The following is a 144179-nucleotide window of genomic DNA, read 5'->3' as shown; positions in this document are numbered from 1 at the left end:
ACAGAACAAACGGCGGAAACTTGATCCGGCTTCTCCTAACTACGGAGAAGAAACTGAAAAAGTGACACCACCTCCAAAAACCTGGAAATTAAGATGCACCATTCTTTAAGCACATAACAAATGGTGGTTACTTGATCTAGCAGTTACTTAGATGCAGCTCCACATCAAATCCCACATGGCATCATATTATATAACTGAGCAGAAACAAAAGCTGGGGATTAGGGCTATTGGCGACACCCCAAAAACAAAAACGACACAAGGCAGTCACCTCATGGGTGTGTTGGAAGAGCTGCTTATCATTTTCAAATTGTTGACAATTGCATCCAAATCATTGATTACTTAATAACTTTAAACTCAGGCAAATCCAGGTATTTAAGTGTGTGTGTGTGTGTGTGTTTGTTTATGGGTATGTGTGTATATATATATATATATATATATATATATCAGTGTCGTGCGGTGGGGTGAGGCAAGTGAGGCACAGCCTTTCCTGTCATACTAGCGTATATGGCGGCGTTTTACATTTATAAAATATGTCAAAAATACAAAGAATATATTAAACAAATAATTATCTTTATTTTGCTAACCATTTTTATAGTCAAAACTCTGGAGTAAAAAGTCTATTCTAGATTCTAGAGGATAGACCAAAAATTATATATAAAAGATCAAATACGATTAAATCAATGGTGGCAAAGAGCCAATTGGAAAATCCTAGAACTGGTTTAGCATCCAGGAATATGTTAGGTGTGAAGGGCTGTTTCCCCTGTGGACGGTGTAAAATCTGTTCACATGTGGAAAAAGGGACTCAGATTAAAGATAATGGGGGAAATTTACTAAAGGAAATTTGAAAAAGAAAATAGGTGTATTTCTGGATACAAATACACCTATTTTTTTACAAATTTCCTTTAGTAAATTTCCCGCAATATGTGTATCAAACATTTTATCAATTGCAATTCGATGTTTGTTGTATATATGCTCACTTGTGGCTGCGGACAAATATACATCGGTAAAACAAAACGGATGTTAAAAATTCGGGTGTTAGAACATATAAGAAACATTAGAAATAATGTTCTAAATCATAGCGTCCCGCGCCACTTTAAACATTTTCATAACAGTGACCCTGCCAGTCTTAGAGTAAAGGGCATTGCATTGGTGTCCCCAAATAGAAGGGGCGGTGATACGGACCAAAAATTAATTAAGATAGAGACTTTCTGGATTTTGAGTCTGAATACATTGGTCCCTATGGGGCTGAATGACGGATATGAAATTTCTCCTTTTTTAAGATCCTAATTAGTGGTATTTTTATTGATATTAGATATAATTGTATGTAGTGTGATTGATAAGATATTTAAAATGTCACATAATTTGCACAAGATGGACATATATTGGATTGATAATTGTGCCAATGTTTAAGAATAATATATGTGTCTTGAGGCCAGGTGGGAGGACTCTCTCTGGAAAATAAGACGGGTGTAGTATTATGATAAGAATCATGTTTTATTAATGGAATGAAGGTCCTGATATGGGAGGAGGAAAATAGTCCCTTCATAGTGATTGAAAGATATAAGGTTCAATGGGAGAATATGGATTTTATGTGTTTAAACTAATTTTTATTGATATTTTTATATTGCATGTATAGGCAAGTATGTTGTAATTATGTATATCTGTTGATTAAGAGTAAAATCAGAGGCCTGTCTCACACATAGGGCTGGAAATGAAGCATTTAATGTGCTGAGTTTTCATAAAATCCTCTGCCTGTCAGTCTAAAGCAGGAGGCTGATGATGTCACAGACAGCCTTTGTGATGTCACTCAACTGTGAAAGAAAAGGTTCTTCCTTTGGACAGGACAATCACTCATTGAATTAGAGTGAGCGGTGTTGTAGCTTTACACCTGTTTAGCTGTATACACAAACTTTCTCATTACTTTAAATTCAAATTGATTCTTGAACATTTACAGAAAATGTGGCTAGCTAATTTGGGGCCGACACAAAGCAATAAAAGCATACTAGAGGGATCTGGTCTGCTATACAGCACTACCGAAGCTGCTCAGAAAATACTGCGAAAGCAATTTCATGTACAAGGATTGCAATGCTATTTTAAATGTGCGTATGGCTCCTTTGATGCCGTCTCTGGGTTTGCAGTACAATTGCACTCAAATACAGATCGCCACCACTGCTTTATGTCTTGTTTTCGGAATGGACAGATAGAAGTTGCAGACAGTTGTGAATGGAAGCTTACCCCCTCTGCTAGCAAACAGCTTGAAGACCTCTATGGGGCTGTCATTCCAAAGGACACCCTGAAGAACATTAAAGTTCTGGATGTGGATAAACAGGATCCATACACAGCAGACTGTGCAGTATTTGCTATAGCGAATGCCGTGGAGCTCCTCTTCACCGGCGATGTGCCCATCTGCAGATACAACTATCCATTAATGAGGCCACATCTCATAAAGTGCCTAGAGGATGAGGAGTTCACACCTTTTCCAAAAACTAGGAAAAGAAGACGGCGAGAAGTGTATGGAAGTAATAAGCGGAGGAGACTCGACCAGGCTGAAGAAACTAACTGCATTGAAGAAACTGAAAAAGTGACACCACCTCCAGAAACCCGGAAAAGAAAACGCTGTGAAGAGTATGGACAGAACAAACGGCGGAAACTTGATCCGGCTTCTCCTAACTACGGAGAAGAAACTGAAAAAGTGACACCACCTCCAAAAACCTGGAAATTAAGATGCACCATTCTTTAAGCACATAACAAATGGTAGTTACTTGATCTAGCAGTTACTTAGATGCAGCTCCACATCAAATCCCACATGGCATCATATTATATAACTGAGCAGAAAGAAAAGCTGGGGATTAGGGCTATTGGCGACACCCCAAAAACAAAAACGACACAAGGCAGTCACCTCATGGGTGTGTTGGAAGAGCTGCTTATCATTTTCAAATTGTTGACAATTGCATCCAAATCATTGATTACTTAATAACTTTAAACTCAGGCAAATCCAGGTATTTAAGTGTGTGTGTGTGTGTGTGTTTGTTTATGGGTATGTGTGTATATATATATATATATATATATATCAGTGTCGTGCGTTGGGGTGAGGCAAGTGAGGCACAGCCTTTCCTGTCATACTAGCGTATATGGCGGCGTTTTACATTTATAAAATATGTCAAAAATACAAAGAATATATTAAACAAATAATTATCTTTATTATGCTAACCATTTTTATAGTCAAAACTCTGGAGTAAAAAGTCTATTCTAGATTCTAGAGGATAGACCAAAAATTATATATAAAAGATCAAATATGATTAAATCAATGGTGGCAAAGAGCCAATTGGAAAATCCTAGAACTGGATTAGCATCCATAGCATAGCATATGTTAGGTGTGAAGGGCTGTTTCCCCTGTGGACGGTGTAAAATCTGTTCACATGTGGAAAAAGGGACTCAGATTAAAGATAATGGGGGAAATTTACTAAAGGAAATTTGAAAAAGAAAATAGGTGTATTTCTGGATACAAATACACCTATTTTTTTACAAATTTCCTTTAGTAAATTTCCCGCAATATGTGTATCAAACATTTTATCAATTGCAATTCGATGTTTGTTGTATATATGCTCACTTGTGGCTGCGGACAAATATACATCGGTAAAACAAAACGGATGTTAAAAATTCGGGTGTTAGAACATATAAGAAACATTAGAAATAATGTTCTAAATCATAGCGTCCCGCGGCACTTTAAACAATTTCATAACAGTGACCCTGCCAGTCTTAGAGTAAAGGGCATTGCATTGGTGTCCCCAAATAGAAGGGGCGGTGATACGGACCAAAAATTAATTAAGATAGAGACTTTCTGGATTTTGAGTCTGAATACATTGGTCCCTATGGGGCTGAATGACGGATATGAAATTACTCCTTTTTTAAGATCCTAATTAGTGGTATTTTTATTGATATTAGATATAATTGTATGTAGTGTGATTGATAAGATATTTAAAATATCACATAATTTGCACAAGATGGACATATATTGGATTGATAATTATGCCAATGTTTAAGAATAATATATGTGTCTTGAGGCCAGGTGGGAGGACTCTCTCTGGAAAATAAGACGGGTGTAGTATTATGATAAGAATCATGTTTTATTAATGGAATGAAGGTCCTGATATGGGAGGAGGAAAATAGTCCCTTCATAGTGATTGAAAGATATAAGGTTCAATGGGAGAATATGGATTTTATGTGTTTAAACTAATTTTTATTGATATTTTTATATTGCATGTATAGGCAAGTATGTTGTAATTATGTATATCTGTTGATTAAGAGTAAAATCAGAGGCCTGTCTCACACATAGGGCTGGAAATGAAGCATTTAATGTGCTGAGTTTTCATAAAATCCTCTGCCTGTCAGTCTAAAGCAGGAGGCTGATGATGTCACAGACAGCCTTTGTGATGTCACTCAACTGTGAAAGAAAAGGTTCTTCCTTTGGACAGGACAATCACTCATTGAATGAGAGTGAGCGGTGTTGTAGCTTTACACCTGTTTAGCTGTATACACAAACTTTCTCATTACTTTAAATTCAAATTGATTCTTGAACATTTACAGAAAATGTGGCTAGCTAATTTGGGGCCGACACAAAGCAATAAAAGCATACTAGAGGGATCTGGTCTGCTATACAGCACTACCGAAGCTGCTCAGAAAATACTGCGAAAGCAATTTCATGTACAAGGATTGCAATGCTATTTTAAATGTGCGTATGGCTCCTTTGATGCCGTCTCTGGGTTTGCAGTACAATTGCACTCAAATACAGATCGCCACCACTGCTTTATGTCTTGTTTTCGGAATGGACAGATAGAAGTTGCAGACAGTTGTGAATGGAAGCTTACCCCCTCTGCTAGCAAACAGCTTGAAGACCTCTATGGGGCTGTCATTCCAAAGGACACCCTGAAGAACATTAAAGTTCTGGATGTGGATAAACAGGATCCATACTCAGCAGACTGTGCAGTATTTGCTATAGCGAATGCCGTGGAGCTCCTCTTCACCGGCGATGTGCCCATCTGCAGATACAACTATCCATTAATGAGGCCACATCTCATAAAGTGCCTAGAGGATGAGGAGTTCACACCTTTTCCAAAAACTAGGAAAAGAAGACGGCGAGAAGTGTATGGAAGTAATAAGCGGAGGAGACTCGACCAGGCTGAAGAAACTAACTGCATTGAAGAAACTGAAAAAGTGTCACCACCTCCGGAAACCCGGAAAAGAAAACGCTGTGAAGAGTATGGACAGAACAAACGGCGGAAACTTGATCCGGCTTCTCCTAACTACGGAGAAGAAACTGAAAAAGTGACACCACCTCCAAAAACCTGGAAATTAAGATGCACCATTCTTTAAGCACATAACAAATGGTGGTTACTTGATCTAGCAGTTACTTAGATGCAGCTCCACATCAAATCCCACATGGCATCATATTATATAACTGAGCAGAAACAAAAGCTGGGGATTAGGGCTATTGGCGACACCCCAAAAACAAAAACGACACAAGGCAGTCACCTCATGGGTGTGTTGGAAGAGCTGCTTATCATTTTCAAATTGTTGACAATTGCATCCAAATCATTGATTACTTAATAACTTTAAACTCAGGCAAATCCAGGTATTTAAGTGTGTGTGTGTACGTGTGTGTGTGTTTGTTTATGGGTATGTGTGTATATATATATATATATATATATATATATATATATATATATATATCAGTGTCGTGCGGTGGGGTGAGGCAAGTGAGGCACAGCCTTTCCTGTCATACTAGCGTATATGGCGGCGTTTTACATTTATAAAATATGTCAAAAATACAAAGAATATATTAAACAAATAATTATCTTTATTATGCTAACCATTTTTATAGTCAAAACTCTGGAGTAAAAAGTCTATTCTAGATTCTAGAGGATAGACCAAAAATTATATATAAAAGATCAAATACGATTAAATCAATGGTGGCAAAGAGCCAATTGGAAAATCCTAGAACTGGTTTAGCATCCAGGAATATGTTAGGTGTGAAGGGCTGTTTCCCCTGTGGACGGTGTAAAATCTGTTCACATGTGGAAAAAGGGACTCAGATTAAAGATAATGGGGGAAATTTACTAAAGGAAATTTGAAAAAGAAAATAGGTGTATTTCTGGATACAAATACACCTATTTTTTTACAAATTTCCTTTAGTAAATTTCCCCCAATATGTGTATCAAACATTTTATCAATTGCAATTCGATGTTTGTTTTACATATGCTCACTTGTGGCTGCGGACAAATATACATTGGTAAAACAAAACGGATGTTAAAAATTCGGGTGTTAGAACATATAAGAAACATTAGAAATAATGTTCTAAATCATAGCGTCCCGCGCCACTTTAAACAATTTCATAACAGTGACCCTGCCAGTCTTAGAGTAAAGGGCATTGCATTGGTGTCCCCAAATAGAAGGGGCGGTGATACGGACCAAAAATTAATTAAGATAGAGACTTTCTGGATTTTGAGTCTGAATACATTGGTCCCTATGGGGCTGAATGACGGATATGAAATTTCTCCTTTTTTAAGATCCTAATTAGTGGTATTTTTATTGATATTAGATATAATTGTATGTAGTGTGATTGATAAGATATTTAAAATGTCACATAATTTGCACAAGATGGACATATATTGGATTGATAATTGTGCCAATGTTTAAGAATAATATATGTGTCTTGAGGCCAGGTGGGAGGACTCTCTCTGGAAAATAAGACGGGTGTAGTATTATGATAAGAATCATGTTTTATTAATGGAATGAAGGTCCTGATATGGGAGGAGGAAAATAGTCCCTTCATAGTGATTGAAAGATATAAGGTTCAATGGGAGAATATGGATTTTATGTGTTTAAACTAATTTTTATTGATATTTTTATATTGCATGTATAGGCAAGTATGTTGTAATTATGTATATCTGTTGATTAAGAGTAAAATCAGAGGCCTGTCTCACACATAGGGCTGGAAATGAAGCATTTAATGTGCTGAGTTTTCATAAAATCCTCTGCCTGTCAGTCTAAAGCAGGAGGCTGATGATGTCACAGACAGCCTTTGTGATGTCACTCAACTGTGAAAGAAAAGGTTCTTCCTTTGGACAGGACAATCACTCATTGAATGAGAGTGAGCGGTGTTGTAGCTTTACACCTGTTTAGCTGTATACACAAACTTTCTCATTACTTTAAATTCAAATTGATTCTTGAACATTTACAGAAAATGTGGCTAGCTAATTTGGGGCCGACACAAAGCAATAAAAGCATACTAGATGGATCTGGTCTGCTATACAGCACTACCGAAGCTGCTCAGAAAATACTGCGAAAGCAATTTCATGTACAAGGATTGCAATGCTATTTTAAATGTGCGTATGGCTCCTTTGATGCCGTCTCTGGGTTTGCAGTACAATTGCACTCAAATACAGATCGCCACCACTGCTTTATGTCTTGTTTTCGGAATGGACAGATAGAAGTTGCAGACAGTTGTGAATGGAAGCTTACCCCCTCTGCTAGCAAACAGCTTGAAGACCTCTATGGGGCTGTCATTCCAAAGGACACCCTGAAGAACATTAAAGTTCTGGATGTGGATAAACAGGATCCATACACAGCAGACTGTGCAGTATTTGCTATAGCGAATGCCGTGGAGCTCCTCTTCACCGGCGATGTGCCCATCTGCAGATACAACTATCCATTAATGAGGCCACATCTCATAAAGTGCCTAGAGGATGAGGAGTTCACACCTTTTCCAAAAACTAGGAAAAGAAGACGGCGAGAAGTGTATGGAAGTAATAAGCGGAGGAGACTCGACCAGGCTGAAGAAACTAACTGCATTGAAGAAACTGAAAAAGTGACACCACCTCCGGAAACCCGGAAAAGAAAACGCTGTGAAGAGTATGGACAGAACAAACGGCGGAAACTTGATCCGGCTTCTCCTAACTACGGAGAAGAAACTGAAAAAGTGACACCACCTCCAAAAACCTGGAAATTAAGATGCACCATTCTTTAAGCACATAACAAATGGTGGTTACTTGATCTAGCAGTTACTTAGATGCAGCTCCACATCAAATCCCACATGGCATCATATTATATAACTGAGCAGAAAGAAAAGCTGGGGATTAGGGCTATTGGCGACACCCCAAAAACAAAAACGACACAAGGCAGTCACCTCATGGGTGTGTTGGAAGAGCTGCTTATCATTTTCAAATTGTTGACAATTGCATCCAAATCATTGATTACTTAATAACTTTAAACTCAGGCAAATCCAGGTATTTAAGTGTGTGTGTGTGTGTGTGTGTTTGTTTATGGGTATGTGTGTATATATATATATATATATATATATATAACAGTGTCGTGCGGTGGGGTGAGGCAAGTGAGGCACAGCCTTTCCTGTCATAGTAGCGTATATGGCGGCGTTTTACATTTATAAAATATGTCAAAAATACAAAGAATATATTAAACAAATAATTATCTTTATTATGCTAACCATTTTTATAGTCAAAACTCTGGAGTAAAAAGTCTATTCTAGATTCTAGAGGATAGACCAAAAATTATATATAAAAGATCAAATACGATTAAATCAATGGTGGCAAAGAGCCAATTGGAAAATCCTAGAACTGGTTTAGCATCCAGGAATATGTTAGGTGTGAAGGGCTGTTTCCCCTGTGGACGGTGTAAAATCTGTTCACATGTGGAAAAAGGGACTCAGATTAAAGATAATGGGGGAAATTTACTAAAGGAAATTTGAAAAAGAAAATAGGTGTATTTCTGGATACAAACACACCTATTTTTTTACAAATTTCCTTTAGTAAATTTCCCGCAATATGTGTATCAAACATTTTATCAATTGCAATTCGATGTTTGTTGTATATATGCTCACTTGTGGCTGCGGACAAATATACATCGGTAAAACAAAACGGATGTTAAAAATTCGGGTGTTAGAACATATAAGAAACATTAGAAATAATGTTCTAAATCATAGCGTCCCGCGCCACTTTAAACAATTTCATAACAGTGACCCTGCCAGTCTTAGAGTAAAGGGCATTGCATTGGTGTCCCCAAATAGAAGGGGCGGTGATACGGACCAAAAATTAATTAAGATAGAGACTTTCTGGATTTTGAGTCTGAATACATTGGTCCCTATGGGGCTGAATGACGGATATGAAATTACTCCTTTTTTAAGATCCTAATTAGTGGTATTTTTATTGATATTAGATATAATTGTATGTAGTGTGATTGATAAGATATTTAAAATGTCACATAATTTGCACAAGATGGACATATATTGGATTGATAATTGTGCCAATGTTTAAGAATAATATATGTGTCTTGAGGCCAGGTGGGAGGACTCCCTCTGGAAAATAAGACGGGTGTAGTATTATGATAAGAATCATGTTTTATTAATGGAATGAAGGTCCTGATATGGGAGGAGGAAAATAGTCCCTTCATAGGGATTGAAAGATATAAGGTTCAATGGGAGAATATGGATTTTATGTGTTTAAACTAATTTTTATTGATATTTTTATATTGCATGTATAGGCAAGTATGTTGTAATTATGTATATCTGTTGATTAAGAGTAAAATCAGAGGCCTGTCTCACACATAGGGCTGGAAATAAAGCATTTAATGTGCTGAGTTTTCATAAAATCCTCTGCCTGTCAGTCTAAAGCAGGAGGGGCATAATTAATGATATGCTAGTACATCTGCCTGTCTGATAGATAGACCTCATTGGAGGAATATGGTAATGAGAGATGAATCTTAAGGTGCCCATACACTAGTAAGATTTATCTTCAGATCTGGCTGGTTGGAACAAAAACATGGTTATGGATGAGTGACAGTTTGTCAGTTTTTCAGCATTTCCAAGCAAATGGTCAACAGTCATTTGCTCTCATCCATAACCATGTTTTTGTTCCAACCAGCCAGATCGGAAGATAAATCTGCGTGTGTGTGGCCACCAAAACCCACATTGAGTGGTGAATTAATTGTCCATCAAGAGGTTTTACCCAACTATTGGTCAGTTCCCCTATATACCAGTACAAACTGTGACATAGATCGTGGTTGGATGGAGTATGTGTCCATCCATAAAGGAAGATAGCTCATTGGTTGATTCCGGCTTCTTCTATGTGTGGACGGGCGCACCTAGACCGCGCCCTCTGACGAAGTGTCTTCACCAAACGCGTAGGGGCGTGGCTAAGGTGACGCCCGCCATTGACTGTCCAGGCTGTCTCTCTCCCATCTGTCCCCGGAAGGACCCGGGCCGGCACGCTGTATACCACTTGTGGAAAGCAGCGGGGGCCGCGTGACTCCTGATGGTGCTCCGGATTGGCGTGTAGCAGTAACAGCTCTGGTAACATATATACAAAATCTTGTGGTATCCAGCCCACTGCTGTTGAAAAACTTGGTACGGGCAGATACATGGCTTGTATTTTAAACTGTGTGTTTTTTTATTAAAACTGTATTTTTATGCACTATGGAGCGCCCCTCTGTCTTTCCATTTGTTACAGAAATCCACTACTCCTGAGGATCCAGCAGTCCGAATTATTGGGACTTAAGGCCCATACACACTTGATGATTTTCACCTGAAAATTGCTCAGTGTGTATGCCCAAGAGATTGCCGACTAGCGATGATGCGCGCTCCCGCATCATCGCTAGCAAAGTCTCTTGTCTGCTGGTTTTACCAGCATGTCTAGCGAAGATGGATGGGTTTTTATCCATCATTGCTAGGTGTGTACTTTCAGCCCGGCGGACCGCCTGCTGCCTCCCCTTCTCCCTCCCTCTGCTCTGTCCCCCAGCTGTATATTTACCCTGGCTCTTCCATTTATCAGCCTGTCCAGCTCCCCCGCCCGTGGCAGCACCAGCTCCCCCGCACGCCGCAGCACCCAAATATATAACACTGCCACCAATGTCTATATTAGCCAGTAATATATACATTGCTGTATATATTACTGGTACCCCTGCCCACCAATGTTTATTTATATTAGCCAGTAATATATACATTGCTGGCCCATGCCAGCAATGTATATATTACTGGTACAACTGCCCACCAATGTTTATTTATATTAGCCAGTAATATATATATTGCTGGCCCATGCCAGCAATTTATATATTACTGGTACAACTGCCCACCAATGATTATTTATATTACTGGTACCCCCAGGGCGGGTGCAAGGGGGTGTGATGCTCCACAGGGGGTGGTGGTGATGCTGCTGCTGCATCGCTCCATGGGGGATGGCGGGTGCTGCGGCGAGGGCCGCTGTGTCGGTTTATGGAGGTGGCGGGTGATGCAGGGAGGGTCGCCGAGTCACTCCAAGGGGAGGGGGGTTGTGGCGGCAACCGCGGAGTCGCTCCACGGGGGTGGGGGAAGCGTTGCGGCTGGCGCCACTCACCTCAATTGAGGGGGGGGCCTGCTCCCAAGTGCCGCCCTCCAGTGGCTGGTGCCCCAGGCAAAAGCCTAATGCTGCCCTGGGTACCCCTGCCCACCCATGGTTTTTTTTAAGCCAGTAAAAATTGGCTACTGCCGAACGTCTGATTGACAGTCGGCGTCCATTTTGGGGCAGGTTACCGCCATTTTCTGGGGGTTCGCCAGAAAGTGCAGGTGTTCCTCAGCCATTAGGGAGTCATCAGCGCCCTTCTTCCACCCCACGGCCATCGCAGTGCTAAGCAGTCCTGGCTTTCTCTGCGCTGCGAACAGGGATGGTGAATGGTTTCTACCTACATGCATGGCTGCAAATGCAATTGCAGCTGTGCACATGGGTGGTATTTTGACCCAGGTGGGGCGGTGTTTATCTGATCGCTGGGCTCCAAATATATGCAGCTCAGCAATCAATTCTGAATCAGGCCCCAAGAACAGGAATGCACTGAATAAAATGGGCCCTGCTTCCACCCTTGGAATTCAAACCCCGCCCATTATGTAAATTGCCATAATGGAAGATTTTTAGCAAAGTCTTTCGCCTACTGAAAATCTCTTGCTCTTAGGGGAAAATAGCTCAGTGTGTACGCACTACTTTGGTGACAGATATATCTTTTACAGATTTTGGCAAAGTCTTTTGAAATGAAAATCTTCTAGTGTGTATGGGCCTTTAATGAACTGTTGTGACCCTACCCTGTGTGGGAACTAAATTCATGCTGGACTGAGTATATATATCCTTGAAGTGTTTGTGTGTGTGTGTGTATATATATATATATATGTATGTATGTATATATATGTATGTATATATATATATATATATATATATACACATATATATATATATATATATATATATATATATATATATATATATATATATATACTACCACAATAGTGTCAGGCGCCCTATGTTACAATGATAATTTCTGTCTTTCCTTATTTATAGATTTTATAGATTTTTTCCTCTAAAAAAAACCATACATATGTTAACATATAAAACACTGTTTATTAAAACATAACTGTCTTAAAATTAGATTCTTCTTGACATAGAAGTATACTTTGTTTTTACAGGTGAAACCCAACGCGTTTCGTCTTTTAGCAAGACTTCATCAGGGGTAAAGATATTTATACAGTAGTCTAAAAAACAGAATACAATATTCACTACTTTACATAGGAAAGACATTCAACAAGTTATTCATATATGAACAGTTTTTCTAATTCTAAACCCAACCTAGGGCATGACCGGTGGTATAGTTCTTTTGGTAATTATTAACCCTTTTGTGTGGCCAAGAAAAAGAAAAGGAATAGAAAAAATGAGGAACAATGGGAGGAAAAATGAATAAAGATGTGGAGGAGAGAATAGAATTGTGCAATAAAAGCGACCAATTCAACATTAAGCACCTTATTGGTTTCTTTCTTTGTGTGGAAATGTGGAAATAATTACCTCTGTTTGGACAGGGATGGTGGTTATTGTATAAGTGTCTCCTTTTAACTTTTTTGATATTTCAGGGCTTATAAATGGGCTTTATAACGGTGTATTCCATTCCTTTAAGGTAAGATAAATTCATTAGTGTGTCACATAGTGATACGTTATAACTGACCGACTTAACTTTTAGGTTTTTAGATTATTTATTAATTTCTCTTTACCTGTAGAAAAGTATTAACAAATCCACTAGACTGATGTTGTCCTTCTTTTCGTCCGATCGGACCGAATGATGGTATACGTAACCTACCAAAGATGTATAGGATATTTTTTCACACATTTTTTATGGGTTAATAGGTTGTCAATTTAAAGGGGCGTTATAGAATACATACCCTGCTTAATTGTCACTCTCTTATAAACCTCTCATATAGACTGTTTGTAGGGTATTTTTTCTGCAGTCCAGTTTTTTTTTAAAAATCACATACATCACATGTGACCCCGGGGAGCTGCAGGCGGGGTGGAGGCGGAAGAATTGAAAAATCCTATTCCAAAGATTGGGTGGTCTCTGATTGGCTGAGAGAGCTATCTTAGACAATCAGCAGACACCCAGTTTTTTTAATTAGATTTTCAATTCTTCCCTCCGCACACCGGACCCCACTCTCCGCACCCTGTTCCCTGTCCTGTGTATCAGATGCAATACTGGTGCACAACGATGTGTCGCTGATGGCTGCACATATGATTTATCATATGTGCAGTCCATCCAACCTCTGACTCCGATGAACACTTGACGCGCATCAGATCCAATTAGATATCATACAGTTGCAATTTGGGACAATTTCCCATGATTTCTCAGAATCGCATAGTGTATGGGAGTCTTCAGCATAATGCAGAAGTGGTGCTCCTCCCTGGACCCTTCCCCGGCTGCTGCTGCTTGGCCAGGGCTCCAATTCATCCTTCCTTAACCCTGAAGAGGTCCAGGGAGGAGGAGGTCACTGGTCCAGGCAGCACAGCAGGAGGCTGCCCGGACAGAGATGAGGGGGGGAGCGGGGCGCGGATCAGCTGAGGTCGCACGGGGTGGCGTGGGAAGCAAAGGGAAGCCAATAGGCTGCATCTCACCCTTTATGTGCTGTGCGATGGGATGTGCACGGAAACGTGCATCTCCTCGCACTGCCCTGACGCACCGTGTATGGGCACCTTTACTTCTGCTCTTGACTCAACATCTCAAATCTGGCAGATCAAATGTACCAGATATCTACAAAAATGCTCATGTATTGCCAAGCAACAGTGAAGAAATTACACTCTAAAACAGTCTCCATTTTTATTCTCATCCTACAGTGCTGCCTTTCTGTATTTATACAGTCTTACTTCAATAAGTTTGTTTAATCTCGATCTTTGAACACCGGCATCTCATTGCCACCGTCAACTCCGTCCTCTCACCACCCCCACTTGACTTCCATCATCACTCCCTGCCCTTGACTTTGTCACCAACTTCACATCTGAAATGCAGGATTGCCTATCATCCCAGAATGACCGGGAGCCTCCCGAAAATCGGGTCCTTCTCCCGCCCCCCGGGAAGGTAGGCAAGTCTCCCGCTTTCTAGTGATAGCCCCCGCTTCCCTTTTGCCCGCTGTTTTAATTACCATAAATTGTGGGTCCGCGGTGAGGGGGCGGGGCTTAAATGATGCAATTGTGGCATTTTGCATCATTTAAGAGGGCGGGGCCAAGTGATATCAGCCTTGTCCCCGCCCTCTGACGCGTTGCCTCTCCGGGATTCTCCCAGAGAGGTGAAATCAAAAGTAGGCAATTATGCTGAAATGGACTCCATACAACCGGACTTCACATCCCAAACAGACCCCCAATAACCTCCCCACTACTTTCCCTAACCACCCCTCTCCTGTCAACTGGTTACTTCCTCACACTACATTCTGGCCAATGTGATTCCTATCTTGGAATTCTCTACCTCTCCCTATCAGTCTCTCCACATCTCTACAAAATGTTAAACAGGATCTCAAGACTTTTTCATTAAACCAAGCCATCTCTCATCGTACCGTTCTGTTTATACTCACTTCTACATACCTCCCAACATTCTCAGCTGCCCATTAGGGACTCCATTAGAGATGAGCGGGTTCGGATCCTAGAGATCCGAACCCGCACGGACTTACCTGATCCGAGGCCAGATCCAGGGAGTTCGGTGGTCGCCGCCATCTTCCCGGGTCCAAAACGAGGGTGAAACGTCATCACCCTGCGCCGGATTCGGATCTCTATATAAGATCCGGCTCCGGCGCCATCTTCATTCGGCATGTAGAAGTCAGACAGCACGGATGTGTCCGTGCTGTCTGTGCGCACAGGGTAAAAAAGCTATGGGGGACAATAATAACATAATATCACTGTGGAGGACATTCTAAGGGGGGAACTAATAGAAGCTATACATTTATGGGGGCTGCTTAAGGGGGACAAATATATATCGGGAAGCAACAAAAGATACATTTACTAAGGGGGAACTACATGTGCAGGAACTGTTGTACATCTACTAAGGGGGAACTACTGAGGGGGAACTACTGATGGGGAAACATATTCAGGTAACAGCTACTAAGGGGGCATTACTAAGGCTACTACTAAAGGGGGCTGTGTTATATGGGACCACTGTGGGGGACATCTAAAGGAATCTGAATTTTTTTTTTTTTTACTACAGGGCTGCCCCGAATTGGTCCAGCTGTGCTGCCCAGTGTCCCGTATCAGTCCAGGGGAGCTGCCCCCATTTTTTTATTGAAATAAAAAAAGTTTTTTTGGTACTTATGTACTAACTGGGCTGCCGATTTTGAAATCGGGTCCATCGCATAGCATCCGACCATATTGCATGCGATGCGATGCGATGCGATGGACCCGATTTTTCCATAGGATTCAATGTTACTGAGTCCATTTTAACATGGAATTCAATGGGAAAAGGGGTCCTTTTCATACCCCTACTATCCAAGTGGGCATGGAGTTGGATATAAACCTGTGACGAGCGTAGCGAGCCACCGAGTCCGAAGCGTGGCGAGCGTAGCGAGCCCCGCGAGGGGACACAGAATACCGTCCCCTCGCGGGGCTCGCTTCGCTTGCCACGCTTCAGGCTCGGTGGCTCGCTACGCTCGCCACAGGTTTATATCCAACTCCATGCCCACTTGGATAGTAGGGGTATGAAAAGGACCCCTTTTTCCCATTGAATTCCATGTTAAAATGGACTCAGTCCATTTTAACATTGAATCCTATGGAAAAATCGGGTCATCGCATCGCATGCGATATGGTCGTATGCGATGCGATGCGATGCGATATCGCATCGCATCTGATTGTATGCCTTAAGTTAAGGCATACAATCAAAAAATCGGCTATACGTAACCTACCAAAGAGGTATAGGATATTTTTTCACACATTTTTAATGGGTTAATAGGTTGTCAATTTAAAGGGGCGTAATAGAATAATACCCTGCTTAATTGTCACTCTCTTATAAACCTCTCATATAGACCGTTTGTAGGGTATTTTTTCTGCAGTCCAGTTTTTTTTTTTTTTTTTTAAAGTTTTTTTTTTAACATTGAATCCTATGGAAAAATCGGGTCATCGCATCGCATGCGATATGGTCGTATGCGATGCGATATCGCATCGCATCTGATTGTATGCCTTAAGTTAAGGCATACAATCAAAAAATCGGCAGCCCAGATAATACATAAGTACCGTTTTTTTGTTTTGTTTTTTAATCTGCAAGGGGTGTTAAGTGTGCCATATCAGTCCAGCTGCTCTGCCCAGTGTCCCGTATCAGTCCAGGGGTGCCCGCAGGTGTGCTGTATCCATCCAGGGGTGCCCACATGTGTGCTGTATCAGTCCAGGGGTGCCCGCATGTGTGCCATATAATTCCATGGGTGCCCCCATGTGTCCTGTATCAGTCCTGGGGTGCCCGCATGTGTGCCGTGTAATTCCAGGGGTGCCCCATGTGTCCCATATCAGACCAGGGGAGCTGCCCTTTTTTTTAATGAAAATAAAATTAAGGTTTTTTTTTTTTTTTTTTACTGCAAGGGCTGTTAAATGCGCTGTAGTCCAGGGGTGAGCCAAGAGTGCTGTATAATTCATGGGGTGTTGCGAAGTAAGGTGTGCTGCTCTTTTTTATAATTAAAAGAATACACATTTTTATTTTTACTGCAGGAATTTGTCTGCCATATAATTCCATGCCTGCCGCCATGTGTGCTGTAACAGTCCAGGGGTGCCGCCATCTGTGCCGTATAATTCCATGTGTGCTGTATCAGGTCAGGGGTGCCACCATCTGTGCCGTATAATTCGTGGGGTAAGCCAAGTCTGCTGTATAATTCATGGGGTGCTGCCAAGTGTGCTTTATTAGTCCAGGGGTGATGCTAAGCGTGCCATATCAGTCCAGGGGTGATGCTAGGTGTGCCGTATCAGACTAGGGGGGATGCTAAGTGTGCCATATCAGTCCAGGGGTGATGCTAAATGTGCTGTATCAGTCCAGGGGTGATGCTACCTGTGCCATATCAGTCCAGGGGTAATTCTAGGTATGCAATATCAGCCTAGAGGGTATGCTAAGTGTGCCATATCAGTCTAGTGTTTGTGCCGCATACTTGTGTGGCTTATCATAGTTATCCAGCTACCTCGGTGCAACCTTTTGCCCTAAAAACAATATTGTAAGGTGTGAGCTGTTTAGAATAGACTGGAAATGAATGTTATTGAGGTTAATATAGCGTAGGAGCAAAAAAAAAAAAATATTCTGCGATTTTAGCAGTTTTTAAGCTTTTTTAACAAAAAAATCAGAACCCAAAACCCAAAAAATCCAAACACAAAACACTTAGGAGGTGTTTTGGCAAAACCCATTAGAACCCAAAACCTCAAGGTAATCAGAACCCAAAACCCGAAAAGTGGCCGGTGCACATCCCTAGACTCCATGCGGCAGGAGGGTGGGTCTGAAAAGGGATCTTGACTTTGAATAACAGGGTGTGGCTTCATGTGATCATGAAGCCATGCCCCAAGCATGTGGCAGGGGGAACCCCCAATGACCCTCACCACCACCACCATTACATGACACTGCCGGCTGCAGGTGGAATGCAGACCCAGGGCCGGCGGAACCCGCTCAGCAAGGGATGCAAAGCAGGGAGGCGCCAGCCAGCAGAGGCGCTCTCCCTGCTCTGCACCCTGCTTCTGTCGGCTGCAGCTGCCTGTGACACTGCCTGACAGACAGCGGCATCGGCAACATGAAGTACCGCCCTGCACGCGGGGAATGGTGAGCGTCGGAGGAGGCAGATTAAAGCTCCGGGGTTACTGCTAACTGCAGTACTGGCAGGAGCCACTAGATGCCCCCATCTCAGTGTGGAGCTGTGCATGAGAGAGATGGCCCGGGAGCCTACAGAGGAGCTGGCTGAGTGAGTTTGTTTTCATTTGTGTCTGTCTATATCTATCTATCTATCTATCTATCTATCTATCTATCTATCTATCTATCTATGTCAGTGTCTGTGTGTGTCTCTCTCTCTCCCCATATATATTTATCTCTGTCTATCTATCTATCTATCTATCTATCTATCTATCTATCTATCTATCTCAGTGTCTGTGTGTGTGTGTGTGTGTGTGTGTGTCTCTCTCTCTCTCTCCCCATATATCTCTATCTATCTATCTATCTATCTATCTATCTATCTATCTATCTATCTATCTATCTATCATCTCACTCTCTCTGTCTATATCTATCTTTGTCTGTCTGTCTGTGTTTTCTCTCTCTCCATATATCTATCTATCTATCTATCTATCTATCTATCTATCTATCTATCTATCTATCATCTCACTCTCTCTCTCTCTCTGTCTATATCTATCTTTGTCTGTCTGTCTGTGTTTTCTCTCTCTCCATATATCTATCTATCTATCTATCTATCTATCTATCTATCTATCTATCTATCTATCATCTCACTCTCTCTCTCTCTGTCTATATCTATCTTTGTCTGTCTGTCTGTGTTTTCTCTCTCTCCATATATCTATCTATCTATCTATCTATCTATCTATCTATCTATCTATCTATCTATCTATCTATCTATCTATCTATCTCATATCTATCTCTCTATCATCTCTCTCTCTCTGCCTAATATCTATCTATGTATGTCTATCTGTCAGTCTGTTTATTTATTTAACTTTCTGATGAACCCCCCTCATATGCCGCCCATACACGGTGCGATGTGCACCATGCATTTTAAACTATATTACTTTGCATCTATTTCAAAACGCATACAATGTGCTGCACGTTTTGAACTAGATGCAATGGTCCAAAAAGTACCTGCAGCACATACTTGTGCCATGTGATGTGCGGGGGAGCACAAATCTTGCCGCACCGTGTATGGGTGGCAATAGTGCCCAGTTATTTAAAAAAAAGGGGAGAACAGGAAGGTTATGTAAACAATTAAACAAATATTGGTGGTGATAAGACCTGTGCTGCCCGGATGCTAAAAATATACTCACATATATCTTAAGTAACTGAAATAAAATAGAAATATACTGTATAGTGCAATACAGCAAAGTAAAAAAAATGGACTGGTGAACACTATTGCAATCACCCTTATCTAGGTGAAAATAGACCTTAAAGGTGTATCTTTTAGGAGATCCCTCTGGCAGTGTCTCCTATCATGTGGTTCCAATTCAAGCCGTACATCAGATTGGGAAGATACTTTAAGGCCTAATTTCAACCAGCTAAGGGTGACAGGGCAATAGTATTCACCAGTCCACCTTTTTTTTACTTTACTGTATTGCACTATGTATTTCTGTTTTATTTCAGTTACTTAAGATATAGGAGTATATTGTTCCCATCCGGGCACCACAAGTCTTATGTATACGATACACTGTGACACCTGGCAATGCATGTGGAATTGTCACCACCAATATTTAAGGTTCATTGTTTTAAGTAACTTTCCTGTTTTCCCATTTTTGATAAATAAGTGAGCACTGGGAGGGAGTTCATGAGATTTTTGTATTTAGGATATATGTGTTAGGTGAAACGGTACTCTTTACCTAGAAGGGCGCCCGTCGCGGGCATCGCGGGTACATTTATGTATGGCCGCGACGCGACCGACGCGATGCCCGCGATTTCCCATTGAAACCAATGTTAAACATGAAAATCGTGTCGGTCGCGTCGCGGCCGGCCATAAATGTACCCGCGATGCCCGCGACGCGATGCTCACGATTTCCCATAGGAATCAATGTTAAAAGGCGCGATGGACCCGATTTTACTGTTAAATGGCTCAATCCACCCGATTTGGCCATAGGAATCAATGCTAAATGGGCCACAGAGCCCATTAACCCTTAAATGTGCACCCAAATTTTTAACGCCACCCCACGATCCACGCCAACCCGAAGCGTGGCGAGCGCAGCGAGCCCGCGAGGGGCGGCGGTACGCGTCCTCCGACCTTTTCATGCCCTACTATCCACTAGGGCGTGGTGTGAGAATATAATAGTGTGGCGAGCGCAGCGAGCCACCGAGCCCGAAGCGTGGCGAGCGCAGCGAGCCCTGCGAGGGGACGCGGATACCTTCACAGTTATGCGCGTCCCCTCGCGGGCTTCACAGGTGTCCGTGGCGACGCGGACACCTGTGAAGCCCGCGAGGGGACGCGTCTACCTGTGAAGGTATCCGGCGCCCGTCGCGGGCATCGCGGGTACATTTATGTATGGCCGCGACGCGACCGACGCGATGCCCGCGATTTTTCATTGAAACCAATGTTAAACATGAAAATCGTGTCGGTCGCGTGGCGGCCGGCCATAAATGTACCCGCGATGCCCGCGACGCGATGCTCACGATTTCCCATAGGAATCAATGTTAAAAGGCGCGATGGACCCGATTTTACTGTTAAATGGCTCAATCCACCCGATTTGGCCATAGGAATCAATGTTAAATGGGCCACAGAGCCCATTAACCCTTAAATGTGCCCCCAAATTTTTAACGCCACCCCACGATCCACGCCAACCCGAAGCGTGGCGAGCGCAGCGAGCCCGCGAGGGGCGGCGGTACGCGTCCTCCGACCTTTTCATGCCCTACTATCCACTAGGGCGTGGTGTGAGAATATAATAGCGTGGCGAGCGCAGCGAGCCACCGAGCCCGAAGCGTGGCGAGCGCAGCGAGCCCCGCGAGGGGACGCGGATACCTTCACAGTTATGCGCGTCCCCTCGCGGGCTTCACAGGTGTCCGTGGCGACGCGGACACCTGTGAAGCCCGCGAGGGGACGCGTCTACCTGTGAAGGTATCCGCTGCCCCTCGCGGGCTCGCTGTGCTCGCCACGCTTCGGGTTGGCGTGGATCGTGGGGTGGCGTTAAAAATGTGGGGGGACATTTAAGGGTTAATTTGGCCTATTTGGCCCCAAATCGGGTCCATTGAGGCATTTAACAGTAAAATCGCGGTCAATCTGCCGTTTTAACATTGTTCCCTATGGGAAAATCGCGGTGATCGCGGTCATCGCGGGCATCGCAGCCATCCCGATTTACCCGCGATGCCCGCGATGACCGCGATCACCGCGATTTTTACCCCCGATCACCGCGATTTCAATCGCTGGCGCCCTTCTAGGTAAAGAGTACCGGTGAAACATACTCGATTTAGTGTATTGTAGCTGCTCCTGTGAGCGCACCTAGGTTTATCAACTTGTGATTTTTATTATTTATATATCTGCCTGTCTATATTAATCTATTTAATATGGGAGTGGATTTACACACACACACACTACAGTTTTTGTTCCAAATACTTACACACAAACATTTTGTCATCCATTGCAATCCTGGGGAAGGGTACTCTAACAAAAAAAAAATCAAACGGGAAGAGGTACTCTAACAAAACCTTGTTTTGTAGCACAAATTAAGGGAGGGCTCAAACTTTTAGTTTGCGGGAGGGCGCAAAATTCTAGTTTGCAGTAGGGCGCCAGACACCCTAGCACCGGCCCTGTGCAGACCTGTCCCCAAAAATGGTACAGTCCTGCAAAAATCAGGTCAGTTGGGAGGTATGCTTCTTCCCTTTCTGTGTCACTCCTATATGTATGCTCCTCCCCTTTAGAATGCAAGCTCTCTCGAGCAGCGCTCTCTCCCCTCAAGTGCCGTTTCCTCTCTTAGGGCAAGCTTCAAAAGTGCTAAAATGGAGAGTGATTAACAACCAGCCAATCAGCTCTTACCTGTCATGTTACAGGATGGGTTTGAAAAATGATAGGTAGGAGCTGATTGGTTAGATGTTTATCACTCTCCACTTTATCACTTTTTGAAGCTTGATACATCTGGCCCTCAGACTATTTTTACTATATATTCCTTTCAACAGCACCAATAACTAATAATTACTTCAATGTCCTGTCCCCTGATGCAACAATCTTTATTTACCAAGTACTTGTCCTAAATTGCCTTGGACTATAATTCATTGTTTTCGTGGCTCAATATAAATAAACATTATTATTATTATTATGATTATGATTATTAATATAATCATAATAATAATATTAATAATTAGAAATACAAGCATATTCAATGCTTTGTTGTGTGCCACTCTCACTTTTGTAGAATCTCCTTAAGCCTGCAGGTGTCGCTCTTGCCCACACATACACTGCAACATACTGTATGCCAAAGAATGACCAGTAAAATCACATCTTTGTATTTTTTAAGAAATGCTACAAATCTACATTGTTATTTTCAAATGAGCAAGACAATAAACGATTGGTCTAGTCCAGGCATGTCCAAACTGTGGCCCTCCAGCCGTTGTGAAACCACACATCCCAGCATGCCTTGCCATAGTTTTATTATTCCCTAATAGCAAAACTGTGGCAAGGCATGATGGGACTTGTAGTTTCATAACAGCTGGAGGGCCATGGTGCGGACATGCCTGTTCTAGCCTTATTCATCACTGAACATATTGCAAATACAAACATTTTTATGAAAATAAATGGGGCCAGCATTCTTTTTTTTATTGACATGTTATTTTATATAAAATAGTAAATTTCTCTCACAAATTCGTAGCACGAGAAATTATCAAATGACACATGCGTGAACAGTCTGTGCAAAAGCAGCCAGCGAGGGCTGGGTAGGGGTCATTAGGTCGGCCCAATTAAGGTCGACATGCATTGTGTCAACCACTGAAGGTCAACAGGGCTAAAGGTGCCCACACACTAGAACGATTTTTGGGCCGATTGGCCGATTTTCGATAAATCGGCCGATATTTACCGATAATCGGTCAAAAATCGGTCGAAAATCGGCCGATGCGCGCTCCCGTAGATCTTTTGCTAAATCTTCTGATCTTACGTGCTGCACAAAAGATCAGAAGATTTAACAAAAGATCCATAGGAACGCACATAGGATCTTAAGAAACATCTTTGGTAAAGATGTGCGCTTGCCTGAAATCTTTTGTCCAGGATGGAAAAAAGATTTCAAGGCTAATTTATGCGCACATCTTACGATCGCAGATCTTTCTAGTGTGTGGGCACCTTAAGGTAGTCGGGGTCAAAAGGTCGACACAAACATTAGGTCAACAATTAGAAGGTTGCAGCCTTTTGCTGGTGATGTGATGTCATTCGGGCTTCTCTCACAGGGGCATTGCCAGGCGGAGAACACATCCATCGATCCGGGAGGTGTGTGGTGAGTATAATAATTACCCCAACAGGTACTCTTTTGGATTCTACATGGAAAAGAGGACAGGCCTTCGTGGGAATCCATAGGTAATGTAGGTGTGATTGAATGGAGTATGTGATAAAGTTATACTGTACGTGTGTGTGTTTTCCTTCACTTTTTGTCATGTTGCGGAACTACGAGATCCAGTGGGCCCTTTAATGCCCTGCATGCTGGGACTTGTGGTTCTCCAAGTCCCTGCATGCGGTGCAGGCTTGCTGGGACTTGTAGTTCCACAACATTACACAAATCTTATTGACTTTTTTGACTCTGTGACCAAAATAATAGATGAAGGGCGGGAAGGGGGGGGGGGGCTGTAGATGTGGCATATCTAGACTTTAGTAAGGCATTTGACACTGTCCCACATCACAGACTGCTAAATAAACTTGAAAGTGTGGGATTGGATTATAAAATAATTAAATGGATAAGCACCTGGTTGCAGACAGTTGAAAATATCCGGGCATACCACTAAAATGAAGGTGTGTGCCAGTGGTGTCCAGGTGTGCACCACTGGCGCATCACCTTTCCGGGCACCCCCCCCGGTGGCTACTCTGATTGTCCCCTCGACCCCTCTCACCTCTCAGCTCCGGCGATTGTACGCCGGAGCTCCGGATCTCCCCTGCCCGCCCGCCGCCATTAGTTGTAGTGATGGACAGGTGGCAGGCTCGGGGATGTTCGGGTGCGGCTCGGGGGGACTCGGGAGAGTTCAGGCACCCAAGTCCTCCCGAGCAGCCGCGAAGAGGGGAGGTGGAGCGGCCTCTGACGACCTGTGGTGGGTTTTGCTGGGGCAGGACAAACCTGCCCTGGTAGGTTTATCCTGCCCCAGCAAAACCCACCACTCAAGGGGTTAATATCTGTGTTAGTGACATTGCAAATGATATTTATGGGAAAGTATGCCTTTTTGCAGATGACACAAAGATATCCAACAGAGTAGACACTGCAGGAGGGGTAAATCAAATGACTGATGATCTAGGTAAACTTGAGAATTGGTCAAGAGCATGGCAACTACAGTTTAATGCTAAAAAATGCAAAATTATGCACTTGGGACTCAAAAACCCAAAAGCTCAATATAGTATCAAGGTTACTATAATGGAAACTACTGAGGAGGAAAGAGATTTAGGAGTCACTATTTCAAGTGACTTAAAGGCAGGAAAGCAATGTAGCAAAGCAATGAGGAAGGCGAGTCAGATGCTTGGTTGCATAGGGAGAGGAATCAGTAGCAGAAAAAAAGACGTAATAATGCCACTTTATAGGTCATTGGTACGACCTCATCTGGAATACTGTGTCCAGTTCTGGAGGTCATATCTTCAGAAGGATATAAATACATTGGAGAGTGTACAAAGAAGGGCAACTAAAATGGTGCATGGCCTACATCACAAAACTTACCTGGAAAGACTTAAAGATCTTAACATGTATAGTTTGGAGCAGAGAAGGGAAAGGGGGGACATGATAGAAATCTTCAAATATATGAAAGGTTTTAACATAGTACAGGAGGGTAATTTTCTTCAAAGGAAAAGAAGTAATAGAACACGAGGACATGCACTGAAACTGGAGGGAGGTAGGTTCAGGGGAAATGTTAGAAAAAATTACTTCACAGAAAGGGTAGTGGATAAGTGGAATAGCCTCCCATCAAAGGTGGTAGAGGCTAAGACAGTAGAACAATTAAAACATGCTTGGGATAGGCATATGAATATCCTTACAAAGAAATAAGGATCAAAAAGGGTTGAGATTACCTGAAGGATAAAAAAGGGGCAGACTAGATGGGCCAAATGGTTCTTATCTGCCGTCAAATTCTATGTTTATAATAGATTTATCTTTTATTAACCATTTATCAGCCTTGTGCCCACCACCCCAGGGGCACCAGGGACAGCCCCGGGCTTCAGCCTGGGCCAGGGTAACTCTGGAGGGGGGTGACCCCTTTATTGGGTCCCTGCCCGGGCTTACCAGCCATGGGGATGAATGCTTTGGCATTACCCTGTTGGCTGTTTGGGCCTGGTGATTGGTTGAAAAAATACGGATGACCCCCACTCATTTTGTCCACCATATTTTGGGAACCAGGTCCGGCCCTTGAGGTTTCCAGGGGATCCCCTATGATTTTTGACCCCTTAATTTCTAAAACCAGGACCGGTTCTTTGAACCCGTGGCTGGTTATGCTTTACTTTAACACTTTTTTTGGACAGGACCAGGCACAGATCGCACTGGTCTGTGCATGGTTCCGTCAAACTCGACATGTTGAACTTGGTCTATTTATTGTGCAATTTTTGGTAAGGTTTTCCAAAAATCGCATCCTATTAAATTTGCGAGTTGTATACTTTTTAATGGGAAAACATCTGAATGTGAATTGAAGCATAATACAAAATCGACAGGTCAGAATGTGCAATTTTCCCGAATTCGGCTATTTTTTTACTAAGAATCATAAAGGTCAAAATATATCAATCATCCTATTAAATGTCACCCGTAGTCTCTACTGCCAAATGTCCTACAAGGTTTTGCTGAGAGTCAGACATCAGAGGCTGATAAGCCTGGACACAAGAAGTCTATTGACTGCAGCAAAACACTGTCTTTGACCATAAATCCCTATTGGACCGGTGGCTGCAGAAAAGAGTCCAAAGAATCAGGAGATTTGATTTATAATGCAGGGCAGCAGGAGGTAAGAGCTTGAAATAGGACTCTCCGGCAGAATCTGTGAGGGTAGGCAACCATGCGAAATACCTCTAAAGGCCCCCATACATTTCGGACAAGTCGGACCTAATGATACTGACAACTCCCCGGGGGTCACACACGATTTGGCACTTGATGTGCCAAGCTTTGCATGTGATAAATCGCATGCGATTTATCACATGCAGTCCCCGGGGAGCTGCAGGCGGAGGGAGCCGAGCGGGGCTGCAAGCAGAGAGCCGGGCAGGGGAAGCAGTGAGCGCCGCGAGGGGACCAGAGACCGGGCAGCAGCGGGCGCACATAGAAATGAATGGACAGCTCTCAGCCAATCACTGACTGTCCATTCATTTCTATGTGCGCCCCCTGCTTCCACTACACTACCTGGTCTCTGGTCCCCTCACGGTGTTCACCACCTGGACCAGTGCTCTCACTGCTTCCCCTGCCTGGCTCTCTGCTTGCGACACCTAGAACACCTAGAAATTGTGTCTCATTTGATAGGCATTGGTTTGTACACAAATACCTGTTCAATAAAATTATTCAAATGATTTCCCCTGAAATATTTTATTTGAAACCAACAGGTTATGGGCACAGGCCCCTAAAGGGGGAAATTAATTCACAATCACCCACCATCTAATAACCCCCCCCCCCTCCCCATTGTGCAGCCACATGCAAAGGCCTTGGGGGGATCGGGACTGTTGTTGATGCCAGGGTCACTCCCTCCCAATGGCCAGGAGCCGCATGCATTTTCCTTGGCACTCCCAGAAAATGAAGTCATGCCGCCCACAAATATGGCCGGCTGTCAATCATGTTACGAATGTCAACGATAACAATACATCCCTAACTTTGTTCGCACAGACATTTTATTAGGGGTTGCACCATTGGAGGGGCGTGTCTATCATCATCTACTGGGCATGTCTATTACTGTCTACTGGGCATCAATGCAAACTAAATAGAAGGTGAATTATTTATGTATCTGGGCCCCCACCACACACACACCTCTATTCAGGCCCCCTCCTCTCTGCCGGCCACAGCATTTTTCCTTCTTACAGTGATGCTTCTAACACACTATGTCACACAAACTGTAATGCCCATTTCACATTATGACACACATGTAATGCCCGTTACACATTGTGCCACACACCAGAATGCCTATTACACATTGTGCCACACAATGTAATGCCCATTGCACATGCCACACACTATAATGCCCATTGCACATGCCCACACTAAATGCTATTGTGCCACACACAATAATGCCTATTACACATTGTGCCTCACAATGTAATGCCCATTGCACATGCCACACACTATAATGCTTAATTCACTTTATGCCACACTGTAATGCCCCCACCAGTGCTGTTTTCACACATAATGCCCCCTGTAGTGCCATTTACATACATAATGCCCCCGCTTATGCCACTTACACATAAAATGCCCCCCCCCCGTAGTGTTGCTTACACATATAAATCCGCCTGTAGTGAATCTTGCACACATACCGCTTACCGCTTTTAGCAACCAATCAGATTCTATCTATTATCTTCTAGAAGGTGCAACATCGCATCTTTAATAGAAATACCACCTTAGTAAATTTCCCCCACAGACAGCACAGTGGTGTTTTACCCTACAGACAGCACAGAGTGTTTCCAGTACAGTGTATCATCACAGAAGCTGCATAAAGCACAGGGCAAACTTACTTAAGCAGCCCATACACGGTCCGTTTAACGGATCCGTTTGGGACTTAAACAGCACACATCGTGTCGGATCGCATCCCTAGTGCATGCAGTGGGCATGCACTGCGATCCGAAACGATGTATACCTAGTACAAAAAGTATGTGATGCACATACTTTTTGTACCATACTGTGGGGGTTATTCTAGTCCATTCTTTCTGACAAAATCCTTCTTAGATGGACAAAACCATGTGCACTGCGGGTGGGGCAGATGTAACTTGTGCAGAGAGAATTAGATTTGGGTGGGGTTTTTCTTCAAAGTGAGATCTATATTGAAGTGTAAAATCATGCAGTCAGTATTTTCCCTGCACAGAAACAAAATAACTCACCCAAATCTAATTTTCTCTGCACATGTTACATCTGCCCCCCTGCAGTGTACATGGTTTTGTCCATCTAAGAAGGATTTTGTCAGAAAGAATGAACTAGAATAAACCCCTATGTGATGCGCGGGAGCGCGCATCGCATTGTACAGAACGGAGCCGTACACAACAGTGTATTGGCTCCTTTACTTTTCTTTTTTCCTCCCCAGGAAAAGACTGAAGATACTCACATGCTCTTCGGGGGCAGAGCCTGATGCCATCAAGCCCCACCCCCATTACAGCAAATGCTGGGATTGGTGGGTCTACGGGAAGGGTGGAGACAGCACAGAACACTGTATGTTGTGGAGGCTTATTTTATTATTTTTTGCTAATTTATAAATAACCTTTTCTGGAGCTCTTAAATATTTCTTTGGGCTGAATTAGGGAAGAAAAGTATACTACCGGTACTTACAATGTTAATTTCTGTTAAGGAATTAAATTTTACATTAATGTATGAAGTACCAATGTAGATATACTACTGTATAGCTTGAATATTGTATAAAGCTATACAAATTAGTTCCTAGGAACATTCGACTGAGTTAAAAGGAATACAATACTGTCATTCCGTGACTCATACAAATGGATAAACAGAAAGGTATCTCATAGTTTCCAAGCCATTGGCACAGAACACTTTCTCCTGCTATTACAATAATATACTAATATGCCAATTCCAAGGGAACACCGAACATAGGGCAACTTCCAGCATGGATCACTAATAATTAGCAAATCTAGTAATTGACGCATGCGCATGTCTGGGCAACTTTTTGGGTGATTAGAGAAAGATTATTACCACCCACAATGTATCCCCCTCACACACACACACACACACACAATATAATACAGGTTGAGTCTCCCTTATCCGTATTCCAAAACCTGAAATATTCTGAAAACCGTGGTTTTTCATAATATTTTTTTTTCCGCATCCTTTTTACATACTTACCTCATCCTCCAGTGTCCGCAACGGCCATCAGAACCCTCTTCAGCGGCATTACCGGTCCCAAGGATGCATTACGCAGGCATGCCTGTGAAGTCACCGGCACACTCACACAATGCCTTCTTGGGACCAGAGATACCTCTGAAGAGCATTCCGTTTGCTGCCGTGGACCCCAGGGGACATCATGGACGTCGAAGGACCATCGGGGCACCGCCAGAGCACCAAGTAAGTATGAAAAAAATCCCTTATCCAAAATGCTCATCCTTATCTGAGCAACTCAGATAAGGGATACTCAACCTGTAGCTACATTACCAGTCACTTTCCACTTGGCCTATTGCAGTAGTTGCTGTAAGATCTTAAATTGTATGTAGTAAAGCTGGGAAACTGTCGACATTGACAACCCAAAAATTGATAAAAATTCACGTTGACATTTTGACCCTGTCAACCTTTCCCATGTCGGCCATTTGACCCTGTCTCGAACTTATGACCCTGTCTACCTATTGCATGTCAATCTTTTGGGGTAAACCTATTGACTGTCTATCTAGACACTAAGCAATAATCCCCATCCGTCCAAATATGTGAAATCATGTAAACCAAGGAAGTACAGTACGGTAGTTCACAAAAAAAAACTAGGGCACAACTATGCGGCATAATATTAGCTAGGGCACAACTATGGGGCATAATATTAATAAGGTGTCTCTCAAGAATCATTGGGACAGGTACCCCCTTCTATATATTGCTATGGGGCCCACAATGCTCTGGTTATTCCCTTGAGTACCACCGATGACTGAGGTATAGTGGAGCATCCTCTGGTAACTTTGTCTGTACCAGCCTGGACACCAGCATGCAATCGCACATGACCTATTTTGTACAATCTGCTGCTGTTTTTCTACCACCGATTTCCAGTTACATTCACCTTGGCTGGAGTAAATATTTCATGTTAAAACACCTTTAGCATCAAATATTTATTTCAGTCCGGCTCACAGCAGTAGGAAAATAATTGGAAAATATGAAGCGCACTCTACCATTGTATTCTGGGAAGGCAGGTGGTGTAAATGGAATACACCTGTATCTTTTGATACCCTCTGCAGAGGATAACACTCACGCAGCAGGAGAGCTCTTTGCAGGGTACAATGGTGAGGCTGTTATATACCTAGAAATAAGAACTGGAGCGTGCACCTAGAGTGATTCCGGAAGGATCAGAAAGCCATCATTTATTGATTGCACCCAGGGCCGCTGTGCTTTTGCCTTTGATGATCATTCCTTTTCTTCATTACTGGGCATCTGTCTTCCTGCTACTGTGAGACCTGCACCCACTAACTCTACTGGTTAAACCATATGCTCACCTTTGTCACCGTGTGCGGAACTCCACATTACAATGCTAGACAAAAAACATGCTGTATAGAAAGGAGACAACAATTTAAAAAAATGCATTGTTATGGAATCACATTATTGATCAAATTACGGTATGGTTGTAACAGCGCCCATCTGCAATAAGTACAAATTGTCAATATTTTGTGTGGGACCCATTCTGCTTATATGCGCAAATGGTCCTCTGGCATAGGACATGGGGGTAGATGAAGGGCCGGTGCCACCACTAGGCCGCCTTAGGCATTTGCCTAGGGCGCCGGCCACTGGAGGGTGGTAGTGAGCAGCGGCAAAGCTCCGGCTGAGAAGAGCAGCAGGAAGGAGCTGGGAGCAGATAAGTGATCTGACAATCGATCTGTAGATGTATGGCCACCTTTACAGTCACTGGGCCATTCGCAGCGGGGAGAGAGGGACGGGGGGCCGCAGAGGCGCTGGACCAAGGAAAGGCCCAGCATCTTATGGACAACCCCATAAAAAGGTACGCAGTTGGGACTATGCCTGCTGACATGACGCCAGCTGCCCGCCCTGTCTTCATCCCGGCGCCTGCAAATTCAGTGGTTGACCCATTGTCTTTTGACCTTAATTGAGTCAACCTAGTAACCATATACCTCTCAAGCTGCATCATAAGACATAGCCGGATCACTACTACAACAGGAGGGGTATGGGTCGACCAAATTAAAATCTACATACTTTGAGTCGACCACTGAAGGTCGACAGACCATAGCTCGACACATGATAAGGCCGTCATGCCTAAGGTCGACCGGGTCAAAAGGTCGACAAAAACATTAGGTCGAGATTGGGAAGGTCGACAGTCAAAATATCGACATGTGGTTTTCAAGGGGGTTTTTTGTCCCAAATGTCGACACAATCGACATGGGCACCAAAAAAGTGCACCGCGCATGAATCGGGCTCAGCGACTCGCTATGCTCGGCACACTATTCTGTTCTACATCCATGCTCCATGGGTCTTCAACCTGTGGCCCTCCAGATGTTGTGAAACTACATGTTCCATCATGCATTGCCACATTTTTTCCTATAAGAGCATGCCAAAACTGTCAGGGCATGCTGGGAAATGTAGTTCCACAACATTTGGAGGGCCACAGGTTGAAGACCTGTGCTCTAGCGGATCATAGAGAAAGAAATACTGCCTGTTGGCACATGTCGGCTAAAAACAAACATAAAAAAAAAAAGTTGACCTTTTGACTGTAGACCTTCCCAATGTCGACTTTAATGCTTGTGACCCTGTCGACCTTATGTATGTCAGCCATTGCCGCATCCCAACACCCCCCTCCCCTGAAGCGAGACGTTGCTCCCCCTCTCACCAGCCGCCCCCCCTGTGCAGCGACGCTGCGGCCATCTCCCCCCCCCCCCGCCTGGGGCGCTCCGATGCCTTGCACCGGCTCTGGGTGGCAGAGATATATAAGGGGTCACTGGAAGAGATTTGAGGGGACAATGAGAAAGATGAGAGCGCAAAGATAAATGTGTGGACAGTGGGAGAGATTAGGTTGGCAAAGAGAGATATGAGTGGGACATGAGACAGAGAGGAGTAAAGCCCCACAAACACTAGATGATATAGTAAAAGATCTCACTCAGAGAGGGATTTCTAAGCAATATATTTTACTACATCGACTCAATATCGGTGGCCTGGTGGGGAGGGAGGGACAGCTGGGGGGGTCGCATGTGTGTACACAACATAACCTGTCCACGAATCGGGATCCCGGCTTACGATATTCCGAGGTAGCCATTGTGATCCTTTCAAAGTTCCATCTTGAAGGTCTTCTGAAGGCAGTCCTTATGCCGACATTAGTATTGTGAACACCGGCATGCTGACCTCCGGCATGTAGACTGCTTCCCATGTTGGATGGATATTTCATACACTAGTGAGGGTTCTGTAGAGTTATTTATTCAATTAAAGTCCAATTGATGCTGCAAAATATAAAACACTCTATAACACAGGGGCATTGTGAGTATATAATCTGAGGGTCACTATGGAGGCTGCATCTTATGTGGCTCATTCTGCGCGGTATAATACATTACCAATGATACACGAGTTATGTCAGTGTGGAAAACACTGTCATTAGTTATTCTTTATAAAGCACCAAAATTCTATGCAGCGCTTTACAGATAATGTTTAATCAATAATATCAGCCCCTGCCGCATCCATCAAACATGAAATTATTCAGTCTAAATGGAGCTCAAAGTCCTTCTCACTGACAGGTTTACTAACAGCGACGAACTGGGCCGCCGAATTGGCCCTGGCATTTGTGCACATGTGCGATCTTTGTCACACCAGGCACGCACATGCGTGTGCACACATGCACCACACATGCGCACGCTGCCTCTCCCTGCTTGCAGGAGTGAGGGGAATAGCGGTGTGTGATGCCCCCCTCTCTCCTGGACCTCATTGGCGAACAGAGATAGCCACCAGACCTACCGCAAGTCCAGCGGCTCTCTCCGATCGGGAGGCGGGGCCTCCACCTAACAAGAAGAAATCAGCCCACCTGGCCATCGGCCCCTCTGGCATTTGCCAGATGGCCAGTCCGGCCCTGCTTACTAACATTAAGGGCCTGATTCTGAAGATCACAGCTTACCGAGTGCAAGAGAGCCCGCCCCGCCAACATTACCCATCGTAACCATGTAACGAAGACACATCCCCTCGCATGCCGCCGCCGCTGCCTGGGAGAAAACATTCGTTGGTCGCCGACCATCAAATGAGTTCTCCTGGTTTCGCAAATAAAAGTCAGTCTGAACTGACTTTTATTCCCAGGCGCCAGGATGAAGACAGGGCGGGCAGCTGGCGTCATGTCAGCAGGCATAGTCCCATCTGCGTACCCATGGTGCCCTTGGTCCCATCTGCGTGCCCTTTTATGGGGTTGTCCATAAGATGCTGGGCCTTTCCTTGGTCCAGCGCCTCCGTGGCCCGCCATTCCTCCCTCCTTGCTGCGAACAGCCCAGCAACTGTGTAAAGGTGGCCATACATCTACAGATCGATTGTCAGATTGGACTGGATGGAAAAAAAAAACTGGTAATATCTGAATGACAGTTTTTGGCAGTTTTTCAGAATTTCAAAGCAAAAAGGTCAACGGTCATCTGTGCTCATCCATTACCAGGATTTTGTTCCAACCAGATCTGACAATCGATCTGCAGATGTATGGCCAGCTTAACTCGCAGTGCCCATTTGCAATCGGGTTTGCACATGCACAGAAGTGTGCATGTGCAAACCCCGACCATCAGGGCAAGGACTGAATTCAGATCACTACGTGTGATCAAGAATCGGAACCTGAGTACCAGTAAATGAGAGCACCTAGAGGAAATGCCTGCACACACCCTAGCCAACTGCTCTGTTTATTATCATAAGAGTCCTGAAATTGTGAAACAGAACAGTTCTTAGGAATATCCGCACCTGGCATTCAACTGACCTAAACAAGAATACAGAAATTCCCAGCAAATATCTTTCGCAGGAAAATGCATTAAAATTGAAAAATCGCTGAAAATTCCATTTTTGGATGTGCCAACTCCTAGGGAACGTTTTCAGTAAATGGTAGATAATCGCTTCTGCTGTAGTAGTAAAATCTTTTGAAGTTACGGTCGAAACGGCAGGAATGCCCTGCTGCAGGCTTACAGCTGATACCACATTCCACGTAGGCTGGGACCTGAACGAGAAGACACTTTGATTTCAGTCCATAATAATATTTATTTTTTCGCGTGACAACATAATTAAGCAAGAGCTGAGTGGTAAAGAGGAAGCCTTTGCAACTGCCCACGCAATAAAAATATTCAAATACAAGTACCGACAATTTGCCCCACTATCATATTTAATATAAAACATAAATATAGCATCACATCATTTGGATTTACACATAAAAAATACATGACCTCTTAGCATGGCGGTGTGGCCATTGGTCGTCCCTCTGCCCATTTGAGGCACTGCTGGGGGCATGCCCAATGCCTCAACTGTAAAAGACTCCCATGCCATAACGACATGCTCGATGGATTAAAAAAAAATATATTTTTAAATATATTTGTAGCAGCACAGTTGGCACAGTGGCTGAATTGTTGTCTCACAGCACTGAGGACTTGGGTTAAGTTCTCGCTTAGGCACTATTTGTGTGGAGTGTGTATGTTCCCCAAGTGATTGTGTGGGTTTCCTCTCACAATCTAAAGACATACTGGATTAAGTGGATTCTAAGAAAAATTATTAACCTCTCGCCACTATGTAGATGTGGTAAGGACTAAAGATTGTAATTAAGCTCCACTGGTGCGGAGACTGGTATAAACTACCAAAATATTCTCTGTAAAGTGGTGGGTTATATAAAATATCTTAATATCAATAAATGATATGTTCCAACCAAAGACTGATTTTCCACAAGGCAACCTAGGCACCTGCCTAGGGCCCAGCAGGTCCGAGGGGCACCCATTATGATACTCAGCAGCACTGTACACAAACTTCTCACAACTTGGTACAGCATTCCAATGGCCCCTACCATAGCCCACACCCTCAGCCTATTGCCTGGGCAGCTAGACCACCATCGGGAGCCCTGGATTGGTTTACAGAACCCATTTGTAAAGGCATCTCACAGGTGCAACTCCACACAGTTAGGGTTATGCCCATGCTCAGACGGAAGCCAAGCATGTGCACTGTGGGCAGAGCCGGATTAACAATGGGCCTGATGGAGCTATAGCTCCAGGCCCACTCTCCAAATAGGCCCATTTTGTAGCTGAGGGTCAGGGCATTCTAATGAAACCAGCCCCGCGTCACTAACCCCACGGGAACCGGAGATACCGCCAGGCAAACCTGGAACGTTTTCCCCATAGGATAACATGGGACCCGCTAATTCCAACCTCCACCCGGTTCCATCGGCTGCCAGTTCCCCCTACAGCATCACAGAAACTCGAGGTTGATCTCATTCGAACCCAAATCGCTGGGCCTTCAATCTAATACCTGGTCCATATGGGTTCATTGGTTCTAGAGATATTGCAGGTAAAACTATTTTTTTTTTTTTAATGGCTGTTCATTTTGTTTGAGAACATATTTCTCTGGAACCAAACAGCCCAGTTTCACAGGACCAAAATCATTCGAAGGCTACATGTAAATGGGTCAGTTGGTTCCGAAGATATAGCTGGTTGTTTAAAGGGGGGCGGGGTTGGTTTTCTCTCTCCCTCACACCAGAAAATGCAATCCTGGGACCATATTCCCTGCATTTTCTGGTATGAAAGGGGTATTATTTCAAATAGCCGAGACATGCAGTGCTCTGAATACAGCCGGGCAGCCCCCTGCTCTCTGCCAGGCTGTTAATGGCTGTCATTTCTGCCCGGCGGCGACTGTCCCCCAGTTACCGCGAGCATGTATTCCCCCTTGGCAATGAGCATGTAATCCCACATGGCAACGAGCATGGAACCCCTGGCAATGAGCATGGAACCCCTGGCAATAAACATGGAACCCCTGGCAATGAACATGTAGGTAAGCAACACTTAAGTACTATAATTTTTAATAGGCATTATGGTGTTTGGCATAATACGTAATGGAGATTATGGTGTGAGGGTTAACATGTAATGGGCATTATGGTGTAAATTTTTAATGTGCGCCTTTGGCGCGCAATGCCCCTATTTATGAAGCATATTGTGCATTATTGCTCAATCTGTTTGCTACAGTGCAGGCATGTCCAAACTATGGCCCTCCAGCTGTGAAACTACAAGTCCCATCATGCATTGCCACAGCTTTGCAATTAGGGAATGCTAAAACTATGTCAAGGCATGCTGGGACGTGTAGTTTCACAAAAGCTGGAGGGAAACTGTTTGGACATGCAAATGTGTGTGTGTGTGTGTGTGTGTATTTTGGCTCAATCCATGTGGCAAAATGTAAATTTTGCCTTAATCTGTGTGGCATAACGTGAATTTTGACTCAATCTGTGTGCCATAGTGTGAATTTTTGCTCAATCGGTGTGAATTTTGTCTCATTCCATGTGGTATAATGTGTTGCATGATTTGTATAAGGGGTATATGGTGTGGAAAACTTAGGTTACCACATAAAAGGTGCTGAAATATTGTCTACCAAGTTTCAGTTTTCAGTATTTTTTTATGACTGGAATGCCGCCTCACCCTGCAAGTATTTTAGGACATCGGCGTCCTGCGGGTTCACCTTTGGAGTGCACCCGCCAATATATCTCCCTGCATTTTTCTTATGCCAGCCCCCTGCCTTTTCCAGGCATATATAATTTGTTGAAAGTATTTACACAAATAGAGACACACCTATGAGCAGACCACCCAAACAGAACACTGGTCACGCCCCCCCCCCCCCCCCGCCCCCACATTATTAGGTGCTGGCCGCAACCCCTATTATTGCGCATAATAGGCCCTTGATCATTTTCAGCTCCAGGCCCATTTAGACCTTAATCTGGCTCTGACGCTGGGGCCAGGGCTCACCGTCGGGAATCAGGAAACAATATTTTACCACTGGTTGGATGCTTTCACCATCATTATCATTGATGGTCTCTTACCACTCCTAGTCGCTGTCCCAGTAGAGTTTACAGAATAAATTCTCTACCATGTAGGTACACATACTCACAGGAAGCTACCAGCATGTATTGGAATCATGGAAGTACCAAGGAAAGCGCATACAGCGCTGTTTGTTATTATAGGAATTGTGAAATAGTTCGTAGGAACATCAACACCTGGTGTTCATTTGACTTGAATACAGTAATTCTCGTGACATGACTTTTCCAGGGACAATGCATTCTAAAGGAAATATGTAATAATATTCCATTTATTTTGTGTGTGTGTGAATCATTGTCAGTGAGCAATGAATAATCTTAGCTATCAGTCTGGGACGGTACAAAAAGACCAAGTAAATCTTGTTTATCATAGTATGCATGGCATATATTCGCACGGATGTAACAATAATGACATCATTTTCCATCATATCGTGCATTCTGTATAATGTGAATATTATGTTCTAGCCAATTGGCCCCCAACTGCCACTTGCTTGAAAATGACAGTTTGGGGCTGCTTGTCTGCAGCCCATTTATGATATTTAAGGAGTTTTAAAACTCCTTGCATATGATATAAACTGTTGATACATCAGCCTCTAAATACTTGATTTAAAGCACAGCCTCCAATAAATTTGAACCTTATGATGCATATCATAATTCAGCTTGGATCGCAAATTCGTAAATCGAGCCAATATCAAATGACTGTGCATACATTCTGTATGCATTGGGGGTAAATAGCAAATGCGTGGGATTCGTAAACGCAATCCCCTTGCAATTTGACTGACAGGAAGACGCCGTTTGTGGGTGGAAACCTGATGTTTTCTGGGAGAGTCCCAGGCAGTGTCAGTATTTGCCTATGGGCTGCAGCCCCCCAGGTAAAATCCACCACTGTTCTCTACCTAAGTAAAGCCAGATGCAGTCTGTGAGACTGCTCTGGCTTCACTGTGACTGACAGTCCGACCTGCCAGTCACTCAAGGCAGTCCCATTGGGAGGTGTTCCTTCCCTCCAGGATGCCTCTCTATGTGCAGCTGCGGTGCAGCCCCCAAAGACGGGTTCTGCGCATGCACAGTATCGTGGACGATACTGTGCATGCGCCGGATCTGGGACCCTGAATATGCCTTCGGGGGCTGCAAAAGCAGCCCAGAGAGGCTGGGGCCAGCGCATGTGCAATATGTAAGAAGCTACTGCACATGCACTGGCCCCGTGCAGGGGACCAGTGGCTGGGACCGGAATTGAGTTGCGGCAGTGGCAGCAGCAGGGAGTACAGCAGCGGCGGCAGCGGAGGGAGGGCCGCATCGTGGCAGCTCCCCTTCTCCGCAGAGGTAATAGCCGGCGCTGGTCCAAGGTGTTTTAAGGGAGGGTCTGTGACATCAGCTCCAGCCTCAATCAGCCTGTGTCTGTCGCAGAGTTGTGGAAGGGTCAGAACTACTCACATTGGTTCGGGAATTGCTGATTAGCGATCCGAGCTAAATTAGGCCCTGTATTGATAACGATGGTTGCTTCCGTGGGTTGTTAGGGATGTCCTCTGTTATCTGTCCATGCACACGATGGAGGATATTGCTAGCACGAGCTATGCTGCGGAATGAAGCATGGCCCCCTCTCCCCCATCACCACCAGCGTTGATTTCCCCGCCTGGCATCAGCAAGTATGTTTCCATTTGCTGATGGCGGCTACCATGCCAGGTCTTGTCACTACAGATATTGCGCTAGGGGCACATCGTGTAATATGTACCCAGCAAAACTGCCATTATCTAACTGTTATAAAATTTGGAAAGTAAAAAAGATCGAATCATAGCTCTCGATACATATTCTATACAGTATATGCACCAATATATGTAACTGATCTGGGGTTCATCTGCATTTCAATGGAAGTCAGTTTTATTACATGCCTCTTATGGGACCTACACATTGGGCGATCCCTGGACATTTTCTAAGCGATCTCAATAGATCGCCTAGAAAATGCCCCTACATCGCTCCGTGTGTAGGGGTGATAGCAATAATGATACGCAGCCCCATGCGTCGCTATCACACCGATGATTAATATCCAGCATGCTGGATATATCTACTTAATCACCGGGGTCACCAAGGTCAAAGGAAGTGTTCTCGTAGAGAACACTGGCACTGACAGATCGCTCAGTGGCACATTGCTGTGCACTGAGCCGTCTAGCATCGCTCAGAATACCCATCACCCCTGTCACTAGTTCTGACACGCCTCATAAGCTAGGTACATTTATTTATTTTTATTTATTAACAGTTTCTTATATAGCGCACACATATTACGCAGCGCTTTACAGAGTATAGTTGAACATTCACATCAGCCCAGTGGAGCTCACAATCTATATTCCCTACCACATGTACACGCGCACACAGACATTCTAGGGTTCATTTTTGTTGGAAGCCAATTGACCAGTACCAGTATAGTTTTGGATTGTGGGATGAAACCGGAGTACCCGGAGTAAACCCACGCAAACACGGGGAGAATATACAAACTCCGCACAGTTAGTAGTAGTAGTAGTAGTACGTTTATTTATAAGGCGCCGCAAAGTGTCCGCAGCGCCGTACATAGCAAACAAAAAAAACAAATGACAAGGTAACGTACAGGGTGTGTTGAAAGATACAGTATAAATAGGGGTATAACTGGTAGAACTAAAATCAGCATCGGTTCAGAAGTAGGTGTCAAAATTGTCAAGGAGACTGAAGATGAAGTAGAGGAAGGGAAGAACAGGACAGGAGCACAGGTGAGGTAATGAGGTAGGGTGAGTACGTGAGGAAGGAGGGCCCTGCTCATAAGAGTTAACATACTAAAAATAGGTGGGTGGACGAACGAAATACAATAGGATAAGTAGGGGGGGGGGAACGGAGGCAGGATAGGAGGATCAAAAGAGGTTAGGAGGAGGGATAGGCTAGTCGAAAAAAGTGGGTTTTGAGGGAGCGCTTGAAGGAGGTAAGGGAATCAGATAGCCTGATGGGTGGCGGGAGGTTGTTCCAGTGCAGGGGGGCAGCGCGAGAGAAATCTTGGACACGGGAGTGGGAGGAGGTGATTAGGTGAGAGGTCAGTCGGCGGTCAGCGATGGAGCGAAGAGGACGGGAGGGAGTGTGGATAGAGATCAGTGAAGAGAGGTAGGGAGCTGTGGAGGAGGAGAGTGCCTTGTAGGTGGTGGTGAGGAGTTTAAAGAGAACTCGGAAAGGAATGGGGAGCCAGTGAAGAGATAGACAGAGGGGGGAGGCGGAGGTAGAGCGGCGGGAGAGGAAGATGAGCCTAGCAGCAGCGTTAAGAATGGATTGGAGAGGTGCGAGGCGGGTGAGAGGTAGCCCAGAGAGAAGGATGTTGCAGTAGTCAAGGCGGGAGATGACAAGAGAGTGAATGAGAATTTTGGTCGCGTCAGTGGAGAGGAATGGTCTGATGCGTGAGATGTTGCGTAGGTGAAAGCGGCAAGACTGTGAGAGAGCACGAATGTGGGGGGTGAAAGAGAGGAAGGAGTCAATGATGACACCGAGGCAGCGCGTTTGGTCGGTGGACATGATCTCGGTTTCACCAATGCTGATGGAGATAGTGGGAGAAGAGGGGATGTTCGGGGGATGGAAGATTAGAAGTTCAGTTTTAGCCATGTTTAGTTTCAGGAAGCGTTGGGTCATCCAGGCTGAGATGGCCGTGAGGCATTCGGAGACCTTGGACAGGAGTGATGGGGATAAGTCGGGGGAGGAGAGATAGATTAGGGTATCATCAGCATAAAGGTGGTAATGAAAACCATAGGAGCTGATGAGGGTGCCCAGAGAGGTGGTGTAGAGGGAGAAGAGGAGAGGGCCAAGGACTGACCCTTGGGGAACACCGACTGGCTGGGGGGTAGTAGGAGAGGAGGAGCTCGGAGTGGAGACGGAGAAGGAGCGATCGGAGAGGTATGAGGTGAACCAGGAGAAGACCGTGCCAGTGATGCCAAAGGAGCGGAGGGTGTTGAGCAGGAGAGGGTGGTCAACAGTGTCAAAGGCAGCCGACAGATCAAGCTGGATGAGGATAGAGAAGAGGCCTTTGGATTTAGCCGATAGTAGATCGTTAGTGACTTTGGTCAGGGCAGTTTCAGTGGAATGTAAAGGGCGGAACCCGGATTGGAGGGGGTCTAGAATGGAGTTAGCAGTAAGGTGGCTTAGGAGACGATTATAGGTCAGACCTTCTAGGAGTTTGGAGGCAAAAGGGAGGAGAGAGATGGGCCTGTAGTTGGATGGAGAGTTGGGGCCATGGTGGGTATTGAACCCATGACCTTAGTGCTGTGAGTCAGTAATGCTAACCATTACACCATCCGTGATGCCCCAGATGATATTTGAAATGAAATGAATGAATATGCCAATAACAACCATTCGCTATAACAAATTCTTAAAAACCCCCAGTGTGTACTCACTACATTGCTAATGCTGCTCACTTCCGCTGCTCACTAGGGACAGCCCACTGCTGGGCCCGGCACTGGAGTGTGCAGCTAAATATGTTGGGGGCGTGGCCTCATTCAGTTGTGAAAACCGCAACCTGTGCAGAAGGGGGCAAGCGGTATGGCTGTGGGTACACTGCCTAGAGGCATCCTCCGAGTGCCCCTACACTGAGACATTGCAGAACACTGCGGAACGCTGTATACCACTAAGCACGCTTATCTTGGGTTCTGTCACTGTACTTAAGTGTCACGATTTCAAGAAAATAATGTTCCTATATGTTTTTATTTAGCTCTTTCTTTAGATTGATATGGACTGAAAGAAATTCTGACACTGGAGAATGAGCTGCACAATGCATCAGAGGGAACTTTGCAGATTTATAAAGGCTACTGGATATCTAGTAATTGCATCTCTTCCATAAAAATTGTCTTTTATAACATTATCTCCCAGCTTCCCTTATCTTGCACAGTTTCCCACTACATCTGCATGATTACCCTTCTCCATTGCCATTATCACATACTCACAATGTTTTAATGCCTTGCTGCATTTTCTTTTCATATATATTATGTCTCAAAAAGAGTACAGAGGTGATGTTATGTTACAAGTCACGGTATGCCATGTCCTCAGGGTGAATCACAGCGTCCTGCATGCACTCCTGTATAGGATATAGGGGGTCATTCTGGTTAATTTGCTTGGATGAAAATTGACATCTTTGCGAGTAAACCAGATCCCGCCTTGCAAATGGGGGTACGCCGGCCTACGTTCGCATTGACTGCGAATGGATGTTTTACATAAATATCCATTCGCATGCCACTGGGACCCTCCCACATCTTTCCATGGTCGCATATGTAAGGTTTTATATGCATAAACACTCGGACGGAGTGGGCGGGCAGCTGACATCCTGTGTTGTCAGCTGTTTGCCCCCACATGTCCGTCACGGCCGCATTAACATGAGAACTACATGAAGAACCACAAGTCCCAGCATGTGGGGCATCACAGGGCTTGTAGTTCTACAGCACGACTAATGCTCAAATAATATCACTCACAGAATAAAGGATAACTTTATTACATACACGAATACATACTCACCTATCTTGTCCTCATAGGTTCGGCCCTCTTCTCCAGTAGAATCCACTAGGGATTTTTTTTATACATAACACCTCCCATGTGGATTGCATCCTCTTCATTCCAATGTAGGCATCCAGGGGTTAAAATGAAAAAAAAAAAGAAGAAACGCAAAGTACCCGAACCATCGAACTGTGGAGCAACATGTGATTTAAAACATGTAGCTCCTCCCGAGAATGAGGCAAATCTCAATGACCTCATTCAATGGGACTCCCCCCAGCATTTCAGGAGCAAGTTTCAGTGGAGCTCCACACCTGATACGCTGTGCGCTGCTCCGAAGACGTGCATGTAAAGAATTCAACATGTGCATTTATGGCTATTTCTCACCATAGACATCTATGTTAAAGGCCCCCATTTACTACGCGATTTGGGCCCGATTTCACCCGATTCCGGAGGATTGGGCCGAGAAATCGGGTGAAATCTGGCCAAATTGCAAGTGTAGGACATCCGATCAGATCCGATGCGCGGTCCCGTGAACATTGGAGTTGTAGGTCAGACGGGCTGTACATAAGATATATCTTATGTGCAGCCCTCTACCAAAGGCCCCCATACACTATGCGATTTTGGGACGATTTCATCCGGTTTCGGCACTTTGGGCCGATAACCGGGTGAACTCAGCCCAAAATCGCAGGTGTGTGATATCTGATCCGATCCGATGCGCGGTCCCGTGTGCATCGGACCGGATCAGGGAGGTCGGACGGTCAGTACATACGATCACGTCCGACTTCCCTGTATGCATATGCCTGCCCACCTGACAGGCATATGCATGCAGACACCGGGGGAGCAGTGGGACGGGCAGCGGGTCCCTGAGCGCTTGGCTGGCGGCGCCGGCGAGTGCTGACCTGGTCGGAGGTGTGATGATCACAGATATCTTTAAGCAGCGCTGCGGGACGGGACGCGCAGTGGCGGGTATTAGATTTTTTTAAAAACCTGTCAAATGACTGGCCATTCTCTGATTGGCTGAGAGCTCTCAGCCAATCAGAAAATGGCCAGTCATTTGACAGGTATTTTAAAAATCTAATACCCGCCACTGCATTTCCCGTCCCGCAGCGCTGCTTAAAGATATCTGTGATCATCACACCTCCGACCAGGTCAGCACTCGCCGGCGCCGCCAGCCAAGCGCTCAGGGACCCGCTGCCCGTCACACTGCTCCACCCTGATGATGATGACCGTCGCCCCCCCTGCACCTCACCGCCCGCCCCCTACTCCCCGACAAGTGCCAAATTGTATCTGAGCCTCCCGGGGAGCTCCCGGGTGGCTCACAGGAGAATTGTGTCTGACTTGTCCTAAGGACAAGTCGGCCTAATGTATGGGGGCCTTTAGTGTACATCGGATCTGATCGGATATATACACGGGGTCTGGTGGGTGGCAAGCGGGCTGCATCAGGAAGAATTCAAAAATCCTATAAAACAAACTGGGCTGACCCTGATCGAATGGCTCTCAGCCAATCAGCGACCACCTAGTCTCTTTAATATTTTTTTTTTCAATTTTGCCACACCCCTGCCTACAGCTCCCCGTGGCTTTACATCAAGTGCCAAATCTTAAGTGAGATTTCCCGGGGAGCTGCCAGCCTAATGTATGGGGACTGTAAGACTTTAACATAGACATCTATGGTGGGTACCAGCAAAACTGCCTGACCACAAAGTCAATTGGGGTCACCTTTGTGGTTGACCCCAATTAACCATGCGGTCAGGCTGATCTGCCAGTACTTTCCACAGATAACACAGGTCCATTTAAGTGATACTTACAGATATTGTATCTACGAATCCTCATTTAAAATTCATTAGATTTTAAAGTGCACAATGAGTCTATTAGTTCCTAACACATTGGCTATAATGTTATAAGCAAGTAATTCTGCCAGATATACGGGACCGTGCATGGTCACTCATAATGGTTAACTAATACACTAACAACCTAAATGAATATGAGAAAGTTCGCTAATTAGCAATCAGCAACATTATGCCTGCTTGGGAATGCATGAAGCAATGCCAGACACTATTACACAATATGCCACAAGACAGACTCATGTATTAATACCACTGCATTAATATCTATCTGCTAACAGTCTGTGATTACTCTGAACACTGAGGACCAAATGTATCAAGCTTCAAAAAGTGATAAAGTGGAGAGTGATAAACAACTGGCCAATCAGCTCCTAACTTTCATTTTTAAACCCAGTCTTTAATGTGAGTTACAGGCTGATTGGCTGGCTGTTTATCACTCTCCATTTTATCACTTATTGAAGCTTGATACATCTGGCCCTATAGAGGAATATAATTCCTAATTATAAGTATATATTGGTTAGACATTTAAAGTGACTCTTCCACTGAATGTATCATTTGAAGCTTCAATTGATGCATTTCTTGCGCTTTGCTCCAGACAACGGATACTATTGGAACAGAAATGATGTCGCCATCTGTTTTGACTGGAGATGTATTTGGTATGGATCATTGAATAGACAGCAACTAGGTCGACAAGCATTAGGTTGACACCGCTAAATCGACATGCATGAAGGTCGACATGGGGCTAGGTCAACAGGGTCATTAGGTCGACATGGGGAGTGTCAACAGTCAAAAGTTCAACGTGAGTTTTTCAACTTTTTTTGTCCCAAATGTCGACACAGTGGACATGGACACTAAAATAGTGCACCGCGTTCCCTCGCTGCGCTCACTATGCTTTGGGCACGGTGCCTCGCTACGCACACGATTTTATTCTACCACCATGCCATAGTGGAAGGTAGGGCATGAAATACCTCCAGTTGGCACATGTTGGCTAAAAAAAAAAGTGTGAAAAACCCCATGTCAACCTTTTGACTGTTGACCTTCCCCATGTCGACCTGATGACCCTATCGACCTAATCCCATGTTGACATTCAGTCATGTCGATCTTTAGTGGATGTAATGCATTTGTTTTGAGGGAGACATTCAGGAGACTCAGCTGCTGTCCAATCTGCAAACAATTGTCTTTGCTGCAGGAGGAGATAGCTAAACTGCATGCTGAGCTATGTAGGATGTCTGTGTCCTTGCAACCACCACTGCCTCAGAGAGCCCCCAGAAGACATTCTGCCTGGACTGCCGTGGGCTCTGAAAGGCAGAGACTGACAGAGGGCATCAGACACATTCCCCAAGTGGTCACACTGCAAAACTCATATGCTGCTCTTGCAGGGTTGGAATGTATGACCAACGTAGGCAATAAAGAACAGGAAGATATGAGGACTTCTACCTCTACTAACTGTAGGACCAGGAAAATTTCACCTCCAAAAAGGACTGCACTTCTTTTGGGAGATTCCATCATTAGAGGAGTTAATCTGGGAAATGCTACTAAAGTAGAGAAACAAGTAAGGTGCTTACCTGGAGCCACAGCTCCAAGAGATAAATTATGCATGCTAAGAATTGTAAAGGCAGCAAGAAAAGATGGGGAGGTGGATGTCATCGTCCACCTTGGCACAAATGACCTGGTTAATGCTAAAGTCATGGCCGTAAAAGATGAATTTAGAAAGTTAGGAACTGCTCTAAAACAGGTGGCAACCACTGTAACTTTTTCAGAAGTATTGCCAGTACACCAAGGGGAAGATAGAACTCTGAGAATTAGAAACTTAAATGTTTGGCTAAGGAATTGGTGCAACGAGGAGAGATTTGGATATTTAGGTCAAAGTCAAGCTACCTGGCAAGACAGAGCCTTATATAAAAGTGATGGCCTGCACCCATCTTCAAGGGGAACGAGAATATTAAGTGAGAAGTTTGGAAGCTTCATAAGCAACTTTTTAAACTAGCAGAGGGGGGCAGTGAACCAAATAAGAATGAAGAAATCTGCTCCCCCAACCTAGAGGTATTGTCTCTGCAGGCAAATGGAACAGGAAGCCTATCCACTGCAACAGAAGATAATGCCGATCAAAACCGAATAGATATAGGCAGAAAGATGAACATAGCTAGCAGCAGGAGAAGCACAAACACAACTTTAAGAGTTATGTGTGCAAATACTAGGAGCTTAGGAAATAAAATCCCAGAACTAATTGCAATAATGACAAGGGATGAACTGGATATTGTGGCTTTTACAGAAACATGGTGCAATGAAAATCATGACTGGGACATAGCTATACCAGGATATACTTTATTTAGGAAGGACAGAATGGGAAAAATTGGAGGAGGGGTTGCAATATATGTGAAAAAAAAATATAAAGACTACCTTAATACAAAGTATTGAAGAAACAACGGAGGCCCTTTGGGTGACCATAGAATCAGGGGAGAAGGCGAATCTTCGTACAGGGGTGATCTACAGACCACCAGGTCAGGAAGAGGAACTAGACAAGAGCCTATTGCAGGACATGAATAAAATGGCATTAAAAGGAGAGGTGATAATCATGGGAGACTTTAATCTACCTGATGTAAAATGGGAGCTGCCTGTTGCAAGTTCCACCAGAAGTAGGTACATGCTGAATTTCTTGCAAGGAGCATCCCTCCGGCAATTGGTGAGGGAGCCCACTCGTAAGGAGGCAATATTAGACTTAATACTTACAAATGGTGACAGAATATCTGACATAAATGTGGGTGAAAATCTGGGATCCAGTGACCATCAAGCAGTATGGTTCAAAATAAAGACAGAGACTGACTCATCGCACACAAAAACAAAGGTGTTAGATTTTAGGAAGGCTGATTTTGTAGAGATGGGAAACTCTGTAAGGGATTCTTTGGCAGAGTGGAAGAACTTGGAAGGAGTGCAGGATAAGTGGGAAAAATTAAAAAGTGCAATTCTAAAAGCAACAGAACTTTGTGTCAAAAGAGTTAGGAAAAAACACAAGAAAAATAAAAAGTGGAATAATTAGACTGAAGACAGAGAGTGGAAGTTTTCTTGAGGGGGACAATGTAATAGCAGATAATATTAATAATTAATTCTGCTCAGTATTCACTGCTGAAAGAGAGGGGAAGGCGCCACAGTTAATTTGCAAGTATAGTCAGAAAACTGAGGGAGAGACAAGTACATTTACAGAGGACAAAGTCCTCACAGAACTCTCAAAACTGAAAGTGGATAAATCAATGGGGCCAGATGGGATACATCCAAGGATACTAAAAGAGCTTAAAGGAGAGCTGGTAAAACCAATAACAGAATTATTCAACCAGTCACTAGCTACTGGAGTAATCCCAGAGGACTGGAAAACAGCGAATGTAGTCCCACTGCACAAAAGTGGAAGCAAGGAAGAGAGAGGTAAGCAACTATCGACCAGTGAGCCTTACATCAGCAGTAGGGAAATTGATGGAAACACTCTTAAAACAAAGAGTTGTAGAATATTTCAAAACCAGCAATTTACAGGATCCAAAACAGCATGGGTTTACTGGGGGAAGATCATGTCAAACAAATCTTATTGACTTTTTTGACTGGGAGACTAAAGTAATAGATCAAGGTGGGGCTGTTGATGTAGCTTATCTAGACTTTAGTAAAGCTTTTGACACTGTCCCACATCGCAGACTGTTAAATAAACTTGAAAGCTTGGGATTGGATTCTAAGATAGTTGAATGGATAAGAGCGTGGTTGCAGGACAGAAAACAGAGAGTTGTAGTAAACGGAGTACAGTCAAAGGAGGGAAAGGTTACGTGGAGTGGAGTACCCCAGGGATCTGTACTTGGACCGGTGCTTTTTAATATCTTTATTGGTGATATTGCAAATGGAATTGAGGGTAAAATGTGCCTTTTTGCAGATACAGACACAAAGGTATGCAACAGGGTAGACACACCAGGAGGGGTAAAACAAATGATTGAGGATCTAGGTAGATTAGAGAAATGGTCAAGAGAATGGCAACTACAGTTTAATTCCAAAAAATGCAAAATCATGCACTTGGGTCTCAGAAATCCAAAGACTAAATATAGTATAAATGGCACTATAATGGAAACTACTGAGGAAGAGAGGGATCTAGGTGTCACTATTTCAGGGGACTTAAAGGCAGGTAGGCAATGTAACAAAGCAATGAAGAAGGCAAGTCAGATGCTTGGTTGCATAGGGAGAGGTATCAGCAGTAGAAAGAAAGAAGTAATAATGCCACTGTATAGGTCATTGGTACGACCTCACCTAGAGTATTGTGTTCAGTTCTGGAGGCCATATCTCCAGAAGGATATAAATACATTAGAGACTGTACAAAGAAGAGCAACTAAAATGGTGCATGGCCTACATCACAAAACGTACCAGGAAAGACTAAAAGATCTTAAGGGCCCTACATACGCAGAGATGTGTGCCAGAGATACATAACGGGAGATTCAGCACAAGAGATTTCACTCTTGTGGCTCATTTCAGACAATGAGCCACATACAGAGAGATTTGTGTCAGAGATTCAAATTGGGAGATTCAGCACGGGAGATCTCAAATCTGTCACGACTGGCAGCTGGCTACTCTGAATGTGCCTGCCCAGACTGCGCTATATATATATATATATATATATATATATATATATATATATACATACATACATACATACATATACACAGTATATATATATATATATATATATATATATACACACACACATACATACATAGTATATATACATATATATATATATAAAGAAAGGAGTTTCAGAGTGCGCTCTCAAAAATTAATAGACAATTTTTAAATTACATACAATTTAATAAAAAGTGCCTATTCAAGGCGACATATAAAACAAAGATACTTTTTACAGCATGTAATGATTGGCTCTTAGTTATTTGTATTTGTTCTTTTGGTGAAGCAGGCCCAACGCGTTTCGTCAGAAAAGTGACTTCATCAGGGGCTTATAAGCAGAGAACTTTTACAACCAAGTGGCACTTTATATCGGCTAAAAGTGTTTTACAGGTTTTCGAGGAGCTCCAGTAGTGCATACCATTACAATACATATAACTTTATAAAGGTTGAAATGATCCGACCTGATCAGTGGGGGTGAGAAATTGCCCCAGAACCAAATAAGGTCTCAATAAAAGATTTTTGTTTCCGCAACAATATTTGCCCATATATAACAGGACAACAAGATGTGTACTCTCTGGAAGTGTACCGTTAAATCAAGTATATCCCATTCACACTGACCTAACGAGGTCAGACCCGATTGGCGGGGATGAGAATCTGCCCAAAACTGATACGGTCAGAATAAGAGATTTAACAATAAAGATCTCCCATATGGATCAGGATAACTGGATGTGTACTCTCTGGTGTCCAGAACAGAATCTGGACACCAGAGAGTACACATCCAGTTATCCTGATCCATCTTTTGCACAGCACCTACTGCACTTTATCTGTACACCCGTCCTGATGAAAAGGCATTGGGCCTTGAAACGTTGACGATGACGATGACAATGTATTACTACTAAAACTTTACTTCACCAAAGTCCGGAGAGTGCCACTCTTTATTCCTGGAGTTTTCTCTGGGGGTTCTCTACCTTGTATCATCTACCTGTGGAGGCACCCCGGCCCCTATTCGTTTTAGCCCAGAGTGCCAAACAACAACCCCCTCTATATATATATATATATATATATATATATATATACACAGTATATATATATACATACACAGTCCCCCATAAAAAGTTTTAATCATAGTCCCCCATAATAAGTTTTAATCATAGTCCCCCATAAAAATTTTATTCATATAGTCCCCCATATAAAAAGTTTTAATCGTTGGTGGTATAGTGTGGCATCCCCCTCTCCCCTCAACCGTTGGTGGCACAGTGTAAAAAAAAAAAAAAAGAATATACTTACCAACTCCGGTGTCTTCCAGCGTCGCGTCCTCTCACTGCAGCTTCCATCTGACTGCAGAGGGCGGGCGCGGCACCCGGCAGGTCCAGGAAGCGTCTCTTCAGCTGGGCTCCGGCGGCGAGGCTTCCAGGCGGCGGCGGCGGGGCTTCCAGGCGGCGGCGGCGGGGCTTCCAGGTCGGTGGCAGCGGGGCTTCATCTGGGCAGCGTGCTCCGGCATGACAGTCGCTCAGATGGCCCTGCTCATCCCCGCGCCACACATGCGGGAGATGAGCAGGAGCATCTCAGCGACTGTTATGAATTGACTGACCGGGCCATTCTGAATCTTGTGCAGATTCAGAACGGCGGGGGCGCGCATGTAAATCGCTGTGTGGGCTATATACACAGCGATTTACATGCATTTTCAGGCATTTTCTGAGCGATTTAGTAAAATCGCTCAGAAAGTGCCTGAAAATTGTGCTGTGTGTGGGGGCCATTAGGGGCAGATTTATTAAGCTTGGAGAAGAGATAAACTGGAGATAAAGCGGAGAAAAGGTAAAAGGAGATAAAGCACCAGCCAATCAACTCCCAACTTTCTTTTTCAAACACAGCTGATTGGCTGGTGCTTTATCTCCTTTTACCTTTTCTCCGCTTTATCTCCAGTTTATCCCTTCTCCAAGCAGTGGCGTAACTACTGTAAGGCAGCCCCAGCAGTCGCTTGGGGGAGCAAGCAGCAGCAGGGTCTGTGTGGGCGCCGGCACCCGCTTGACGCACTGACATGCTGCTGCCTGCCGATGCCCACTAGCTGAGCACTGGAGATGAGTCAGTCGCAGCGTGGGTGCAGCCATGGCAGAGATGTCAAATTCCCCCACTGATTCAATTGACTGTACACAGAGCCGGCTATTGGCTACTGTGTACAGGTTGGGCGGGCAGATGGGCATGCTAGGGCGGCCTGGGATGCGTTGGAGCCAAGGGAAGCAGCAGTGTCTACTGGTCTCTCTTCCTCTCTCCTGCTTCAGCTTCTCCGTTATGCTTGGGGGGGGGGGGGGTTGGTGGGGGCGCCACAAACATTTTGGCAGGGGGGAGCTAAATTTATAGTTACGCCACTGTCTCCAAGCTTAATAAATCTGCCCCTTAATATGTATTCTTTAGAGCAAAGAAGGGAAAGGGGGGACATGATAGAAACTTTCAAATAAATCAAGGGTTTTAACAAGGTACAGGTGGGAGACATTCTTCACAGGAAGAGGAGCAACAGAACACGAGGACATGCACTGAAACTAGAGGGAGGAAGATTCAGGGGAAATGTGAGGAAGAATTACTTCACAGAAAGGGTAGTAGATAAGTGGAATAGACTACCATCAGAGGTGGTAGACGCAAATACAGTAGTACAATTTAAACATGCTTGGGATAAGCATATTGATATCCTTACAAAAAATAAGGATCAAATATGGTTTGAGGTAACATGTCTAAAAAAAGGTGCAGACTAGATGGGCCAAGTGGTTCTTATCTGCCGTCAAATTCTATGTTTGTATGTTTCATGCATGTCAGCCTAGAGGTGTTGACCTAGTTGTTGTAGACTTAGTGACCGTATCCCATATATAGATATATATATATATATATATATATATATATATATATATTTTCTCTCCTTGTGATAGTATTACATTTTGCCGTGCTAATAAAGCTACTGGCATAATGGAATAACCCAATGTATGCAAAGCTTTGTATTAATTTATCCCTATAGATTGTTAGCTTGCAGCAGGGCCCTCCTACCTCCAAGTCTGTCTGTTACCCAGTTTGTTTTATCACTGTCTACTATTGTAAAGCGCAACGGAATCTGCTGTGCTATATAAGAGACTGTAACGGAATCTGCTGCGCTATATAAGAAACTGTAAGTAAATAAATAAATAATAAATTAATGAGGATATACAGCATTCTCAATTGACACTCTAAGCACATATATATTGTGAAAGTCAAACAGCAAACGTGGTAAAAATAAGTTTGTATTTATTGGTAACCCGGGACGGCACCCCAGGCACTAAAATGTTTCCCCTATGACCCATACCAGATGGGACAACTGTCTACTAACATACAAGTACTTTCATCTCCCAGTTCTTGCCATCATGCATCCCAAACATCCTCATTGCAAGAGAAGGGATATCCAGCAGGGTTTAATTAGACACGGAGGGTTACATTTATTAACACGGAGTCATATGGAAGATGGGATGTTGCCCATAGCAACCAATTAAATTATATCTATTATCTTCTAGAAGGTGCTAAATAACTAAGAAGTAGAACCTGATTGGTTGCTATGGGCAACATCCCATATTTGTTAGAAAATGATTGGATTTCAAAGGCTCCTGATTGTTGGTTGGTCTCTAATGTGGGGCTATTTCTCCCATAATATAAGCATAGCTGGACTTACCAATCCTTTTTCTAGAAGAGGAGATATGCTGTACATTCACTGTTTTCTCACATTAATTAGCTATTGCTTTTAAGTGTATTTATTACATTTTAATTCTGTGTCAACCTGCTGCTGCGTTAATTAAATTGATATTTTATGTATCCAGTGATGAGTCAGCAGTAACCTTTATCTTCCCTGTATTCTAGCGCTGTCATTGTTTATTGTATGTAGTACTGTAGTGCTATTCCCTGGCCGCAAAGTACAGTACCCACCCTAACCACCACCCCTACCTCCAGAAGCACTCCATGGGAAGAGTAACAAGCGCTTCTGACAACCTGTGTTGGCCCCGCCTCCTTTCCATGTTGATGTCACACACATGTGGTGGAGTCACCGGCACCCAGAAACTACAGCGTTCTCTGGAATCTGGGCTACTGTAGGGGCACTACTGCCGCACTATTGGCTGCAGGATTCTGTTCCATGCACCTGTAGAAGTACGCCCCGGTGCAGTAGCACCGGGACGGAAGGGGCAGTGGCGCCGCCCCCTACAGCCACGCAGTGTACTCGTGCGGTCATTGGCCCTGCTGCTGGTTGGCACCTGCTTCCTGGCCTGGGGTGGCCTGGCACCACCCCAGGGAGCCGAAAGCAGACCCTCCAATGAAGCCGGGTGTGGGGCCACGAACAAAGGGAATTCAAATGTGGCGCCAAAGGAGAGCCAATCATGGCTCTCGCTCTGGAGCCCAATGGGAAGCGGCGAGGCAATCCTGGCTCGCCACGTCACGAGCCCCGCCCCGGGCGCTGGTTTAAACTAACCAGCGCTGGGAGCAGGAAGGGGAGTTCGGCGGTGGAGGACGAGAGGAGAGAGCCCCGGAACGGAGAGGAGCAGCCGCCGGAAGTCCCGGGAGGCGGCAGCTGTGTGCACAGGACTGCTACACACTGCCGCCCGGCGGGCGAAGTACACAGTGTCGGGGATAGCCAGTGAAGACGGAGGAAGCCCGGGTGCGGCGGGGTGCAACGCAAAAGAGCTTGCCCTGACCCCCGCTGCCCCGGTGAAGACTGCAGGAAGCCCGGAGGTGGTGGGAAGCATCCCACCTCCGGCGAAGACGGACCACCCTCGTGGCTGGACCAGGCTTGGTCCAGCGGAAGGCCCTAGGACGGATAAGTCCACATGCAGGTCCCCTCCCTAGACCACCAGGTGTTTGGGCAATAGGCCCGTGGGCCCAATTCAGGCACCAGGCCTGCGGGACCATAGTCGGGCTCTAGGCCCGTGGGGACCTCAGGTTGGTGGCGTTGGGCATTAGGCCCGATTGTGCTCTGGGCTTTAGGCCCACATATATAGTCGGCCCTCAGGCCCACCTGTGTCGCTGGGCACCAGGCCCATCTGTGTCGCAGGGCGCGAGGCCCTTGTTGTGCACGAGGCCCAGACCCTCCTAGGGCTGAGGCCTCTCCGAAGAAGTAACAGGCCTGTATCGACGGGCCGCGAATTCAGGTATCGCCACAAGGGTTATTGTGGTATGGCTGGGAGCAGCCAGAGGGAGGTAGGCCCTCGCTAGGTGTTGGTGCAGTGTTGGCTATTTACATTGTACTGTTTTACTTGACACCGTTTACTGTATGCTGTACTTGGGTTCACCAATTGTGGCCCTGTGCAGATTGTGTTCTTTTCAGGTTGTGCGTGCGTCAAGCCGCAGGTTGCGCAATGCTAGGCCGTGGCATCGGAAGATCCGGCGCTAGGTCGCAGGCGTTAGGTGCCAGGTTGCGCGACGCTAGGCTGTGGCATCCAAGGATCCAGCGCTAGGTCGCGAGTTACGTAAGATGGCTTCAGGCCGCAGGCGCGTTGGTGTATTGCCCGGCCCTAGGGAGCAGGAGGTTACGTGAGTTCATTTTCAGGTGCTGGTATCCGCATTGGAGGCGTGACGGCGGACCAGTAAACGACTGGTGAGTAGAAATTGTATTGCATCTGTTGTCGCGTTGTTTGTGCTCCTTCCCCTCCCCGGAGCGTTCCCCCACCCCAGTTACAGCTGCCGTGTTCCACAAGCAGGTGTAACCATTCTGAGGCCAATAGTGCCTGTGATGAGCATCCCCTCCCCCCTTAGGGGATTTCCCCCTTTGTTTTCCTTACAGGTGCAGTCGCTTCCAGGAACTAGTGGAGCAAGAGGAAGGTCCCGGGACCACCATAGGCCCGAAGGTGAGAGGCGGAGCGCAGCGAGGTGAGTCCGCGCAGCGAGCGACAACGCGGGCGCGCGCGCTCCCGTCCCTCCCACACACCCTGCAAGAGAATCACTTGTACTTGAGGTAGAGTGGAGGATGCGTCTCTGTCAGCACAAAGCCCGGACACAAACAGACAATAAGACATGACCTACTTTGTCCAATGCTGTTTTTTTTATACCAACAAAACCTTGAACATCAAATATTTACTTCAGGTGATCTTGTTGCGGTAGGGAAGTAGTTGGGAAAACACAGAACATATTCTTATTCTGGTTCACTCCTGCCAAATTCCTTCTTAGATGGACAAAACCATGTTCACTGCAGGGGGGGGTTCAGATGTAAAATGTGCAGAGAGATTTCGATTTGGGTGAGTTATTTTGTTTCTGTGCAGGGAAATACTGACTGCTTTATTTTTACACTGAAATATCATACCTCACAACTTCTACTGTCCCCGAGGAGGGACAGTTGCGCGCGTCTAAGGCACGCCCGAAATTACGGGGCATGGCTTGCCCCGTTTTACGATGTGGGGGCATGGCTCTGAGGCTCTGTGAGCCTCTAGCTAAGCCCCTCTGGATGCGGGGGATAGACGCTGTGCGCATGCGCACAGCGTCTATTTTATGCTCGCCAGCAACTAACGGGGGACTCCCAACTGTCGTCCCCCCCCCCCCGCCGCGGGACACTACTGGTGGCGGGAGGGACGCGGGAACGTCTTCAAAAACCGGGACATTCCCACGATTATCGGGACGGTTGGGAGGTATGCAATATAGACCTCACTTTGACGTAAAACCCCACCCAAATCTAATTCTCTGCACAAGTTACATCTGCCCCACCTGCAGTGCACATGGTTTTGTCCATCTATGAAGGAATTTGCCAGAAGCAGTGAACCAGAATCAGGGAATAAGGGCCATAATCTATCATTGTATTGTCAGACAGTTGGTGTGGATGGAATCCACATGAATGACTACATACCCCCTGTACGGTATAACACTCAGCAGGGGAGCAGTCTGGGCACTGTACAATGGGGTGGTTGTTGTATATACCCAGAGGGAAGACCTGGACCGTTCACTATGAGTAATTCAGAAAGGATCACAGAAAGTCATCAATTACCAATTGTGCACAGGGTTCCCTTTGTTGAGCAGTTCTGAATCTCATTCCAGGGTGTCTGTGTTTGGAGGCTCATCATTTGTGGCTACTTGAGCTCTGTGATTAGGGCAGTGGTCAGGGAACTCGGTCCTCATTACCCCACACAGTGCATGTTTTGCAGGTCTCCTCACAGAGGCCCTTATTCAGATCTGGTCGCAGTACAAATGTGTTCTCAAAATGGGCAAAACCATTTGCACTGCAGGTGGGGCAGATGCAACTTTTATGAAGAGAGTTAGATTTGTGTTGAGTTATTTTGTTTCTGTGCAGGGTAAATACTGGCAGCATTATTTTTACACTGCAATTTAGATTTCAGTTTCAACACACCCCACCCAAATGTAACTCTCTCTGCACATGTTACATCTGCCCCACCTGCAGTGCACATGGTTTTGCCCATTTTGAGAACAAATTTGTACTGCGATCAGATCTGAATAAGGGCTAGAATCACAAGTGAAATAATTAATTCAACCTGCAGACCTTATAAAATGTGTCTGGGAGTAATGAGTACACCTGTGCACCTGCTGGGTTACCAGCAAAACATGCACTGTGTGGTGTAATGAGGACCGAGTTCCCTGACCACTGGATTAGGATGATTAAAGGAACAAGGAAAGGGTTAAAGAAGTAACCCCATCTCTCTTGCAAACCGAAACCTGCACCAGTGCTCCTGCTGGAGGTCAAAGGCACCAAGCAGTTCTGATTTATTCTCCATTTACACCCTTTTACTGCCATTCATCATCAACAAGATTTTGATGATTATCCCTTCTGTGTCACCCTGTCTGTCTACCCCTTCCCTTTAGACATTTAGGAGGTAAGCTGTCTTTATTTACCATGTACTTGTCCTAAATTGCCTCCCAGTCATTCATTCCTTTCTTGTGTTTCACTCATCTATGTATTGTTAGGCGCTGCGGAACACTTGTGACGCCATATAAATAAAGGATAATACATATTAAATAATGCCTGACATATGTGGCTGTATCTAAGCTTGCCAATGCCACACATTCAGGATTCCTCCAGAAAGTCTAGAGATGACCATCAATGTTTAGTATTTAGAGATCAAATGGTTCTCTGTCTGAGACATTGCAAAGTGTTTCTGTTCATTTCTGGTGCAGTGGGCAGAGCCCTTAACCCCGCCTCCTGCCACATCATTCAGCTCAGCCCTTATTGGTTCTCCCACCACTAAGACCTGCGCCCATGGGAACACCCAGCTCTTCATGAGCGTTCCCATGAAACCGCTGGCCGTTCCCAAGCTAATGCGCCCAAGACGCACATGCGGGGGGTGGGCAGCTGACATCAGCTGCCAGCCCACTTCCCGCACAGGGCTCCTGCAGATCTAAGGCACCACAGATTTTTATTTTGCGCTTGCAAAATCATTCAATGGTCAGCGACCTCAAATAATTTTGTACCCGCACTCAAGGCTGTGAATGGATGTTTATGCAAAACAACCATTCGCATGCCTGTAGGGGATCGTGGTGTGGGGGGGGGGGAAAGGGGGCAGCCATGTGGGTGGTGGGCGGCGTTTGGTGGACTCACAAAGCTCCAAATTTCATAAACCAGAATAAGGTCCTTAGTGTACTCAGTGGTCTTCAGAACTACTACAGTGGCGGTTCTGGAGAGGATACATTTCTTTCTTTGGTTCACACCCAACCTTAGTGTAATATTTTCCCAAAGATTTACTCCAAGTTGCAACTTGGTGCATTTGCAAGGTGCAAGAATATTCAGAGGTTGGAGTCCTATCACAGAGACTTATTGAACATGACTTCAGTCTTGTATTCTGATACAGTAGTACAGTATGTCACTCAAAAAAAAGGTGACCGTAGTTTTTTGATAGTTTAATATGCAGACTAGATCGGTCACCTGGTTCTTATCTGCTGCCCAATTCTATGTTTCTACTTTTAAATCCTTAAGTTCTCTAGTACTGGAATATGCAGCATCTTTATATGTATACAGAAAGATATTATACTGTAGCTAACTTTTACCAGGCCTGGCAGGACTCAAGGTGACCATACACTGCTGCAATTTGGCCTGATTTCACTTGATTACGAAGGCCATGAACTTGGGTGAAAAGTGGTCAAATGGCATATGCATGGCTTCTATAAGTGTAGGGAGGGGAGTTGAAGGTAGTCCAGGGAGCGCTAGGCATGCCCCCAATATGACAAAAACAGGGGGCTGTGGTGCTTGGTTATGCCCCCTTCAACAGATGCCATGCCCATTCCCATCCAAGACTACACCACTTTTCTGCGCAGTCGCAAGTCAAGATTCTCACACCACAAAAGTTGGTATGGTGGAGGTATGGTGTGACTGCCGCTTCAAACTTTGTGGTGGCAGACACTTTAATATGACATTTTTGGTACAAATACAGTAAGTGGCTTCACTTCCACTCATTAAATGGCTGTGGAATTATTTCTATATCAGTTTAATTAAATCTGGCACACAAAATGTGTAACTCTACTGGGGTTTAAGCCACGCCCTCTCTCTGGAAACATAACCGTGGGAAGGTGGTAACCCTAGCAGTATCAAAATATGCTACTGTGTATCTTCATGTATCACCTGCAGCTCATGGTACAAATGGTATCCGGGTAAGCAACCCTGATAAAATGGTTATTTCAGTTTGCAGCGCGTCAGATGCTTATTGTACTTTTATGCCTCAGCAGTGAGTAAGGGGCAGATTTATCAACATTGTTTCTACTAAAATAATGTAAAAATAGGTGTTTTCACAATATTTCAGCTTCACTTAAATGTATGAAATGGATTTTGGTGGTTTGTCGTGAGAAACTGCTGCAGTTCCCTTTTTTTTTTGTCTTCGTAAGCGGATCCCATACTTGTAATGGGAAATGCAAACGGATTGAATTCACCAAAAAAATATGGTCAGAGACAGCCCAGTGATCGCGCCGTTCTAAGACAGTCTGCATCCGATAAGCAGCTTTGTTCCCTACTTGGCGACCATCGAATGAATTCTCTCCCTTTTGCCGCATTCGAGGGAATGCTTCAGTGTACATCCCTTCGCAGGTTGCCAAGGGGATTTAACGGCGCGGGGGTGGGTGTTAAACCGCTCGCTAAGCAGCAAACGACCACCGCTTTGTGAGCGTCTCTAAATCAAAGTGCCATATTTTGCGTCACATACTGCTAGCTGTTACTAAAGCTGGCAAACCCCATCTTCTCTGCATCGGCATTTGCTTAAGGTCATAAGTAAAATACATTTCAGCTTTGATAAGGAAACATTTGTGGCTGTGTATTCTACTGCTGCATCATGTCCTATTATCAAGCTGTTTTCTTGGCACTTGTTCCTGATGGAAGGTGATGGGAGTTGCCGCAGTGCAATTACTCAATCTCCATCCACTTCCCATACTCTGATTGAATTTCCCCCAATAGGTCATTCCACCTGATCTCTGTGTCCACTACTATTATTGTATTGTACTTTATTCTGCTGATGAGCGGCACATAAAGTATCACAGGGCAGCGGCACATAACGTATCGCAGGGCAGCGGCACATAACGTATCGCAGGGCAGCGGCACATAACGTATCGCAGGGCAGCGGCACATAACGTATCGCAGGGCAGCGGCACATAACGTATCGCAGGGCAGCGGCACATAACGTATCGCAGGGCTGCGGCACTTACCGTATCGCAGGGCTGCGGCACATAACGTATCGCAGGGCTGCGGCACATAACGTATCGCAGGGCAGCGGCACAGAACGTATCGCAGGGCAGCGGCACATAGCGTATCGCAGGGCAGCGGCACATAACGTATCGCAGGGCAGCGGCACATAACGTATCGCAGGGCAGCGGCACATAACGTATCGCAGGGCATCGGCACATAACGTATCGCAGGGCAGCGGCACATAACGTATCGCAGGGCAGCGCCACATAACGTATCGCAGGGCTGCGCCACATAACGTATCGCAGGGCTGCGGCACATACCGTATCGCAGGGCAGCGGCACATACCGTATCGCAGGGCAGCGGCACATACCGTATCGCAGGGCTGCGGCACATACCGTATCGCAGGGCACCGGCACATACCGTATCGCAGGGCACCGGCACATACCGTATCGCAGGGCTGCGGCACATACCGTATCGCAGGGCTGCGGCACATAACGTATCGCAGGGCAGCGGCACATAACGTATCGCAGGGCAGCGGCACATAACGTATCGCAGGGCAGCGGCACATAACGTATCGCAGGGCAGCGGCACAATGTTTTGCAGGGCAGCGGCACATAACGTATCGCAGGGCAGCGGCACATAACGTATCGCAGGGCAGCGCCACATACCGTATGGCAGGGCTGCGGCACATACCGTATCGCAGGGCTGCAGCACATAACGTATCGCAGGGCAGCGGCACATACCGTATCGCAGGGCAGCGGCACATACCGTATCGCAGGGCACCGGCACATACCGTATCGCAGGGCTGCGGCACATACCGTATCGCAGGGCTGCGGCACATAACGTATCGCAGGGCAGCGGCACATAACGTATCGCAGGGCAGCGGCACATAGCGTATCGCAGGGCAGCGGCACATAACGTATCGCAGGGCAGCGGCACATAACGTATCGCAGGGCAGCGGCACATAACGTATCGCAGGGCAGCGGCACAACGTTTTGCAGGGCAGCGGCACATAACGTATCGCAGGGCAGCGACACATAACGTATCGCAGGGCAGCGCCACATAACGTATGGCAGGGCTGCGGGCAGCGGCACATACCGTATCGCAGGGCAGCGGCACATACCGTATCGCATGGATGCGGCACATACCGTATCGCAGGGCTGCGGCACATACCGTATCGCAGGGCTGCGGCACATACCGTATCGCAGGGCTGCGGCACATACCGTATCGCAGGGCAGCGGCACAATGTTTTGCAGGGCATAACGAATCGCAGGGCAGCGGCACATAATGTATCGCAGGGCAGCGGCACATAACGTATCGTAGGGCAGCGCCACATAACGTATGGCAGGGCTGCGGCACATACCGTATCGCAGGGCTGCGGCGCATAACGTATCGCAGGGCAGCAGCACATAACGTATCGCAGGGCTGCGGCACATACCGTATCGCAGGGCTGCGGCACATAACGTATCGCAGGGCAGCGGCACATAACGTATCGCAGGGCAGCGGCACATAGCGTATCGCAGGGCAGCGGCACATAACGTATCGCAGGGCAGCGGCACATAACGTATCGCAGGGCAGCGGCACATAACGTATCGCAGGGCAGCGGCACAATGTTTTGCAGGGCAGCGGCACATAACGTATCGCAGGGCAGCGACACATAACGTATCGCAGGGCAGCGCCACATAACGTATGGCAGGGCTGCGGGCAGCGGCACATACCGTATCGCAGGGCAGCGGCACATACCGTATCGCATGGATGCGGCACATACCGTATCGCAGGGCTGCGGCACATACCGTATCGCAGGGCTGCGGCACATACCGTATCGCAGGGCTGCGGCACATACCGTATCGCAGGGCTGCGGCACATACCGTATCGCAGGGCTGCGGCACATACCGTATCGCAGGGCAGCGGCACAATGTTTTGCAGGGCAGCGGCATAACGAATCGCAGGGCAGCGGCACATAACGTATCGCAGGGCAGCGGCACATAACGTATCGTAGGGCAGCGCCACATAACGTATCGCAGGGCTGCGGCACATACCGTATCGCAGGGCTGCGGCACATACCGTATCGCAGGGCTGCGGCACATACCGTATCGCAGGGCAGCGGCACATAACGTATCGCAGGGCAGCACCACATAACGTATGGCAGGGCAGCGGCACATACCGTATCGCAGGGCAGCGGCACATACCGTATCGCATGGATGCGGCACATACCGTATCGCAGGGCTGCGGCACATACCGTATCGCAGGGCTGCGGCACATACCGTATCGCAGGGCTGCGGCACATACCGTATCGCAGGGCTGCGGCACATACCGTATCGCAGGGCTGCGGCACATACCGTATCGCAGGGCTGCGGCACATAACGTATCGTAGGGCAGCGCCACATACCGTATCGCAGGGCAGCGGCACATACCGTATCGCATGGATGCGGCACATACCGTATCGCAGGGCTGCGGCACATACCGTATCGCAGGGCTGCGGCACATACCGTATCGCAGGGCTGCGGCACATACCGTATCGCAGGGCTGCGGCACATACCGTATCGCAGGGCTGCGGCACATACCGTATCGCAGGGCTGCGGCACATAACGTATCGTAGGGCAGCGCCACATACCGTATCGCAGGGCAGCGGCACAATGTTTTGCAGGGCAGCGGCACATACCGTATCGCAGGGCTGCGGCACATACCATATCGCAGGGCAGCGGCACATAACGTATCGCAGGGCAGCGGCACATAACGTATCGTAGGGCAGCGCCACATAACGTATGGCAGGGCTGCGGCACATACCGTATCGCAGGGCTGCGGCGCATAACGTATCGCAGGGCAGCAGCACATAACGTATCGCAGGGCTGCGGCACATAACGTATCGCAGGGCAGCAGCACATAACGTATCGCAGGGCAGCGGCACACAGCGTATCGCAGGGCAGCGGCACATAACGTATCGCAGGTGAGCGGCTCCAACTAAATTTTCATTCGCCGGAGCACGTGCTGCCTTATTGGCAGACAGGGCAGGTAGGCATTCTGGGGTGTACACCCGGCGTTTCATGGGCGTGCCCACAAAAACTATGGGTGCAAAGCTAACATCACATGACCTCACCGCCTGCCCCCTAGTCCTGGACTACTTTTCTGCTGCGAACAGTCATTCGATGGTAAGCAACCATCGAATGAAATCTCCAATGTGCGGGCACGTGTGAGCTAATGTTGGGTGGTGCGTTCACCGGATCGGCGTTACCTTGTTTGCTAGGCGCCGAATATTCGCAGCCTAGCGAGCAGGTCTGAATCAGGCCCCATGAGGGATCATCTGCAAATCCTGAGCGGCACTAAGCTGCATATATTACAGGCTATTGGCAAAACACACATTCTACGCACGAACAAAGGGCAGCAGCTTGGGGTGTAGAACTGGTAAGACAAGGGCATATAGAAAGGAAAAAAAAAGCAATATTGCATTTACCTTGGACACAATATCTCCCATTATTAATTTCCTGTCACATACGACTCCCCTGGTGCACTCCATGCTCTCTTCTTTCACTACATAGGTTTATACACAATATGTTACTCCAACTGCATCCCCCATTCCCCGCATCCCCTCTGCCTGGGCTGCAGCTGCCTCATCCACTTTACATGCACCTCACATCCTTGCTTGAGCTCGGTCACTGTTCCTACTATGTACGGTGACATTGCTCACAATTCTGGCAGCCTTTAGCTTGCACGCTCTCTCTGACAAATCGCCTCTGTCCACATTGCCTTTGTGTTTTATACACGGTCTTCCAGAGCTATGCAGCCTCCTTTTCTTTGTTCCTTCATCAACTTTCATTTGCAAACCTGGAGAATACAGTGTGCACAGTGGCTATTATTACAGCTCGCTGACATTTAAGTGATTCTATTTAAATATTTGCAGGTGCAAAGGCAAATAACCTTAATGAAATCAGGACTTGGGGCAACAGCGTAATCTGAATTTTCCACAAACAGCAAACCTCTGAAAATGCTGTTCTGTTCCAGAGCTTGGACCCGGAGGCGCTTGTGTCATCCTGGGACCACACACTGCAGGATAGCGCTTATTAGGAGAGCTGTCCTTGCCTAAATCTACATGCATGTGTTGTTAAAAAAATCTAATAGGCATGCAAAGAGTGGAACTGTGATATTTCATGCACCCCATGCAGTAGTAAGGAGGGAGCGAGCACCCCATGCAGTAGTAAGGAGGGAGTTCAGCAGCCCATGCAGTAGTAAGGAGGGAGTGAGCACCCCATGCAGGAGTAAGGAGGGAGTGAGCATCCCATGCAGTAGTAAGGAGGGAGTGAGCACCCCATGCAGTAGTAAGGAGGGAGCGAGCATCCCATGCAGTAGTAAGGATGGAGTTGAGCATCCCATGCAGTAGTAAGGATGGAGTTGAGCATCCCATGCAGTAGTAAGGATGGAGTTGAGCATCCCATGCAGTAGTAAGGATTGAGTTGAGCATCCCATGCAGTAGCAAGGAGGGAGTTGAGCACCCCATGCAGTAGCAAGGAGGGAGTGAGCATCCCATGCAGTAGCAAGGAGGGAGTGAGCATCACATGCAGTAGTAAGGAGGGAGTGAGCACCCCATGCAGTAGTAAGGAGGGATAGAGCACCCCATGCAGTAGTAAGGAGGGAGTGAGCATCCCATGCAGTAGTAAGGAGGGAGTGAGCACCCCATGCAGTAGTAAGGAGGGAGTGAGCATCCCATGCAGTAGTAAGGAGGGAGTGAGCATCCATGCAAGTAGTAAGGAGGGAGTGAGCATCCATGCAGTAGTAAGGAGGGAGCGAGCACCCCATGCAGTAGTAAGGAGGGAGCGAGCATCCCATGCAGTAGTAAGGATGGAGTTGAGCATCCCATGCAGTAGTAAGGATGGAGTTGAGCATCCCATGCAGTAGTAAGGAGGGAGTGAGCACCCCATGCAGTAGTAAGGAGGGAGTGAGCATCCATGCAGTAGTAAGGAGGGAGTGAGCATCCATGCAGTAGTAAGGAGGGAGTGAGCACCCCATGCAGTAGTAAGGAGGGAGCGAGCATCCCATGCAGTAGTAAGGATGGAGTTGAGCATCCCATGCAGTAGTAAGGATGGCGTTGAGCATCCCATGCAGTAGTAAGGATGGAGTTGAGCATCCCATGCAGTAGTAAGGATGGAGTTGAGCACCCCATGCAGTAGCAAGGAGGGAATTGAGCACCCCATGCAGTAGCAAGGAGGGAGTGAGCATCCCATGCAGTAGTAAGGAGGGAGTGAGCATCCCATGCAGTAGTAAGGAGGGAGTGAGCATCCATGCAGTAGTAAGGAGGGAGTGAGCATCCATGCAGTAGTAAGGAGGGAGTGAGCATCCATGCAGTAGTAAGGAGGGAGTTGAGCACCCCATGCAGTAGCAAGGAGGGAGTTGAGCACCCCATGCAGTAGCAAGGAGGGAGTGAGCATCCCATGCAGTAGTAAGGAGGGAGTGAGCATCCCATGCAGTAGTAAGGAGGGAGTGAGCATCCATGCAGTAGTAAGGAGGGAGTGAGCATCCATGCAGTAGTAAGGAGGGAGTGAGCATCCATGCAGTAGTAAGGAGGGAGTGAGCATCCATGCAGTAGTAAAGAGGGAGTGAGCATCCATGCAGTAGTAAGGAGGGAGTGAGCATCCATGCAGTAGTAAGGAGGGAGTGAGCATCCCATGCAGTAGTAAGGAGGGAGTGAGCATCCCATGCAGTAGTAAGGAGGGAGTGAGCATCCATGCAGTAGTAAGGAGGGAGAGAGCACCCCATGCAGTAGTAAGGAGGGAGAGAGCACCCCATGCATTAGTAAGGAGGGAGAGAGCATCCCATGCATTAGTTAGGAGAGAGTGGGATTCAGTATTGAATCCCGGCGGTCGGGATTCCGGCGTTTAGAATCCCGACAGCCGAAATGCCGATAAGGGGGGGACGTGGATCGCCCCCCCTTGTGGGCTCGCTGCGCTCGCTACGCAGCGGGCCCGGTGCCTCGCTACGCTCGGCACACTAATTTATTCTACCTCCAGGGGTGTCGTGGACACCCACGGAGGGAGAATGTGTCGGCATTTCGGCGGTCGGGATTCTGAATGCCGGGATCCCGACCGCCGGGATTGTAACTGCATCCCAGAGAGTGAGCACCCCATGCAGTAGTAAGGAGAGAGTGAGCACCCCATGCAGTAGTAAGGAGAGAGTGAGCATCCCATGCAGTAGTAAGGAGAGTGAGCACCCCATGCAGTAGTAAGGAGAGTGAGCACCCCATGCAGTAGTAAGGAGAGAGTGAGCATCCCATGCAGTAGTAAGGAGAGAGTGAGCATCCCATGCAGTAGTAAGGAGAGAGTGAGCATCCCATGCAGTAGTGAGAGAGTGAGCACCCCATGCAGTAGTAAGGAGAGAGTGAGCACCCCATGCAGTAGTAAGGGGAGAGTGAGCATCCCATGCAGTAGTAAGGAGAGAGTGAGCATCCCATGCAGTAGTAAGGAGAGAGTGAGCACCCCATGCAGTAGTAAGGAAGGAGAGAGCACCCCATGCAGTAGTAAGGAAGGAGAGAGCACCCCATGCAGTAGTAAGGAAGGAGAGAGCACCCCATGCAGTAGTAAGGAGAGAGTGAGCATCCCATGCAGTAGTAAGGAGAGAGTGAGCACCCCATGTAGTAGTAAGGAGAGAGTGAGCATCCCATGTTGACCTTTTTTGTTCATGGTTCATGATTTTTTGTTTCAATGTAGACACCTGAGCACGTATACCCGCAATTGGTGTAGCATTTGTTTTGCCATGCTTTGGACACTTTACCATTCTAATTCGGCATCCACATGGATGGCAAAGCATGAAAAAAAAAAAAAAATCGGGGCAAAATCTTTCAAAACTCATGTCGACCTTTTCAAGTGTCAAAAAATGATGTGTCGACATTTTGATTGTTTCATCATTACGTCAACGTTGTCGATGAGCCATCGGGATACTCTTATGCACTGGCCTATCCGATGAAGCGTTTTCTTGGATGCGTTATCACAGTAGGATCTCAGTACAGTGCTCAGGAATAATCAGACACTTCTCACAATACTATAATCATTTTTATTGAATTATCAAAAATAGCAGGACTCACAGAGCTTAGGAATTTCATCACAGTATTTAAAATGACATTTACAATAAATCCATATAAAAAAAGTTGTGCACACACACATACACCAACACATGCCACAGACACACCCGCTGCATACTTACCTTTCCCCCATACATCAGTGTTTTATGTACAGAAACGCGTTTCACTGTGTATATACCTTCACATTCATGTATAAAAGCCGTACCCTCTCTGGCAGGCATAGTAACACATATGGCCATATTGCAAAGTCTCCATAGCTTCATAAGCAACACAATGTCATGCAGATGCCCCTCGATGAAGCAGTGTCATACTACACAAACGACAAAGACAGAAGAGGAAAGTTCTTCCTGTAGTGGTAACAGAGCATCTGACACTGCAGCGCTGCTCATCCGAGTCCAGACTGCAGGGGCGCTAACTGTACGTACACCTACGTATCCCAGCACAATGTGTATAAGAGACCATGGACAGGCTTTCCCTTCATAGGCGGCCATGTTGCTCACACGTACACGGCAGGAGACATAACAAAGCCATTTTCCTCTCTCGGAGATTCGTTTCCTGGAGGGGCAAATTCATTGTAGATTGGGTTCTCTTGTTCCAGATAATCATCCTCGTATGTAGAGTGGTGCCACGATTCCGGGGCCTCTGAGTACTTGGGGGGAGTCTACAAAGAGAAAGCTGGAGTCAATACATATGTTGTGAAAAGGAGTTTGGTTACTGACTGGCACATCTCAGCAGAGATTGCATATTTTAGGTATCCATCTTCTGCATACTGGGCAACACACAGGAATGTATGTGTCTGACACATACATTCAGAGCGATATCACTGATACACTAGAGCGATATCTTGTACAAATGCACGATTTTGATGGGTCATATGATCGATTGTGTGCATAGTGTGAGGTATATAGGTATGATGCGCGGTTCCGCGGGTCGAGAGGTTGATCTTCAGATCATACAAGCTGCATGTACGATCTTTCGGCTTTGCTTGCGGTCGCAAGCAGATTGTATGTGCGTCACATACGATTTTTCGTTCCATCGCTCTTAGGACCTGCATGCAATCACGTAGTATGCAGGTCATTCTAGTGTATGGGCAGCTTATGACAGAATCCAAGCATGCATGTATACATCATGTATGCACCAGACAGAATGCAGACATGCATGCACGCATGTATGTATGTTATTTATTTTATTAAGTTTCTTATATAGCGCAGCATATTCCGTTGCGCTTCACAAAGGAGACAATGTATGAATGTATGTATGTATGTATGTATGAACTGGACAGTATGCAGGCATGTATGCACTATACAAAATTCAGGTACGCATAATGTATGTACAGGGCAGAATGCAGTCACGTAAGTGTGGGGAGGCACAAACTAGCTCTACTGTAAATCACAGCATTCTAAGGAGGGAAACAAGTCCTCTAAAGAGGCGGAGAGACAAGTAACCAAAGTCTGCATGATCAAGCACAGCTGTAAGTGTCTACACCAGGTGTTCCCAAACTGTGTGCCGTGGCAGTGGCATTATACCTTATGCCTTTCCGCTGACACTGCAGAAAACACTGGGTAAATGGTGCTGGTGCAGCACGAGAATCTATTCGGCACATACACGGGAGAGAGAAGGCGGGGCCTGTACAGAGATGCGCACAGGCTCCCTCATCTCTAAATGTGCCTGTGGTAATTTGTAGCAGGCATAAAAGTTCTACAACTCTATTTTGTAGGATCCTTAAGGGGAGATTTGCGGAGCATCCTGGGAAATGCTAGATCGCTCAGAAAGCTCAGCACGCAGCGATCTGTCAGGGTCCATGCTCTCCGGTGAGAACACTGGCGCTGCCTGGCGATTAAATAGATTTATTCTGCCTGTTGGATATTAATCATCGGATGAAAGCGATGAGCGGAGCCGCGTATCACTATGGCCCCTACACAATGAGCGATGTAGGGGTATTTTATAAGCGATCTGGTGAGATCACTGCCCTGAAGTCACCCCATCTCTAGGTCACAATACACATTGTATTCCTTGTCTGGTGCGGATTGCATTACCACTTGAGTGTTTATGTTGGATTGAATACACATAGCTTTGACAGTATCCAGACTCATTATAATCAGCAAAGGTTAAGTCCTGTGGTCACAAGTAATGGTCATTTATACCCCAGGAGATCTAAATGGAAACCATCTTCAAAGGGCTGAATTGTCCAGGCAGATTTGTTTATTTCTGTTGCCCTTATCCTCTCACGGTCCAACATTAAATATAAAATAATAGTAACAGCTGCAACTTTGTATACTATATCAGACTCACTAATGATTTATTAATGTCGCTTGTGAGGGGATCAGCTGCAGCCAAGTCAATCAGAAGAAAATGCGGATCATCAATTACACGCAGTTTGTACCAGTGCTCTAGTATATACTTATAGGGACATACAGTAGGTCATGTCTAGGACTACCTGTATCACCTTTACCTCAGCACCCCCTTACTGCCCTCATTCCAGTGGGAGTTACATGGCTAGCTATACAGTAAATCTTTCCTGCTAAGCAAGTCAATAAGAATCACCCCCTTAGTCACACTTGTACCTCTTGCATTTATTTTTGTTGTGAGAGGTTTTCCATACTGAACACCAGGGTTTCTTAAAGGAAGGGGGAGGTTTGCCCAACTTCAGAGGATTCCATTGTGCAGGGAGATGGGTTTATTTTTGTTGTCTGCGGATAAGAGAGATAAAGCGGGGTCTCTGCGCTGGATGTACATGTAATATATACAGCAGAGCTGCAGTCAAAGGAAGTAAACAAATCTGTTTGGACAATAGAATTCTCAGAGGGTAGGATTTCTCACTTCGGTCCCTCCAAATGCTATGGACAGGACGGAATTTGCTTATTTCCAAAACCATGGACAGATGAATGAAACTAATAGACTGGAAATGATCATTGAGAGATACATCCTCATATAAGACCCGGTAAGGGAGGCAGAGGAGGGGGTATAAATCCTATAGTTCCTCTCTGATGCATTACCATTTGCTGCTCATGTGAGATCTCGGGTGGCTGACTGGAGTTCTTCAGTGGAATCTCTTCTCCTTCAAACTGAGAAAACAAGATCAGATTTTAGTTTAGTTTCAGCCTCGTACTCCTCCCCCAACCATCTGAGTCGCGTGTTAGGGAGAGGCGTAAAAAATAGATACGGATACACCACCGATAATCTGACACCCGTGGTTCTAGAACTGTGCCCGAATGTCCATTTTGCTGGATTACCGGTTGTACATAGTGGCATCCCGGCTACGATACTAGGAAAGGGTGTTCCATGTGCCTGCCACAAGTGCACACTGCAATGAATGGGGTTGGGGGGGGGGGGGGTTAGGCAAGGGGGCAGCCTAGAACTTATGGAGTTGCGCATCTGCCCACTAGATGTGTGGCACTGAACAAGTAACATTCATGAGGGTGCCCCCACATGCATCATTGGCTGCCGAATAATAAGCTGTGATTGTGTAGCTGGAAAACTGTCACAGCCCAGCACCACACTAGATACAAAGGGGATCTGGAAATCATGCACTTTTGGGGATAACTCTGGAGAAGCATGGGAACAGGGCTGTCTCTCAGAAATCTGTGAGGTAATGGAGATATGCTGGTAACACAGAGTAAACACTGCTTGACGAAACAAGAGATGAAAGAGGACAAACCTGCCAAGTGATAAAGTACCAGCCAATCAGCTCCTGGCAGTTTACAGGCTGTGTTTGAAAAATGACAGGAGCCTATTGGTTGGTTTTATACCTCTGTCCCAGCTTTGATGCATATGCCTGTGTCCTTTATGAAACAGTAGACTTTGTACCTGTACATTCCCAACCACTGACTTTCCAGTTAAACCACTAGAGAAAAACAAACTATCATCTGACTAAAAAGGCAATATGTTCTTTCCTGCACTTATTAAGGAGTATTTACAAAACAGATTCGGTTTATCAGAATCAGAATCCGCTTAATTGGCCAGGTATACTTGCGTATACTAGGAATTTGATTTGGATCGCTGTGCAACAGCCGTTTAGGTAACAGTTAAACAGCGACAGTACAGATATACATATTGACATATATACCCCTTTCACACTGCACTTTTAAAACGGTATATTGCCGTTTTTTTCCCATTTTAAAACGGTTAAGGCTGCAGTGGGAAAGTGCCAGAGTTGATTTACCAGTTAAAGATAACCGGTATTTCAACACGGTTAAAAAGCAGAGTCCTACATGGTTCAAAGCCGTTTTTTGTGCAATGCGAATGGCACTGAAACGGTATTTAGAAAAAAACAACAGATTACAGACCTGCGATGGGCTGTCCCCTGCATTCTGCCCTGGGAGGTGGAATCTAATGAGTGCCTGTACCCAAAGCTATGCGATTAAATTAATTAATATGTATTGCGGGTCTACAGATGTGGTTACGGATCAATATTGTAAAATAACAGTGGTTTTATTTATATGAACAAGTGATAAAAAAGCGCTGTATCATACAATGAAAAGGAGTCAAAGTCTTTAAACCAGTGATGTTAAAGTGGAAGGGAGTTGTAGGGAGCTGGCGTCCCTACTCCCTACAGTGCACAGTACTCCCTGATACCTTAAGTACAGTCCAAAGTCTTAGCGCTGGTCCCTCGCCGAAATTTCCATTTCTCTGTGCCGCTTCCTGGCTAATATGCCGGGTGCCGTGGAGTCAGTCAGCAGAGATTCGGCGAAGTTGCGATGCTTCGTTGATCTCCCAGAGGGGCGGGCGCCTGACTACTGCCCAGAGCTTCTAAACAGCCTCCGCTAGTTCCCGGGACGCCAGATGATGACGGCACCCGGACCGTATTCGGTTGTGGAGCTCCGGTCTGTGTGCAGGTTTTTCAGAGGAAGACAGGCATATAAGCCAGAAAGCGGCACCGAGGGACGGAAATTTTGGCGAGGGACCAGCGCTAAGACTTTGGACTGTACTTAAGGTATCAGGGAGTACTGTGCACTGTAGGGAGTAGGGACAGTGGCGTAGCTACGTTTTGGGCGCCCCCCCGCCGTTAGGGGGGGGGCGCCCATACCCACCCCCCGCCGCCCCGTCGAGCACCCCCCCCCCCCCCGCCGCCTATGCTAACCCCCTTCCCCTCCCCCGCAGTCTTACCTATCGCGCTGGTCCCGGCGGCTCCGTCCGTTCATCTGCTGAGGACCACCACAAAATGGCCGCCCCCGTACAGCAGACAGTTTCAGAGAACTGTTTGCTATATGGGGGCGGCCATTTTGTTGTGGTCCTCATCAGAAGAACGGAGCCGCCGGGACCAGCAAGATACGTAAGTCTGCGGGGGATTGGGGGGGGGGGGGGGTAACTATAGCACCGCAGCCCCCGGCACCCCCACATGCACAGCGCCCCCCCCCCCCCCCCCCCGCGGTGGCGGGGGCTGCGGTGCTATAGTTACGCCCCTGAGTAGGGACGCCAGCTCCCTACAACTCCCTTCCACTTTAACATCACCGGTTTAAAGACTTTGACTCCTTTTCATTGTATGATACAGCGCTTTTTTATCACTTGTTCATATGAATAAAATCACTGTTATTTTACAATATTGATCCGTAACCACATCTGTAGACCCGCAATACATATTAATTAATTTAATCGCATAGCTTTGGGACGGGTACAGGCACTCATAACACCTCCCAGGGCAGCGCCAATACCTTTCCATTAATAGATTATAGAGGATTGGGGAATCCTCAGTTTTAGCGCAGTCCTCTGCATTCTGCCTTGAAACGTGTTGACTGATGTGTATGGTATTTAAATGGTATTTAAAACGGTAATCTAGTGCAATGTCAAGACTCAGACCCGTTTTAAATACCGTTTTAAAATACCATTTCTAAAACATTTAGGCAGTGTGAAAGCGGTAATAGGTATACGCTCGATGTGCCCTGGGGATTATAGACGCAGGGAACATATATTCGCTGGGCTGCACAGTGGCGCCACTGGTCATTGCAACAGCCAGGTAGGTAACATTGTAAGCAGAGACAGTGCAGTTATCACACAGGGAACACCTACCAGGATTATCCAGCATTAGGTGGAAATAGTGAACTATACATTAATTTAAAAAACTTATACTTCATAAAATATTTTTTCTTCTAGCTAGTTTGTGTTTATAAGCCGGCCCAAGGCCATTATTTTTCTGTACTACAGACTGGAGTCTGTTACTAAAGGCCCATACACACTGGGCGACTTTGAGCTAAAAGCCGCTGAAAACAGCAAGTTTGAGCGGCTTTCAGCTCAAAGACGTCCAGTGTGTATGGCCTAGCGATGGGCGCTGCTGTGTGCTCACACATCATCGCTGGGAAAGCCGTTCATCTGCTGGTATTACCAGCAGATGAGCGGCTTTGATGACGGCTTAGAATATTGCAGTGCGATGCAAAGCCGTCTGGCCCGCTGCTGTCCGCGGAGGGCAGGGGAAAAGACACTCAGTGTGAAGGCACTGAGCGGCTTTCCCCCCAGCAATGACAGCGGTTATCGCTGTCCATACACGCTGGCCATAATCGCCCAGTGTGTATGGACCTTTACATGCAGTGGTGGCTGGTCTAGCACCATGAACAGTGTAGGTGTCCCCACTTTGGCAATAGGAATGTGGGTTGCTTGACTTAACAATTGTCAAAGTTTGGTGAACCAGCAACTCCAGGTAGATTTAGGAATGAATTTGCTCATCTACATGTAAGTACTAGCACTTGCATTCCTTAAAATGATGTGCTGCTGTGAGACTTTTTATGATCTGATCCTCAGCATGTTGGTTTTATCCCCATTTGACAGTAGAACAGAATCCGAGGCTCAGACCTTCGCATCCCATCAAAATCTTGTCTCGGGAAGTAGCGTGAGAATTAAAGGCTTTGCCCATTTTGATGACGTAATTGTAGTTATACCTTGTGGTCATTAAGGGTCATTTTTAGAAAATCAAGAAAATTGAAGAGCAGACGGGTTTTTATTAACCCTTTAAGTGCCAACAATCAAAATGGGCCAGATGAACTAAGCTATAAAAGTGATAAAATGGAGAGTGATAAACAGCCAGCCAATCAGCTCCTGCCTGACATTTTTCAAACACAGTCTGTGACATGAGAGTTTATCACTCTGAATTTTATCACTTTTGAAGCTTAGTGCATCTGGCCCAACATCCGTTAAAAATGCCAGCGGTGCTCACTGCAACCTTTTCTTTTTTTGGGGGTGCAATATTTAACTAAAAACTTAAGTAACCTGACCTTGCTGCATTTGTACTTATTTACACTGATAGAACAGTCTCTATGAGCGGCGCTGCCATTTTTAGCGGATAATTTGAAGATCACTCACAGCATGGGTCCTCAAACTGCGGCCCTCCAGATGTTGTGAAACTACAAATCCCAGCATGCCATGCCACAGTTTTAACACTCCCTTATAGCAAAACTGTGGCAAGGCATGCTGGGATTTGTAGTTGCACAACACCTGGATGGCCGCAGTTTGAGGACCCATGACTCACAGCAACTTTGGCACTGAAAGGGTTAACTCCGATAGTGACCATGCGGCTCCTGCTTACATCCCTGTCATCAATGTCTTTCTATGCCATAAACGTCTATAATTGTTGCTGCCAGGACTTGCTTTGACTTGCGGTACCACAATAACAAAGCCATAGTTTTGTTAGTCCTAGTCCACACCCAAGCCACTAAGGATCCCAGTCGCTAGCAAAGCTAGTCTAGCTGTATAAGATACCTGCAGTCACACGCTACAGAGGTTAAAGAGCACGTTTTAGACAGGAGGACGCAGATGTCCTACTAAGACCTGACTCCCAGCGTACCATATGGGTTGGGAGATTAACGAATGAGAGGATTATTATTAAAGGGCAAGTACCTTAAACGGTTTTGGTTTGTTTTTGTGCCATGTGCTATGTAAATTAGTTTATAGAGGTTTCTTACCTTTTCGGTTTGAATCTTTACAGATGGAGGTGGTGGTTTATATGCTGGTGGCCCCTCAAACCTGACGGACAGTAAGAATATAAATGAGAGCAGATACGGTTATGATGTGGAAATTAAAGGAAGTCAGGAAGAAAAGAAAAACACACAGTATATTAGCTGCAGGAGCAAGGAGAAACACCAGCAGCACTGCAGAGATATTATCATCCTTTATTTATAGAAACCAACTTTCTTCCCAGCACAATTGTAAATCTGAGGCATTGCAATAATGAACGCTGTAACAAAGTGACAGGTTTATTTTTTTTAACAAGATGGGAGTTCTATTGAAGATGGGCTGTTTCTATCGGCAACCAATAAGATTCTATTTATTGTCTTCTGGATGGTGATACATAAATAAGAATTAGATGCTCATTGGTTGCCCATTGCAACATTCCATGTTCAATCAAACTCCCATCTTAATAAATAAACCCTCATATGGTCCGAGGGGGTGCTGCACAGAAAGAAGGGGCACCAGTACAATATTTACAGAAAATGTGCCAGCAATTTGGTGCATGCACTGCCGCCTAATTTACAATGGGAAGGGGGGTGGGGGAGTAACAGTAGATGTTTTGAGCAGGGCCGGCGCCACCACTAGGCAGCTCTAGGCATTTGCCTAGGGCGCCGGCACCTGGAGGGCGGCAGTTCGCCCCTCACCCCCAGCATGGAGGGCTAGCAAACTGTGTAAAAAAACTTGCGGCGCCGGCGTCCCTGCAGTGCTGGAGCGGGCAGGGGTGTCCGTGCCGCGGGGGAACCTGCGGCGCTGTCATTGTGTATAAAGCTGGCGGCGGCCGGCGGGGTCCCTGCAGTGAATAGAAAATAACTAGAGCTATGCGCGCGGCGGCGCTGGAAGCGCTAGTTATTTTTTTATTCACTGCAATCAAAATCAGATGACCATTATTTCTAGGACAGCACTGGCTTTACCTCCTGCATTTAGAGGTCATTACAAAGGATAAGCAGCTGAGGGCTCCAGTAACTTAGTTCTAAGACTCTCTGAAAGAGCACACCTAAGTATACATATTCATCTGATAATGGGTACACTAATAAAGTATTCTATAGTGCAAATGATTGTGTTGTGACTATTTCTCCTGATGATGTGGAGCCATGTTTGGAGGAAGATATGGATTTGTATATTGAAGATTAGATGGGCATGAATGATGTAGGAGATGTTTCGGAGCAGATCATATACACTGAGGACGAGTTCATCTCTGGTACGGTCACATCCATGTCTCTGCCAAGTCAACTGTGTTGCTATTGGAGCATTCACCTACCAACTTCAGATGACTTGGGCATTAGGGGGCGGAGGAGTATAATAAGAAAAGCTGGTTGGTACTTTTAGCATTTTATCCTCACTATGGCTGCATGCTAAAGGACATGTGAATATACAAAATATGTTCACATGAATAATTGGACATATTGATGTCAAGATTAAAGAGACATCTGAAAACGAGCTACAGGGATGGTAGGTTCTAAAATACTTTACATTGAAATAATATGGGAGATGACACTTCAGTCTGGTGAAACTATGATGTGTTCATCTTCTCTTGATGCTGTGTAAGCAGGACCACCTTAATGGATGTGGCCTTTGGATAAAGCCTATCACACTAGAAGTAGGCAACTCTACAGTATTTGGGCTCTCTAGAAAAGAAGACTCCCAGGCCGGGATTTACTACGCATTACATTTATCACTCTTGAAGATTTTATATATATCCTACCAAGAAAGAAGACCAAATGGAGTGAAATTATCCTATTCTATAGAGCTGCGGGTGATCAGTGCAGGGCTGGCTGTTGCCTATGACTACTATACTACCTGCCAGGTAACTGCTGTTATAACAACACATGCACCAAAATGATGATCTACAAGAGGATGAGCTGATGTCTCTTTGTACTCACTCTTCTTCATCTTTGGCGGTCTCGTTCCTCCTCTGCTGCCGGCAGATCATTATAACTGTGCCCACCACTGCCACACCCACAATAGCGGCGATGATTCCCCCAATGATACCACCCGTGGCACCAGCTCCAGTTGTGTTTGGCTTCTCTGTGAGAGGAGAGAGGAAACTGGTGACGGGAAGCGTAATAACTACATTACCCATACCATACATTGTTTTAGTAAGTTGCTATGCTCCTTCTAGGTTAGATAATATTCATGCAAGATGTGATGGTGGTATGTCTTCAAAGATCCACAGGAAACTATAATGGGCTATATACTTTTAGACATAAACTAACATTTCTCCGACAAATTTAAAAAATAAATGGTACAGAAGACAAGTTTTTCGAATGTCTCAGATCAATGTTTTTCATTTTTAACAGCAAACAAAAATAGAATGAATCATGTTGTAGTAAATCATCAAAAAAACATGCAAAAATAAATAAATAAAAAGGTTCTTAAAATATAAATAAACTTACCAAGGACCTAATCAGAGATGGCTGCAGACCACATTGCTGCTGCAACTTTATGGGGCCCCCACACGCGGCTATTTCAGGCTATTTTCTAAGCGATCTTACTTCATTTGACCAGATCGCTTAGAAAATGCCCCAACATCGCTCCTTGGTCACTCGGACATGAATTCGCACATGGACCAATGTTTTGCGTATGGGCATACGCAGCAGCATTTCTGCGCATGTGCATACGCTGGGTGCGTTTGAACTCAGCGAGGAGTCTGGTCGCCGAGTGCACCGCCCAATTCCCTACATTTCTTCGCTCATATGTAAGAGTGGTCTAAGCCACCTTTACATATATGGGCGCCTTCACCATTATTCAATGTTCGGCGACCATCGAAAGATGGGGGAGGTTCCCACTGGCATGTGAATGGATGTTCATGTAAATCATCCATTCGCAAGCCTTGCAAACAAATTTGGCATGCGACTGGCTGGTCCAGGCTAACCATGTGCATGGCAGGGTTTGGGTCATTTGCAAGGGTGCATGTACGCATCCGAGCGAATGAACCAGAATAAGGGCCCATGTGTAGGGGCCATAGCGACAGAGACCAGTCAGCGATTAAGATCCACCATGCTGGATAAATCCAGATAGATCCCCTGGCAGATTGCTCAGCACACATTGGTGATCCAGCAAAATCCCTACATGTGCCAGCCCCATTAGTGCCAGCGATACGAAAACCTGCCAATGCTACAGGAGGCATCTGCGGGGAAAGTAGCTCCTGCCAGCACCACTGATCCCAGTGCTAAGTCTTCACACACAACATTGGATCACCTGCGAAACCATTGGCTAGCTGAGTAACCCTGAAGTTACGCAGATTGGCACCCAGAGCTTCAAAGCGGATGCCAGAAAGTGGCTTCGGTATGAACAGAAATTAGGGAGTGGGGCACCACCATTATACAGAATTCTGCCCAGCTCTTCCCACTCCACAAACGGCTCCAGCGCTTCTGTGCAATTCTGAATTAGGCCCATAGTCCGTTACTTCACTGGAATTAAGAGGAATGACTAATAGAACAGGATGGCCCTTGTTGCAAAACTAGAGGAAAAAAATCAATAATGCAAAAACATGCCTGCTGTGGCCTCTGTACTAGTTACCTGACTCAGACATGTAAGCTACCGCCACCACCAGCGCCAGTTGCTGTGGTGGGGCGCAGGGTCTGCATGAAGCCACCAGGACTCAGGTGCAACAGCAACATCAGACAGGACAACACGCGAGACCATCAGCTCGACCCTCAGCCTCCGTAGCAAACAACTTCTATTTGCTAGCTAACTACCTGCCCGCCCTATATAGGGCACATGAGCTGCTGTACCCAGCTCCTTGTGGCAGTGTGTCCCGGCCAGTGGGGTTTGGCAGTAAAATAGGTCAATGAACCAGGCCCATAGTACGGGGAGTAACAAGGCTACATCATGTTCTGCATGGTCGTTGGTTTTCTGTGCCTTTTTTATGATTTTAGAACAGAGGCCATGCTGTTTAGGAGTATAATACATATGTGTCTTTCTTTTCTGGGTAGACCTGCGCCAGTAGAGTACTCTGCAATGAAATTAAATGAACCTCCCTCGTTGAGCGCAATCACAATTGTTGCAATAGAGTGGTCAATGCATTACAGAATAAAAGTTCAGCAACACTTCGTTCTGACAACCATGTGGAAAGCGTTATATAACAATCGTTTCCACTGAAACTGAACTTGAAGCACTCAATGTAAACACAGCAAAGCAAATAAAACCAATCTCCAATGTAACAAAGACTTCTTTTCAAATCTGTTTACATGTGCTGAACGGTAAAAAATATGGTCTGAAAAGGGAACTTTAAATATTCAGGATGTATACAGCCTTAAGCCATGTATAAAGTCCTAGAATAATGAAAGTACCTATGGATTTCAATAATTCTAGTTTGAAAAAGCATTAGACAGATATCTTTATTATGTGTGTGTGTGTGTGTGTGTGTGTGTGGGGGGGGGGGGTGTGTGTGTGTGTGTGTGTGTGGGGGGTGTCTGTGTGTCACAGTCACATTACATCATAGGTCTCAGACTCTCACTGGATACACCTATCTGCAATAGCATAAAAATGCATGTAATTTGCAATCAGAGCTTAGATCAGTGTTTTTCAAATACTTTGCCGTGGCGCACTAGTGTGCCTTGAGCTGTTCTCAAGTGTGCCCCCAGATCTAGAGATGCCCAAACCAGTTTACAGCCACCACCAGTTCAACTGTTATTTACTGGTCTCTTCTTTTTCATGCAAAGGGCCAATGTATTTTATATTTTGTTACCGGTGGGGACCAGTGCGATTGTTTTTTTATACAGGTCGAGTATCCCGTATCCGAGTATCCGTTATCCGAATTATTCCGAAATACGGACATTCCAGAAAGTGAAAAAAAAATTTTTTTTTGCTAAAAACTCACTGGGGACATCTGTAACAGCATCACTGGGGACATGATATGTAACTGGCACTATATATGTGCAAGACAATGATTGCTTGGCATTCAAATTCAGTGCTGAGATAGTACACACATTTTGTTTCACGTTTTGAAACCTTGTTTTTTGAACAATTAAAATATATTTGTGTGTATTTTATGTGGTAATAAAATATATTTGTGTGTATATTATGTGTTTATACAGCATACATGCAAGATACTTCAAAATACATCATTGAAATATTAAAATATTCCGAAATACGGAATAATCCGTTATCCAAAATTCTCCTGGTCCCGAGCATTTTGGATACGGGATACTCAACCTGTATGTGCGCCAATAGGTTTTTGTTTTCCTGTGGGGGCCAATGTGTTTTGCCTTGTGGGATCTCATGGTGTGCCTTGGGCAATTTTAAAATCTTACTGTATGTAGTGTGCCGCAATGTAAAAAAGGTTGAAAATCACTGGTTTAGATGCTGCATATAAATGCTGAACAGTGGGAGTTAGATAGGCAACCATTTAAATTGTCAGTGAGTCACAGGCCTTTCTCATGTATCAATCATGGTACTTTGGTTCAAACATGAGTATTTCTGCGTACTGGGGTACATGCATTATATATGTTAACGATGCAGAGCCCTAGTAATGATTGCGTCAATGGGGGAAATGTATCAAACTTAAACATTATTGCAATTTCTCGCAGCAGTGTACTCCCAGCCGATCACTTGTGAACTGCTGGGGACCTTTAACTTGTGGTGGATTGCAAGCCACCCATTCCCTGCAGAGAGGGAGGTCGGAAGTCAGACCTGCATTCCAGTCCGACCTCCGACACAGGTCTGATGATGGGACCGCGCATCGGACCTGTGGGGACATCACACTGACCCAATTTGGCCAGATTTCTCAGCCCGTTCCGCCGGGAATGGGTGAAATCGGCCCAAATCGAGTTATTGTATGGGGGACATTACTAAAGAGAAGTTACCCATACCACCTAATCAGCCTCTAACTATCATTTATCAAGTACATTCTATTAAATGAATGCTGGAAGCCAGTTGGTTGCTATTGGCTACTTTTCCACCTGTACTATTTATAAAGTTTGACGTATTCCCCCTACTATATGTAATTAGGGTACTTGTTTCCTAGCACGGCGCCCACTAAGCTATTTGCTTAGTGGGCTATTCTGCGTAGTGAAATCGCATCGCATGCAATTTGTCTGTGCAATGCAATGCGATGCGATGCGATGCTTCATTGTACAAGTACCCATACCATGAGATGTGTACTTTATTTTAAATGCACCCATGCACACCCTCACTATCCATGTCACCCCGAAGCATGGTGAGCGCAGTGACCCCCGTGAAGGGACGCAGTTACGCATCCTCCCAACCCTTTCATACCCCCACTATCCACGTCGGCGTGGAGTTGATTTTATAAAGTGTGGCGAGCGCAGCGAGCCACCGGGCCCAAAGCGTGGCGAGCGCAGCGTGCCCCGCGAGGGGGGGCGTAATACATGTAAAGTAATCCACGTCCCCTCGCGGGGCTCGCCACACTATATAAATTCAACTCCACGCTGACATGGATAGTGGGGGTATGAAAAGGTCGGGAGGACGCGTAACCGCTGCGCTCGCCACGCTTCAGGGTGACGTGGATAGTGGGGGTGTGCATGGGTGCTTTTAAAATGAAGTACCATCACATATGGTATGGGTGCTTATACAATGAAAAATCGCATTACATCGCATGCTAAAAAAGCACATGCGATGCGATTTCACTACGTTAGCGTACGTAGAAAATCTGGGCACCGTGCTAGGAAACAAGTACCGTAATTAGATGCGCAGGTGCTGTTGGGATACAATAGGGAAAAAAATAGTAATTTGCATCACATGAAAGGATTATTAATGGGTTACTGTATGTGCAGAGATGTACAATGCGGAAACAAACAGCAACAGATATTGAGTTCTATTGTTCTTACTTCTAATTGGTTACCATGAGCACCACATCCTGCACTTTGTTAATAAATAACCATGACATACTGTAGGCAATGCCAGCATCTTGATTGCTTCTTTATTAATGAGAAATGTACTGTCCAAACTGACCATTATAGGATCTAATAAATACTGTGTAACGCTATCCAGCAAGTTAACTGCTCAGATAAAACATTTATAATATTAAATAAAATGAATACTTAAAGTGGTGAAAAATAGATTTTTTTAATATCTCCAGACTACTCAACGTTATAATAGTTACACTGGATTCCTCTTGTCCATGACACTGGTACCGGTTGTAATATAATAAAATGGTACTGTGGAAACCGTTCAACAGCATCAATGCCAAATACAGCGATCAGCAGAAAATGCTGTTACATAGTGTTTAATAAATAGATCCTTGTGCTGTAACACCCAGATCAGAGGCATAGCCAAAAAAACCCTTCTTTTTTTTTTTTTACAATTATTCAGAAGAGGCATCCATCCAGGGCAAGCAGTGCTGCTGCACAGGGTGTACAGCAGAGGCGGTGCCAATACTGCCCCGTATTTGCAAAGCACTAAGCACTACATTACGACAAACAAAGGAGCACCCAGCAGTTCTGTTTGTGTATTTTATTTAAAAGGATAAAACAAACACTCGGCAGCAATATATTGCGGGTGCTAAGAAGCACTGGCGATGTGCTGCTGATGGGTCCGATCCGACAGCTCATACAGGCTGCACAACAGAATGATCTACAGGATCCAATCTGATGCGCACGGGAATGCACAACAGATCCGACCTGCTGACAAACTCCTCCGATTTGGCCAATTTTCATCCGATATATAAATCGAGGCTGATCTTTCAGAATCAGATGAAAACAGGCAAATCGGCCCGGTGTATGGGCACCTTTAATTAGCTCCTCAGTCAGTTTGATTATATCATCTGTGCACATGCAGGGATATCCCTAAACTACTATTGGGGTGTCTTGAGGACAGTGGGGCAGATGTATCAATGTTGTTTTAACATTCGTTAAATAATGGGTCCCGCTTCTCCTGCATAACGAGGAGAAGCGGGCACTCGTTATGGGGAGATGTATTAACCCCCCCAAGCCAATAAGGAGCCAATAAGGAGAGCCGTTATGTCCAGTGTTAACTGCTCTCCTTTTCGGCTCCCCCGGCGTCCCGCACATGCTCAGTGCGCTCCCCCCCCCTGTCCGGCTCTAATGGGCATGCGCGAGATCTTGCAAAAACCGCGAGATCTCCTGCGCAGCCCAAGCCAGAAGCAGGGCTAGCGTTGTCCCCACAGTGGGGGATGGGACAACACTAGCCCTGAGCTGGCGAAGCGGCCGGGATGAATTAATGCCTTGAAGGCTGTTAATACATCGCCACGGCCGTTAATCCCTGGGGGGGATTGCAGGGTACAGCCCCGCCGTGCGTAACTCGGCGGGCTGTCACTAGCGCACGTTAGGTGCATTTTTGCACTTAACGCTGCTTCGTACATCTGCCCCAGTGTTTGGGAACCACTGCCCAGGGTTATCGATTCTATATAATAAGATTAAGAGTGTGTGTGTGTGCATGTCTGTCGCATTGTAGAGACACCGTGCACCTCGAAGCAGGTTTTGGGAAACTTCCCTTAGAAATGTAAAAAACACCAAGGTTCAATTTGCCTTGATTGATGATCTGTGAATGTAAGCTCTAACGAGCAGGGCCCTCTCTCCTCCTGTGCTTTACTTAAAATATATCTCTGCCACTGTTATAATTGCATCAGTGTCCGCTGTTGCAACTGTCTTTATTTACCATGTACTTGTCCTAATTTGTATTTGTACTGTAAATCCCAATCTTTCTTGTAGTGTTCTTTGCTCATCTATGTATTGTCTGGCGCTGCGGAATCCTTTTTGGAATTTTGGAAATGAAAACCCCCCACGGTTTTCCAGAGCAACGCCGGAGGGATCAGCTAGTTTTTAATAATTGTGGGCATGAAGCATAGTTTCTGTACACTGAACCATCGGAAAGCAAAACGGGTCATTATCTCAGCTCATATACAGTATATGGGAGAACCAATCTGTACTATATAAAACACGGTCTCTTGAACTCTATTGTTTTCACTGCGATGTAGTTGGCATTATAATGGATGGGATACTGATGGTCAGAATGCCGGCCTGGAAATCCAGACACCTGCCAGAATGCTGGCAGCTGAAATCCTGAACATAAGCAAGCCATTAAGGGTTAGGCAGCAGGAAGGGGGGGGGGGGGGGGGCTAGGATTAGTTTAGTAGCAGTTTTTTGTTGGAATTATGGCACTGTGTCAGTAGTGTGACTGCCGGGATCCTAATTGCTGGCATCGCATATATCCAGCATGTTTTTGCTATACAGGATGAGAAACCCTTATCCAAATATTCATTATTCAAATTATTCCAAAAACCATAGTTTCCCTAATGTATTTCTTGTTTGTTGCTAAAAACCTTCTGGGGACATCTGTAACTGGCAGTACTGGGGACATCTGTAACTGGCACTACTGGGGACAGCTGTAACTGACACTACTGGGGACATCTGTAACTGGCACTACTGGGGAAATTATATGTCATTGGAAGGCCATCTTAACGCATGGGCTTACTGGGCAGCTTCCATAGGGCCCTGCAATTCTAGGGGCCTTTGAGCAGGGAGCCTAATTGAGATTGCTGCCCAGCTGCATTGTTTTTGAATTACACAATCCAGAGCTGCTGGAAAACATTCTCTACCGGCAAACAGTTAATGGATGTCAGCTAATGCATATTGCTGGAGAGCTGATGGCAGTTCGAGAGACTGCAGGAAGTTGTGTTCTTTTTTTACTGACGTAGGGGCCCCAATGCATTGCTTTGCCCTGGGCCCACGATGCTGGTAAGATAGCCCTGGTCATTGGCACCACTGGGGACATGATATGTAACCAGCACCACTGGGGAAATGATATGTAACCGGCACTGAATATGTGCAAGAAAATAATGGCTCGTTTTTAACTTCAGTGCTGAGATAGTACACAAAATTTGTTTTTATGTTTTAAAACCTTATTTCATGCACAAATAAAATATACAGTATATGTGTATTTCATGTGTCTGATGTATTTAAACAACATAAAAGAGCAAGATACTGCAATACACCTTATTGGAATATAAAAATATTCCAAAATACAGAATAAATCAGTTATCCAAAATGCTTCTGGCCCCGATCATTTTGGATAAGGGATACCGAAGAACCAATACAGTTCAGGAAACAAGTTCACTTTGACAGATAAATTGTTCACCTGGCAAACATTTTTGTGTTCCAACTAAAAATCCAACAGATATTTTGAAACATTCTGGGTTTTACTGAAAGTCCTGCAGATCATTCCCACAAGTAATCTCATGTCCATGTGTATTACCTCTGTCTTTTGCCAAAAAAAAAATATATAAATAAATAAATAAATAAATAAAATCGGGCATGCGATGGGTACCAGTATTATACAAGGGACTAAAGGTCTTTCCAGTACGCTTACCTGCTGTGGACACAACAGGATACAGTCCAAAAAACATAATGCAATATTAGTAGGTATGGAGACTTTAGGACCAATGGAAGTTACAGTCTGACCCATCTAAAAGGCACAGAATCCCACCCCAGACTTCAAAATCTCAACTGCCGATTCTGCAAGTGAGGAGCACAGAAATAAAAGCAGCCTGTCTCCACTATGATGCAAATACAGAAGTATTTTGAGCAGTGTAGATTTGCCAGTTCTGCAAATGCGCTGTTAAATTGGATCAATTATTTTTATTCCAGCAGTTTAGTTCTATAAAAAGGCCTGAAACCAGCAATATGGAGTTCACATGGAAACAGCTGCTATACATAACCAAAGGCCACCACGTAGGCCACCAAGGAGGTGCTGCAATGGATCAGAAATGCTCTAATACTAATGACAGATCCGAATATACATTAACTGGATGAAAGGTGCTTCTTTTCATAGTAACATAATTAATGAGTGTATAATAAGCACTCTTTAAAATCAAGACCTTTCAGGTTTTACATATATTAATTAACACCATGATTTTAGCTTTACCCTCCTCCGACCTTGTAGTCGGAACCATCATTAACTACTAGGACTTAGAGACACAACGGAATCATATCTCAGAGGTGTCACTAGTCCCTGGTGAACTGAAAACCTTAAAGTGGTCTTAGACTATGTAGGGCAGGCGTGTCCAAACTGTGACCCTCCAGCTGTTGTGAAACTAAACATCCCAGCATGCCTTGCCATAGTTTTAGTATTCCATAATAGTAAAACTATGGCAAGGCATTTTGGGACTTGTAGTTTCACAACAGCTGGAGGGCCATAGTTTGGACATGCAGTAGGGCATCAATTTTTTTTTTTTAAGCATTAGAATAACTTTATTTAACAGTTTCCTGCAAATGTTTAACTTTAAAAACAAGGACATCACTGGAAATGGATGACATGGTTACAAGTAGGTTACACATTAACTTCTCGCAAGCACAGGCTGAGGGTATTACGGGTTTGCAGGCCAGATGTCACACTTGCATATTATTTCAAGCTGCACTTTATGGGCCAGGAAAAAGCAGCAGATACGTACTACCACCTACCAGGCCTGAAGGTTCCAGGTGATCTAGGCTAATACACATGTAGCTCCTCTTATAATGCTGCTAAACCCATGTATATGGGCGCTCAGGGACTCGCCGGTCATACTGCCCATACAAATGGCATGTAGGATCTAATGTTTGTGGCATGTGAAGGAGACTTTGGCTTTAGGCTGCCCAGCTTGCGTTGTAGCACAATGAATATAAAGTGGTTCCATCAGTAAGTTACATCTGGAAATCACCTTAAGAACTTTACCCCCCACAGTACATCGGGACGGGTCATAGCTAACAAGCATGGAATAAATTAGGTAGTCATTTTGTTCCTCGTCTTTCACCTGAAAGGCACCTCTCCCCCCTCCCAGTTCTGGCGCCCTAGGCTGCAGCCTAATCAGCCTATTGGTTAATCAGGCACTGACCGCATAACATGATGAATAAAGTTGTGCCAGTTCAGTTTTAAATCAGATTCTCGGTTAGGTTAGGATTTTAAAATTGGCATCTGACCCTATTGGCTCGCATGGGTTTTGGATGGTCAATAAGATAAGTCTGGATAAATGCACTAATCTTGGTGAAAACAACCAATTAAAACCAAACTTCCACACCTGTATTTTGAAGTGCCAAACCAGTGAGGGAAAACCCACAACAACATCTGTGTTTGGAAAGATTTAATACAAAGCAAAAAAAAATCCTGTCCCTCACCACATAACTGTGACATATACACACAATGTACTTCCTTTTATATTTTTTCCTGAATTTCTCAATAAGAAGCATTTGGCTAGGGGTGCCTTGAAAACATTTTGATGCTCTAGGGTGCCGTGATTCAAAAAAGTTTGGGAACCCCTGGTTTAAGTGATACAATCTTAGTTAGAAGGACTTTGGCATTTAGAATTAGGTGACTTTGACAGTAGACAGGTCACCTACACACAATTTTGTGAGATAAACAAATACAGAGCCTAGCACACGAACAGGAGCAATCCGCAAGTCTAAAGTGGTGTAGACACTAGATGACATTTTAAACAATATTCACGGTAATGAACCAGTCATAACGACATTTATGTGTTTATCATCCAGTATGTACACCAGACATGCCCAAACTGTGCCCATCCCAGCATGCCTTGCCATAGTTTTAGCATCCCCTAATAGAAAATTAGGGGGGTTAGTCAGAACTGATGGCGGATGTATGATTCTGTAGAGCCCTGCAATCAGATAGTTGACACAAAAAGACAGAGTGAAAACCCAAGCTGGTGAAAATCTCGCCAATCAGCGGGCAGCTGCAAATCAATACTCAACTCATAATCTAATCATTTTTGAAGTGTCTGCAGGATGTGTGTAATTTGGACCCTTGCACATCGGCTAACCAAGGCCGGAGCAGATGTCGAACACACTCCCTGAAAAACGACCTTATTCATGTTGACCATGTCTAGGTTATTATTTACAGTTTCTTTATATATATATATATATATATATATATATATATATATATATATATATATATATATATATATATATATATATATATATATATATATATATATATATATATATATATATATATATATATGATCATCCACTCATTAGTCATCTCACGGCTTGACTACTGTAATGCTCTTCTCACTGGCCTCGCTCAATCCCAACTAGCTCCTCTCCAATCTGTTCTCAATGCTGCAGCCAGGCTTATCTTCCTCTCCCGCCGCTCTAACTCTGCTACTCCCCTTCAACAAAATCTGCACTGGCTTCCATTCCCCTACAGAATCCTCTTCAAACACCTCACACTCACATACAGGGCCATCTCTAATTCCATTGCTCCATATATCTCTAACCTCATCTCCATTTATACACCCTCCCGCCCTCTACGGTCAGCTGACGACTGTCGTCTCTCCTCCACCCTGATCACTGCTTCCCATGCTAGAGTACAGGACTTTGCCCGTGCTGCACCCCTTCAGTGGAACGCACTCCCTCGCTCCATTAGACTCTCCCCGACCTTGCAAAGCTTCAAACGGGCACTGAAAACTCACCTATTCATCAAAGCGTACCCTTCCACTGCATAAACCAGCTGGTTCTCCGACCCCTTGCCTGTTTACATCCTGCTATCTAACCACCACCCACTCGCTTGCACCTCTTGTAATCTGTCCGTCTCCCCTTCCTACTAGATTGTAAGCTCCTCTGAGCAGGGCCCTCTTCCCTCCTGTTGTCAAAGCCCACTTCTCTTCACATTTCACTCACAGCTCTCCTTTACTCCAACACTCAGTGACCATCTTCGTCCGGATACTCATCTCCATCATTGGCCTCAAGCCTCTAGTTGTATGTTGATGGAGTCCTCACTGCTTACATTTAAGCTGTAATGTGTATTGAACTGTGGCGCTATTTATTTGTACTGTATTTTTGTTATTTATTCAATGTTATGCCAAGCTTTGTCTCCCTGTATTGTTCCTTTGTACGGCGCTGCGAAACACTTGTGGCGCCTTATAAATAAAATTATAATAATAATAATAATAATAATAATAATAATAATAATAATAATATAGCGCAGCATATTCCATTGCTCTTTACAAAGGAGACAGTGATACAACAAAACAGGGTATTTACAGACAGTTAAAATGTAGGAGGGCTGTAATGTTGACCATAAACGTGTCAACTTTGGGTATGTCGATCATTTCAAAGTGTCAACCATTAGTGGTCGGCCTAGTGACTGTCGTCCTAGACATTGGCCCTTATTCAGATCTGATTGCAGTACAAATTTGTTCTCAAAATGGACAAAACCATGTGCACTGCAGGTGGGGCAGATGTAACATGTGCAGAGAAAGTTAGATGTGGGTGGGGTGTGTTGAAACTGAAGTCTAAATTGCAGTGTAAAAATAATGCAGCCAGTATTTACCCTGCACAGAAACAAAATAACTCACCCAAATGTAACTCTTTCTGCACATGTTACATCTGCCCCACCTGCAGTGCACATGGTTTTGCCAATTTTGAGAACAAATTTGTACTGCGATCAGATCTGAATAAAGGCCATTGTCTACCATACCATAAACCAGTGGTTCCCAAACTTTTTGAATCACGGAGCCCTTGAGTAGAAAGACAATGGTCATGGCACCCCTAGGCCTAATGTTTTTGACTGAGAAATTTACAAAAGAAAATGATACAATTTAAGTAAATTGTGTTTATATTATGTTCAATTATGTTGTGATGGACTGGATGCATTTCTGTATGTCCACGTCATTTAGGAGTTGCAGCCACAAGCACTGGTTTTGTCGATTAGGACTCATCATAATTAATATAAAGTAGTTCTAGAGCACAAAAACAAAGGCACCCCTGTAAGAGCTCGAAGGCGCACAGTTTGGGAACCACTTCCGTAACCAATCCTTGCACAGCCATTGAATAATTGATAGTCAAGCCAATTTGCACAGCAGCAATCAGCTCTGGATAACCCCCTATATGGTTTGTCTGGGAGTTCAAGGAAAACCATGTGACATTGCAGCACTAAATAAAAACAGGAATTGCACAGAGATAGGCCATCGCCCTGGGGAATTTCTATATGCTCCATAATGCAGTGGGAACATACATGCATATCTTTAATTATAATTATATATATTTTTGGTACTTGTGTAGTTTCATGGCGCCACTTACGTAGTCAGCGTAATGCCCCTGTCAGCATCATCGTCGTGTTCCCGTGGCCAGCGTAGTCAACTTGTGACTGTGTACGTTCGTGCCTAACCGGAGCTTACGCAGTTAGCATTGGTCACCGCTTATTCATTGACCATTTTTAACCTGCCTGACATGACAGGTGTGAATGTGTTCCTGAAACACCCCCACTATCCACCTCAGCCCGAAGCATGGGGAGCGCAGCAATTCCCGCGTCCTGCCGACCTGTTCATACCCAAACTATCCACGTAGGCGTGGAGTTGACTTTACACAGTGTGGCGAGCCCCGCGGATTACTCTACGTGTATTCCGTGTACGCTCGCCATGCTTCAGGCTCATTTTCCGCTGCGCTCGCCACACTTTATAAAATCAACTCCACGCCGACGTGGATAGTGGGGGTATGAACAGGTCAGGAGGATGCGTACCGCATCCGCTCTCCATGCATTGGGCTGACATGGATAGGTGGGGTTTTAGATAGAGGCATTGTGCATGAGACGCACTTGCGCCCGCACCCCCTTTGTGCATGAGATGCTTGCGCGACCGAACCCCTAACCCTGACCTTCTCCCTGAAGCGGATACGGGCAGGGAGACGTACTTGCCTATGAGACGCCGCCTCTCCGCCAGGGATCTGGCGGTTACCAGCGCTGTATGAGAGGCACTCACTAGGCTTGCCAGAGACAGAGCTGCAGCTCGCAGGGACAGTACAGTGACTACACTGCCTGACAGGGACACTGCGCTGACCAAGCTTGTATGCCGTTGGCCTACGCTGACAGCGTAGCATAACGTGGCGCCATGAAACTACACAAGTACCATATTTTTTGAGAGAGTATAACAGGGCACGAGGCAGTAAGCATCGTGTACAGTTCATTCACGTGGGGGAATTTAATAGTTTCTCACTGCGGCCGCCACCGAATGGCACCCAACGGACCAATTACATGTCGAGTTAAAGCACCCCCCCCTCTCCCCATGCTGTTGAGCTGATATGTGCTAAATTCGACTCATTTGTCACATTGAAGGTTGCGCTCAGCACTTTAATCGGGTTTAGCAATTTTACACGGGTAAGCCCGGCCTGTCTGCAAGCAACTAGTGCAATAAAAACTAAACAATTGAATAGCGTTCCCTCCGCCGATCTGCCTTCACTTTTGGTTCTATAAACAGACCTGGAAACAGCAAAATGGAGTTCACATGGAAACAGCTACTATACATAACAAAAGGCCACCATACGGACAGCCAAGGAAGTGCCGCAATTTATCAGAAATGTATAAAGTGCTTTGTTTCATATTAAACATACTTAATGAGGAATAATAATAATAAATATAATAGATAAAAGCAGAACACCAGAGGGAAGGGATGACTAAAACAAAACTATAAATATGGATTCAATAAAAGGTTTATCAGGGCCCCAAAAATAGAGCAGAAGAAAGGATTTTCCTTTTTGGGTCACCTCCCTCTTAGCACTTAAATGGCCCACTCACTGCAGACTCAGTTGGGCCATGAATAGGAACATTCCTTTCCGGTCCAGATTCAGTCACTTTAGTTATTAGATACTTGCTTATAAAAGGGGTATTTTATATCCTCTAATATAGAAGATATTTCAGGTTTTACATTTATTAATTACAAACCATTTGTGATTTTAGCTTCACCTTCTCTGACCTTGTAGTCCGGACCATTAGGCACAACTCACTAGGACCTACTGACACAATGGAATGAAAACTCAAGAGGTGTCACTAGTGCCAGGGAGGGGTAAGTTGGGCGCCCCCATAGTGTCAAATAACATCCCTGTATAGTTAACAAGTCTGACTAATTGCATAGGTTACATTCTGTTTTATAGAGAAAAATATATTGGGTGAAATTTAATAGGATGAAAGATTTGGTTAGAAATCTCCAGTTTTTTTTAAAAGCGTCAATCATTTAAACTGCAAAATCAAACTATTAAATTTCCCTCATATATTCCCCCCCCCCCCCCCCCCCCATAATGTTCCTTAAACCTCACATTAAACCAAAAATACGCAACACATTCTTGGGACTGAAATTCTTATTAGTCCAAAACCGCTGACTGAGGACTTGACATTTTCTTAGATGACCAGATATGTGTCACAAACGTCCACGATTCTGACCCATTCGTATAGGTCCAAATTCAACCCCATTTTCGAGTCATCCCTTCCCTCTGGCATTCTGCTTTTAACTATTATATTTATTAGAATTCCTCATTAATTATGTTAATATGAAATCATACATTAAGAGGGAAGTCCAAAAACAGAGCACCGTGTCCCTCCTGGAAAGGGTCATGTTGGGAGGTATGCTGAAGTACATGGAAGACAATATTGCTGCATCCATTGTGTTTAGAGCAGGGGGTCTCAAACCTGGTCCTCAAGACCCCACAAAGTTCACATTTTTCAGGTCACCCAGCAGGTGCATTAATTACTCAGTGACGCATTTTAAAAGATCCACAGGTGTAGCCAATTATTTCACTTGTGATTCTGTGAGGAGACCTGCAATACATGCACGGTGTGGGGTCCTGTGGACAGAGTTTGAGAACAAAAAACCGGGTCAAAAAAAATAAATGGTACTTCTGTAGTTTCATGGCGCCCACGCTGCGGGCTCGGTGGCTCGCTACGCTATTTAAAATCAACTCCATTCCAACATGGATAGTGGGGGTATGAACTATCCATGTTGGCATGGAGTTACTTTTTTTGACATATTTCGTGGCGAGCGTAGAACCCGGAAGTAGTACGGCGCCATGCTGGCGCTGTGAAACTACAGAAGTACCAAAAAAATAAATACAAATAAAATCACAACAATGATGAATACTGTAGATGATCTAATGAAATATTTTTCTCTAGGTTCCACTGGATTGGAGAAATCTTATTCTACAGTGACAGGTCCACTTTAAAGATGTGTTTGATCGATACATCCAAGTCACTTATACAGTTTACGCTTAGAAGGAAATCATTAAGGCATGTCTAACTGCAGTTAATTAGTAGAAAAGATGCATCCATTTAACCCTTTGAGTGCAAAGTGAATTTGTCAAAATAGGAGTCAAAATTGGAATTTATATAGAGAAGAAAAGCAAATCAGTTTCAATGTGACGCACTCCTTATTCACAACATTGTCAAAATTGACTGAAATACAGATATGTCTTTATTAAATATTATAGAACAATTACAATAGTAAGTATCACTTACAGGTCATCATTAGTTATATAGTAATCTCAAAATTTTTATTATTTATAAAATAATGCTTGACCCGATAATATATTTCCCTGTGTCAGGGACTTTAGTGGCGAAAAATTAAAATAAGATAGTAAATATAGAGAAAAAGAAAATATAGAAAGATTAAAATTGGTCTCTGTAGGCCGTTAGTATAAGATATTAGTGTTACGGTTCCTGTGAATATTACAGGTAAGTATGGTACTTTCTTATAGGTTGAAATGTAATTAATAAGTGGGTTTTATTCCCAACTCTGCATCTAATATAGTTTTTGTAGCGTGTTTTTTTACTTTTCACATGTCTGTGTTGTATTCCAATTATATCAAATAGGAAGATGGGTGGTGACCTGCCGTACGGCCTAGTGAACCACTTCTTTCTTCAAATCCTATTGATCACATAAAAGGTCATACACATGTCAGTAGTTGCATACATTTACTTATAACATGGACATAATAGGTAGTTATTCCCTTTATTCCATGTCTCCCTATGCCTATATCTGACAGATATTAAGTGTGATGCACCTTACACATTTATGGTTCTGGTGCTTATATAATGACACATTTGTTTAATATATGTCACAGACTACATATGTGATTTATGGGCGTTCATAGTTATCCAGAATGCGTGGTCATCGACAATGATCTTACAGTAAATTATCCAATCCGTGCTATAAATTTATAGTTCACCAATTAGGCTTTACACATATTCGTGCACATTGATCAGAGCAAATTGCTTAGTCTGTGTTATATATCTTGCAAAAAATCGTGCATACAGTTTTTAATCAGATGAGCTTGCAATAGATTGTCTAATCCGTGCTAGAAGTTTAATAATTCACCAATTAGGCTTTATACATATTCGTGCACATTGATCAGAGCAAATTGCTTAGTCTGTATTCTATGATAAATCAGAGCAAATGCCAGATCTGCAGTAGATAGTTTCTATATCAATTGTGTACTGAATTTCATACAAACACGTTCTAGCATATACAGTACTTCCAGCCGTCAGCCAAATATCCACAGTATAATAGGTAATTAATAAGTGGCTTTCTGGAGTATGCACGCGCCGGAGTGCTCTTAGTATATTAAGCAACTTGTAACCAATACCATCGTAGAACGTGTCGCTAAATTAAGCTTGTATCACAGTGCTTTTGAAGTAAAACAAACGCTACAATGAGCGCTAGTTGTACACAATGTGTTTAAACAATCAATTATAAACACATCAATACGTTTGCTGTCGACGGACTGGAATAATATGCCCAATTTCTATATCAGTTTTTAATCAGATGAGCTTGCAATAGATTGTCCAATCCGTGCTGGAAGTTTAATAATTCACCAATTAGGCTTTATACATATTCGTGCACATTGATCAGAGCAAATTGCTCAGTCTGTACTCTATGATAAATCAGAGCAAATGCCAAATCTGCAGTAGATAGTTTATATATCAATTGTGTATTGAATTTCATACAAGCACGTTCTAGCATATACAGTACTTCCAGTCGTCAGCCAAATATCCACAGTATACTAGGTAATTAATCAGTGGCTTTCTGGAGTATGTACGCGCCGGAGCGCTCTTAGTATATTCAGCAGCTTGTAACCAATACCATCGTGGAACGTGTCGCTAAATTCAGCTAGTATCACAGTGCTTGAAGTAAAACACACGCTACAATGAGCGCTAGTTATACACAATGTGTTTAAACACTTGATTATATACACATCAATACGTTTGCTCGCGGACAGACTAGAGTAATATGCCCAATTTCTATGTCAGTTGTATTCTGACATTCACACATTCCTACGCTCTTTAGTAGAGCTTCCGTCATATAGTGAGTGACTTTACTAAGCTGTACGGGCGCCGGAGCGCTCTCAGTACAGTGAGCGGCTAACAGCCAGCGCTGTGCGGGGTCGGGTCACTGAGCTCTGCCTGTCTTGCAGTGCCTCAGGTGTACCTCGCTCTCCCGTCTATGACAGACGCTATGGTGAGCGCTCGTTACACGCTACGTATTATGACACAGAATTATAAATACATTATTACATTTGTATACATTTCAACTACTATTTTAACGGCTACAGAGCGAGCTGCCGATGCGCATTTCGCCTGTGTCGGCTTTTTCAAGGCTGACCTTGAAAAAGCCGACACAGGCGAAATGCGCATCGGCAGCTCGCTCTGTAGCCGTTAAAATAGTAGTTGAAATGTATACAAATGTAATAATGTATTTATAATTCTGTGTCATAATACGTAGCGTGTAACGAGCGCTCACCATAGCGTCTGTCATAGACGGGAGAGCGAGGTACACCTGAGGCACTGCAAGACAGGCAGAGCTCAGTGACCCGACCCCGCACAGCGCTGGCTGTTAGCCGCTCACTGTACTGAGAGCGCTCCGGCGCCCGTACAGCTTAGTAAAGTCACTCACTATATGACGGAAGCTCTACTAAAGAGCGTAGGAATGTGTGAATGTCAGAATACAACTGACATAGAAATTGGGCATATTACTCTAGTCTGTCCGCGAGCAAACGTATTGATGTGTATATAATCAAGTGTTTAAACACATTGTGTATAACTAGCGCTCATTGTAGCGTGTGTTTTACTTCAAGCACTGTGATACTAGCTGAATTTAGCGACACGTTCCACGATGGTATTGGTTACAAGCTGCTGAATATACTAAGAGCGCTCCGGCGCGTACATACTCCAGAAAGCCACTGATTAATTACCTAGTATACTGTGGATATTTGGCTGACGACTGGAAGTACTGTATATGCTAGAACGTGCTTGTATGAAATTCAATACACAATTGATATATAAACTATCTACTGCAGATTTGGCATTTGCTCTGATTTATCATAGAGTACAGACTGAGCAATTTGCTCTGATCAATGTGCACGAATATGTATAAAGCCTAATTGGTGAATTATTAAACTTCCAGCACGGATTGGACAATCTATTGCAAGCTCATCTGATTAAAAACTGATATAGAAATTGGGCATATTATTCCAGTCCGTCGACAGCAAACGTATTGATGTGTTTATAATTGATTGTTTAAACACATTGTGTACAACTAGCGCTCATTGTAGCGTTTGTTTTACTTCAAAAGCACTGTGATACAAGCTTAATTTAGCGACACGTTCTACGATGGTATTGGTTACAAGTTGCTTAATATACTAAGAGCACTCCGGCGCGTGCATACTCCAGAAAGCCACTTATTAATTACCTATTATACTGTGGATATTTGGCTGACGGCTGGAAGTACTGTATATGCTAGAACGTGTTTGTATGAAATTCAGTACACAATTGATATAGAAACTATCTACTGCAGATCTGGCATTTGCTCTGATTTATCATAGAATACAGACTGAGCAATTTGCTCTGATCAATGTGCACGAATATGTATAAAGCCTAATTGGTGAATTATTAAACTTCTAGCACGGATTAGACAATCTATTGCAAGCTCATCTGATTAAAAACTGTATGCACGATTTTTTGCAAGATATGTAACACAGACTAAGCAATTTGCTCTGATCAATGTGCACGAATATGTGTAAAGCCTAATTGGTGAACTATAAATTTATAGCACGGATTGGATAATTTACTGTAAGCTCATTGTCGATGACCACGCATTCTGGATAACTATGAACGCCCATAAATCACATATGTAGTCTGTGACATATATTAAACAAATGTGTCATTATATAAGCACCAGAACCATAAATGTGTAAGGTGCATCACACTTAATATCTGTCAGATATAGGCATAGGGAGACATGGAATAAAGGGAATAACTACCTATTATGTCCATGTTATAAGTAAATGTATGCAACTACTGACATGTGTATGACCTTTTATGTGATCAATAGGATTTGAAGAAAGAAGTGGTTCACTAGGCCGTACGGCAGGTCACCACCCATCTTCCTATTTGATATAATTGGAATACAACACAGACATGTGAAAAGTAAAAAAACACGCTACAAAAACTATATTAGATGCAGAGTTGGGAATAAAACCCACTTATTAATTACATTTCAACCTATAAGAAAGTACCATACTTACCTGTAATATTCACAGGAACCGTAACACTAATATCTTATACTAACGGCCTACAGAGACCAATTTTAATCTTTCTATATTTTCTTTTTCTCTATATTTACTATCTTATTTTAATTTTTCGCCACTAAAGTCCCTGACACAGGGAAATATATTATCGGGTCAAGCATTATTTTATAAATAATAAAAATTTTGAGATTACTATATAACTAATGATGACCTGTAAGTGATACTTACTATTGTAATTGTTCTATAATATTTAATAAAGACATATCTGTATTTCAGTCAATTTTGACAATGTTGTGAATAAGGAGTGCGTCACATTGAAACTGATTTGCTTTTCTTCTCTATATAAATTCCTATTTACCAATCAGTTGACAGCACCCTCAACCTAGGAGGCCAGTGTATATATATATAACACACTCCCCATAGGTGGGCTCAGTGCCATTCACATGTACTAATAACCCTATTGAATATCTGACGTACTATAGATGGTGCGGGTCGCTCACTCTCTTCTCACAGGAGTCAAAATTGCCAAGCGAACATTTTTAGTCATCATAAGGATCTGTAATGTTTACCTTATATCTGAAATATAATTTTTGTACATAAAAAAAATTTTTATTTGAATTTATATAACAAATGCGAGTGACAATGGAATTTCTAGCAAATATTTTGCATATCTCTCACAGAGAGTTTAATTTGTAAAACAGCTTTGACATTAAAGAATTCAAGGATCTCTGACATACTTATTTATAATATTTCTCAATCTCTGATTAAAAATAAAATGTTACAATAAATTATGCTTTTCTTTCACTTCTTTTGAGTAACTTTTTTTTTCCAGTGACTGCTTCAGGTGACTTCATTTATCATGACAAATTCATATTTTTTTTCAGGATACTGTGTCCACTAGGTGGCAATGGAGCCAAAAGCAGCGAGATCAGGTGATCTTTAAAACAGCATAAAACATTTAAAAAAGAAAAAAATAAGTTCCCAAAGCTATAGTACTAGATTGTGTTTGAGATATCACTTCAAACCCATCAAACACAGATCGATGACAACCTTTAATACGCCTTTCACATCGCAAATGCCAGGTTGCACCTGGGATATGGACATGGGTCCATCATGGGAGCGACCCGGCATTTGCACTGTTTAGCCCCCACAGTGAACCACCAATAAGGGAGCGGAGTGGAGCATCATCGGGGGCAGGGACAGAGCTTGGAGCAGACGCCGCTTTATCCCTATAGTGTGAACGGGACCTGGGTTGTTCACACTGCACAGCAGCCTGGGTCAGACCCGTGATTAATCCTTCTTTTAACCCAGGTCAGAATGCTGGATCCGGTTCATTTCAGAAGGCCCTTTCACACCAGGTCAGACCCAGGTTATTTGTGCTTTGTGAAAGGGGTAAAAATCAGGGATGGGGAACCTTTGGCCCTCCAGCTGTTGTTGAACTACACATCCCAGCATGCTCTGCGACAGTTTTAGTATTGTCAAATAGCAAAACTGTAGCAGGACATGCTGGGATGCGTAGTTCAACAATAGCTGGTGGTCCAAAGGTTCCCCGTGCCTGCTTTAAATGAAAAAAAAATAATAATAAAATGTTGTTATTGCTGTTTTCCAGACTAGTCCCAGACTCCGAATAATATAAACACATTTTTCATTCATGTAAACATAAGCAGGATAAGACTTCTAATAAAACCAAAGTAGCCAACTTACATCTACCCAGCTGACAAAGCAGGACGGGCCTTGGAGCTTAATTTGGTTTTAGGGATGGAGTCTCTGTAGACCGCTTTATTTCTAGGACCATAAATACTTAAAACCGAAGAGATGGAATCTGCAAGAAGCTCAGTCTGGTAAACACATTTTTTTACTTAATGTTTATTAAAATCTGTTGTTTTTTTACAGAAATACAAAAAAAATAATAGCATAAAATCAAAAACATAAAATATTCCAACTGCTTTTATTAAACCAAAGTTTAATTTCCTTCATATTAATCCTTAATGCTTCCTTCTCTGTTTCTATTAGTGCAAACCCCTTTGATGAAATCTCCAGTGCAGACCCCTAAAAACTTCCAAAAAGGTGGCCAAATCCTGACACAGCAGGTTCATAGGTAAGGCCAGAGTGGCTCCCCCCCCCTAGGAAGTACACAGCCCCCTGAAATAACGAGGGGTGACCAAGATGCAGTGAGATAAAATTCATGTTTAAAACAGTCTCTCAATAGTCCAATGTAAGAGCAAAAAAACAGTACACTGCCGTCTTTAAGGGGGAATAATGGGAAATGTTTTACCTGTTCATCCCTGGGGAGTGTTTTTAAGAGGTTCTCAATCAACTGGAGTCCAGGTGACCGTATACAGCAGATTTTGTATAAATTGCATTTCTACTGACTGAAAGGGTGAGAAGGGTTGCACATACCTGATTGGAGATGGAGTTTAAACAAGGGGATTATAATCCTACTGTATATGTACATTGCAGTCCAGATGGCTCATGATGTAAATGAGGTTAGATAGGATCCAGAGGAGTGGTGGGACAGGGACCGGTAGAGTTACAGATACTCTACAGTTCATACAATTGGGTCAGATTATACACACTCTGCAATCCAGGCTCTTGAAAAGGGCACATAAACACAGAATGCTGATATAGAGTCTCACACATATACTGCAGTCCTGGAGATAAAAGAGCCATCAGTCTGTGACTCCATGTCATCATCCAAATAAGAGTCAAGTTGAGGATGAGGTCTCAGTTGTAGCATTGGCCCCACCTCATTAAACCGCTCATCCTCTTCGTCATCTTCCAGAACTTTGTATTTCATCCTTTCCTCTTCCTCCTCCTCCTCTCCTAACGAGGGGCTTAGCCCACTGTCTCTCATGGGACCAGAGCTTTTGAGGGGTTTCGCCAACTCGCCTTCATCTTGGTAGGTAGATTGCTGAGGTGATTTACCAGTGCCAAACACTCTAGTTTTTGGATTGTAAGTTCCACGGTCCTTCTTGTTCTGTAGTCCTCCCCTCTTGATGATGATGAAGATGATGGCCGCCAGAAGGAGCAGGAACAGAATCCCCCCAATTACCCCCCCGGCGATGGCTCCCGCGTTTGTCTGCGTCAGCGCTGCATACTCTGGGTACGAGAGAAACACAGCAATTCTGTAGCCTGCCTGAGTACAAAACAGTTCATATGCCACCCCCGCCCCTTTACAACATTATTATATGGATATATAAATCTACTATGCAAAAAACATGCACAAACCAAAAAAGCATAAGACAAATCATAGCTGAAAACATGCAGTACTGAGTGCAACTGTGGGCTTCTCTATTACAGTTAAGAATGTGGTGGTGTACTCAACCTGGTCATGCACGTGTGAGGAACAAATTGGGTTGGTACCACATGCACTTTATATAGACACATCAATATCTCCCTTGCATACTAAAAATATAGATTATTAAAATGTATGTCCGCATAGTTCACACCATATCTAAATCTCACTGCAAACTCAAGAAAAAACTTAGATTGGCTACCAAAATTTCCTGGCTTCTAGGATGTAGGCTGGGAATTAAGCACCGATGTTTGCACAATTATTGGCCAAGGCTTTAGAACAGTTTTTTCCAACCTCGGTCCTTGAGGTACACCAACAGGTTTTAGCGATATCCATTCTTAAACACAAATGGTCAAAATAAAAGGCCTTACTAATTAACTCACCTGTGCTCAAGTACGGGTATACTTAAAACCGGGGCTGTTGGTCTTGGGAACACCTTTCTAGACCATAGGTTCCCGTTTCCGACAGCATTGAAGGCGGATGTTGACAAAACAGATCAGACTTTAAACACAAGTCGGATCTGTTTTTCAGAAACGACCGTGGATGGTCGAATTCACGGCCGTTTCTACAATCCAAAGGATTTTTTGCCGACATGCCCACTTTCCGACACTCTACAGGAGGAACACTGAATCCTGCCTATCGAGTATCTATCAAGCAGAACGAAAATGGTCCGGGATTCTGACTGATTGGGACGTTCCGATACTCGGAATCTCAGATTGAACACTGCCCTTAGTCTTCAGGACCTTAAACAGTTCATGTTTTCCACGTTTCCTCACAGAATCACAAATTAAAGCCACCAGTGGATCTTTAAAAATATGTCATTGAATAATAAAAGAGTTTAAGGGTCACTTCTCTAGACCAAGGGCTTCTCAACTCCAACCCTTAAGTTCTGCCAACAGATCATGTTTCCTGGATTAATTTAGTCATGCGCAGGTGACAATCTATTTTGCAGAGGCAGTAATAGTGCCACCTGTTGTTGTCCCTCCCCCCAATTCTACCTACATAACACCCAGTCAAGTGATGCATTTGGAAACAAAAATCACAGACAACTGCATCTTGTGGGCTTCCGAGAGCCAGAAAAACTATTCATTCTGTCACTTGTACAACAAGGTGCTTCTTGAAAAGACTGGATAAATCCTACTATACATACTGTATGCCACAGCTCTGGACTGTGTGGTAACCCCAACCACACTGCAGCAATAACAGGCCTGCGCTTACAGGAAGTACTCAGCACTGCATCATGTCAAACTGAACAATTAGAGAGCAACAAGATGAATTAGAACTACCCATTCTGCTTATATTGTTAGTGTCATGTATTCAATGTGTATTGAGAGTTGACTAATTGTAATGCTATGGGGTTATTCAGAAGAGCATCAAGACCAAGTACAACACAAGAATCAACTTTTGATTGGAGCCGTATTTATACTCAAAGGAAATATAGAACTTACTAGCCAGTTTATTTAATACCATAATGTAACACATCCTATAAGTAGGTCAGCAAAACAAATGAGCTTTTCTCGCCTATTTAAAATGCGCCAAATTGTAACATTAATTCCCCGCAATAAATAGTCATGAACACAAAGCTAAATAAAGTTGACTAAATGCATCATAAAATAGAGGCTGCTTAAACACTACTGATCACAAGTACTAAGGGATAATATTATTAATTATTATTACTATTAATTCAGAGATTCAAACCCGCTCTGGAAGGGCCGAATGCGCTACCCCATCCGATGTTAAGGGTTTGCGCATTCACGAATATGCGCATGTACAAACCCATAGAGCAAACGCCTTCGGCGGTCGGCGGATTGGAGGGCTGGAGGCGGATGCAGGGGACTACCCAGCGTTCCATGGGGGTGCCCATGATTGGTTGCTATGGGAAGCATCCTATAGAACTCTATCTTCAATAGAACTCCCATCTTTGTAAATTTACCCCTTTAAGTGAAATGTTTATATCATGTGGGCCTACTTTACCCCAGAAATCTGGAACGCAAGTATTATAAAAATGTAAATACAAGTACACAGCTGAGAAATTCCAATAAGTACGCTAAAGATAAAGTTGAATTTATGATTCAAAGTCCATGCAGAAACGTGATAAGTAACATGTACAGATGGAACCATGGTTATCTTTGCTCCCAGCACAATAGAGCATCCCGCCTCTGCGTGCAGATCACCGAGAATGGGACGCACGTGCATGTGTGTGTAGACCTATTCGCAGCAATGGGGGCCACACACGCCTCATTCCATCAACAGTGGGCCGAGGCGGAGCGCTCCCACATGGCAGGAGCAAAGATAACTATGGCTCCGTCTGTATACAAAAATATAGGACAACTGTGGTCTGCATGCACTAGAATCAACGTTCGGTATGATGCAGTAAGTAATAGCATTTATTCTTCTGTCTCTGTTCGCATAACTATACGAAATACCAAATTCCGCCGCGCATATGTCAGAGCTTATCTGCCTTTTCCAGTATGCTACTTACACATGAAAAAATAAAATAAAAAAACTGCGGAAATAATAGTCCTCAACTGCCTGACACTGGGAGAGTTTAATAAATAAAATGATAAGCCTGCCTGGATGTATCACATTAAACAGAGGATCCTCACTGTGCAGGTTAAATTTAAATGAAAAAAAAAAAAAAATGTATGGGGAGGGGTTTGTTTATACGGTTGCTATGCATTTTGGCTGCATAAGCAGTACTGGGGCAGTATGGATGGTGTAGTGGTTAGCATTACTGCCTCACAGTGCCGAGGTCATGGGTTCAATGGGGAGGGGTTTGTTTATTCGGCTGCTAACTGTGTGGAGTTTGTATATTCTCCCCGTACTTGCGTGGGTTTCCTCCGGGTGCTCCGGTTTCCTCACACAATCCAAAAATATACTGGTTGTCTAATTGGCTCCCAACAAATTAACGCTAGAATGTCTGTGTTCTTATATATGTGGTAGGGAATATATTATAAGCTCCACTGGGGCAGGGACTGATGTGAATTTTCATATATATTCTCTGTAAAGCGCTGCGGAATATGTGTGTGCTATATAAGAAACTTTTAATAAATAAATCATTAAATAATAAAAAGGGAAATAGAAATAATGTTGCAAAAGTGACTATTTTAAAGTCACATTATCAAAACAATATGGCAAATCCATAGGGTTTTAACCAGGTAGAGGAGCAACAGAACATGAGGACATGCACTGACACTAGAGGGAGGAAGATTCAGGGGAAATGTGAGGAAGAATTACTTCACAGAAAGGGTAGTGGATAAGTGGAATAGCCTCCCATCAGAGGTGGTAGAGGCAAATACAGTAGTACAATTTAAACATTCTTGGGATAGGCATATTGATATCCTTACAAAAAAAATAAGGATCAAATATGGTTTGAGGCAACAGGTTTAAAAAAGGGGCAGACTAAATGGGCCAAGTAGTTCTTATCTGCCGTCAAAGTCTATGTTTCTATGTAACCCACAAAATACAGTAAGCAAAAAAGTAAAAGTCAGTCCAAAAAAAATAAAATAATAATTAATAGTGCAATTCGACAAGTACGGGCACAGCAAACACATTAGAAATAGGGGGGGGGGGACAACAGCAATCCTGTGAGAGATGGGGAAACAAATTATTGGTGCTCAGCTGCATCAAGTGGTGATGTTAATAATTGACCTAGTTGCTTCAATAGGCATAAATGCATGAAACATGTTTCTGGATGCTGGTAGCTGGAAATCTCCATCTTGTACCCTCCCCCCACACTGAAATTCCCAGAGCAGCCCAGCGTTCACATTATCAGCCGGCGAGCTGCACCCGAGCACAATGACTGCCTGTTGATTGCTGACCTGCCTTTAATGCAGGTTTCATCACAATGATCAAAGAGGTCATTGAACAACATGGGAAGGAGGCTTGTGGGAGCTACACTTAAGAATATGGTTTCCTTTATTCATTGTGGCTTCATCTTATTTGTTTGGCTGATGGGATATAAATACAATCTACAGTCAAACAATCTACAGTCAAAATAAAGAAGTTGAAACAGCTTTACTGTACACCTGCAACTACTGCACAGGAACAAAAATGTAAAGAGGTGTCCGCATAGATCCTTGCTGCAGTCACACCAAATAGACCGCTTGCACCCCATTTTGTGTGAGAATCTTCTTCATCAGATGTATTTTGTGCCGAAAAGGTGCCTTTTTCGCAATGCACTGTGACTTTAATGCACCAGGAGACTGTGCTGATTAATTTGATATATGACAGCTGTATATCGGTGTGCAACTGAGTCTCTGAACCTGTACAATGTAGAAACCACAGTTGTTTCCAGTACAAGTTCTGTTCTGCTCTGTATACAGACTCAGGAGGGGTATTTATCAAAGCTGGGGGGGGAGAAACAAAGTCGAAAGAGATAAAGTACTAACCAATAAGCTTCCGAATTACGTGGCATTGGGGCAGATGTATTAAGCCTTTACAAGAGATAAATGCAAGGGTGCTAAAGAGAGATAAACATCCAGCCAATCACATCCTAACTGACTTTTTTCAAACACAGTCTGTAACATGGCAGTAAGGAAGCGATTGGCTGGATGTTTATCTCTCCTTATCACCCTTGCATATATCTCTTGTTAAGGCTTAATACATCTGCGCCCCCCCCCCCCCCCCCCCAAAAAAAGAAAAAAAAGTCAGGAACCGATTGGTTAGTACTTTAGTTCTCATATTTTTATCTTTAGCCAAACTTTGATAACTACATATGCAGTATACACCGGTCAGGTCTCAGATTAAAAGGCGGAGCCTTTCTACTCCATGGGAGTTTTCTGTCCTCCCTGAGCTCGATTTAGGCACAGGCATTACAGTTTGACAGGTGTACCACCCCAGTCAAACTACACACGTCACTCTCCTCATACATCCCAGACATTAACACAGGAACTGGTGTCTCACTCACGCCAGGCATCTCGCACTGCTTTACGTATGGAGGATGGATGCAGTCACATCTGTAATGCAATAATAAAAAATACACTACACATCTATACTGCATGAAATAGCTCTGCTCCAGGTCTGTAAAAGAAACAACTCCTATTTTATCTGCAATGTTGTTACAGGCACAATGAGGTAGATTCAATTAGTTGTAAGCAATGTAAAAGTGCCCTCGCCAAAGCATGGAGCGGTTAGCGATGGCACCTTATCTTGCCACCATCTTACCGCCAGCTCTTATGAGGATGCAAATAAGATTCCACCACGCGAAAATTCACGACCATCTGAATTGACGCCATTAGGTTATAACAAAATGTCACCATATGTGATTACAATGACTCAGTGTCAAGGGAAAAACAATTGTCAGCCTGCTTAGAGTGCTACACATCCCAGCATGCCCTGCCTCAGTTTTAGCAATCCATTATATAAAATCTGTGGCAGTGCATGCTGGGACGCGAGTTTGACACCACTGCTTTAGGGAGTAAACAAACATTTGAATGTAATACAATTTAGTGGACGCATATCTTGGCATTCTAGGTTGAGAGATCTGCAAGTATAATACTAGGATGATCTGGTCACCCAGGTCAACCACGATCTTGTGCAGAATCTGTAACAGAAGTGAGGGGGGATAACATGAGGGGTCCCCTAGATCTGTACAAATAGAATGGGAACTCAACAAAACCACAATCTGCCAAAATTACTGAATTCCCAGAACCCAAGACACTTAGATGCCATTTCTGGACTGAATCTTTCCCTTACTATTTTCATAGGACACTGCAGTTTTGTTGTCTTTGAGAAGGAGAACAGTCTATCTGTAGATACTGTAAAAGGTCTGCTCTTAGCGCCAGTAAACTGATGCATGGACAAGTTGCTGATCTCAATGAAAGCAGGTTGCTACACAGACAGATGCATACAAACTTCATTGACCAATAAGGATGCTGCAAGGGAGGCCTAAGCAAACTCTAAACTCCATTATATGCTATTTTTGGGAGGAAAATTGTAGTCTTGTTTGAAACATTCACCACAGTAACAGCGGGATGTACTAAAGGGAAAATGCGGTAAAATGGGGTTTTACCGCATTTTGCTATGTACCATTACCCGTCCGCCCCGTCTCCGCCGGGCAGGGTATCGCCACCCTCTGGGATGGATGCTCAAATCGCCTGTATCAGCAATTTTTGCTTCAGGAATGTGCCCGGCTTGAAGTGAGAAAGGTTCTCACTACTACTTCTAAGCCTTGCGGCAACAGACAGATCTTCTGTCCGGCACTCATTCACAGTGGAAATACAACAAACGACAGAGTGCTTTCCAAATCATTTTTTTCACATACAACTGTTGGGCGACATTCATGGTTTTTCCTATTACCGTACCATATTGTATAAAGGCAAAAAAAGCAGTACTTCACGAATTTCAATAGAGGATAGCAACTCTGGCACACGTCAATTACATTTGTAATTCAGGAATGAGTGCCGCAGTTGGTTTAGCCTATACGGAAACGCGGGTGTCCTTTTGCCACTTCTAAACATACAGAAGATTAGTACAAGATCATTGTATAAAATATGCTGATTTCTCTTAGTATTTCCATTCATAAATAGGATGTGTATCTATCTTGTAATCTGATGGGACTGCCATGCTATGGAATTCTATCCTTATATATCCCTCCTATTGCCTATTATCCCTATAGATTGTAAGCTTGCGAGCAGGGCCCTCCTACCTCTACGTTGGTTTGTTTAATCACTGTCTTTTCCAATTGTAAAGCGCAAAGGAATATGCTGCGCTATAAAAGAAACTGTAAATAAATGATATATATTTTCTCACGAATAGTGTGCCACTTGTGGTGAAACAAAGATGACAGCAGTTGAAGAATTACATCAACGTTTCATTCTTTATAGAATTTATTGAAATGCCACACGATTCGTACAGATCTGTACTATATAATCTTGCCTGCACAGTCTATTTTTCTATTTGATGTCGATCAAATCGAAATTCTTCTTATAGAAGCAAAAAACAAATAGAAAAACCGAACTGTGTATACGCCCTAATAGACATGCAAGTAATGTACTAAACGGTCTATAAATTGAGGTCCAAACACTAGGAGCAGTTCGGTAGCCCTCAATCTCCTTAACCAGACTTCATTCAACAAGGGGATGGATCTCTCGCGTACACCACACACACACACACACACACACACACACACACACACACACACTTAGAAAAAGGTCACTTTGGCCTGAAGCCCTGTTGTGTCTAAATAAGCTAACAGTTTATTACATGATTAACTGCCGTTGCTACTTTTTCCAATACTATATGTACTAAAAAAACACACACACACACACACACACACACACACACAAACACAAACCTCTAACTCTCCCTTTTCATCTGGATTCTCACAAAATGATTTGCATTGATTCTGGTCACGCGTGGTCAGTGACTCAATCCCTTCCAGTAGAGAAGCAGAAAAACAGGACATTTAAATCATTGCTTTGTAATGTGCCTCCCTCTGCTGTAATGCCTCACCCGCATTGTATCGCCTCGGGTCATGGTGTGACCTCATCTGGTAAGCCAGGAAATGAGAAACCTTAAATCTATCACCTGCCCTGTTCACCTAGAAGAAAGGAGGCCACGGAAAAACAAAGGCCGATGACAGCTTTGGCACACCTTTCCTCTGATGTTATTTTTATGACAAAAAAAAAAAAAAAACTGTACAGTGGGTTATATTTACTAAAAGCCTACAATAAAATTTAAACTGATCTTATGTTCCAGGGGCGAAAAACATAATTAACAGAAACCAACATTTAAAAAAAAAAATAATAATAATATTCTGTCAGGAAAGACAGCATTGAATAGGGCCCTGCCGCTATTTCCCCCATCTGGGATAGCGGCGGCAGAACACCCCTTAACCCCTACAGTGGCAATCCCGATAATTTTCCGGGCTGTGCCTTAGTGCCCAGTCTGGCAAGCCCGGGAAATTCTTGGGATTGCCACCGTTTACAACCGGGCAGCGCTGCGGAGTTCAATCACTGAACTCAGGCAGCTTCAGCGCTGCCTCCCCTCTGCTTGGCTCCCTCCCCTCTGCCATGCCTCCAGCTCCCTCCTCCTCCCCCCTCCCCTCCGGGTTTTGTATGAAGTCCCCGGATTATGACAAGCCTGCTCCCGGGGACAGGGACGCGGCGCAGGGAGCAAGTGGTGTTTTTTTTTAAGAGAGCGCTCCCCATAAACTTGCCCAGTGGGGAGCGCTCCCAAAAACCCACACACCACTGAAGGGGTTAAGTCTAGTCCAATTTGGGCCGATTTCACCCGATCCATCGGGCCGGGAAAATCGGCCCAAATAGGATGTTGTTGACATCCACCTTGGATCTGATCAACGGTCCGGTGTGCTTGAGACTTGCTGCCCGTCCAACCTCCTACTCGGCCCCCCTCCTGGCGGTGGGGAACGGGGTTGGATGTGAAAGGACCGCATGCAATACTGCCATCTGGGGGGGGGGGGGGGGGGTGGCGACAAAACCATACACTGCTGCTATACATCGCAGAGACCCACCCAAAAAACGTTGTAACACTCAGAAATGCCATGTTTCTGCCCCTAAACACCAGCTTCCCATCAAAATGCAATGGCTATGCACATGTAGATTTAGTCGCTAATTTCGGTCACATGTGCGCAATGCAAACACTTACTTCAAATTCTGCAATTAGCAATCTGTGCTGAATTAGGCCCCATATCACATAACAAAAGGATCATACGGGATGCTACTCAAGTTTATGGTTCCGCGTGTTTCATTGTACGATTTTTTTCTCCGTGCAGCAAAAATGCAAGTATATATTATTTATAAGTAATATACTTCTGCAGTGTCAGAGATAAGTGGAGTGGGTGAAGCAGAAGAAGAATAAGGGCAGATGGCCAGGGTGTAGCACATGCTGAGGTCTGAAGCATAACCGTTTACAACGATGTAGGAATCGGACAATAGTTGCAATTGCAGCTTGCAATATTTGAAAATTGCCATTTCACCGCAAATCGGCTACAGTACTGGTATTGTTACGTAATCTGCTGTAATGACACATTTCTACCCACACTACTGTGACTGATATTAATTTTCAATTATAGCTAATACCCCTTTCACACCAGCAATTTTGAGTGCGGGACATTTTGCCCGACCCAAATTCACACCAGAAGCAAATTCTAGAGTTAAAGCATTTCAACCCGGGAATTTGATGAAAAACCCAGTGAAAAAGGGTCAACACGGTTCTTAAATCCCAGCACTCCGACCCCGGTCAAGAGCAGGGTCGAAGTGCCGGGATTTAAGACCCGTGTGGACCCTTTCACACCAAAGAAAAACCTGGGTTTCGCATCAAATTCCTGAGTTGAAAATCTTTAACCCGAAAAAGTTGCTTCTGGTGTGAAAGGGGTATTAGTTCCAAAAATCTAAAGTCCCTTATGTTCAGTCAACCAGATAAAGTTAGCCACAAACTACTCCAAAAAAAAGTGTTAGCCGGGAACATGAAGAATGGATTGAAGACCGGGGAACAGACCATGAAACTGAAAATCAATACTATTGAAATCACCATAATGGTTTGCATTGATTAAAGTTAAATAAACAAATCACTGCCAAGAAAAATTAAAATATTCTTTCATGAAATTTTTTTTTTTTAGGAAATGAAATGAAACCTTTTTCTGCTGGGAACTGCAGGTAATATGGAGATTTACTGTTCGACCGGTTTGTCAGCACACTACAAAGACTATACCACAAGACTGGCAATTTAAGTTACCTATGATCCCTCTATTTCAAGAAAAAGGCGAGAACTTTAAACGACTCCTGTCTCCTACAGACAGCGATTTTGTGGTCGGAGTCTGAAACCTATCTATTCGTCACCACGGACATCAAACATGAATTAAGAATAGAGTCTCAAAAACTGCTGCCTGTGCAAGGTACAGGGAATGGATACACACTTAACAAAACACAAAAAAAAATAAGTAATTGCACTTTGAAAACACACACTATAGGGGTGGCCAATCCGTTGGGATCCTGGGATTTGACCCCAAAATTGCTCAATCCCAGGATTTTGCAATTAAACGGGATATGCCAGACAGTGTGAGCGGGTGCTCAGATGCGGCCTGACTTTTCTTGTCCCCTGCTGTGCAGCTCTGGACAGTTTGACATTGACAGAGGTCACACTGAGCAGGCCGCACCGCCTGTCTAGCTCCCGACCGCACCGCCCACCTCCGAGCCGGGACTTTTTTCTTTTTCTTAACAAGGGGAGCCTGTCGGGGAATCCAGAGATCAAACATTTTTCAATCTCGAATCCCAGGACTGAAAAAAATGCCCTGGGATTTGCTTCCCTATTACACTACATGCAGTTTGTATCACATATGGGGGGGGGGGGGGGAAATTAAGTGGCTAACGATGTAGTGCCAAATACAACGTCTATTCGGGCACATTACCGTTAATCCTTCACTTGTTTTCCTGCCCACATGTATGATGTGTGAAGAAAAAGGAGTGAAGAGGGTGGTGGTCGTGTGCCTTTTCCCGACCATGTCTGAAGCGATCCATGGCGCATCGTTCGTAGCAGATTATGCCGCTGAAAAGGTATGACAAAGAAAGCTGTATTGGATTATAGTTTTGCCTTAAAACCTGTCAAGGGAGATATTTCAGCTAACAGAGGAGCTACATGCAGAGAGTCATGCAAGTCACAACTTTAAACTAGGGAAGAGGACGTAGACTTGAGTGAGCGATTTGCTGCAAAGTGTCACTATGGCCCCACGTTCTGATGGTCCCAATGATGATCTTGGGTAGCAGGAAGCAGGGCCATGATTACGTAATTTGTGTTCTAGCATTAACCCGCCTCCAATCTGAACACACACACACACACACAGGGCCCAAACGTAGGCAAGTATGGGTAACGGTGATGTTTAGGAGGAAAGGAAGCAATATCATCGGTGTCAAGCAGGATAGAATCAAGACATTCTATCGGGACTATGGGTCAGTCCCAGAGCCAATGCAGTCCAACCACACATCTAAAAACTATACAATGCATTATTTTCTTACCTCTCACAAGTAAATCCTGACGGAATTCCCTACTCCCAAGAGCATTGGTGACTTCACATACAAATGACCTATTGACACGCTCATCCACTTCGTCCACATATAGAATATTATTTTGTGCCCGAACAGAGCTGGGGAGCTTAGATCCATCCGCACTGTGGAGAGAGAGAGAGAGAGAGAGAGTATGCAGAGAATGGGATTTCATCTCTTGGGTAACAAGACCACATAAAGCTCAAGCAAGGTTTGGATTTACACCAGGGATGGGGAACCTTCGGCCCTCCAGCTGTTGTTGAACTACACATCCCAGCATGCCCTGCAGCACTTGTAGCATGACCACATAGCAAAACTGTAACAAGGCTTGCAGGGATGTGTAGTTCCGCAACAGCAGGAGGGCCAAAGGTTTCCCATCCCTAAGAGCTCTCAGCCAACCAGAGGCCTCACGATCAGAGCAGGGGGCCACCCAGTATTTAAGTTTATTTTTCAAATTCTGCTGCCCACCAAATGCCAGCCCCCCCACACCGACACCCGCATTGTGTGAAAACCACATGCGATCGCTCATGCAATTCAATATATATTATGTGCAACATATATCTATCAATGCGACATTCGACCGGCGCGCCTTCTCATCGCGTCGGGTGACGCATGAGACGTGCATACAATCCTTCAGGTTTATCATACAGATGCGGTGAAAATTTGTGGATTGTATGCAATATCGCCCCAGTGTATGGGCAGCATTCGATCCATTTTCAAAGGTCACATTTAGCAGCACCATTTCCATTAGTGACATACTACAGCAACACATAGTAACATTTTCCAGAAGTTTGTTTTATCATTTCCACAGCTATATATCTTAGCAGGGGGAACCGGCACTCCGCTCTTTGGTGTATAAATACTCCGGTGCCAGCACGATGTTGGGCAAATATAGAATAGCAGGAGATGCGGCACTCAAATATATTTATGTACAGTTTCTTATATAGCGCAGCAGATTCCGTTGCGCTTTACAATAGTAGACAGTGATAAAACAAACTGGGTAATAACAGACAGACTTGGGGGTTAGAGGGCCCTGCTGCAAGCTTACAATCTATAGATATATAGGAGGGAAACACAAGGACAGGCATAGAAGAAATAAATACGCTGTACAAGCGAAAGTTTTATCAACGTTTCAATCGTTTAAGATCCTGACGAAAATCTTAAACGATTGAAACGTTGATAAAAACTTTCGCTTGTGCAGCGTATTTATTTCTTCTATATTCGAGTGCCGCATCTCCTGCCAATACATACACACACACACACACACACCACTGCTTCCATTTGTGGTACTATAAGTTCCTGAATACATGGAAAGGTCATAGCTTCCATCCGCATCCTGTCTTCGAATGAGTTAATTCAATGGGAAATACTTAAAATAAAACAACCCAACAATCAGCACCTAGCGCGAAGCATAGTTATTTCAGCTGAGAGCCAATCAGAGGTGATCCCTTATCTACATCCGCTCTAGCTTTGTTTATTTTTTTAGTAATTTCCCATTGGATTAAATAGGACTATAAAACAGGATGAAGAAGTTCAGGATAATTATATATATATATATATATATATATATATATATATATATATATATATATATATATATATATATATATATATATATATATATATATACACATATATATATACACACACATATACACACACAGGGGGCCCAGCACTCACTACAACAAACTAACTCACCTTAACATTCAAAACAGAAAAAAAAAACACATGTTCATTTTAGCTATGATGTGTAAGCAGGTGCCAGGTTCCCAAGAAAAGCAGTTGTTAGTGTAGGACTTGCAGTGAAATGGGGTCCCTTGGCGATGGGCTGCAAGCTTAAATGCATTGATCAATTCATGAACTAAAACCCCATTATTTATTTATTGATTATTTGAATGTTAAGGTGAGTTAGTTTGTTGTAGTGAGTGCTGGGCCCCCTGTGTTTGTATTTACTAGAGTGTGTGGTCACAGGCCACCGCACCCCACCCTGGGATGTGGGTGCTGTTTGCACCCCATTCCTAGGAATGGCGAGTGTGTTGGTACTTCTGTATCATATATATATATATATATATATATAAAAATAACACACATTTATGTGGCATTCTTTACATTTTTATGAATGGGGCCAACACTAGGTATATGTTGGCCATATTATTTATAATATCAGTAGTTGGGCCTTTACTATAAAGAGTGTTAGGATCATAGGAGGGAGAGGAAGAGTTAGATTTGGGCGGGGTTTTACTTCAATTCTTTCACTTTTAAGAAACAATGGCAAAATCTGTGATATCTAAAAGAGCCTTAAAAAAAAAAAAAGGGTGGGGGGGGGGGGGGGGGTGGTACAGGGTGATCATTCTATTTTTTCACAAATTTATTTATTTTCTAAACTGTAGTTATTTTTATTGAATATATATATATATATATATATATAAATAAAAATAATTCTAAAAATAAAACAAAACACATGCAAACTACAAACATAAATGGGGAAGCAATACATGAAACAACCAGTGGGTAAAAAAAAAACGGTCTTATTTACACAATAATTTCCCTCCCCACTTAGAAGTATGAGTTTTTAGAAGTGAGAGATTCTATTTACCATTACACACTGCTACATTATAGAAGGCGTGAAACTGAAAATCCCTAAATAGTATGGGAAAGTATACAAAGTGCCACATGTGGTTTAGGTTTCCATTCTCCAAACCACGGTATAGTAAATCTGTATCCAATGTCTTGGAAATCACAAACCATACAGACCACTAGTCAATTTACCCATAACTCCACTCTGTGCCTCCACACCCATACAGGTATGCCCCAAAGCAAGAGAAAAATCTGTCTGCAAAATAGGCTATTGTATAACCAGATTTGGTACTAACAGTATGTTAGTTGGGTGCCCACTATAGTTAGTACGCTCATACCCGCACTATCCATGTCGGCAATGAGTTGATTTTATATAGTGTGGCGAACACAGCGAGCCCGAAGCGCGGCGAGCCCCGCGAGGGGACGCGGAAAACGAAGCAAATAGCTTAGAGGGCATCCAACTAACATATAAGTACCCCAGATTTCTATTACAGGTATCAAGATTTCCCAGAATATACGTACCCCATCCCCATTTCTACTTACGTTTTCCACTTATACGATGTAATGGGCGGGTTTCCTCTGCCGACACAAGTCAGGTAAACCCCTTTGCGATTTAAGTGCCAGTTGTCATCAAATCCTTCAACAATTGCCATAGGGGGGTCTGCAAGGAGTCAGGCATTAGATTTTGGGCAGTTGGAACCTCTGCTTAAGCATATCTGTAGTTAATGCTAAAAAGGGAGGTTTGACTAAAGAAAAGAACTACTGGAGCATGGCGGTACTTACACTGCACAGACAATTTCAAAGGAACAGGCATCTCAGAGGACTCATAGTTGATAACACATACAATCGGCATTCCATCAGCTGTCCATGATGGCGTAGTCAAGTACTGGCTGACTACAGTGGATGTTCCATCGCTGTTATTGGTTACAGTATTGCTCACATTGCCTGCAAGACTAGTCTGCCATGTGATCCGAGATGGAGGCCTTGCATTGGCCGACTTGCAAGTAGCTACAACCTGTTCCTGGTCACCAGCCACCACTCCAGAACTGGCCTCTGCAGAGTTTTGTGGCACCGCTGTAAGGAGATAAGGATATATGGATCTATATTATTTTGTGTACAAGGAATCTTTTTTTTTCTGGTTGGATAGCATATAAATGTATTTTAAGGTTACATTTAGAAGCAACATTGGTTATGGACAAAGCCTTAGAAAAAGAGATAGCATAGCAACCAATCCGCTCTTGTCATTTTTTCAAACAAAGCCTGGAAAAAAAATTGGTTCGTATATATAAATAATTTGTTCAGGTTGGGTCTCCCTTATCTGTGTATTCCAAAAACCAAAATATTCCCGAAACCGTGGTTTTTCAGAATATTTTGTTTTTGATTTTTTTTCCCCCCCACAGACCCTTTTTTCATATTTACCTCGTCCCCCGATGTCCACGCCAGCCTCTGGGATCCTCTTCTGTGGTATCTCCTGGTCCCAGGGGTGCATTGTGCGAATGAGCGGACACGCCAACCACTTCATCGGCACACTCGCGCAATGCAGCCCTGGGACCGGAGATACTGCTGAAGAGGATCCTGAAGGCCACCGTGGACATTGGGGGACCATCTGGGCACCACCAGGGGACTAGGTAAGTATCCTGAATCCCTTATCCAAACTGTTTGTGGTGCCAAGCATGTCACATAAGGGATACTCAACCTGTAATAAATAGTATTTAATCAGCTAGTCACGTGCACTACTTTTGCGACTTCTCACCTTTGACAGTCAGTGTGGTAGCGGCCTTGCGGTTGCCAAATGGAAAGGTTGTTACCTCACACACATATACGCCTTCATCGGTGGCGCGGACATTAAGAATCCGGAGTGTTGCATTATTTTCTGAGGGTTCCAGCAACTGAAAGCGGGCTGCATCGCTTTGGTGGGTGCCAAGTTGAGGACTGTAAGCCACTACATTTACGCCATCTTTCACCCACATTATTTGGCTTACACGCATGCTGGCATCTTGGTTGGTGATCGTGCATGGCAAAGTGACCTCCTGACCAATCAGACCAGTCAGCTCCTCCTTGACGGTGACCTTTTGGGCCTGCAGGACTGAGAGTAGAATACAATGAACACGGTGGAAGGTACCATAGAAAAAGAGAATAGAAAAAATATTGTAGATTATACCAATAAAAAGGTAGGTGATAGAATACCGTACACTCAATGCCTACCAATAACCGTACACTCAATGCCTACCAATAACAACTCATTGATAGGTTAGTTACAGCACACCGTGTAGCATAAAATATGGATTTGGGAACTTATTCTGGGCTACACGCAATACTGCGAATTTTACACTTTTGCATGTGGACCAAACGCCGCCTGCAGTGCCGGACCCCCCCCCCACCTTGCACCCGCAACCATCAAATGATTTCTCCAGCGCATGCAGATCAGACACCTCTATGGTGTCTCTGATCTGCAAGTGTCCTGTGCGGTAAGCATGCCCGCCCCATTTCCGGGTGTGACCTAGGAACGGCCAGCATTTTCATGGGAAAGCCCATGAAATGCTGGGTGTTCTCATAGGCTGTGCCCCCCCTGCCCGCACTGCTAGGTGCGAGCGGGACGCCGAACATGTAGTTCCCGTGCCCGCTCGCACCCTGCATCTGCACAAAACATCGGTGCCCCATGCGAACGCATGGGGGACCGAAGAAATTAGAATAACCCCCTTAATGTAGAGCCAAGGTACAGCTGGGGCGTGGACTAGGATTTTGTTTTGCATAGAAAGATAAGCTGGACGCTGGTCTCAACTCTGCACCACTGAGAAATAAGCAATTATGATTGTTCTAGAAGTTTTATGGGAATAATAACCATTGTCCAAGAATTTATAAACGGCGGGTAGGGTATATATTCCTTTAGCAATTTAAATAGCCTACTGGCAGTTCTTTATGTCAAGCTGCTGAACGTACACTGAGCAGGGGCGGGCTGGGCCGGGGGGCAGAGTGCCATATGCCCCCCGGGCCGCTTACCCACCCACTGGCTGCGGGCCGTGCTGCGGCTGGATCAGCTTCTCCAGCCCTCCTGCACTGGCCGCGGCTTACAGAACACGGCCGCGGCTACAGGAAAATGGCCGCCGGCCCCCTGCACTGAGGACATGTTCTCAGTGCAGGAGGCCGGCGGCCATTTTCCTGTAGCCGCGGCCGTGTTCTGGAAGCCGCGGCCAGCGCAGGAGGGCTGGAGACGCTGATCCAGCCGCAGCACGGCCCGCAGCTACCGAGTGGGTAAGCGCTCTCCCCCCCCCCCCCCTCACCCCAGCATATGTGTTTCTGTCACTGTGGGGGCATATCTGGCACTGTGTGGGGGCATATCTGGCACTGTGTGGGGGCATATCTGGCACTGTGTGGGGGCATATGTGTATCTGGCACTGTGGGGGGCATATCTGGCACTGTGGGGGCATATATGTATTTGGCACTGTGGGGGCATATGTGTATCTGGCACAGTGGGGCATATGTGTATTTGGCACTGTGGGGGCATATGTGTATCTGGCACTGTGGGGGCATATGTGTATTTGGCACTGTGGGGGCATATGTGTATCTGGCACTGTGGGGCATATGTGTATTTGGCACTGTGGGGGCATATCTGGCACTGTGGGGGCATATGTGTATCTGGCACTGTGGGGGCATATGTGTATCTGGCACTGTGGGGACATATGTGTCTGGCACTGTGGGGGCATATGTGTATTTGGCACTGTGGGGGCATATGTGTATTTGGCACTGTGGGGGCATATGTGTATTTGGCACTGTGGGGGCATATGTGTATTTGGCACTGTGGGGGCATATGTGTATTTGGCACTGTGGGGGCATATGTGTATTTGGCACTGTGGGGGCATATGTGTATTTGGCACTGTGGGGGCATATGTGTCTCTGGCACTGTGGGGGCATATCTGGCACTGTGGGGGCATATGTGTCTTTGGCACTGTGGGGGAATATGTGTCTCTGGCACTGAGGGGGCATATGTGTCTCTGGCACTGAGGGGGCATATGTGTCTCTGGCACTGTGGGGGCATATCTGGCACTGTGGGGGCATATGTGTCTTTGGCACTGTGGGGGAATATGTGTCTCTGGCACTGTGGGGGCATATGTGTCTCTGGCACTGTGGGGGCATATGTGGCACTGTGGAGGAATATGCGTATTTGGCACTGTGGCAGAATATCTGGCACTGTGGCGGCATTTGTGTCTGGCACTGTGGGGGCATATGTGTATTTGGTACTGTGGCGGAATATCTTGCACTGTGGGGGCATATCTGGCACTGTGGACATCACATTGTGCGGTGTAATGGGCATCATGGTATGGGGCGTAATGGACATTACGGTGTGGGGAGCATTGGGTAATTGCCATCACAGTATGGGGTGTAATGGGCATCAAGGTGTGCAGCATAATGTGTAATTAGCATCACAGTGTGCGGTGTATTGAGTAATTAGCATCGCAGTGTTGGGCGTAATGTGTAACTGGCATCATGGTGTTCAGCATAATGTGTAATTGGCATTACGGCATGTGGCTTTATGTGTAATGGGTATTACAAGGTTCGCTAAAATGTGCAATCTGCAGGTACACAATACAATCATGGTACAGGCAACGCCCCTTATGATAGGCCACGCCCCTAATTTTTCGGCGCGCCTACGGCGCGCAAAAGCATTCCTTCCTACGGTGACTTGGCTGATTATGGGCCAGTGCTCTGGACTTGCCCCCTAGGCTAAAAGTTGCCAGCCAGCCCCTGACACTGAGCCTAGTGCGAACCAGTGACCACCGCTCAGTTATCCAAATTCTGGTTGTTCTCTAAGCAGTTACATGGGAGAAGGGGAGACGCAGTTATTATACAGGCAAACCCTATCACCAATACAGAAAAGCTCATCAACATCAGCACAGGAAAGGAAACACCCTGAAGCAACTGGACAGGACGGCTAGTCTCTGTTTATCATGTCCATGGCAGACTGCCGTGTATTCCAACAAGGTGGACTCCCAGGGTAACGTTTCTTAGCACAGAGGGTGAATAAATGTGGGATAAAAAGCTTTAGAGGGTTTCCCCCCCTTCTAAAGACAACTGAATAATTCCTTCCTTCATTTCATAAACATGTAGAACAGAAACCACACCCCAAAACGAAGGGAATATTTTATAGTCACGGTAAGAAGTCATTTTCTTCTATTAGTCTAATAGTGTAAATCAACACCCACTACTGATTCTCATGAGTTACTGATCAAGAAACCTGTTGTGACAGTGACAAATCCTGTATGATGTTACGTGACAACCTGTATATTTTAAATTATATCATAAAGGAGGGGAAAAAAAATATGAAGGATACCAGTAAGATGCGGTTTCCTTTTCTGTAGTTCTCTTTTTCATTGCCAGATTAGTCATTTTAGGTCACAGTCTTTCAGTGAGTGTCCAATAAAAGAACTAACATTATGGCCTAGAAAGAAGGATGCGAGGTTCCTCCAATCCATACTGGAGTCTGCCGATTTTTGATTTTTAAACCTGGATTAAATGTAGGCACTTAATGGTAATGCCTAGACCAGTGATGGCTAACCTTGACACTCCAGCTGTTGTTGATCTACACATTCCAGCATGCCCTGCTAAAGTTTTGCTATTTGGCCATACTAAAACTGGAGTGTCAAGGTTAGCCATCACTTGCTTAGAACCTTGACCCACCCATCTTTCCTCTGATCCTCACAGTATACAAACTTTAAAACAGTCCTAAAATGACATCCTATAATGTAACAAAACAGGGGGTTTAACCCAGGCTTGCCTACCCTCCCGGAATTGCCGGGAGGCTCCCGAAAATCGGGTACCCCTCGCAGCCCCCCAGGAAGATGGGAAATCCTCCCGCATTGACAATGCAGCCCCCACAACCCCCCTTCGTTCTGCCCAAAATACCTTTTTCTCGGGTCCGCGGCGAGGGGTGGAGCTAAAATGATGCAAATTGCGGTATTTGCCTGTCATGGGGGCAGGGCTTGATGACGTCCGCCTCCCCTGCCCCCTGCCATACTACCATCGGGTCTCTCGGAGAGGAGAAAGCAAATGTCGGCAACTATGGTTTAACCAAGTACTACCACAATCCTGTCTCTGTTATCACCATCTCAAGATGGAGAGAATAAAAAAACTTTTTCCCCTCTACAGAGACTTCAAAATTTTTATTTTCTCAAACTATTTTTTTTTCCCCCATAATTCTCAATGGAACCAAAAGGCCAAGCCTCTGCTTTCCATGCACAGCAAAAATAAGTCATTACCATGTCCCCTTATTGCCATACAGACCAGATAGTGACTAGCTGGATATTACGAGGATTGTTCAAGTATAGTTTACACCATTTGGTTGAAATGCGCTGCTGCAACTTTTTGCAACTACCCGTCGTCAATGTTACCTTAGATCTGTTACTTTCTGTGCCAACATAAATTATTCATAAACGGTTCCTAAACAATCCAACCCATGGCACAACGTAGTACAAGGCTTACATGACTTCATCAAACTATACATTTTTCAACACATTAGTCAGCTGTACACCTCCCTCCCCTCTCTACCCTGTGCAGAAGGAGCTTTTCAAGAGGATGACAGATGACAAAGATGAGAGCTTCAGAGATTACTTGTTTTTTCTTTTCTGTTTTAAAGGTTAACAGTAGCTCTTTATGTTTGGCCCAACTAGTATTTTATCGCCCTGTAATCACGACTCTGATGAACAGATCTGTACACCCACTAGAAAGCCGGCATGCAAGTACACGTCTACGTACGTCAATTAACAGGCAACACGAGTTAGCTAGCAGACATGTAAATGTACCACCTCAGGGGAAAGATCTGCATGCTGAAGAGAACTGAAGTATTTAACCGAGCCTGGCACTCCAACTCACTGCGCTGCAGGTGGGGGAGGGAGGATACCACTTAGGAGTGTAAAACCAGCGAAGTCTTGCAAATAATTGCAGCCAGGACGAGTCTCTCTTTCAGAGATTGATCCCTAGTTAGGCTGTCTTTTTTTTTTTTACTTTACTAAATGATAAACTATGAACTCAACATTCCAAAGAATCAAGTTACAAAAATTGATCAATTCACAGGATAATGGACTGCAGCCTAATGCTCAACAGGTTCAGCCGGACAGGGCAGGGGGGGTCTTAGTTTGAAGAGAGCATCTGGATGATAACAGACACACTAGATTAGGCATGGATGTTCATTTTCAGTCATAATAGCATAGTAATCATTTCAGATTAACAATGTCAACACCAAAAAGGTATATTGTCCTCTAAGCAATCATTGCACACCTAGAATTATGCGGGGTAACGACTTTATTCATGTACTCTGCGCAATACAAATAGTCAGTGAAAGTGCAATGGCTGCTGCTTACTTATACCCCTTTTACACCGCCGAAAAATCCGGGTCAGCTGCGGGTCAGACCCGGATCATCGGCGGTGTAAATGGGGTATATCCGTGTCCTGACCTGGGTAGAACCCGGATAGGACCCGTGTAAATGGTCCGGCTGCAGGCACCCGCAGTGGGTCCACAGCGTGCAGCGCTGGGGAAGATGTGCCCAGCTGCTGCGGGAGGAGGGGGGTCCCTGCGGCTGAGGGGAGGGGGGTACCTGTCAGCCTGAGGTCAGAGCTCACTCAGCGGAGGAGACGATGTGCGCCGCTGCTGTACCTCCCCCCGGCAGCCGGTCCCTGCGGTGAATGTACAGTCAGTGTCGGCGGTCCCTCCAGCGCATAGGAACTAGTACTAGTTCCCATGCGCCAGAGGGACCCCCGCCACTGACTGTACATTCGCCGCAGGAACTTCGCGGCTGCGGGGAGAGGTACAGCAGCGGCGCACATCGTCTTCCCTGCTGAGTGAGCGCCGACCTCAGGCTGACAGGTACCCCCCTCCCCTCAGCACCCGGGGACAGCACTCCCCATCTACCCCCTGAAAAACACTGAACCTGGGTCAGCCCTGATAGATAGATAGATATATATGCAGGGCTGACCCAGGTTCAGTGTAAATGGTGCAGACCCAGGTCAAAGTGCTGTGTAAATGGGGTATAAAGCAGGGTCAGACCCTGGATACTCCAGCATTCAAAGACCAGGGTTTTTGGTGTAAAAGGGGTATTACAGAGACAGTGGGGACTATTTATCAAGCAGTAATACCGCCTTTCTGCAGATTTGTAGACTCACAAAAAGGGGTTAATCATATTTAAAAGGCTATAAAAAGCGATTTTGCACAATAATATATGAAGCAGTTCATATATAAATTTTAATAGTCATTGTGCAAACAGAGCGCTATTTATAAGGTGTGAATATTACAATAGCATTCTGTGTTGCAGCAACAAGCAGTGATACCGAATGCGTTTTCATGCAGAAAAGAATAGCAGTGACTGATCAGTATATCGCTTTATTCTCTCTCCACACACACACACACACACACACTTCTTCTGCAGCCACGCCTGCATTTAATACATACTTTTACCTATACTACTATGAGAATCCTTTTTTTTTTTTTTTTTTTTTTTATGAAGGATACCAGTAAGATGCGGTTTCCTTTTCTGTAGTTCTCTTTTTCATTGCCAGATTAGTCATTTTAGGTCACAGTCTTTCAGTGAGTGTCCAATAAAAGAACTAACATTATGGCCTAGAAAGAAGGATGCGAGAGAGTTCCCTCACTCCAATACCATTGTGTGAAAGGAGCCAGATGCCTCAGCTAAGATAGACATGGCTGCTGTTTACCTGACAAACCATGAATTACAGTCATTAGAAATGATACTATATTGCAAACCAATCTGTCATGCTATGGAGCTAAAAAGAGAAAGAAAGAAAACACAGTAATATATATTTTGGGGGGTCCTGTACATGTGAATGAAATTTCTTAGGAACTTTCGAAGCGTCTAACCTTTAGTTGGCCCAGGCTGGTTCTACAGCCAACATCTGGTTTATATCAATGACTTTGAAATCCTTATGTGGCAGGAGATAAAGTTACAACATAAACAGGCTACAAATCACTGTGTAGGTGAACCTTGGAATGAAGGGAATAGTCTACACAAAGACCTGCAGTTTTAGGAAAATTCCTCAAGAATATTTACAGGCAGGCATATACAGAATACACCAAGTGGTGCCTATAAAACCTATACAATATCTACAGACCTGACTTGGTATAGACCAATAGACAAACATTCTTTAAGATTTTTTTTATTATTAAATGTTTCTATTATGCTGCTTTCAGACCGCATAACTGGCTTTGACCCTGTATTTGGAAACGTTTCCAAAAACGGGTCTGCCAGATAAACGGTATATTACCGTTTAAGTGCCGATTTTTTGACACTGGCAGACCCGTTTTTGGAAACTTTCCAAATACAGGGTCAAAGCCAGTGCAGCCTTCAGCCCTCCCCTCCGTGCAGCTTCCCCCCCCCCCCCCCCTCGCGTGTCGACCGAGAGCATGTCGACGCCCCCCCCGCGCATGTCGACGCCCCCCGCGCGTGTCGACGCCCCCCCACCCCACCCCGCGTGTCGGCGCCCCCCCCCCCCGTGTCGACTTACCCCGTGCCGGTACCTCCGTTGTGGACTGCAGCTCAGTATGCTCGGAAAGCACTTATGAAAAAAGTGTCTTCCAGAAAATGGCTGCCCCATAGGAAACCCTGTTTAAAAAAACTGTCTTCCGTATGGGGGGCAGCCATTTTCTGAAAGACACTTTTTTCATAAGTGCTTTCCGAGCATACTGAGCTGCAGTGCCGGGAACCACAACGGAAACGCGCGGGGGCCGTCGACACGCGCGGGGGCCGTCGACACGCGCAGGGGGCGTCGACACGCGCAGGGGGCGGGCTCCAGTGCTGTGAATACTTAATGAGCGCTCATTAAGTATTCACTGTGCTGAATTTAGGACCCAGCTCATTGGCTGGGTCCTAAATACCGTTTCTGAGCCGATTTTTGCGCTAAAATACCGGTTCAGAAACGGGTAGGACCCTGCATTTTAACCGGTTAGAAAAAACGGCATTTTCTAACCGGTTAAGTGGGACTGGACCTTTCAGACCGCACACATTACCGTTTTAAAACGGTAAAAAAACGGCAATTTACCGTTTTAAAAGTGCGGTCTGAAAGGGGCATTACAGAACAGATGCTTTACTCGAAGCAAAGTTATTTTTCTCTGTTATCAACACTTGTCAGAATACAAAAGTTCCATTTCAACGCCCTTCAATAAACACAGAAAGAATGATTTGCATATACGTAAAATTCCCGGATTGATTCTAATTCTGCTAACTTCCTGTATTCTTCGATGCACATTTCAAAATGTTAATAGCAAGTCACATTGGCCCTTATTCTGATCGGTGCGGACAGAGCCGATTATGCGGCCAGGACCGTGCGTGCGAAACCCCGCCTTCCATACGGATCGCCAACTCCGTCCGTATGCGGTAAGATGCTGGCCGAACGGACCGCACGTGTAATTTTCACGGAATACGCCTCCTCCATCTAAGGGAACCTCCCCCATCATTCGATGGTCGCAGACCATCGAACGCAGGACCGAATGCTCCACCAGCTCCCACAACCTCAGACCACACGGACATTTTTCCGTGCAAAAGCAGGGATCTGGGCGGGCAGCTGACATCCGGCGATGTCATATGTCCGCCCCCTACACGTGCGTCACGGCCGCATTACCATACGTACGCCCAGCGTTTTCATGGGCACTCCCATGAAACGCGGGGCGTATGCATATGGTAATGAGCCCAAATAGCCCTTCACGCCCCTCTCCACCCCCTTTTCGGAGTGTTCACATATCATGCGGGATTTGGCCGTACGCCCCGCTCGCACATGCGCAGAGACACCTCTGCACATGCGCAGACACAAAACATCGGCGGCCCGAACGCACGCGGATATATCCGCACCGATCAGAATAAGGGCCATAGAAACAGAATTGGACTGGCAGGTAAGAACCCCTATCTAGTCTGCCCCTTCGGCTCAGTGCCTTGCACACTATTATATTCTATTCTCCCTCTATGCTGATATGGATAGTGAAGTAAGAAAAAAAAAAGTCGATGAAAAAACTAAAGTTAACCTTTCCGTTTTTTTTGTTTTTTTTTTTAATCGACTTTTTTTCTTTTGAAACTGACTTGTTCTTACTGTACTTCACCATCCATGTCATCATAGAAGGAGAAGCGTGCGGATCACTGAGCCTGAGCATGGTGAGCCACACGAGGGTACGCCTTACCTTAATTCTAGGTCCATGTCGTCATGATAGTTGTCAACATTGACACAAAGAAATTCGAAAAACTCATGTTGACCTTTTAATGTGCCTAGCTTTTGCATTTCGACCTTTTAGGATAGACATAATGAGGGTCTATCTAATAATCCACTCCCATTAGGGCCATTGGGGCAGATGTATGAAGCCTTAACAAGAGATAAATGCAAGGGTGATAAGGAGAAATAACCGTCCAGCCAATCAGCTCCTTACTGACTTTTTTCAAACACAGGCTGTAACATGGTAGTGAGCAGGTGATTGGCTGGGCGTTAATCTCTCATTATCACCCTTGCATTTATCTCTTGTTAAAGATTAATACATCTGCCCCATTGTGAGACTTGAACCCATAACTCAGTGCTGGGAGGCAGTAATGCTAACCATTACAGAGTCTATGATGCCCAATGCTCTGTATGGAACGGTATTAATTATTGGGCTTACGCTCCAATCTTCATCCATGCCATCTGGTGTAGTGTATGGCCAGCTATAGTAGTCATCTATACTAGAAATAGACCAACAACTATAATAACAGGTTAGGTATGAAATTCCAATGGATGGAATCCAGGCACTGACAATGCCAACAGCTTCTGGGTAAAACACCATACACACGACTGCAACTGCGTGATGAGCTTAGTCAAACAGCAATGTCTGGCAAGCAGGGTTTTGCCAATGCTTATAGGCAAAACGCTGCGAGCTAAGCAGGATAGACAGTGCATGCACCGTCTATCTCTGCAAGTGATGGCAATGCGCGTGACCATGCATGTTGACGCTAATCAGATCACTTAGAAATAGGGCTATCGCCCTGTATATGCACCATAAGTATATTATCCCTACCCCAAACCCATCTTTTAAAAGCCTTAAGCCCCGTACATACGGGGTGACCCATCCCCCGTGCATCGCCATCACTGCTCAAAGAGCGAACAGTACTCCATGTCTATGCATTCCAGTCAGATGACTTCTTCAGCATCCTAACCCTATCCCGAAGGCTCATACCTCACCTCGAAGATCATTTTGTAACATGAGAGTTCTATTGAAGATTAGTTAAGCAGGTTAACCATAGCAACCAATTTGATTCTATCTAATTATTATCTTCTAGAACAGGGCTGGGCAACACCAGCCCTCCAGATGTTGATGAACTACACATCAGTTTCAGCATGGCCACATAGCAAAACTAATGCAAAGCATCCTGGGATGTGTAGTTTATCAACATCTGGAGGGCCGTTGTTGCCCAGCCCGGTTCTAGAATGTGCTAAATAAATAAGTAGGATCTGATTGGCTGTTATGGGCAACATCCTACCGAGGGGATTTGCATGGGGGGGGGGGGGGGGGGGGAAGGGTAGGGAGGGGTAACCTGTTCACTAGGCTGCGAACCTATGCAGCCTAGGAAACAGGCCCTTAATATTTTTAGTTATGAAAAAAAAAAAAATATGATTCTCAACATCAAAACAATGCAGATATTTTATATCCATATACGTGCCTCACATATTTCATTGCTGCCAACTGTCTCAGTTTTTAAAAATGTCCTTGAAATAATCTAGATCTCGTGTCATTCTAAATGATAGATGCAGGTGACTGAACCGGTTTTATAGTGGGCACATAAACTTATTATTGATGCAATAGAATTGTACTCTCTGCTGGCAGGAACAATGCTGGAGGTTGGCCATCCATGGTAATTTCCCCAACTAGTTTTATGCTTTTACAAAAAGTAGGTCTTCTATTGATGCGTAAGTGGGCCCAAAGTGATGGGACAGGTTTCACCCAAGGCCTGATTTTGTTGTGAATCCAGGAGGGCTGAAGCCCACCCACCACGTGTATCAGGTCACGTTGTGCAAAAAGATGCAGGGCAGCTCTATAACTGCATCTTCGCATGCCCTGCGACTATGGCAGTGCTGGGCCTAAGGGAACAACTGCATGCCATTCTGCAATCAATGCCAGCACTGGGAGAGATTATAATTAACTCCTGCAATTGTTAGAATAGAACTAAAAGTAACCTCTGCTCTAACAAATATATGTGGAAAGTGTTTTTTTTTTTTGCCAGGGGAGCCCTAAACCTATTTCAGTCACTGCATGAAGCCAACAAGCCTTACCAAGCACAGGCCCATCAAAGAAATCCCTGCCCTGTTTGGTAAATACGCACACACTGCTAGTAATGAGTAGAGGGGGAACAAGGCTCCGCACTAAACACAGCCCCAATTACACGCACATTACTTCGCTGCTGTGCTTCTGTCAGACACCTGTAGAATGCTAATGCACAAATGCTTGTCTCTAGCCGAGGGATCAGCCTCCAGATGACAGAATGGCCATGGAAACACATGGTTCTACAGTACAGTATATCTATTAATAGAAGCACAACTGCCGCTGCCCACATGTCTACCTGCCACACAGAAAGACCCAGACTGAATGCACCATTCAGAGAACACAATGAGGTCTTTATGTCGCCAATCAATGCTCTTATTTTGCTTTTTACAATCGAATGCAGCGAGATAGTAAAATAGAAATAAAATGCTGCTTACACAGATAGCAGGAAATCTACAGGTGAACTATAAATCCCATAATGCTTCAGCAGGGGGACTGACTAGTATCATGTAGGAAATGGGTCAGCAAAGCTGGAATTCCAAAACGGAATATTAAAAATTGCATGCGCCAAACATTACATAGAATAGTAGGTTTTATTTAAAGCTAGGGGACACAAAAGACGATATTCGGGCAATGCAGTAAGTAAATATACCCTTGCCAATACCGGAAGAAAAGGAATTTTAACTGTACTCACTTCCACCCTGAAAACACGACAGACTCATGGAATGTGCCTAGTGTTCATTCTAGCACCCGCTATATTTGAAAACCCATGCAGTTCCTCTTCCCTACCTGGGGTGTCACTGTCTGCTCTGGTGTTTCTAGCACAAGTCTGGTTTGTATATCAGTGCTGATACAGACCACACTGTGCTAGAAGCACTACAGCAGACAGCGACACCCCAGGCAGGGAAGATGAACTGCATGGGTTTTCAAATATGGCGGGTGCTAGAATGAACACTAGTGCCATTAAGTCGTCAAAAAGGTTGACATGGGTTTTCACTTTTTTTGTCCCGACTGTCAATACAGTCGACTCTGACACCAAAAAAAAAAAAAGGGGAAAAACCCCATGACGGCATTTTGACTGTGCACCTTCCCAATGTCGACCTAATGACCCTGTCGACCTAGTGACTGTTTACCATCTTACTGCAGCCAGTGAGCCAGCCACCATCTCTCAGGATTGGTGGGTGTCCGCCCCGCTGTCCCTACTACTCTCAGACCTTGCAGGATATTTTAGTAGCACTGTGCCAGCAAGAACACGGTTTTCACAGATTCGGACAATTCCATGGAAATACTCGGACAACTCTGCTGTAGAGTAAGACTGCTAAATATAGTCATTAATTACACGCTGTCAGCCGGCACATTGCCTGCACCACTCCCTCACTAATGATACAGTAATTTGGGCTTCTTCACAAATAGTTTGTGCAAATTATATTAAGAGAGCTGTTAATGTATCCTTACCAGTCATAAACCAAGCTTCTCACTCCAAGATAAACACCCTGGCCACAAATATACTCATAAAAAGACAACAATGTAACCATCAGACATTCCAGCTTTAACTACCAAGCCATAAGGCATGGTCTGGAATAAAGGAATTTAGGACAGGCTTTATTATCCACGGAATTACAAGATTCCAGAATTCCCTGGATCTTCCTCCAAACCAGCAAAACAAAAGAACTCTATACCAACCAAAAGGAAAAGATCGGGAAGTGGTGAAAAGGTCGATAATGGCAATGTCGATATAGTCACCCATATGATTATATCTCCCGGTATGCCATGTCAACATTTCATCACTGTCTACATTATGAATGTCAACATCAACAATAAGAAATAATAATTATCAGATCATATATCACAACTGAAAGTTTAGCTGTATTCATCACAAACTCAAGGGTTGGGGGGGGGGGGGGGGGAATTTATAAAAACATTGAATTAACAGCAGATAAGAATCACTTGGTGCAGCTAGTCTGTCATAAACACATTTGCCCGTACTTACACACTAAGGTCCTTTTTTTATTCAGGAGCCAAAAAAACACCATATTTTTGGATTGTGGGAGGAAACCCTTATAAACTTCATACACTCAGGTCCATGGTTGGTACCCAACCCCTGTCCTCAGTGCTGTGAGCCAGTAATCATTAAATGCTGCCCTCAGTGCCGGCCACCCCCACTCACGATTCCCCCTCACGGCTGCAAATGGATTATTTGTATAATCATCCATTCGCCGGCTTGGGTGAGAGGAGAAGTCATTTGATGGTCAGGGACCATCGAATGATTTCCCCAGTACTTGCAGATCAGAGACACCTCTAGGGTGTGTTGGAAGCAGTGTTGGAAGCAGGTGGGCAGCTGACATCAGCTGCCTGCCCCCCCCCCCCCTTCCCCCACATCACTGGGCTATTACCATGGGAATGCTGGGCGTTCCCATGGGCTGTGCCCCTGCCCCATGCCTCCCGTCCGCACTGCTAGGTGTGTGCGGGATGGCGAACATGCTGTTCCTGCTCGCACCCTGCCTCTTCACATGTGCAGAAATGAGTCTACACAGACACAAAACATCGGCCCTCCAGGGGACTGAAGAAATTAGAATAACCCCCTTTATCCGGCTGTTCCAGACGCAGTTGCAGCCAATGTGCTGGGCTGAATTCTTCTATTAAAACATATGATGACATTACGAAATGCTAAACAACCAATCACCCTGGCAACACACATGCAATCATCACCTGCAACACTGCAGAGCTCTGCTTGCCTCCATATAGACCAGCATTGCAACACATAGGACAAAGCTTCACAGAATTCTGTTCATGACTGATTTACTCATGCTCCGAGGAACTAAACATTTATAGAGGCTTCTTTTGTCATTTTAGCTATGTCAAGAAACCCATATATGAAGAAAAAAAAAAAAAAACCTTGTTTCTATACAGGCAGGCAACCTACAGGCCCCAGCTATTGGAAACTACAGGAACCAGCATGCAACGGCCATACCGTAATATCTGACTGAGCAATATTTCCGTAGTTGGAAGTTCCACAAATAAGTCGAATACTGAAAGGCCATGGGGGTTACTTCGGTACTAGTTAGCACAATATAAATCTTCGATCACAGCAAATGCAATAAAATTCTGTTAGTCCTTTCTACTCCTTGTGCTTTTTGAATGAAGAGCGCACAGAAAACAGGATGGATAGAGCGCAATTGTCACTCAACAATCCTTACAACATAACAGCATAGGCTTGTGACATAGATATGTTCCAGATACAGCAGCAACACCCCCCATATATACAATGCTTCTTGTATGTGATTATGAAGTATCCTGATCAGCTGCAGCATACACACAGAAATAAGTCTTGGAAGTATCAAAATATCAGGCATTAGAGACCATCTGTCAATATTACTCATGGATACATCAAAGGCCTGCGGGCTTATGAAAGACAAAACAAGACAATGATGCCAGACCAAGAGCTCTCGGGGACATAAAATCAATGCAGACAATGTAAATCAATAGGACCAAAATTAATCCCTTGTAGGAGATCAAAATACATGGTGAAGACCACAGATAAAGGCCAGACAACTCAGTGTCCAACCTCATCTCCCACCAGTGGAAGGTTCCTAAACCGATGCCAATTAGAACCAGTGTCTGCTTCATACCTGCTAAACTTGTGGGCAGTTATGCTAGGTCCAGTATTTAACAGGAACCTGGAGTTGCAAAATAAAGGCATTCCCCAATTCCAGATCGGACCGAGGCTTGTTGGCCAATAAGTACTAGGCACTGATGTGTTTGACCATAATAATAGCCGAAGCTTGGACTTCCTGTATTTGTACTTGGTGCCAATGTTTTTTCCACCATTTTTATCCACTGGAGGAAATGTACATAGCGGAGGAAGTTATTAACATCTGTTGGCTGATCACACATCATCACTTTAATCTCTGGCGGAATGTCAGCTAATGACTCTTGAACTGCATAAAAGCCTGTGACTACTTCCCATGCCACGTACAGTGATGGGTAATGCTAAATGCTTCCGCTCTCATCATTATTCGGGGATGACTAAAGGTCATGTGTAGATTATAAAGCCACATCATAACTGCAGGGGAAATGCCAGGATGCAGGTTTGCAGCAGGCCTGGTAATAAAGGAGTCAGCAAAGTCAAATGAAAAGCTACTTCAATAATCCCTATTTTATATGATTATCTGAGTGATGGGTTTACAAGTTGCTGGTTGTAAACTGTATTATACTGTAAAAACACACACATCCAAGCTGCTGTCACACAACTACACTTTCTATTCACAATTGCTTTACTAGAAATGCGGTGGAAACAGTTTTCATGATTTTGACTGCATTTCTGAATGTACTAAAGCTCAGCGCCAGGGCTTCGGTGCGGAGGGTTATGGCAGCACCCTATAGAAGCCTTTGGGCTTCTTTCCTTGCAGCTGCTTGGGGGATCCAACACAGATCCATCCCAGCATGCCACACAGGAAGTGCATCCACAGCAACGCATCACAGAGGGCAGGGCTAATCAGGAGAGCTGCCTTTGCAAACCTAATTAGTATTGACGCAATGGGTTGCGGGATGTACCACCAGTGGCTGGTGGGTCATGCCCTTTATCTCTCTGTGCGTTATCATTTTCCAACTCTTAGAACCACTGCTACAGGCTGTAAAGCAGGGATGGGGAACCTTCGGCCCTCAAGCTGTTGTTGAACTACATATCCCAGCATGCCCTGCAACAGGCGTAGCATTGCAAAACTGTAACAAGGCATTCCACAACAGCTGGAGAGCCGAAGGTTCCACATCCCTGCCGTAAAGTGTAGAGATGAAATGCCAACCAACTGCTATTAAACACAGCCTGTAGACTGACTAGTTGGTATGTTCTCGGTCATTCGATCTCCCTGCAAGCTTCGGAAAAAAAATCCCCCAGTCACTTGTCCAGGTCGTCGTACTATTTTAATGGCCAAAACAGTGACACACTTAACATGTAATGTAGTTGGCATCCCAACGGACAGGATACCGAAAGTCAGAAGACACACTCTGGAATCCAGACACCTGTCAGAATACTGCCGCTTGAATCCCAACAGCCAAAATCTCAAACGAAAGCTTGTTAAAGATGGTTACGGCAAGTTTAGTTGCTCGTTTCTGTCAGGAATATGTCAGTCGCCATCCCAACTGCTGGTATCATGTATACAAACCCTTAACGCCAATGACACAATATGGCATGTATTCCAAACTTAAAGCATACAAGCATGTCCAAATCTCTGCATTTTCCAGATCATGTAACACAACATAAATGTAAAGCTCGAAGACACAACTGGGGATTTGGGTCAGAAAGATAAAAAAATCTGTACTTTAATTGCCTCATGCATGCTACTGACACAGATTCCGAAGGTCAGAGAAGAAAAAAATAAAAATAAATGAAGGCTACCGTCTAGGGACTTTAAGTCAAACACTTGATACATACACGTTGCAGAGCTGCATTAAAAGTTTGCATTCTGCATCTGTGGGAGCTAGTCGAGAACGTTATGCATTCATTCTGATTTTTATTGGATTATCAGTCAGCTTAGGAGGGACAGTTCCAGACTGATTTAGCCACGTCATTTCTATAATCAAATAAAAAAAAAAAAAGTTATTAAAGATAGAAAAACTAGGCCAAGCTTCTGTGATGTGTGACCTGTATGCAGTATGTACCAGCCTGACCCATCCATCATCTGCTGTCAGTATTGCCGCATGGCAGCTGTTGTACCTAAACACTACAGAACAGCTAAGACTTTCCATATCAGGCATATTTATAATCATTTGATAATCTGGACAGTAACCCGTGAGTGGCAAAATAATAAAGTGAGTTGTGAAGTGTGGCCCTTATTCAGATCTGATCGCAGTACAAATTTGTTCTCAAAATGGGCCATGTGCACTGCAGGTGGGGCAGATGTAACATGTTGAGAGTTAGATTTGGGTGGGGTGTGTTGAAACTGAAATCTAAATTGCAGTGTAAAAAGAATGCAGCCAGTATTTACCCTGCACAGAAACAAAATAATTCACACAAATCTAACTCTCTCTGCACGTGTTACATCTGCCCCACCTGCAGTGCACATTTTGAGAACAAATTTGTACTGTGATCAGATCTGAATAAGGGTCTGTGTGTGTAAATATAGATACACACACACACACACACACACAGATGTCCATACGGCAAGCAAACAAAGACGTATTATACTTGTATAATCACCCATCTTCTACAGGGAACACAGTATTAGGCTCTCATTTTACAGACAGATTCCCAGCAGCCTTAACTCTTTCTGGCAGTTGGTAATTTCCCCCCAATATCTACTCTCTCCACCGCTCAGGACAAAACCGGGAGCATCAGAGCATAAACCAAATTGAGCAAAACATAGCCATCGTGGAAAAGAAGATAGAAGAGAAGAGATTGTAACAAGAACAATAGAAAAAAAAAAAAAGATAGACAGTGGGAGGCATAGAATTAGGCATAGGGGTATATTGTAACCAACAAGAATGGGGCAATTAAAAAAGGCAGGTGGTAATCCAGGAAAGGCTTGTTAAAAGACAGAGAAAGGGACAGAGTCAATAAAGATAGCAAAATCTCAATGACCAGGAGTGACTGGAAACATACAGTGAGGAAGCTTTACCTCACAGTCTTTTGACATCACCAAGAATTTATAGTCTGACAGTCATAATTTATTTATCATTTCTTATATAGCGCAGCATATTTCGTTGCGCTTTACAATAGTAGACAGTGATAAAACAAACTGGGTAACAACAGACAGACATGGAGGTAGGAGGGCCCTACTGCAAGCTTACAATCTATAGCATACTACTTTGGGTCAACAATATGGCTGCTTTCACCATGCAGATAGAAGTTGTTTTAGAGCGGTGGTACCATGGTTACCAACCAAACCTCTCTGGGAACTTCATTGTATTGTGGAGGTTTACTTTGGTAATACTGTGGCTTTTTTTATTTTTTCCTTAATAGGACAATAATCCTTTTCCCTCAGTTGATAGCAAAGTAAAATAGCAATCGGCATCTGTTACTAAGTAAAATGGCCGCCTCCTACAATGTTACATTACTTTCCCATCTAACACATGTTATAAGCAAAGCCAATGTTGGATTATGGAATAATGTTATATAAAAGCCAAAAGTATGCCAATTTCATTATTTGAGTGACATTTTCCAATACTTGCGCTGCGTGGGGGGAAAACGATGAAAAAAAAAAAACACGAGACCAAGTGGCATGAAAGTACTTGGCGTTCTTTTACTCCCTGTCAGTCCTTGGCAACTTCTTTAGAAAATAAGGTTCTCTTGTGTGTTTCTTTTTTTTTTTTGCTGCTATTTCCATGCCTGGTTCTGAAGAACAGATTCCAACCAATAAACAACATTTGTGCAGATTATTTAAATAAGAGACCAAAGTACTCTGTGGTGAAAGGGAAGATGAGCAGGAGGAGAACAGAGTGAAAGGGATATCTCATTATTCGCCTGGATTTGGAGGTGCAGACGATGCTGGGGTTCACGCAGTTGAGCCAATATTTGTAACTGCGCATGCATGATGCAGGAAATATTTCTGAAAACCACTGTGACCCGTGCATTACACAGAGGCGCTGCTGCAATCAGGTCAGAAGGTATTAGAAAAGAGGTGGAAAAAGAGATGGACCTTCACAGGCAGTGACTGCAAGGTGGCTAGAAGTAGGGATGGCCATCGTTGCCATTGCCATCGATGTTTGCCATCGATAGTGCTTAACTATGCAATGGATGACCATCGATATTTTTACATATCGATGGTCATCCATTGTGTTTGATTGATTGGCCTGTGGGCCAATCAAAACACGGGGCGGGGCTTCGCAGGTGTCGGGGGCGGAGTTATGCTCCGTGTCCCAGCACTTAGGGGGGAAAAAAAGCAGCAAAACATCGTTTTGCTATTCCATCGATGGAGGGAAACCATCTGGTACTCCCCCATCGATGGCAAAAATATTTGTCATCGGCCATTAACCATCGATGATTTCGAATCATCGATGGTTGATGGTCATCCCTAGCTAGAAGTGCAAGCAAAGATTGGAGTGTCTCACTGTAGCAGTGCACTACTATTGGTGCAGCATACCTGTTCCTGATGACTTCAAATTTGGAGTATAAGCTACAATCTAAATACATCTGAAGGCCCATACACACTGGGCGATTTTGAGTGGAAAGCAATTCAGTTTTGTTGTGTGAGATTCTTTCAGGTCAGAAGCCGCCCAGTGTGTACGGGGCAGTGATGAGTGCAGATGTGCGCTCCCGCATCATCACCGGCCACCGCCGCTCATCTGTTTGTTTTACCAGCAGATGAGCGATGGGGTGGACAGCTTTCCATAGCGTCCCCCTATCAGTAGCGCACGCAGGGGGGGTTTCTGGGTACCCAGAAACCCCCCCAGGAGCCTAAGTACCCTATGCTGAAAGCTGAGGGTCCCCTCTTTCCATGGGTACAAGAATTTAAAACATCGGCCCTTGGGAACCAGAGATATCTGACTTCAAAGCAGTGGTCCCCATCCAAGCCTGTTAATTGCTTTTCCCAGTCAGATATTTCAGGTTCTGTCTGATTTAGAGTTTTTCTGAGGGTATATTCCAAAATCTGGGACTCTCCCCCTTTGATGGACACTAGTAGCTTGTCTCTACTTCTCCCAGAACCAGAGATATCAGCCTTCCAGCAGCTGGTTACTGCTCCAGCTCCACACACCTGGTATACTCGTTGGCAGATTGCTCTGCCTCCTGAACTCTGATCCCCTAGTCCCCAATACCATTTGGTAGGTGGGATTATCTGGTTTTTAATTCCATTAAAATCTAAGAAATCTATTTCCGGGAACTGGAGATATCTGCAGTGAAGCAAGCTGTCCTCCCACCAGAAAATTATGAATAATAAGCCCACTCCACTATACACCCCTCATCTGCGTATTATCCTCTACCACCCAGGAAGTTATGTAACAGAACCCCTTCATTCAGCCCAATGCCCCCTTCTCCCACTCCATCTCCCACCATCTGTGCAGTAAAGGGGTAATTAGTGGAAATTACTGATCCAGGCCCTACATGCTGAGCGGTTGATATAATACCCCCTACCACCCGCGTGACATCAAAGCTTCCCCCACCCCTACCGCTGGAGGATCGGTAGGGGCCCCAATACATTGCAATGTACAGGGGTCTACACTGCTGTTGCTGCCCCTGTAAGTATATATATATATATATATATATATATATATATAAAATATATATATTTATATATATATTTATTTTATTATTATTTATATACATTTGGTCTATCTATAATACTTTAACTGTCCCGGCATATACTGGGTCACCTACGTGTCCATCTCCGTGCTTTGCTCCGCCCCTCTGGAAACCCCCTTCTGAAAATCCTGCGTTTGCCACTGCCCTATGGAACATTGTCCACCCCCTGTTAAAATCTTCCCATTATACATTTTTTTAAAAGCATCACAAAAAGCAATTTTGTCTTATTCCCCTTTCACATCGCAAATGCCGGGTAGTGGGGCGTCGTTGTTCCGGTGGGCAGGGGAGGAGGCAGCATTGAGGTGATGCTGCTGCCTCCACCATAGAAATGAACGGGACCTGGGTTTACCCGTTACACTGCCCATTAACTCGAGTTCAACCCGGGAATAACACTGTTTTTATCTCGGGTTGGATTGCTGGGTTGCTGGACCTTTCACACTGCATGTGGACCCAGCAACAACCCAGGATCGGCCAGAATTATTTGTACGGTATGAAAGGGGGGGGGGGTATTCATTTGCCTTTTATGCAAAATGAACTTACATACAGAATTATGAGAGAACTACCAACCTAAACTAAATGTATTATAAACATTGGTTTTACATGGCTGATTTCAGATCAATTAAGTCTGTGCAAATAGATTTGCTATTTTTTGGGTTAATGATCCATCATGATCTGCCAGCCAAGGAGATAAGCCCACAACAAGCAACAGCCACAGGTGGTCTGGTCAGACAGTCTCCTTGAACTGCACGATTCCTGGATTTCTTTACAGTTCTAGTTTCCAAGGGATCTTGATGATCTGCAGTCGATATATATTGGCTGTTGACCAATGGTCAACATGGACAAGGTCAATAATAGTTTTTAAAATGTTTACATTTTTGGGGCTTTTTCATACTTCAGTCATGTGGACTAGGTCTGGAAACAGTAAAATGTGCCTAGCACCGTGGTAGTGACCACATGGTCAGGTGTTGACATTGGCAAACACACACAAAAAAAAAGTTAAAAACTACCTCTTCATGTGTCAACTGTATGATCCCCACCCTTTTCCAAATAGCCCCCACATTACAAAACCTACCAGATGTCCTTCTTAAGGACTAAGTATAAGCTCTATGAAGTTCCAGATTACTACATTTAGTAATGTGGATGAGCTTTGAGCTTTATTGGCATTTTCAGAATTAGACTGTCATGGGTAACAAAACGGGAGGATGTAAAATCAGTTATTTGTTATAGGAACAGAATGTTTTGGCAAGCACCAAGTTAAATCCTAAGCATTGCGCACTTGGCCAAATGTATGACAAATTGCACAGATCTAAACTTTATATAATAATAATAATAATAATAATAATAATAATAATAATAATGTTACTTGGAGCACACACACACACACACACACACACACACACACACACAAAACTATTAGCTACTGCATAATGAAGTCCAGCAATCTCAAAGAAATGTGCTCAGTTTGAGTCTCTAAAATCTGGAACGCCAGTAAAAAAAAAAAAAATGTGTCCGATATAGATGCTGCCGTTTTGTTACTTGTGTTTGGGAGGTTACTACATTCCGTCTAGAGGCGGATTCAGAGCAGTTTGCACAGGTCTGAATTCGGCCCCACCCCCAATGGTGGGGAACTGCACATAGGGGTTAATGCACATGTGCAGATCCCTGCATCGAGTGGCTACAGCGATATTTGAATTCGCCAGAGCGCTCACAGCCTGATTGACAGGCAGGGGGCATTCGGGGGTGGACGCTCGGCTTTTCATGGGCGTGCCCACAAAAATGGTGGACGCGCCCATAGAAACGCTCGGGTGGACGAAGTTATATGACGTCAGCACCCGCCCCCAATTCGGACATAAACGTTCAGCACAAACGTAAGTCCTGGGTTACTCTTCTGCTGCGAACGGTAATTCGATGGTGAGCAACCGTCAAATGATTTTTCCTCTGCGCAGGCGTTTGTGAGCGAATGTCTAAGCCTAGACATTCGGTCGCACGAGTGTATGCGGCTGGCAGGGAGGACGTGCGTTCGGCGGCCCGGCATTAAACCTGCTCATTAGGCTCTGAATATACACAGCCTAGCAAGCAGAGCTGAATGACCCCCTTATTGGACTAGCGAATAAATGCATTTAATGAACCTGGGAAAATGCTAAATCATTTTGCATTCAAAATCAAGGATCACGTCAGGAAAAACGCGGCCAGTCAGCCGTAGACATTTTTTTCAAATAATTTGACGGCTTTAAAGCAAACCTATTGTATTGTTTTCTATGACGTGGAGAAAAACATAACCATAGAGCGGGGTGAGGAACCTTTAAAGCAAGTAATGCAAAGTATCGCTTGAAACCTGTAACAAAACGGTTACCTGTTGCAGCCACATCACATTACATTACTCACTATTGTGTCACCGGTTCTCTCAGACACTTGTATATTCTACAGAAGACAAAGTAGGCCAGGAAGACCTCTCCGGCAGCTACTCATTCCCACAATAACTTTCTTTCAACAAAGAAACCCAATAACTAGTATCGGTGAGAGAGACCGTCCCCTGGGGGATGGGGAGGACTACTGGCTGGGTGTGACAAGCAGCCTGTGTATAGAAGGACTGTGACCTCGGCTGTTTCTCCCTCTCCTATACAATAAGCTTTCCCTGGCAATACTGTGCCCAGACCCCCTCCCCCTATCTAATTATTACACATGCATTCCCAGGATTCCTGAACACCAGTCACTTTATACAGAGTAGGGATGGTAGAAGGGGGTCACAATTGTAACATAGTCCCAGATTTTCCAATCTGGGTCACAGGAGCTGCAGAGGATTGGGACTTGTATTGTAATGTATAACATTAGTGCGGAGCACTTTATAATGCCATCATCACAACTGCAGACCTTGTGCAGCTTATTCATTTTATGCTTTGCCTACATCAGAAAACCCATTTCACTTTCAGATCGGAACTCAGCACCCAGAAAGGTATCCCCCCACACACATGCCTAGGGGTGCCATGTGATATGGGGGGGCATAGTAGGCCCCACTGCATGCAAGCCCTACTAGGCCAGACATAATGGGGTACAATCAATAATGCTGTACCTAATGGTGACCTGAACCCTATATCCTCTGCTTTCCACTCATCCACCTATGGGTGTCAGTAGCCTCTTTAAATACTGAACAGAGGGTAACAGCTAGGCCTGATATGGTAGAACGATAAATTAGTCACCTATAAAAATTTAATGTGTTGGTTGTCAAGTCTGAATGACCCCATAAAGGGGTGAAGATCATAAACACTGTGAAAAAAAATGTATAGGATATAGAAAAATTGTGGGGACGAGCGGTCAGTATTTAAGGTGCAATAAAAGTATATATAGTAAATTAGTGGAGTATCAGGCAGGTCACCTGGGTACTCGTAGGTTCTAAAGATGTACAGGGAGGACATATGCAGCGAACAAAAGGATATATAGGGATATTAGGCATAGAGTGATAATTATTCTAAAACTGTATAGAGGAGCATATTGGGGGCAGACATAAGGAATGGGGACGCACCAATGTAGAGGTGGTGTTTACTTAAAAGGCTCGACAAGGGTTCAATAGTGACCTACAGGGTGATTATATTAAATTTGAGTGATATAGACACCTGTAATTACAGGGATGGGCATATATACAATGGCTAGAGGGGGGTGTACAGGTCTATAATAGCTAAGAGGGGTGTACCTGTATGTAATGGTTAGAAGGGGTGTACATGTATCTATGGTCACAGCATTAATGAGGACATAAAATACAGATAATAAGTAACAAGACAAACAAGCAGGTGTACAGGGAAGAGCTACAATATGCCTGCATATATGGAGGAGAGTAGGTGCATACATAGATAGCACTTACTGTAAGTATACTGTGTGCTGCAGCACAACCTGTAGCCCTAAACATGGCAGACCATTACAATGCCACCTATACACATGAAGGCACAGGTGAGGGTGGTAGGAGGCAGAAGGACATTAGGGGGCACAGGGATATGGCTATGCACAGGATCACCAGGTAAAGGCAGTAACAGGTAATGACTGTCATCACAAGGACATACAGGTTGGAGGAAGAGGCCATATTGTCTCTGCTATAGAGAAGGAAGTTTATAAATTATATTATTTAGGTGTGTAATACAGCGATACACTCCGCTAGGTGCTGTATAATATACTATACAAGAGACCTGTCACTCACCTGCACACAGTCCGAGGAGGAGGAACAGGGGGTTCTGCATCCTCTAGGCACTGGACCCAGCTGTCTCCCGGCTCTCCCTGTGGGTGCCTCCTGGCTCTGTGGCTGGCTCTTGTATCCTGGCTCTGTGGCTGGCTCTTGTCTCCTGGCTGTGCCGTTACCTCCTAGCTCTGTGGCTGTCTCTTGGATCTCTTTGTATCTGTTGCTCTCAGTGCTCCCTCTCTCTCTGTTGCTCCCTGGTATCAGGGCTCGCTGCCGATCCCCTAGTAATCGTGTGCAGCTCCCTCGCCCTCTGTGGTTTCACTGCTCCCAGATGCTGACGTCACGGTTACTATTAGCATGGGAAGCCCCACCCACTTCACCTGTTCGTCCCGGGGATTAACCCATGGATGCCGCGCGCAGTGCCTGCCTGGTAGCTGGGAATGTAGGGCAGTGCACGATGTGACATGCGGGGAGCAGACAGCCAGGACTAATGAGGAGCCTCCTCCTGCTCCTGCTGCTGCTGCTGGAATTGCATGCTATATAATAATGAGGAGTAACCGAACTGTTAGTATCCTGCCAGGGGGAATGAGGGATGGATACAGTCACAGGGGTTCCATTCTGCATTATTACATGATGAATGATAGAAGTACTCAGTGGAGGGGGTGGGGATACTACTACAAGGTCTCCGATGATGAGATGACCTAACTGTTCAATAAATCAGATTCATTTTATCAGCTTAGCAGTGAGTGCCCTTTCTGTGTGCGGCCATCTATTATCTGCTTGTCTGTTAGGCACTTGCCGATTAGGAAGTAACATGGTCGTACATTAACCAAAGGGAATATGCACGCAATGGACAGCTATAGTAAGTATGTGCCTGGTTTGCTGCGAGTCATTGACATCAGGGTTGTTACATCTCTCCTGGCTGTGCTGCTTTGTATTTGCTCGTGTATATGTAAACTTGCCTCATGAGGAGCCTCTGAATTATTCACTTTGTTATATTTAGGGGAGTTCGCACTCCTAAACCGGGTACACACTAAACCGCACGCCCCGTGGCCAATAGGGTGTGGATCGTATTATCGACAACACTTAGGTCGACAGTCATTAGGTCGACACTGTTGGGTCGACATACAACTAGGTCGACAGGGTTCTAGGTCGACCTGGATGAAGGTCGACAGGTGTCTAGGTTGACAAGGGACTATGTCGACATGGGTTTAAGTCAACAGGTTGAGAGGTCGACATGTTTTTTTTCACAGTTTTTTTACCCGAATGTCGACATGGACATAGTTGGAAGTCAACCGCAGCCCCTCGCATCGCTCGCTATGCTTCGGGAACACTATTTTATTCTCCCACCACGCCCTAGTGCAGTGGTTCCCAACATGGGGTACTAGTACCCCTGGGGGTACTCTGCAGACCAGTTGGGGGTACTTGAAAATAATATTGGTAATGGCGGAAGATGAAAAAGTCTTTTGATGGGAGAAGAAGACCCATTGCCACGTAGAAGAACCATGTTGTGTCACTTATGGTTCTGTCTTCAGCGTCTCATTGTGCTTTGCCTGACCAGCAATCCAATGGGAGCTACCCGTGCTGCCCTCAGACATCAGCGATCATCTGCCCTGCGCTGACACAGGTCGCATTAATCCTACAGGTGTTAGTGGGAACCCTGGAGACAGTACACAACCAGCGGCCAGACACTGAAGGGCACGTTTCCTGTCCACTACTCCTTAATATAAGGACATGCATAAGGATACACATAGCGCTCACTTCTACTCCACTCATAAGTACTGTCTATATTATAAATTGAGAGGAGGGGGTACTCATCAATGAAAAGCCTAATCAAGGGGTACGGGAGAGAAAAAAGGTTGGGAACCACTGCCCTAGTGGATGATAGGGCATGATATACCGCCTGTTGGCACATGTCGGCTCAAAAAACAATGAAAAAACCCATGTCGACCTAACGAATATGTTGACCTAAAACCATGTCGACATTGCTCCATGTCAACCTAGACACCTGTCGACCTTCAACCATGTCGATCTAGAACCCTGTTGACCTAGTTGCATGTCGACCCAACGGTGTAGACCTAAGTGTGGTCGACAATACGACCCTATCCCGCCCAATATCGGCTGATGATTTCCCTGAGCGATTTTGTGAATGATTAAACATATACAGGAGTTGTCTGATTACTAGCAACATGTTGGGTCTCTACCTAATTCTACACATCTTACGTAGCGTTCACACTGAACGATATGCACCTAGTTATCAACAACGTTGCCGAAATTAAGCTGCATGTACAGGCGACAGAGGACCATACCAGTGACTCACCGGATCGGGCATCGTTCAAGATATAGATGGTTATTCCAACCTGATTGTTGGGCTGCAAATTCGCATCCTAGCCGATTATAAAACGCCTATATGTGTACATATTATATTGCGCAGGTGCAAGGCCATCAGGTGTACAATCCAGCTTCTTTTCAGATCGCTAGCCGTTTGTAAGGTGATTGAAATAAAGCAGGCGTTTAGGGGTGGTAGCTGGGGGCGTGACCAGGCGCTTTCAGGGAGGAAGTGTGACGTATTCCATGTGGTACTGCTGACCACATGGACTACTGTTGAAAATGTCTCTCCCAAAAATAGCTGCGCCTAAGAGGAGACAGGTGCATATACTAGAGGAGGCCCAGTGAAAGTAGGCCGGTGCGAACAGCAGGTCCCGGAAGTACCTCAGGCTCCCTCTCTGCACTGGTAGATGCCGTACATAAGTATGCATACAGCATCTATCCAATTATCACTGACTACTCTGCAAAGCTGAGCAGCAGTGATATTCGCCCCCCCCCCCAACTATGCTCCTCCCACCCAGGACACTGTGACCTGAGAGAGCGGGACAGTCTCCAGTTAGCGGGACTGTCTTGCTGTAATTGGGATAGTTATAGGAGGTATGCTTATATCCAGCTGTAAGCTTATATACAGTAACATACACAGCACATAAGCCCATGGGTGAAATGTAATAGGGTGAGAGAATCAGAAAGTGAGAGATTTGGTAAGAAATCTCTAGTGGGGTTTTTTAAAGCGGCAATCATTTACACTGCAAAACCAGTTTGATTTTGCAGTGTAAATGCCTGGAGAATCTTACCAAATCTCTCACTTTCTGATTCTCTCACCCTATTACATTTCACCCATTATTTTAGTTCTGGTAAATCCTGGGAATTACTCCTCATCCCACTCTTCCTCATGACTGACAATGCCAGCTTTAACAGTAGGGGGGGGGGGGGGGGGGGGGGGTAGACCTGGCTCCGTGTCAAGGAGAGAAAGTGAAAGTATGACATCTAATCGGCTGCAATCTCAGTGATGTGCTACATGATGAGTTTGATATTTTTAAAGGTCATGCTGGCAGAGGGACACTAGAGAATATTATATATATAGAAACACAGCCAGAGCTGGGGATGGCCTAGATGGATAGCAGTGTGCAGGAACCAATGTAACACTGGGTGACTGCACTGGAAGGTCTGAGCTATTGATGGGAGAGGTAAATATAATCCAGTGCTGGGGGTCAGATTGGGTCCTAGATCTCAGGTCTTGTGCTGGCTGACTCACCCATGCAGGATTATTATCTGATGAAATAGGAACTTCCTGCAACACCTCCTCCTACACTGGCTGCAAACATCCCTGTTACTCACACACATTGCTCAATGCGCTATTGGACTTTATTGGTATTTACAGATACTATACACGTGTCACAGATACTACTTTCACTATATCTCTGTGTGTCATAGGTAACACTGCAGGA

General features: G+C 44.7%; 1 protein-coding gene across 2 annotated transcripts; it reads right to left on the bottom strand.

Annotated features, from left to right (window-relative positions):
- Positions 1-66604: 66604 nt before the first annotated feature.
- NECTIN2 (nectin cell adhesion molecule 2) lies at positions 66605-140858 on the bottom strand. Of its 2 annotated transcripts, XM_083162568.1 has the most exons (9): positions 140425-140851; positions 115481-115813; positions 114511-114801; positions 114271-114388; positions 111124-111275; positions 76471-76615; positions 74545-74605; positions 69652-69720; positions 66605-67316 (listed from the first exon to the last, which is right to left on the bottom strand). In XM_083162568.1, exons 1-9 carry the CDS (start codon positions 140462-140464, stop codon positions 67152-67154), a joined length of 1374 nt encoding a protein of 457 aa, XP_083018694.1. In that variant the 5' UTR covers positions 140465-140851; the 3' UTR covers positions 66605-67151. The 2 variants fall into 2 exon arrangements, with proteins under 2 accessions (XP_083018694.1, XP_083018693.1); XM_083162567.1 differs by lacking the exons at positions 66605-67316; positions 69652-69720; positions 74545-74605; positions 76471-76615 and adding an exon at positions 98749-99951 and having other exon boundaries at positions 140425-140858.
- Positions 140859-144179: the final 3321 nt, after the last annotated feature.

Source organism: Crinia signifera, chromosome 19, assembly GCF_055691185.1.
Source record: "Crinia signifera chromosome 19, ASM5569118v1, whole genome shotgun sequence".
NCBI lineage: Eukaryota > Metazoa > Chordata > Amphibia > Anura > Myobatrachidae > Crinia > Crinia signifera.
The sequence above is the reverse complement of the archived record's forward strand: the minus strand, read 5'-3'. Positions and strand labels throughout refer to the sequence as shown.

Bases quoted from the DNA above. Each gene is read 5' to 3' on its own strand.
- NECTIN2 (XM_083162567.1), bottom strand. From the start codon at position 140,464: ATGCAGAACCCCCTGTTCCTCCTCCTCGGACTGTGTGCAG. The intron at 114,802-115,480 runs GTGAGAAGTCGC...ATCTCCTTACAG, and splicing joins TACCACACTGACTGTCAAAG to CGGTGCCACAAAACTCTGCA. The intron at 111,276-114,270 runs GTAAGTAGAAAT...CTCTCTCCACAG, and splicing joins ACATCGTATAAGTGGAAAAC to TGCGGATGGATCTAAGCTCC.